The sequence below is a fragment of the Rousettus aegyptiacus genome, unplaced genomic scaffold, assembly GCF_014176215.1.
Source record: "Rousettus aegyptiacus isolate mRouAeg1 unplaced genomic scaffold, mRouAeg1.p scaffold_m13_p_3, whole genome shotgun sequence".
Classification (NCBI taxonomy): domain Eukaryota; kingdom Metazoa; phylum Chordata; class Mammalia; order Chiroptera; family Pteropodidae; genus Rousettus; species Rousettus aegyptiacus.
The window spans coordinates 165915498-166040746 of NW_023416306.1; the positions used below are offsets into that span (position 1 = coordinate 165915498).

General features: G+C 38.8%; 3 protein-coding genes, 1 non-coding gene and 3 pseudogenes across 10 annotated transcripts; 2 read left to right on the forward strand and 5 right to left on the reverse strand.

Moving 5' to 3' along the window:
• Positions 1–240: 240 nt before the first annotated feature.
• Positions 241–359, reverse strand: LOC118600987 (annotated as a pseudogene).
• A 1494-nt stretch (positions 360–1853) lies between these two features.
• LOC107511250 lies at positions 1854–5336 on the reverse strand (annotated as a pseudogene).
• Positions 5337–5491: 155 nt separating this feature from the next.
• On the reverse strand, positions 5492–8314 carry GON7 (GON7 subunit of KEOPS complex). Its single transcript, XM_016145474.2, has 2 exons — positions 8043–8314; positions 5492–5733 (listed from the first exon to the last, which is right to left on the reverse strand). The coding sequence occupies exons 1-2, from the start codon at positions 8248–8250 to the stop codon at positions 5639–5641; spliced, it is 303 nt and encodes a 100-aa protein (XP_016000960.1). The 5' UTR covers positions 8251–8314; the 3' UTR covers positions 5492–5638.
• UBR7 (ubiquitin protein ligase E3 component n-recognin 7) lies at positions 8290–24174 on the forward strand. Its single transcript, XM_016145473.2, has 11 exons — positions 8290–8654; positions 10718–10851; positions 11514–11574; positions 12454–12549; positions 14536–14589; positions 14807–14912; positions 15824–16032; positions 16189–16338; positions 17068–17230; positions 18258–18319; positions 21987–24174. Exons 1-11 carry the CDS (start codon positions 8505–8507, stop codon positions 22077–22079), a joined length of 1278 nt encoding a protein of 425 aa, XP_016000959.1. The 5' UTR covers positions 8290–8504; the 3' UTR covers positions 22080–24174.
• Positions 24175–29261: 5087 nt separating this feature from the next.
• BTBD7 (BTB domain containing 7) lies at positions 29262–99628 on the reverse strand. Of its 7 annotated transcripts, none has more exons than XM_016145475.2 (11): positions 99385–99628; positions 77452–77639; positions 75733–76812; positions 49362–49570; positions 47741–47816; positions 45490–45650; positions 42895–43038; positions 41045–41234; positions 38175–38353; positions 35837–36277; positions 29262–34486 (listed from the first exon to the last, which is right to left on the reverse strand). In XM_016145475.2, exons 2-11 carry the CDS (start codon positions 77531–77533, stop codon positions 33671–33673), a joined length of 3378 nt encoding a protein of 1125 aa, XP_016000961.2. In that variant the 5' UTR covers positions 77534–77639; positions 99385–99628; the 3' UTR covers positions 29262–33670. The 7 variants fall into 7 exon arrangements, with proteins under 7 accessions (XP_016000961.2, XP_016000962.2, XP_036094486.1 ...); XM_016145476.2 differs by lacking the exon at positions 99385–99628 and adding an exon at positions 98886–99068; XM_036238593.1 differs by lacking the exons at positions 29262–34486; positions 35837–36277; positions 38175–38353; positions 41045–41234; positions 42895–43038 and adding an exon at positions 44949–45202 and having other exon boundaries at positions 99385–99504.
• LOC118601072 lies at positions 42080–42185 on the reverse strand. Its single transcript, XR_004950175.1, has one exon. It is a non-coding gene; the product is annotated as a U6 spliceosomal RNA (small nuclear RNA).
• Positions 99629–111908: 12280 nt separating the features above from the next.
• Positions 111909–112026, forward strand: LOC118600777 (annotated as a pseudogene).
• The last annotated feature ends 13223 nt before the right edge of the window (positions 112027–125249 follow it).

The following is a 125249-nucleotide window of genomic DNA, read 5'->3' on the forward strand; positions in this document are numbered from 1 at the left end:
AAAAGATTTAAATAGGAGCTTATTGTCTAGCATTCACTGTTTCCTGGGCCATGTCTTTAGAGCAGTTCTGATCCCCATCCCAGGAACTGGGATACTAATAGCAACACTGAAATGCATCTTCTACTTTGAGAATAATTCACTAGCTAGAGGGCAATTTTTTTTTTCCCCTCCAGGCAGGCAATCCTTGGTTGACCTCACAGATTATGAGGACCTCGTCAATTTATAATCCCTTATTTTTTAAGCCTACAGCACCTGGTCTTCCTAGGTGGTTTCCCATCCAAGTACTAATCAGGCCTGACCCTGCTTAGCTTCCAAGATCAGACAGGATTGGGCTTGTTCAGGGTGGCATGGCTGTAGATTTAGATGGCAATTTTTGCAAGGTTAAGGCTAGGCATGTCAGTTTCAGAAAACCTATCTTTTTTTATGGCACTGCACCTCATATTTAGCCCAGTTTTTCTAACATCTTTACAAGTCACATTCTTTTCCCTATTCTAATGAAGTAGTATTCAAATGGAAATGTGAATTTTTTGTTTTTTTTGTTTTTTTTAAGTACAGGTTGGTTCATTTCTGTCCGGAATTACACAATAATGTTTTAAACTGTTAATAGGGCTTATCTTCCCTTATTAAATTTAAAGCATGACTTTTTAAAAGTAAAAATTGAGTTTCACAACTTTCTGTATTTGCATATAAAATATATTACAAGTTTTTTAAATGCAAAGAGAGCAAAGAGTATATAACAAAAGATTTCCCTATTACTCCCAACCCCTACTCCCTCTTCCTATAAGCCATCTGAATAGCCTTTCAAAGATGTTGTATGCATATCCAGCCAAGTCTCCAATAGTAGCATTCTAATGCTGTTCTGTATTTTGCTAATTTTAACATTATACCCTAGATTGGTCCTTAAAAAATACATAGAGCTATACCTTGGTAATTTTAATGGTGCCACAAAAGGTTCCAATGTACTGATGTTTTCTTTTTATTTAACTAGGATCTTCTGCTGATGAACGTTTCGGTTGTTTAGTTTTTGTTACTAAGAATAATGCTGCAATAATTTTGTAAACAGATCTGTACACATGTGTGCTATTATTACCTGTAGGATAAATTTCTGTAAATGAAATTGCTGAGTCAAACAGTATATACATTTAACATTTTGACAGAATCGTCAACTTGACTTTTAAAGAGCTTGTGACAGTTTACACTCTCACTGTCAATATATTACAAACCCCACATCCTTCCCAGCTCAATATTGCATCAAAACTTTTGATCTTTTAGTTCAAAAAGTAAAAAATGGTACTACATTATGGTTTTAATTTTTTTTTGAAGTGTCACATTTTTTCTTTTAAAAACCATGTGTATTTCTTGTGATCTTGCTGTTCCTTTCCTTTGCACATTTCTGTTGTCTTTCTTAACGGGTGCACATGAGATATATAAAAGCAATCAGTTCTTAGTCATTTGTGCTGATGATACTAAATACTTTTCCCCCTCTTTGTCTTTTAACTTTATTTACAGAATGTTTGGAAACTTTATTATGTAATCACATTTAGTAATCTTTTCTGTTATGGTTTCTGGCCTTAAAAAATCTTGCTTAGGAAAAGTTCTTCACTCTGAAATTATAAAAACTGTTATTCCCTTTTAGTACTGTTTTTTTACACTAAAAACTTTCAGTCTACTTGAAATTTATTACGTTCTAAGTAGTGAGAAAAGAACCACACTTCATCAAGAAAGTTGTTTCTCATTTGTTAAAATAAAAGTATTATTTTACAAATATTCAATTGCTGTAAGAATTTTACACTCAACTCTTACTATATACTTAGGTATCCCCAAAATAATTATCACAAAATGATTCTAATTAATTGCTCAAATCATGTTAATTTTATTTGCAACTATCACTAGCTGCATTTATGGTAATAGTTTGAACTTTGTCATGCTCAACTATCAACCACAATCATTTGACACAGGAATTTCTTGTAAACATTTTATCGTCACATAATGACTGACAACTGAGTTTAAAAAAACCTAGGTTTTCAGGATCTCATATGTGAATCTTACTGCCATATAAGAAATGATATTCTATACTTGTACAGATTGTGATTCCACTGAGTAATAGGTGTCTCTTTAATAAGTTAAACAGAAACTGGATAAAAGTACTGCATAACAAACCGGGGGCCACAGACATCTCTGATTCTCTCATTTAGAAGAAAACATAAACTTTATGTCCTTTCAAAGTACAGGCCTTCTCAATAAAAGTTTAAAAAATTCTGAGTAGCTGAAGAAATAATTCTAATAGAGTACATTTCATATTATAAGGGGGAAGCACGGGGCGCTAGGTAGCACAGAGACTCGCAGCACGAGGACCGAACATCTAGAAAGCCAGGAAAGGTCTACTGGAGGAGATGCTGGGACTGAAACCTGAAGGAGAGCCAGGCAGGCAGAGGAGGTCACTTGGCCCAGGGCTGGAAAGGCAAGTTAGTTGCAGAAGCACGACTTCTCTGAGTGTGAACATCTCTAAACTGGGGGAAAAAATCTGATTTCTCTTTCCTACTCCCTCCAACAACATACTCTTTTTTTTTTCCAAAGTAAATTTTTCTTCCCGGGTGATTAAAAAAAAAAAAGTTCAAACTTCTGAATTATTATAGCCAAACGACCTATTACAAGAGTAAAAATTCTTGGCCACAGAATTCTATTAAAATAACGAATGTGACACAAACTTACTTTTAGAAGATATCTATCTTGCATTTGTCCATATAGTTCATTTTAAATTCTATATGTTCACTATTTTAAAAGATTACTTATCTAAGTGTAGTGTCGAGTTTATTTTTAGGTAGGATTGTGGGGTTGACTTTCCGGCACAAAAGTAAAATTGGAGATGTTACAGGGAGTAACTATGTTCCGCTTGCCTGTGGCTAATGTCTGTCCCCTGACAAGGCAGCAGATTAGATAGATAACCAGGCAAGGCATTTCTTCTATACTAGTGTTTCAAGCTGACCTCTTTGTCACACATGTGGTTCACTTATGAAGACAGTAATTAAAATCAGTATTAAAGTTAAGGAAAAGATCAATCAAACCTACAATCCAGACTATAAAACACTGGACCAGAAGCACAAGTATCTTGAAATTTCTTCTTTCAAACATATTTACCAAACAAGGAAACACAATATTCAAAGGCGAAGTTCACCTATTAAAGATATGAACTATTTTAACTAGTTTTTTAAAAGGATCGTGTGAAGATAAAAATTATGAATCAATAACCAAGTGGAAGTCCCAATATTAGAGACATCACAAACTGAACATAATTTCTGACCATTTACATACATGGTCCCCAACTTATGATTTGCCTTTTTTTTTTTACATTATGATGGTGTGAAAGCAACACAAACTCGTTCAGTAAAAACCATACTTTGAACTTTGAATGTCGATCTTTTCCCAGGTTAGCGATATGTGCTATTATTTTCTTGTGATACTGGACAGAGGCAGTGAGGTGATTTTGCCCAACTGCAGGCTAATGTAAGCGTTCTGAGCCTGTGTACGGCAGGCGAGGCTAAGCTACGATGCTTGATAGGTTAAGTATGTTAAATGATTTACATTTTTAATTTACAATGAACTTACTGGGATGTAAGCCCCATCATGTCAAGGAGCATCTGTATAAAACTTTTTCTAGTTGGTGTTTTGATTCCATACAAATATTTATGTTCCAAGTAAAACACTACTTCTCAAGGTGTGTAAATTCATTTTCCTTAATAGTATATACTTTGTAGGCTATAGATATCAGAATATGTAGCCGGGACAGTACTATAGCAATTTTTTTTTTTTAACAATTTCTAGTCAGTTTTAGTAAAGAAAAAATTTGCATAATTTACTTTTCACCAGTCTGATCTGACATGCTTTTAATGCTATCAGAATCACCTGGATCAGTGACTGCCAGTGTGCATATACTCTGCAGTATTTTCCACATGCTGTGCCCAATTCGATATTATTGCCACTATATGATGGACACGTCTTGGCCAACATGGCGCAGCACTGTATTTCAGATTTCCTCAAGGCTAGGCAGTTGTTGGCAAGGATGACAAAATTTGCTTTGCCTTGTGAGATCATTTTTAGTCTGCTTGTACCCCAGCACGTACTTTTCACTTCTCATAACAAGTTGGAGCCTAGAGTTGACCAACTCCAGTGACTTTTTCATCTTCTTGGCGACCACCATCTTCCTGCCTTAGGTGCGGATGGCCCCCAACCAAGAGCAGCCACCAAGATGGCTGGGGAGCAAGGAAGGCTATCCTGGTCTTTTAAAGGTTATGCATGTAACCCAGTTCTGCCAGTGGTTAGCGCTGTAACTCAAACACGTGCTCTAAAATTACTTGTCTCTGAAATAAATCAGAGGCTACAGGATGAGAGGAAATACTTAAATTACAGTTAACATAGTTTATTTACTTAAAAAGACATATTGGATGTGTGTGTGTGTGTGTGTGTGTGTGTGTGTGTGTGTGTGTAAAGCATACCCCATTTGGCTTTTAAGGTACAAGTTATATATTCACCGAGTGGTATCATCTCTCGATGTCTGTATATTGGATGTGACTGTGGATTCGAGGTTTCCTTGGGTTTCTCTCAAGGGCTCTCCTTTGCTTATTTCTCTCTATTCCCAGTTTTACTTATACGGAACTGCCATTATGTTTAATATCCAATATTCACCACTTGCTCACATCACTTCTTTAAAATGTTACTGCCCACGAACCATGATATGTACTTTTTTTTTTTGACTGGGACCACTAGCACCAGACAATGGTTATTTTTAATGCAATAATAAAGATGTTAGTATCTTACAATGTTAAATTAGTAGCCTTTACAGTGTTGCCTTTTCTCAGTTTGTAGTATTCCCACTTCTAAAACCGTTTAGGTTTCCATCTGCAGTAAGACTGAGACCCCCTATGCTTTCTTCTATGGAAGAGTAAGTTCTATACTAGAAACTGTCACAGGTTGGGTTTCACAGCATTTCAGAAGGCACCCACATAATAAGGGTAGAAGTGCGAGTAGATATGAGGAGGAAAGGGGAGTGTCATGGTGAGAAGTCGAGGAGAGAGAGGAATTTGTGATTATCATCCCAGGACTCTGGAATGAGCTGCTGACTTGAAGAAATATCCAATCACGACTGGCTCTTATTATGTGCCAAATCCTGTGCTAAATACGTTAAGGAATTAGAAACATAAAAATACTTAGATACCACCCATGGCATAAATGGAAGTGAAAGCTAAAAGATGCAGACATCACACGAATTAATTCAATGGTTATTTTAAAAGTAAAATAGTACACCTGAAACTTACTGGATTTCGTTAACCAATGTCACCAAAAAAACAATAAATAATTAACTAAAAGTAGAATAACAATTCAGTTGCCAACCTAAAGGATTTTATACATTATGAAGTGTTCTCTATTATTTCCATGGTCTAAAATTTCTCACTCAAGAAAACAGATTCATCGCTAAACATTTATTACAACTTCCTTAGTTGGAAATAAAATTTATTGTTTTTTTTCTTTGACAAAACTGTCCCAGCAGTACAAAACAAATGCTTTTCCAAGTCAGAGCACAAGTCTTCCTTAAATGTCAGTGTGTGATAACTAGTAGTCTTTCAAATTTCATAAGTTATTATTAAGATGGTGGTTTTGGCCGTTTTGCAGATGGTCCATCTGAGTTAGTTCTGTTATCAATGTTATTTTCATCTTCTGCATCATCTTCATCATCACCTTTTAAAATAAATATTTGTTGTATGACAATATGTTCATTGGTTGAAAGAAATATAGTTAAAATGGTTGAGCTCATTTCACTTTAGGATTAATAAAACCATGAGTATTCTGGATTTTAAAGATGTATCATTAAAAAGCTTTCAGTAATTTTGTGTCTAAACCTTTCCTTTCTTTCACTTTTTTTAAAGATATAATTCATATAAGCACAAAATTCACTTTTAAAGTATGCGGCTTTTGATTTTTAGTATGTTCACGAGGTTGTACAGTCACCGCCACGATCTAATTCTAGAATACTTTCATCATCCCAGACCCATTAGTAGTCACTCTCCAGTCCCCTCAGTCCTTGGCAACCACCTCCTTTCTATCTCTATAGATCTGTCCATTCTAAACATTTCATATAAATGGAATCATATGATATATGGCCTTTTGCATCTGGCTTCTTTCTCTTAGCATGATTTCAAGGGTCATCCATGTTGTAGCATGTGTCAGTACTTCATTCCTTATCATTACTGAACAACATTCCACCGTATGGACAGACCACATTTTGTTTATCCACTAATCAGCTGATAGGCACCTGTGATGTTTTCATTTTTTAGTTATTATGAATAATGGCCGCTGTGAACACTGGTGTATAAATTTTTGTGTGAACCTATGTTTCCAATTCTGTATGGAGAACTAGGAGTGGAACTAGGAGTGGAATGGCTGGGTCAGATGGTAACTCTATGTTCACCTTATCACAGAATCGCCAAAATCTTTTCCAAAAAAGCCACGCCATTTAATGCTTATTTCCAGCAATGGGGGAGGGCTCGAATTCCTTCATATCTAGCCAACACTTGTTTTTGCTCTTTTTGATTATAGCTACCCCAGTGTCATGTAGTGGGATCTCACTGTGGTTTTGATCTGCATTTCCCTGATGGCCAATGATGTTGAACATCTTTTCATGTGCTTATTGGCCCTGCATATCTTATTTGGAAAATTGTCTATTCAAATCCTTTGTACATTTTGGTAATTGAATTATTGACATTTTTAGTGTCAGGTTCTATTACTTTTCTTTAGTACTTAGAATTTTTAAAATTTTGTATGTTATTTGTTAAATAATTCATATAACATGAAATTCACCATTTTATATCTTGTTACTTTTAACAAAGGAATTCAAATCTAAGCTTTATGGGGATTTCATTAAGCAAATAATACAAAAACATGTCCCCTACTGAAAGACATTACTGCCCCACCATTAGAACAGGTGGCAGTTATTTTTCCACTAAGTAACAACAGATTTTTTTTAAAAAGGGCTCTAGCTGTACTCTTTCTTGTCCTGATGCCAATGAAAACATTTTCAACAGATTAGAGAGGTACTTTTGGAGCCAAGAAACAGGATTTCACCTTCAATTATGTGACAACGCCTAATGACCTTACTCATGGAAGCAAGCTATTGTCTGAACAAAGTGAAATGTACTGAATAGGCTCCTTCACATTATCTGGGACTATCAAGATGTTAAAAAGATAGAAAGAAAAGGAAAATACAGTTTAAGCTCCTCTGCAGAAGAGTTAAGTCCTGACTCCAATATTTAGTTCTTAGGTTCTTCAGTTCAGGGCAGTCAAAATGTACCTATTTTTGCATTCAAGATAAGATTAAAAAAAAATACTAATGCAGTTAAACTTCACATTTCTACTTTCAAACTGCATCTGCAAAACCGGAATATGGGAAAGTATTGCTCAGGTGTTAAGACTTGTTAAACTGATATCTGTCCCAATCTTCAGAACCTGTTCCTATTCTGCAATAGACAGCAGTCATACACACGTTTTTAATTTCACACCTGGTAAAACTCCTTTTCGACCTTCAACACCCGGCTCAAAAGTCATGCTCTCTTTGAAGCCCTCCTGGGTTCTCTCGGTTTGCAATAGTTACAGATTGCCCTGGGGTCATACTTCCACTCTTTAATAGGAGTGTTTGCCTGTCTAATCCCTTAGACGTCTGAGTTCCACAAGGAGAGTAACTGACTCGCATTCTTCTCATTCTTTCTCCACAGCTCAGCCCCAGTGCGTGGCACAGAGTAGCAGGCGTTCAGCACGTTTTCGTGATATAAATGAAACGAGAGTCGTTAAAATGCCTGGGTCGAAGCAGCCCAGATAAATCGGCCCAGATTCTGCCCAAATGTGGCAGAAGGTACCAACAATTTCCCTCATCCCCCACCGCCAACTCCAAGGCCCACTTTTAAGTCTGCTACTCTGCACCCGCACCCCGAACAGATTTCCCGGGACCTCCCTGCCCCGCCCTCCAGCCGCTTGCGCACCGTCTCAGAGCTCACCGTCCAGGGCCTCATCTGGAGCCGCCGCCACTCTCCCCTGCGGTTCCCGCTGTACCAGAGAGTCAAAAAGCTCGACCACCAGCTCCCTCATCTGGGCCACGCCCGACAGCAGGCCCTGGAAAGGGTCGGCGTCGCCCGGCGCCTCACAGGGGACCCGTAGCTGCTGCAACTGCCCATCTGGCCCGACAAACTCCGCCAACAGCTCCATAGCAACAGCTGAACTTCCAGAAAGCGCTATAGGGAAGTACCACCCGGAAGCGGAAACCAGCCAGCCGCGGCCGCGGGCGGGAGAAGGGAGAAGAGTGACTTCCGTTCGTTGGAAGTCGCTCCTCCCCCTCCCCTTGCCTCCTTTCTTTGGGATTGGCTCCAGGCACTCAGGGCCCGCCTCCTCCGGCCACGCCTCTCGTGGCCGCTTTTCCCGCCTCCGCCGGCGCAGAGCTGCGGTCCTGGTGACAGTTGAGGATGGCGGGCGCTGAGGGCCCTGCTGGGCGGCAGTCGGAGCTGGAGCCCGTGGTGTCGCTGGTCGACGTGCTCGAGGAGGACGAGGAGCTGGAGAATGAGGCGTGCGCCGTACTGGGCGGTAGCGACTCGGAGAAGTGCTCCTACTCGCAGGTGGGCGCGGGGCGGGGCCCTCGCGGATCCTTCTCTTCCCGACTAGACTTGTCTTGTTCCCACCTGCCACGGCCAGCTTGCCCGTGGTGGTCCGAGGCCGCCGTTCGTCGTAGGCTTCCCCATCCCGGGCCCAGCTGCCCTTTTCCCTCGGCTTCTGGGTCACCCTAGGTAGCTTGTGTCCGACAGGCCCTCCCCACCCCCGCCTCCCTTCCCCCCTGCCCCCCTGCCTTCCCCGCTCAGGATTCCCAGGCTTTGGCCTTTGAACAGCTCCTCTTTCCCTCTTCCCCTGTGTGACCCGGCTGCTGTTCATGAAACCATCCCTGTGACCTCTAGAATCCGAACATCTTTGTCCCTACTTTTCGCATCCTAAGAGTGTTTATTAGGAACCGAATGGGAAAGTCGAAGCAGAGTCAGCCCTGGATTTGATAACCTCCTCTTGTGGGCTGGGCTCCTTGACAGCTAGTTCCTCTGCAATTTAGTTTGACCAGTGCTCACTGGTAGTTTTTTGGCGAGACAAAGCAAGCACCTGGTCGTACTGCCCTCGGCCCCCTGTGGGGATAGACCGGAACCAAAACAGCAGGTGGCACTGGCAAAGGAGAGGAGGAGAGGAGAGAAAGATCTGCGTGAAGAGGAAATTTGGCATTTGGAAAACGTTGTGAGCAAGGATTTGAGGGGGTGTGATGTAGTGTCGGGTGACTCATCCTATATTTCTAGGTACAAAAGCAGATTGAGGCGGATAGAAGAAAACTGAGAGGGGAGGAGAATTGGTAGGATGAAGACGGTCGCTTCCAGGCAGTGGAGTAGAATGAGGAGTCTTGGGGTCTTTGTGGGGTGTGGACTGAGATCATAATACCAGTTGTCATCATTGACAAGTCGAGTTTATACTACAAAATGGTTAGATTTTTTTAACACACCTGGTATCCTGAGATAGTCACAGATGTTAGACGGTATTTTAAAACCTTTGGTCACGAGTAGAACAAATTTTTCTCTGTTTTCCTTTAAGAAATCTGTTCATAAGCTATTTTTGAAGTGTAGTCAGCATGATAAAACAGGCTTCCTTAAAATGTTCTTTTAATTGTAGTAAAATACATGAAAACTTGCCCGAATTATGTGTTGGGTTGAAAAAAAACACGTAGGTACCTACCACCTGGATCAAGAAATAGAACACTACTGGCATCCCATAAGCGTTCCTGTGACTCCATCATCAAGATTTCTAAGAGTTTTGCCTGTTTATTTCAACTTTTTCTTTTGAACCGTTTTTAATCTACCAATAAGTTGAAAGAATAATATTGTGAATACCTGTGTACCTCTTTCATATATTAACTTTTAAACATTTTTATCACATTTATTTTTTCTTTATGTTTTCTTTGTTTTTTTTTGCTGAACCATTTTAAAATAAGTTCCAGATATCATGACACTATAACTCTAAGTACTTCAACATGAATCTACTGAAAATCGAAGGGCTTCTTTTAATGCACTGATTTGCTCTTTGGTGGAATCACAGCATTTTCCAAAATTAAAGTGTGATATTACTTAACAGAAACATACAGACATTGTCCAACATTTTCATGTGTTAAAATGATTAAGCAGGCCTATGGCCATGCTACCCCAAACAAGCCCAATCATGTCCGATCTCAGAAGCTGAGCAGGGTCGGGCCTGGTTAGTACTTGAATGGGAGACCACCTAGGAAGACCAGATGCTGTAGGTGAAAAAATAAAAAAAAATAATAGATTGTAAACTGACAAGGTCCTTGCAATTATGTGAGGTAAAAAAAATGATTAAGCAAATTAGCTTATTCTTAGTTGACTGAAAATATTAAACTGCCTCTCACTTTAAGAAAACATTGTATGAAAACAAGCACTAGTATAGTATATATAGTGATAATGAAACATGCAAAAGTGTTTTAGTACTCTCGTATAAGCTTTTTAGTCTTAGTGGTTTTTACAGGAAGATCTTGACCACAGGTAATCCGTTTTCAATGATTTCTCATATCACAGTATGAATATTAGGTAACTGTGCCATATTGCATTAATTCTCTTTTCCCATTTCGGGTCTTTTTTAGGGCTCAGTAAAGAGACAAGCACTGTATGCCTGTAGCACCTGCACCCCAGAAGGCGAAGAACCAGCAGGAATTTGCCTCGCTTGCAGTTATGAATGTCATGGAAGTCACAAACTATTTGAGCTATACACAAAAAGGTAAAGACAGTTAGAGATTGGTGCTGAATACTTTGTAAATGTTTCAATTCTTTCCCAGCTGCACTTTTTTCTCAATCTTGCTGTTCATTCAAAGTAGCTGTGCACCAGGAAAATTTATTATAATTGTTTTCTATAATTTGAGACGATAGTTTTTCTCAAGAGCCTTTTAAAATATGATACGAATTCAAACAACTCATACTTCTCTGCCATTAATTTACTTGTGTCTGTGGGCGTGATACAGATATTTGTCTCTGCAAGTTAATTTCCAGAATTATCAAATCTTTTATTGTTATGTGCCTGGAGAAATTCTGACTTGGATACATGAGCAGCAACCAAGAAATGAGTTGAAAGGGAAGAAGTAATTAGATTTTTTTTTAATGTTATTATTTTATTATTAGTTATGCCTATAACACCTGGTCTTCGTAGGTGGTCTCCCATCCAATTACTAACCAGGCCCAACCCTGCTTAGCTTCCAGGATCAGACATTGGGCTTGTTCAGGGTGGCATGGCTGTAGACCATGGACCATCGCTCCACTGGAGCATGAACCCATGACCTTCTGTGTGTAAAGCAGATGTGCTAACTGCTACGCTATGGAACCACGTCCAAGAAGTCATTAGATTTAAAAGAAAAATTAAAATTGGCTCTTCCTTCTTTGTTTCAGAAATTTTCGTTGTGATTGTGGAAACAGCAAGTTTAAAAATTTGGAATGCAAATTATTTCCTGTAAGTAAGCACTGTAACTATAAAGGCATTAGAAGTAGCTGAGACGATATTTGACAGAGTTGATAAAAGCCAAATATTTTCCAGAAAGGAAGTTCTTATGCTTATTCTTCGCAAATTGGCAAATCATCGTTAGAGTCCATTTTTCACCCTGTTGGAAAACTAACCTGTTCAGAGTCTATAATATAGATTGTAATAAATATGAAAAGTTTTGGGGGAATGTTCTTTGAAGTAATTTAGGTTTAATTATGTTGGTTGTCCTCATGCTCTAAGGCTTTTAAAAAATGAATAAATCAAACCTGGTAATAATGTGGGCTAGGTGCACACAGGAGCTTTTCACTGCTTTTTGCCTAATAAGAACTATGTTTATACAGTAACTTTTAGTGAAATAACAGAAATGAAGAGAAAGGAAGGGATTTTATATTCAATCATTGCTAAAACTGTCTTGCTTTTCGCCTTTTTTGAAGGTTATTTTTGACGACTTTCTTGACTGCTTTTTATTTTTACCTCTTGCTAACCTGGGGGCTTCGGCTATACAGCTGGGCGTTAAGAAGTACTTTGAAATTCCAGGCTAATGTCAGTTAACTTAAAATTAGTACTCATGATTAACTTTTATTACTATTTTATTACATGGGTGTGTTCAGTTTCTCCCAGTTGCTACAAAAAAGATAAAAAAATAATTTTTCTTTTTTCCCTATATCTTGGGGAAAATGTCCCTCTAATAGGAGTGAATTCTTTTTCTTTGTATTTTGAAAGTTAAAAACCAGCTTCCATGGAGAAGATATTTACTGTAGAAATTTATTGAATGCAGAAATTTCATAATGCATGAAATTATAGTTTAAGTTAGAACATATTATATATATTGAAATTAATATCTTTCAGGACAAAGCAAAGATAAATTCTGGCAATAAATACAATGACAACTTTTTTGGATTGTACTGCATTTGCAAGAGACCTTATCCTGATCCTGAAGATGAGGTAAGAGACTTGGGGATTAACACATAGGACTGTGTCATCTCTAGCCTTCACTACTCAGTCTCTTGTCATATTTGGGCCTCTGTAGTTGTTTGCTGGGGGGTTGGGGGATTGTGAAAGGATTCTGCATTTATCCCTTCTGATGAATCTGGGCTGTAACTGTAACTGGTACAGGTCTCAACCATTCTTCTCATTCTTGCCTCACGGGAATGAAATATTGAGTAGGATTTTCTCAAGGCTAGGACCTTACCCCTTCTGCTCCCTCATTGCCTGCCCGCTCCACTCCCCGACTTTCCAAAAATGCCCTTCAATTTTTTGCCTCCCTGGAAGGAAAGAAATTGGAGATACAAATTGGATCCTCTTTAAAATTTCAATTAGAAATATACAAAAAAATTTTAAAGAGTTCTTCCTCACTCCCAGACAACCGCCGTTCACACTTTTTGGTGTATATATTTTTAGACCTTTTTCTGTCCACGTGTGAGTGATTTTTCAGTTTATAGTTTCCTTTTCTTGTAACAAGTGAAAATTCTATACATTCGCTTCTGCAATTTGCTTTTCTCACTTACTAGTTTATCTTAGATATCGTCCACGTCATAAATACAAATCAACCTCATTCTAATTGCAGCAGAGTATTCCATAATTTGACATGCCATAAGTCAGTTACCTAATTGTTCTATAGCAGGTTGACATTGTCAGTTTTTTCAGTATTATAAAGAAAACTGCAGTGAACATCTTTATACAGTCATATAACTGAGTAAACTCTTGCAGGGAGTTATATAGAATGGATACCTAGAGTTAAAATTGATGTGGCAGAGGATATTTGTATTTAAAATTGTGATTACATTTATAAAAAGGGTTCGACCACCAACAGTACATAATACTGTTTTTTCCCAACATTCTCATCGTCCCTACATATTAACAGTCTTAAAATTTTGCCATTCTTATGGATAAAGAACAGTATCTTTTAAAAATTTTACTTTCCTTGATCATAGGTAAGGTTATGTGTCCTTTCGTGAGTTTATCATACATATTAATAACCTGTCGGAATTGTTCTTTCATATCTTTGGCCCGTATTGTGATTGAGTCTGGTCTTGCTTATGTGTTTACTGATTTGGAGGAATCTTTGTATTTAGAAAAATTAGCCGTCGTCCTTGCTTTATGTTGTCTTAAAACTGTAATTATTGAACCAAATTATTTAGAGGAAAAAAATTGAAGATATCTTTGAGTTAACAAAGATAAAACCTTACAACTGGATATCTTAAGGTATGGAGTAAAGTGTTATAACACTGTTGAATCAAAAGAAAATAAGATGAATAAGTTGATCAAGGCAGAAGAAGGAATAAAACAGCCATATATAAACATGGATAGATATGTTTTTGTTTCCTTTAAGACACCATAACGGGGAAGCAGACTAAACATTGGAATGTTAATCAGCTGATATGGAAGTCTGTGAATAAAAGGAAAATCATTCTAAAAATAGTCTGTGCCCTTTGGTACATAATTTTCCTAGGCCAGAATTTAATTATTTAATTTATTCAAATCAGGGGAGTTGTCGCTGTTTGTTTTTTCAAGAGATTGTAACATTTAGTTTTCACTTACCTGGCAGCATATCATGGTAAAAAGTCCCAGTTGTCACATTCCGTATTGGTCAATTTGTATTACCTCCCTGGGCCTGGGTTCATGTATATGTGAGAATACACGGCTTATTTATAAAGTTTTATGAGAATCAGATATTAACTAATGTGAAAGAGCTTTGACAGTCGCTTGCAAAGCGCTTATCTCTGTAGAGAATGAGCTTCTCTTTGGCCCCTTGACCTTTCCCTTTCCCCTTGGATATGCCCATGGATTTTCCCCTTGGATATGCCCATGGGTAGCGGCCTCACAGATTTAGTAGAGAATTATTAATGTAATTCCACTGTGTGCCAGATTTACTTCCATGTCCCAGAATTCACTGTCATCATTAACACGCAAACTGCTTTTCCATGTTAGATTCCAGATGAGATGATCCAGTGTGTAGTCTGTGAAGACTGGTTCCATGGAAGGGTAAGGAAAGCTTTGACCTTTAAAAGCCAGTGTCTTCACAAAGGGAGAAAAAATCTTTGCTTTAAATCGTGTTATGTTTTTACATTATAGTTACTATTCTAGACATATACTATAAAGATATGATCAGTGTACTGTTACGATATTTGTTTATAAAATAACAAGCATTTTGGACAACTTGGAGATCACAAGGAAAATAGTCAGTTTTCTGTATTCACAGCATCTTGGTGCTGTTCCCCCCGAGAGTGGGGATTTCCAAGAGATGGTGTGCCAGGCTTGTATGAAACGCTGCTCTTTCTTGTGGGCTTACGCTGCGCAGCTGGCAGGTAGGTGTCTCTGTGGAGCTGGTGTGCCACGAACTCGTGCTAGTGAAACTCGTATACTCAGAAATTGACCCAAACCAACTAATCAGCAATGAATGGTTCGGACGCATTAAATATTCTGTATTTTTTTGTAATATTCTATGTGTTACTGAATTTTTAAAGTGGCGGTTACTTACAGCATCTGCTGCTCTGGCCTCATAATTTATTGCCCTTCAGGGAACAATTCACCATACAAACCACAAGCAGCATAGCCATACCTAAGATCTCATCCTACCCTTTTCAATTTATCTCAAAGTTCTAAAATTTGGTGCTCCCTCTCTCTGTCCATACCCTTCTCATTTCTAGCTCTCACTTTTCACTGGAGATGTGTCTATTTCTTATTCATTGAGTTTTCTTAATTGACCTTCCCCACTCCCTCCATTTTTTTCCCTGTCAGCACATGGCTTCATCTATCAAATTGAAATGCCGTCATGCACCATTAGCTCCTTTATCGTTTCTCTTCTCTCTATCACAGTGTTTCTGCCTCTGTTTCCAAAGTAAAGCTGGTGGTCTTTTCAAAACTACCCTGCTACTTGTATTTGCAGTTAGATATCTTCCCTACTGCCTCTTGCTTCTTGAGGTATCCCATCTCTCTTTAATGTCTATAGTATTTTCCTTTCTCCTTTACATATAAAGTGCTTAAGTAGTGCCATTTTTAAACAAACTTCAATTTGAACTCTTTGGGTTAGGCAGGCATAACCTAAAAAAAAGGCCGATATGTTCTTTCTCATTATTCTAGAAATTAAGTTTGACTCTCTCCTTTTCCAGATTCTGAAATATTTTTTAATTAGGCAAAGTGATTTCATTGTCTAATAGGTCTGTGTGTGTGTGTGCGTGTGCGTGCACGCGTGTGTGTGTTTTCACTGAACCTATAGTAACCAAGGTGTCTGCCGAGGATGATGGGTTGGTGCTGAATGTCGATGGAGTAGGTGATCAGGAAGTTATTAAACCTGAAAATGGAGACCATCAAGATAGTACCCTCAAAGAGGATGTTCCAGAACCTGGAAAGGATGCTGTCAAGGAAGTTAAAGCAGAGCAGACTAATGAACCATGTACCAGCTCTAGTTCTGAATCTGCTCTCCAGGTAACATATGAAATAAGAGCCATAAAAGAAATCAAACTTAAGCAAAATTAATTCTGTAAGCTCTGTAGCATTGTATCCTTTGCCTAAAGAAATCATTTTACAAAATCAAACTATAATAGTTTAAAAAACATACTTCAAAACTTAATTTTATTTCAGACAGCATTTAAGAATCAACGTCTCAACACGGGATCACAGTCTGACTGCAAACTTCAGGAGCTTCAAGCTAAGCATTTTATAAAGAAGGACGCTGCCACCTATTGGCCCCTGAACTGGCGTAGCAAGTTATGTACCTGCAAAGACTGTATGGTAAGTATTAGATCAAGTTCAATGTTAGTATGTTTTAGAGACTGATGCCTAAAATAGAAACATCTGAAAAGTGTATTTATGAAATTGATAGAGAACTTAAAAAATGTCTATTAAGCAAATTTGTGAAATAGTATTTGCAATCTGAATACTTGTGGAAGAAATGAAGAATTAGCATTTTTACTTATCTTCATGGCAGTGGGAAAAAAGCAGTTCTTAGCTTTTTTATATCATAGAATTTTCTGGAAACACAAATTGCCTGAAAGTTACAGTAAGTCAGTGGTTTTTAAGTAAAGATTTCTTAGACCAAGGGTCCCCAACTCCTGGGCCACGAGTCAGTACTGGTCTTTTAGGAACCGGGCCGCACAGCAGGAGGTGAGTGATGGGCGGGTGAGTGAAGCTTCGTCTGTGTCTGCAGCCGCTCCCCAGCACTAGCATCACCGCCTCAGCTCCGCCTCAGATCATCAGGCATTAGATTCTATAGGAGCACCGGTCCCTCGTGCCAAAAAGTTTGGGCACTGCTGTCTTGGATCATACAACATCTACTAGGCAGTTGGGATAGTTCTAAGAGAGATTTGAGCAAAAAGAATAAATCACTCAAGCAACTCTGTGTTCAAAGGCTCAGGGTTTTCTGAGAGTCAATTTACAAAAATTAAATTTTTAGTGATTCTCATGAGACTTACTTTCTGAGAATGACACAGTTCTAATGGAGAAACGTTTTATTTTTTAAAGAAAATGTATGGCGACCTAGATGTCCTGTTCCTGACAGATGAATATGACACAGTTTTGGCTTATGAAAACAAGGGCAAGGTTGACCAGGCAGCCGACAGGACAGACCCTTTAATGGACACCCTCAACAGCATGAGCAGAGTCCAACAAGTGGAACTTATTTGTGGTGAGTACTGTTCGAATGTGGAAATTCATGATGTTCATAAAGTTTCCTTCACTACTAAAAAAACATATATGTATAAGGACAACAAATACCTATTGTTTTCATTTAATACAAAAATAGTTCAATCGGAATTGTATAGTAGACCTCAGCTGCACTTGCTTAATTGTAGTGTTGCTGGGTACTCAGTTGCAGTCACCACTGAATCAGGGTTACAGACCAGAATGATTATGTGTCTGAGAAACCACAACACGTGCTGTTTAGATTAAGGGTAGATGTGCGAGTAACGAATATTAGAGAATCAACTTCTTTTTTCATTCCAATGAAAAATAATTTTCATGGAGCAGTACATGTCATCTTTTTGACAGTTCTTGAGGTTGCTTCACTGGTGCACAGGAAACCACTAGAGAGGAAAATATTCCCAAACCTTTAACCGCAGGCCTTTACGTCCTGCCCCTCCACCCTCCACCCTGCACTCCCAGCTTATTTAGAGGTTTTCGTCCCAGCCAGTTTCTCTGGGGACGCCACCACCTTTGTGTCCCTTTTCTGGCATTGATCATTTTTATTATTTGTAACTATTTGATTAACTTCCTTTTGTCCTTATTAGACTAAAAGCTTTTCGAGGATGAAGGCTGCATCCAAATGATTTTTGTAGTCTTCAAGGATCCTCTTGACGGATCTGTCAAGTGAATGTACAAGTTTTAAAACTTAATGTTTCACAAGTTTGGGGTTATTTCAAATATTAGAATTCCAGAGAGATAGGAAGTCCTTGAACAAATTCTTAGCTAATGTTTTTGGGAATGAGGATATCTCTGGCTTTTGAGGTTTTTGTTTTTGTTTTTAACGAAAATGGGTTCCAGGTATCAAAATGAAAGAATTTGGGAGAAATTGGGAACAGTTTTTTCGCAGGTTTCACTTAAAGAAAAATTTAGTTTAAACTATTAATATACTCATCAGTGGTGAAGAAGTATTTTGTTTCTAAAAGCACACCGCTTATCTGAAGTTTAAGTCCTTTTCTGTTGTTTTGGTTTAGAATATAATGACTTGAAGACTGAACTTAAAGACTATCTCAAGAGATTTGCTGACGAAGGCACGGTATGTTGAGTTAAAGAATTTTAATCATAGCCTGCATGTTTTGAGTAAACTGTTTATTTTCTTTCTTGAAAAAAAAGTGTGTCTTAAACTGGATACTTGAGAGTTTAATGCAGGCAGAGCTCAGGGATTCAGCGAGAGGTGGGGAAACACCGACAGACGGGCCGCGGCGGGAGCCCTGCCCAGCCCTAGGCCGGAAGGAGCGCACGGACAGCAGTCACACAGGGTCTGGAGGGGGTCGTGGTAGCTCGGGAGAAGGCCACTGGGTCAGCCACCCTGATGCTGCCCATCCTGACCTTCAAGCAGGGATCCTAGGAGGAGGAAGGAAAAGTGACCAGGCAGGAACAAATCAAAGCCAGGCCCCATCCGGGGGATTCTGTGCTCTATAGTTTAGGATACAAGAACTTTATAATTGGGGGACTAAAACATTTCTTTTGCTAGCAAGAAAATCTATATACTTTTAGGGGAACATTGACTCTACAGTGTATAATGTTTTAAATTAACCTTCCAGGTGAATTCGCCAATACTTCCTAGCCCTTTAGTATTCATACATTTGTGATGAATTTTTTTCTAAAATACTCTTCTATCAGGGATGTAAAGTACAGCATAGGGAATATAGTCAAAATATTGTATTAACTATGTATGGTGCCAGGTAGGTACTTGACTAATGGGGGGATCACTTCGTAAGTTATATGTGTCTAACCACTATGCTGTACACCTGAAACTAATATAAAATAATATTGAGTGACAGCTGTGATTGAAAAATTTTTTAAATATTCAATATTTAAGTACATGCTAAATATGTTATAGAAAAACAATCATGGTAGAACACTAATTGAAAAAATAAATAAAATACTTTTCTGTGTTCTGAAGGCAGACATAAAACAAAATTTACTTTTCTTTTCATGGCCTAAGGTTGTACGTGTGGACAGTAAACATTTTGCTCTGCTGTAGTCAGATACACAAATCCAAGGCAGAAATCAAGCCAGATATGGGTCTGACAGATACCCAGAAGCGCCATGAGACTAACTTTCTCGGCAGAATCCTCTGCCATCCAACTTTAGGCCATTCTCTTCTTTCCCCTAAACGTGAGAAGATCCTGTAGCTGCCTGGGCTTGTGGACAGGGTCCCAGGGCCACCTTCCCTGAGACGGCCCCCTCATGTTTTAGAGCACGTTCTTCACTGTCGCGCAGTGGTCATCCTGCTTCCTAGCAGTTCTTAAACTAGAGCTCGTCCTGTTTCTCTGTTCTCGCTAATGCAGGCTCACGCTTCTCTCTTGCTAGAACTAAGAACAGAACGTTCATGGGTGGAACTATTTTAACTTCTTTGTTGTTAGCAACAGTCGTGGTCTTTCAGATGTGTCAAAGCACGTGCTCTTGACTCTGCCCGTGAGCCTTTGCTCTTGTGCCATTGGTGGTCACAGTGCTTTTTATTAAAATATTTTACACTTACTTAAAGACACATAAAAGAAAGAAAATAAATATGTTGTTTTTTTTCCATTCACATTTGAAACAGTTTTATCCAGTCTTCACATGTATCTTTAATATATGGGTCTTCGATATCACTAGAGCCGCTCTTCCTGAGAGGATTCTGTAATCATCTGGTGTGATGATTTAAAAAGACAAAATACTATGTTTATATTATTTGTTCCATGACATTACTAACTGGATCTTTGCCAGACGAACAAACAAAAACCTTAAGTTGCCATAAGACTTATCTGCTGTGGTTGTATTTGTCCACAGAAGATAATGCTAATAAGTTCTAGATGTTCTCAGATGGTGGGCTGCCTCTATTTAATGTGTGTGTCTGACTATTGAAAAAACACGTAGAAACTACACATTTTCTGAGACAAACCCATCCAATGAATTATTATTGAACCCAAGTATTCTCTAACATTTCTACTCTGCATGACCATTTGGGGACATCTAGAAAACAAACCTTGCACGCAATACATATGCTTTTAGGTGTCCTCCCACCAGAACCTAGTGGGAGAAATGTTTTGCCTTTAGTGTTTAATGTTTGTGATCCAGCGTAAGGACAGATCCTCCGTGCTGGAACTCCCAGGCATCTTACTAGCGTTTTATAAGTGTACATTTCCAGGCCATTTAGCCAAGTACATTAGAGCTCTGGGCCGCAGTTTGTCTCAGAATGTGTTAGCCGTCTAGGTCTCGAATCTGTTAGGGCTCTAATTCCTCACTGGCTCACCAGCAGTTTTACTCTTGGTGCTTGTGAAACTGGCATGTCAGCTCCTGGCCCATGGTAGAGTACTGAGAAAATGTTAAGTTCCTTCGTTTGGAGGATTAATAAGTATCTTACCCCAAGAAAGTTCAAGTTAATCTTGCTATTTGCGTATGTCAGCGGCACGTACCCCTGGGGAGAGAGAGGGAGGTTTTCATTTTACTTACCGTAATGTTCTCTTCCTTACTTGTCTTTACCTCTTTCTCTCTCTTGTTCACATGCGTTCACTATTTTCTTTTTCTCTTGCCCTCCTCCCTGCCCCACTTTCATTTTTTTATAACAATATGCATCTGTTACCTTAATAATGAAAAAGAAAATCAACCGTCCTGTCTCTGGTGCTGGCCCTGAGACCTTCGGAACAGATCAGCCGGCAAGGCTCACGCTCGGGTCGAGCAGGACTCCTCTGGGGCCCTCCCAGTGTACTTCTTATTCACATTTTCCCTCTGTCTTACTTTCTTATTTTTAGTATTTTGTTTTGCCCATGTCATAAACAGGTGTGTATCATGCTCTAATCCTTTTTCCAATTAAATGGAAGGTAAATTTCTCATTGCATAAAATGAGTACCTGTTCACTGAGTAGTAACTTTTGCCAGTTATTTTTCTGTTTATATACAAACATCTTTAATTTTGGACTCTCAAAAAGGGAAATGCTTTTTGGTTCCTTTTCTTTTCCTCAGTAAAGACAACACAGATCTCAAAACAAAACACTGGGTTTTTTTTGTGGGTGCTTATGCAGAATCGCAGGACGCTCCCAAAGGGCATTTGTGGTCACGACAGAGCGAGTGGGGTCTAGACCTTTGGGTTCTCAGCTTTTATGCTGGTTCTGCCACCCTTCTCTTCTCTAATATTTATTGAGAACTTACTATATGCCAGCGTTCTGCGGGCATGACGTCTCATCTGCCCTTCCAAGCATCAGAGGTCCTGCCTTTACCTCTTCGTACGAGGAAGCCGAGGGAGGTGGTGGAGCCTCCACGCGGCACCGTGTGCCGTTCCGCCGGGCCGTGTGGCCCTGCGCAGGCCCGTCCCTCTGAGCCTGGACGAGCTCTCTATAAAATGCAGATAGTGTAATTAATTACACATCAAAGTAATTCTTTTTTTATTATTATTATTTTTCAATTGGAGTTGCCATTCAGCATTATTTTATATTAGTTTCAGGTGTACAGCATAGTGGTTAGACATTCATATAATTTATGAAGCGATTCCCCCAATTAGTCTAGTACCCCTGGCACCATGTCCAGTTGTTACAGTCTTATCGACTATATTCCTTATTCTGTACTTCACATCCCTGTGCGGTTTCGTAAGTACCAATTTGTACTTCTTCATAAAGTAATTTTTATCAGGCAATACTGTTGGATTTGTTTGCGAATGTTACAACTGGGTATTGGTATTCTGTAATTCAGTTCTCTTTCCCAAGCTTTGCTTTTCGTCAATAGGTCGTTAAGAGAGAGGACATCCAGCAGTTCTTTGAAGAATTTCAGTCAAAAAAGAGGAGAAGAGTGGACGGGATGCAGTATTATTGCAGCTAGAGTGGAGTGTGGCGCCTTCTCGTCCAGGCCAGTGAAAATGCCACTTACCGTTCCAGGAATAAAAGGCCTGTTTCACCTTTGGTCCTCGTCCTGACCGCTCTCTGGAGCGGCCTCCTCCTCTGGCCTTGGGCTTCCTTCACTCTCTTTAACTACAGTAGCCACAATGTTGATGCTGATTTCGCAACCAGCATTCTTCTTTCTGACTCAGCTAAAAGCAACTCATTCCACAGACTTCAGCCCCTACCCCGCCTCCCGTCCACCCAGGGTTATTTGCTTCTAAGTTTTAGGAAGTTTGATTTGGTTTTGAGAAAGTAAACTAGTTTCTTTTCTAATAATTTGTTCTTTAACTCCCAAATGTGTCTACTCTGCCACAGAGCTGCTGTCTTCCGGGACCCGCTTTGGGGCATCACAGACGTTCTGCTCCTGTCAGCTCGACCCTCTCTGGGTCCCCTCACCCCTATGATCGTGGTGCCTTGGGTCAAAGCTTCCTCAGGCCTGGGCTGCTTCTCCCGCCTCCCTGCTTTCTGAGGTTCAGTCACGACACAGAGTTGATCTCGGAACACGTTTCCTCTGGGCCCAACCTCTGGAGTCGCTGGGACAGACGGCTTTCCGTCCCGGCTGTCTGTTACAGGCAGGGAGATTGGCCGACTGCAGGGCTGAGGGAGCAGCCTTTGTTAGGGATTCTGCTAATAAATTTCAAGTGAAAATGTCATTCACAATTCTATTGGCACTGGAATGTGAGGATTTCAGTGCCGTAGTGCTCACAGGGCTTCCTGGAGAAAACGCCAGCATTCTGGCCCCCCTTCTGCTGCCTAGAAATAGACCGGCTACTACCCTGTGAAATCTCAGTGGTTTACAGAGTCCTCTGGGTTCCTTTCTATTATCAGGGATATTCATAAGCATATATTAAAAACGAAACTATTTTGATATTGTTCTGTTATGAAAATGTTATTAGAACCCCAATAAATTATTATTTTTCCCCTTAAATTGTGCTGAAGAAAAAAAGATACGGGCTCAGCTTCCTTGTAGTGATCAGGGCAGCGAGCGCCCCGTTCCGAAGAGGCTGTGTGGAAGAGCGTGCAAACGAGGCCCCAGGCTGCGCGAATGATGAGCTGTGTGTATATAAGCGTCAGCGCCCTTAGCTGGTTCCCTAGTGACTACGAGATCTTTCGAAGAACCTCATGGAATGTTGCAAAAACCCCATACTTGAGGGGAAGTCCTTTCAGTTGGCTTGAAATCTCCTTAAAGCCCCTCTGTCTGTGTGGAAACTACCTTTTGATAAACAGAACCCTCAGTTGCTCTCCCTCTGGAGGAACAAGGCCTTGCCTGACAATAGATGACACACTTTGAGGTATGTGACTGCAAGCATTTGAGGCTTTGGGGCCACAAGTGTGTATTAATATTCCTTGGTGTGTTCAGCAATCAGTGAGTGCCCACTGACCCCTGGACGAGGCGAACTGGGGCTACAGAAAGTCAAGGCCTCAAAGACATGGTCCATCCCGTTTCTCTGCATCACACCTAATTACATATCCTTGCGAAGAGTGACATGTGGACCTGGAAGGTCTGACGGCCACTGGAGATTCCCGTGTGCCCTGAGCTGGCCTCGTGGATAAAGAGTCAGCAGGCGAGGCTGGAAAGCTCAGGGCGGCTAGCAGTGCGCCGTTGTGGCCTGAAAGTTTTTATCTTCTCAAATGTTTAACTACCAGAAAATTCCTTACTTAGGACAGGTCAGGACCAAGTCTGAGAAGTGACACATTACTGTGCAGCACAGAACAAGTCACCCAGTGCTGAAGGGCTGTTTCTGAAAGGTACTGTTCCTTCTTTTACATTAACCAGAAAACCTCTTTTTTACTTACTGTTCACAGCTGGTTTTCTTATTGACTGTATTGGACCGTCTCTTCTTGTAGAGACTGATTTCGGCCAACATGTGGCAGTTAATATTAATGCATGTTTTATGCAAAAGAATATGATATTAGTTGCTTTTAAGGAATTCCGGCATTGTACGTGCATTTTTGTAGAATTGTTACTGGACTTATAATTACATACTAAACTCCAATCAGGTTTATGTAAAATTAAATAAAACCAATTAAAAATAGTGGCTTTTCAGATTGTTTTTTTTTTTTGGTCATATTTAAATGTACACAGCCTCCCTTTGCAGGTTTTAAGAAAATGAGTATAGCATGAATGTACGCCGATAGCTCTCCTGCCCAGGGGGCCTGGCTCATTCCTCCCGTTTCCACACAGGATGTGGTCTGAGGTATCACCAGCAGAGCTACCTTATCCCCCTGCTTTACCATACCTCCTGGAGGGAGGCTCCACAGTCCCCCTTGGACCTGGATGACCGGTTGAACAAAGAAATGGGCTTGGGCTGTGACCGGTCAGGGTCTGCGGAGGTGCTGCGTGAGGCGAGGGGACTAGGAGCTCAGTCTAAGGGAAGGGCGAGGCCCACCCCGAATCGTGGCCATCACTTCACAAGTAAATGCGAAAACACCAAGAAGCCAGTGTAAAGCCCATCTTGGGCTTCCCCCCAGCTCTTGCTTCCTTGGAAGTTACCCAGACTTGTGGTCCTCGCCCTTGTGAGTTAAGCTCAGATGCGTGAAATGCTCTTTATGGCCCTGGAGCTGCTCACACATCTGACAAGTCAGGATTATATAATCATCAATGACAGGAAAACTGCACTGCTCTCAGCTCCCCTAAAGGCCCCTAGTGGAGCAGAGGACAATTGAGAGCAATCCAAGTGACTGGGTCTTGGCAGTGGCTCCGCCTGGAAGATGAATGTGCTCTGGGGAACGGGGGAGGTACAGGAGACCCACCCAGCAGAGCTCCCAGGAGCCACTGAGGCTGCCTCCCAGTCCGGTCACCTTGAAGAGGCTGCCAGACAGACCCAAGTCTTGCTCTGAGGGGGCATCTGGCATGTGGCCCTGAGACAAAGCCATACTGGTACCTCATCTGTCTCCCCAAAACACTGGGCATTAGATAGGTGTGTATTCCATGCTTAAGTCACAGGATCCCTAGGGACCTGAGAAGTCACCCAGCCTCGCTTCCTCCCAGGAGTCCCCTCTCTCCCAGATAATCCCCACAGGGGACCTGTGCTGGTGCTGGCCACTTGGCTTTCCTGGCCCTGTGATCTTGGTGACAGTGCCTTAATTCTTAGTTGGCCATCTGCCCCTCTGCTTACCTGCCCTGTGACTTGAGGGGCACTGGCCACACATCTCTTCCAGCCAAGGACATAAATCTTGTGAGCACAGGGACCCAGGCTCACAAGGAAGCCAACATCCTGGCAGGCAGAGAGGAGGGAAGAAGCCAGGGCTTTGGTGAATCACGCATCGAGCCACTGGATTAAGCCTTGCCTGAAGCTTGTGCAATGAGCACTTTTCTGTGGTGGATAACACTTCTGTGCTCTAGCTTCCGTTTCTGAACACTTCTAGTGACAGTGCTCACCCCCTCACACGACACTCATCCCTTATTCTTCCAGTCTTGGTATCTTTTCCTGTGAAAAAAAGGTGAGACACTTCTTAAGGAGTTCCATGGGCCTCCCATCCAAGTCTGTGCCCTGGTCTCCCAATGAGGAGAGGGGGCTCCTCACAGTGCTCCCCAGCACCTGCTCAGCAGCTCTGCCTTCCTCCCCTACCTGGACACTCCTGTTTGGGTTTCTCCTCCACCATCTTTTTATATATTTATATATAAAATAAGGAATTGGCTCACAGGATTATGGAGGCTGAGACGTCCCCCGATCTGCCATCTGCAAACTGGACACCCAGGGAAGACGGTGTACTTCCAGTCCAAGTCAAGAGGCCCCAAGACCCAGAGGAGCAGATGACAGTCTTGGTCCCAGAGCAGAAGAACAGTGTTCCAGCTCAAACAGTCAGGCAGAGAGAATCCTCCCTTCTTGCGCCTTTTTGTTCTATTCAGGCCGTCACAGATTGGATGAGGCCCACCACACCGGGGCGGGCCGCCTGCTTTCCATGGTCTACGGGTATAAATGCTAATCTCATCCAGAAACACTGTCATAGACACACCCCGAACAATGTTTAGCCAGATATCTGGGCATCCCATGGCCCAGTCAACTTGACACATAAAATTAACCATTACGGCAAACACCCTATTTATTTGTCTGGTAGATCCTGGGCACCCTAAACCTGGGATGAACAGTGACTTGTGCTCTGCCTGTTAATGCATTTTCTCTCTTTCCCCAGGTGCGACTCAGACTGTTCTCGCTGTGAGAGGCCAGCTGAAGGACACAGCAGTGGGGTGACCACGTCGGAGTCACAGCACCTCACATGAAGGAAGGGGTGTCTCAGCTCCAGCGGGAAAGCTCACCCGGGTTAGCAGGCATGGAGCATAGATAAAATGGGCAGCGACTGGGGATAAAAAGGAACTGCTTTAGAATGCCAGGTGCACCTGCTCCACGGGTTATTCACAAAGCTGCAGAGTCAAGTCAGCCATTTCATCCCCCAGATTCTCTTTACATGCTAGCGGAACGCTGCTGAGGCTCTCCTCGCTTTCCTGCCTGGCACCCCCACCCGGCTCAACGACCTCTTAACCATGGATGAGAAGACCCGAGCCATCGTGGTGTGGTTAATATTCTAATTGCTATTTCACTTTGTAATAGCACATATTAATATTTGTGAGCTTATCTGCTTAAGATCCGTCCACTCTACTAAATCGTACATTCCGTGAGGCCATGGACGGTCTGTCCAGCTCGCATTGAAGTGCTGGAGGCGGTGCCCGCCACGCGACGGGCACCCCGTTGGTTAATGCATGAATGGGCGTGCCCCCGGCCGGAAACTCCTGCACACGTGACTTCATCTCACCCACCCACGCAAAGAATATTATTGTCCACCCCCATTTTACAGATGCGGAAACTGAGGCTCCGAGAAGCTGAGGTTCCACAGCGAGTCTTTGGTGACCCTGCGTGTTAAATGCGCATCCGCCGGATTCCAGGCCCTGCTCATTGTTCCAACAGCCCCGTCTCACTGAAAATGGGGCACCAGGAAGCAGCTGAGACTCTGAGACTCTCGGGGCAGAAATGACAGAAGATGCTGATAGTTTTTGCCTAAATCACGGGATATCATGTTTTGCCCCAGACTGAGAGGGACACTGAATTGACTCTTTTCTTAGATTTGTTTGGTAAATTAGCTTAGACATACATGATGGAATTGGACTCTCTTCCAGGCTCTAAACCAGTCCAGGGAGGGTTTTCTAAACCTTCCAAGAAACATGAATCCAGCTCAGCCTCCCCAAGCGGGGTGGGAATGGAGAGACCGTTAAACTCATGGTCCTTCCCCTGGGTCTGACGCCTCCTGCCCTCTCCCCACGCCCAGTCACCAAGTCCTGCGGAAATGACACCATAATCATATTCACACTCGGTTCTTGGTTCTCTGTGGGCGATTCGGGCTCTCCCCTGGCCGGCTGTCAGCCTCCTGCCTGGTTCCCAATCCACCCCTGCTCCTCTTCAATGCATGACACAGATCATGGAAATCCGATTACCGTTTGCTTCTGCTTAAAACTGCGTAGCCGCTTCATGCTGCTCTTAGGATCAACTTCAAAATCCTCAGCCCGTCCTATCAGGGCTGGCAAGGCAGGCCCAACCCACCTCTCGCCCCGCAGAGCTTCGCCCCCAGCGCTCTGCCCTGCCTGCCTCAGGCTCCGCCTCTTCCTGGGAGCCCTTCCCAGAATCCCTCGCCTCCTGGCCCTGTGGTCCTGATTTCCTTCACCTGCGTTTAGGTTGATTCCAATGGTGGTCTTCCCAGTCCTGGGACCAGTTAGACAACCTCACCCTCTGTAATTAATTCAATGACTTTTCTTAGTTGAGACCCAAAAATTGTTATGGGGAAGACTATGCCTGTCTTGTTCATTAGTGTTACCTCAGGACCTAGCAGTGTCTGGCAGGTAGAAGTTGCTGACTTATTTGATGAATGAAATGTTTGCTGAACAAATGAGTGCCACACTTACCCCCCCCCCCACACACACACACAGTGTCCCCGCTGCCCAGGCCACCACACTTCCTGGTGCACAGTACACCACCATGGTTGAGAACTTGGGCTCTGGAGCCAGACTGCCTGGGCTTAGGCCCAGGCTCTGCTAACTTATTAGCTATGTGACCTTGGACAAGTGACTCGATATCTGTGCTTTGGCTTCCTCACTTGTAAAATGGCACTAAAAATAAATAGTATGTAAGTCACAGATTAAATAGTGCCTAATTCATTGATTAAAGAAAAAAAAGTGCTCAGCACTGAAACCAGCATACCTCTCCTCCCACTCATTCCCAGCCTTGGCAAGCCAGCCTTGCCCTCAGCCACGATGACCTCCTACTGCTGTGTACTAATCTCATTGTTTTTAGGACAAAAGTCATTTCCAGCTATAGTTTATATTTCTGAGAATAGGTATCTTGTCTGCTGCTCCATATTCCCAGACTCTGGGAAGAGTGGCCTGAAACATTTCCTAATGCACTGAGAAACAAGGCACAAAGTGGCCGGCCGGAGCTCATTTTTCCAGCGAAAACCCATGAGTAAAGATGTGAGAGTTTACTCAATTTCCTTTCTCATATTTTTAACCTCACTCACAAAAACCTTAGTATTTTATCTTGATACTCTATAGTTAAACCTAAGATGGTGACAAAATATACAGAATTGCCTTAGAGAAGGGTGAAATGCTAAAACTTATTAGTGAAACGATTAAAATAAAAAATTTAAATAGCTATTTTATAGCTATTAGAAATGGAAATTGGAGACTTTCTATTTTGTTTTTTTCAGAAACCTAGACTCTAGATCACAACCATTTTCCTTTCAAACTGAAAAGTATTAATAAGCCTGAGTTTAAAAGAGAAAAAAAAGCTCAGGATCTGAGACAGGTCTCTGACACCTGGAAGCTTGTGGATCTCGGGGTACACCTGGGTCTCCAGCTGACCACAGTGCTTGGACCCGGGCGCTGGGTCCATGTGGGTAAAATGGTGAGTTTAACCTGGAGACCCCTGGGCAAGTAACATTTTGCTCACACTTGAGAAATGAAAACATATTTCCAAGAAAACCACGATAATAAAAAAAAAAAGGGCCCTGAATAACTGAAATCCTAGGAACAGAGGGGAAGTTCCCACAGAAAAGCTCCTGGTTCCACTGTAATCGAGAACCGCAGGCTACTGTGCTAAAAAAGACTAAAAATGACTGTATCCAACTCCGCAGGTTCTAGACAAGCCATTTATTTATTTGAAATGCCAACTATATGTAGGATAGTCAGTGTTACATGCTTATCAGTAACAGTAGAAAAATAGAACCAGTGAAAACCTCTGTACAACTGTAATGATACTCAAAAGAGAAATGTATCGTTTTACAATGTTTCACACAGACGAATTCAAGTTTGGAGGTACCTAAATAAAAATACTATATATTTCTTTAAAAAACACTATGTACAATTGAAACGTAAACAAGTTTTACAAAGTACTGGTTATGCAGGTTGTAGAAAACACTTGCATAGGACATGAAATCAGTTTAAGAAAAATTTCTGAGCCTTTAGCATTGAAGGCACTTGACTTTATACCAGTAACAGCACAACCACAAGAAATGCAGTGTGGCGGAAGTACCACCTCTCTGGGGAGCAGATGGGGCACACACACAGCAAGTGGAGTGTGGGAAACTCAGCGCCCCGTCCACAAGGGCAGGACTGCAGACCACCTGCCCAGGGAACCCGGACACAGTCACGTGCAGGTCCACGACGAAGCTTCCAGAGCTTATCTCATCTCTTAGGCAGAACCCACGTAAACACACAAACACAAGAGGTTATTTTCAAAGACACTTGCAAGTAATCATTCTATAGAAACAGCCATGGCATTATAATATTCGGAATATGGAAGATTGACACACAGTCTGAGGGTTGTATAGGGGAAAACAAATCGAAAGACCTACCAATACAACAATTATATAACAGCTATTGTAATTCATCAGACAAAAAGATGTTCATAAAACATTGTTCGTACAAGTGTTAATGGAAAATAGTACAATACCTTTTAGCATGTGATAGTAACTCGTTTAGCAAGATTATCTGTAATGAGGTTTGAAAGTAAATTACTTAGTAGAGGAAGTAAACCATTGCAGAACCGGGAATAGCACCCATTACTACTGCTTTAATAGTAATTTTCAACAGAAAGTTGAAAGTCAACCAAATAATTTAAGAAGTCAAATAAACATTTCTCTTTGAGTTCAGCCCTAAGATAAAAACACGAATGCCTTAGAATTACACGTATTTTACGAGTGTTTCGTGAAACACATTTTCCCCTACAAGGCTGATTAAATGTGATGAAAACGTCTTATTCTGACGAGCAGTCGCTGAGTGACCCTTCACCTCCGGAGTCCGGCAGGCCGGCCGCGCGCTCCAGCTGCCGCTGCCCGTGTGCTGTCTTCCCTCCCGCTGCGCCATCCCCTTAATGCTTGCCCGTCGCTAGAATTTAACCAACAAATCAAGTGAAAACCCAGTAAAGGATGGCAATCACAACAAAAAGAGAGTTTCGGAGGAAGCAAAAACGAGAATTAGGTAAAGTTTCAGATAATTCTTAAAAAAAAAAAAAAGACTCAAATAAAGGAATTCATTAAAAATCCTCAGCATCTAGCTGGTTATCAAAATGTCAGGAGAGCTTAAGTCTAGGGACATGCACCTAGGGAAAGGTAAAGGGTCATGTGAGAAAGACTTTGGTATGTGGAAAATTCAACCAACCATTTTTCATAAGTAATTTTTGCCTTTCATGCTGCTACTTTTTTTCTTAGGAGTTACATGTAACTTTGAACTTAAATTACTCATCAAGATTACAAAACTAAAAGAAAAATATAAGAAAAAGGCCAATTGCATCTTGAAGAAAAGTGGATCTTCTCTTCCCAATCCGGGATCTAAATGGTAGTCCTCTAACCTCAACAAGGCGGGCACCGAAGGTGGCGATTGTCTGACCGCCTGATTGTCCGGAGCCTCAAGACCAAGATCTGGTATTCTGAAATTTGGTTCTCATGAAATGTCTACACCGAGTAAGTAACATGCCAGGTCCTGTGGCCTAAATTTATAATATACCTGTTTTTTATTTTTATTTTTTCTGACAGCAACCTTACTCAGACTTCACATTTATCTTAGTAAGCATTAGAAAAGATTGGATAGGTTCAAAAGCCATAGGCACAGAGCTCTTCAACCCACCCCATTAACCATATCTCACCAGATACACTGAAAGCCCGCTAACACCTACCCTGACACTCGCAAAAACCACACCTGTTTACCTTCTGCAAGTCACATCGGTCCACAGTCTCATGGGTTAAAGCAAGTTTCTCTCTACACACATAGTTTAGCCAGGTAAGATACTAAATTGTTAAAAGCAAACTTCATAAATTAAGACTATGAATAGTGGCCACTTATAATTACGCTTTGGGGATATGAAAGAATATTTAATAAACTTTCAGAAAAATGAGTGTGCCATCAATGGCTCTTGTTGAATGTTAAAAAACAAAACAAAAACAAAAACAGGTCAGAGAAAGTTTTTCCCACCCAAATTAGCTTTGCTCATTCTTATTTGCAATACCAGCACACTACCGTCTGAATTCAGATTAGAAATTTAAAACGATCAGCATTTATGTCAACACATGTATATAAACACACATTAAGGAATATGATGGGATTAACGATTTTTGTTTCTGAGACAGGCTGAAATTGGCTTCAAAAGACACCATCGTCTATTATAGCCAAACCTCCTAAAAATGAGAACAGAGTCCTATGTTTTTCTATGTTTAAAAAAGGGAGCCTCAAAAGTGATGTGTAGCGGACCCGGCAGGAGCCCAGTGTTCACTCGGGGAGGCCTGGAGCGCGGCTGGCGACGTCACCAACGCGCAGGCGGCAAGCCGGTGAACGCATGCGCACCGACGCGCCTGCCACCTCTGAGCCTCTGAGACGACCTACGGTGAGGGTTTTCTAAAATGTCAGTTTATTCCTGAGTGTGTATCCACAGGGTAAAGTAGGAAGGAAAAGACTGTAAGAGAAACTACAGTTGCGGGAGAAATCAGAGTTGTCGACACCCAATAGAAGCCTACTGACTTAAAAGTGCATGTAGTTCGTTTATACGGTAGCTTGTAAAGGCTCCCTAGCCCTGCATAGTTTTAGAAGTGAGTGTGAGTGATTCATAGTTTATATATATATATATATACACACACATACATGGAAAAGAGGCTCCCGAACATCCTTTGCACGAGGGAATGTGTGGAGTCTCTTTTCTTCTAAGTGCTACGGCTGTATGTGTTTGTGTCTGTAAAAGTACAAAGTGAATGCTCAAATAATGTTGAAGTGATTTAAAAACTCGAATACCAATATATTTACACTGGAGAGTAAGAAAAAACAGTCCTTAGCTCACACGTTGCCCTTCCCAGGGAGAGGATCTAAGATCCCGTGTGCTCAGTGGTTCAGTAAAAGCCCAAACCAGCGTCCCCAGTGGAGTTCAAGTAGGACATTTAGTGTTTCACTGAAAAAAAAAAAAAAATGGTTTTTCTTTTTTGGTGACGAAGCATTATGCATTATACAATGACTTTTTATAGGACACTGAAGCCCAGACACACTTTAAAAAACATTTAAAACATACGCTTACAAACAGCAAGCGACATCTGTAAGACTGAAGCCCTTTTGTTGTTTTTTGTTTTTGTTTCCCACAGAAATCAAGACAACGGAAGGCGGCAAGCAGTCATTTCCCCATCTCAGCGGGGGAGCTGACGGCACTCAGAACCAGAAATCCCCCAGTGCAACCTTTGAGTGACTGACTTTGCAATCTCCTCGGCTTCGTGATTCCAAGAGATCTGATCTCTCGAGAGCCGCGTCTTGTGACCCTCTAGCCCACGCTACCAGAACCGGCCGCGATTCTCACAGTGCCCACACTGCAAACGCAGCCACAGCTTCTGAGCTGGGGGAACAAAGGCTTTTCTCCTTCCTGTTCTTTACTGAACCAGAAAATACAGGGTCCTGCCTGGACTCCCGCTGGAGGAATGAAGACCAGCTCCCAGGACTCATTAAAAAAGAATGACAATAGATTTGTAGATTGAGCAGGAAGATTTCTGAACCAAAATGATTACTGAAAAGGGAGGAGCATTTTGATGTGCTGTTCTTTGGAATTTCTATAATTAAAAAATAAACACAGAACTATTTCATAAGAAAATACATCTTATGTGCAATCTAATGCACGTGGAAATTGGTAGATGAACGGTAAAATGCAAAAAGTATGAAAATACAGTCCTTTAAATGTGGCGATAAAATTTAACATACTGATATAAAATCAACACAGATAAAATAAATGTACAAGTGCAAAAAAATTCCATCATTTGTAAAGAGAAAAAAAAGTGCCAGCTTGCTTGCTCTTAAAAATGCTTCCCCACACAGTTGTTCAAACACAAAACAGACAGATGCAGCATTCAAAATAACCCTCTTAGCATGCCGTGTCTAATAAACACGTATATACAAAACCAGAATAAAATAACGTGAAACTGAGTGATCAGCTGGCATCGAAAAACTGGTCTCTAAGTTGTCGGGTTACATCAAAAATGGGATGTTTCACATCTCAGGCACAGACGACTTGGAGGTTGCGTTCAGAGGGCAGACTTTTTGTAGAGGAAGTCTGGTTTGCTTGGTGACCTCCTTCCTCTGCTGACGGAATCTTCCCTTTCCAAATCCATATTGCGCTGAGCTCGGTGGCCCAGGGACTCGCTGTCCGCTAGTCTTCTACTGGCTCTCTCTTCTGGAGCTTCAGAGCTACATGCAGAATGTGAAAGTCTGTTAGGAGTCAGCCCAAAAGTCAAGTCGGTTTCCACTGCTGTTCGTCCCCGGACATCGGAGGGGCCACTGCCAGCACTGTCTGGGGCCGCCAGAGGAAAGTCTGACCGCTGCGGAGGTTGCTCGACGACATCGAGGTGAATCGGCTCATTCTTCGGTCTGTGCACGTGCCCATCGGGGGAAAGTGGATGCTCTCTCCTCGCTTCTTCCTGCTTTTCAGGAGAAGTCTGGCCAGGCAGGAAGGCTGACTTTAAGCCACTTGGTGATGCCTTACTGTGGCTATACAAATCGGGACCGAAATATCCGCCTTGCGAAGGAGAAGGGGTGCGTCTGCCAGGAGCAGGAGTAGAAGGTCTACAAGCAGCGTTTGAGAAGTCATAGAAATCCGGATATTCCTGCTGATTTTCTCGAGCATCTGTTTTTTGCTCTAGTGTGTGTTTCTTTCGAGACGTGTGTGTATGCCTCTGTGGAATACACGACAGATGCTGAGGGGGCGCTGGTCCTACTTCAGAAACGGACTGGCCTAATTCTGTGTCTACAGCAAGCTCTGGAAGTCTCCTGTCCTTGAGTGACAGTGTGGACACGCCCATGGCGATATCTGGCATGAGATCGTTTAGCACGGGCTGTGTACACTGCAAACAGAAATAAAGGGGGGGAGGGTTACAAGGCCCAGGGCGCCCTCTTTGCAAAAGAGGTGTTCACTGGTTTCCTCATTATAAAACTAATACATGCTCATTGTTAAGAACGATATAAACAGACAACTGTAAATGCAAAAACACCCTCAAAACCCAACAACAAAAAACCCTAACCTTCCCTAAGGAGATAACTGCTTGTTAGCATTTCGAGGTATGCCCTCTCGCCTTTTGTTCTTTGTTCATATAATCTTATGAAGTTTATGGTATGATTCTGTCACTAAATTTTCTTTGTGATTACTACTATTTAAATGACTGTGCAATATCCCACTTCACTGTGACTCACTTAACTCCCACTGCTGGACATAAGTCATTCTAATGTTTCATTATAATAGAGGATACAACGAATATACAAGTAAATCACCTTTAAAGGGAGCTTTATTTAACATAGAAAGCAGCAGAACTTTTGTAATTGTAGAACCGAGGCCCAGGCCAATAGTATGATGAGAATTTGGTTTATCAAACACTATCTCGACCTTTATGGGGGGTTGGGGGGCAGAGCACGGGGAGTGGGTAGAAGGGTGGTATAAGGTGAGGAAGGATCACAATTTGACCCAAGTTATACACTAGAGTCCCTAGATGCTATAAAGTTCTAGTTTAATGAAGGGTCCCTGAACTAATATACGTATCTTTCGTTTCTCTCTATATTGAATGCTACTGACAGTGTGTGACTGAGAAGGAAGACTTAAAAAGCACTATTTTTTTCCCCCCAATGTATTACATAAAGCACAGATTCAACCTCTAAGCAGTGCAGAATCAAGCAAAGAACTCTCGCTTCGTTAACTGGCTAGGAGCGAGTGCCAGCTCCTGAGATCCCCACATGGCGCTCTGTGGGCCAGCCTGCCGGAGGCAGAGACGGGCAACGAGGACTGATTTTCTGAATGGGGAGTCCTCTGCCACATTGCTCCTGATGGGAAGCTTCCTGCCCCATCATAGCTTTTGGCGGAATAGTAGATTCTACAGAGGTCAGGGGCAGAGTCTAGACTGTGAAACTGGTGACCGCCCTCTGTGTTGCCCAGTAACCCCGCCCCTCCCAACGTCTGCAAAGAAACCTAAAGGTAAGGCGGGCTCCCGCCCACTCCCTCCACATACACCCTGGTCTCTCCTCTCTGCCCCTTCTCACTCACCTTTGCCCTCTTTCTCTTTCCCATATCCCCCGAGCCCATGCTTTCGGCCTGCCAGCAACACTTCCGGGCGCTGCTGAGCCCTGCTGGGGCCCCGGGGCTGGGGGATGCGTCTGACGGTCCACAGACCTTTTATTTTAGGTAAGTGACCGAAGTGCTAACTTACCGCTGGCTTCTCTGATGCTACTGGTGCTGAGGTGGCAGCAGTGGCGGCGGCCGTCTGTCTCCCCAGGCCCGTGGTGTTGGTGCAGTCGGGTGCTGCTGCTTTGACACCTGGCAGGTAGACTGGCGGGGGACCGGCTTTAGGAGCCGTGCGGGAGTGAAACAGGGAATGATTACAGGGGTAAGAAAACGAGCGTGAAGGATGCTGAGTGGGAGGTCTTTGTTTCCAGCCCGCTTTGAGCTGGTTGTGGATGGGGGTGGCTGGGGGGTGGTACGGAGGTGGTGGAGGGGGCAAGGGTGGATGGAAGGCCACGAAAGAGTCCAGATCTGTAAACATGGTTTCTGCAGTGGGGGTACTGTTAACTCGGCATCTCCCAGACTGTCTTATTGTCAAGAGCGGACTTTCATCCCCAAAACGCTCATCAGGAAAGAACTTGTGAGGATTCTAAGATTAAAAAAAAGAGAGAGAGACATTTATTAATAGATTTCCTAGATGAAAATTTACAGGCTGAGAGAATGAAGTGAGGACCTAAGAAAACCACACGCAGCAAGAGTAAAAGGCACAACATACTTTTTTAGGGCAGAAGACTCCAAGAAAAAAGTGCCTTAGTAGTTCAAAAGGACAGACAGACTGTAGCCTCTGTGGCCCACCATACAGCTATTAAAGAAGAGCTGCTTTACTGAATGTATTCCAGCGAGCAGGTCAGTAATCTCTTGCCAGATGACGTGATAATGCAAAAACAGGAAATAAAACCTAATTCAAATGTCTTTGCTAAGAAAACAGAATCACAATTAAATACCAATGAAAAGGCATACAAGTGAGGGTCCTCCTACGACTTCCTGACAAAACAGCTGTATACTCTCGGTCTGAAATAAAAACTACAAAATACTATTCCTTGCTCAGTCTATAGGGATAAGTTTGATTAATATTTTGATAAACATAAGGGAATACTGAAACTATAAAACTTTTATAGGATTAAAGATATCAAATAAGATACAATTTAGAATGGCCACAGAAAGAGAAATGAACATAAAACAAGACCACCTTTGAATGGGCAGAAACAGCAGCAAATAAGGAAAATCAGGACCCCACTGCGGCCTCGGCTAACGGGGCTGGGAGCCAGTGGCAAGAAAGCGACTCAATCACCTGACCAGGTGAAAAGGAATTTAATCGAGGCTCTGATTTAGTGGCCACGAGCAGACTGGAGCAGAGCCCCTCGTCTGAGGTTCTGCTTTCCGCGGTTTCAGCTACCTGCAGTTAACCATGGTCCAAACATGCTGCACGGAAAATTCCAGAAACAAACACTTTGTAAATTTAAACTGTGAGCCGTTCTGAGTGCTGGCATGAAGTCTCGTGCCATTGCACCGTCCTGCCCAGAACATGAACCATCCCTCTGCCCAGTGTCCCCATGCCGTGTGTATAGTGCCGTAAGGTAATTCGAGAGACCTCATTCACGTAACTCGTTTTACAGCGCTCAGTACTGTATATCGTTATAACTTTATTCTTAGTTATTGTTGATCTTTTACTGTGCCTGATTTATAAACGGAACTTCATCACAGGTGAGCGTGTACAGGAAGAAACACAGGGCATGTAGGGTTTGGTACAGCCCAGTCTCAGGCATCCCTTCAGGGTCCTGGAGCACGTCCCCCATGGGTAAGGGGCGACCACTGTACTTTACAAATTCTATTTTCATTGCAAAACCAATGCCATTGCTTTTATACCTAATAATTACTAGAAATGTTTTTTTTTTCCTGCTAGTTTTAAAAAAAGGCACTCATCTCTTGATTCCTGTGCATATTACAGGGTTTTGAACCATTATGCAAAACATTTCTTGTAGTAAGGGGAAGGAGGCAGGAAAAAGCGGGGCAGCCAAAATCTGAACTCTAGTGACCAAACTGGGGAGAGAGAGCAGTAGAAGGGCAGGCTTTTCTACTCCCTCTTTCAGCTCTGTTGGGCGTACACACCGGGAACTTCTAGCAGTTACCATTTATATATTTATTACATGTGAGATACAGCCAAGGTTTATATACAGCACCTCTCATTTTCACAACAATCCATCTGACACATAAGGAAACTGATGCTCAGAGTGGTTAAGTAGCTGCTCCAAGTTACGTGATTGGTCAGCAGCAGAGCCAGGACACAGACCCAGCTCCCACCCCAGAGGCTGCGCTGTATCTACGCTACCACGCCGACTCTCAAGGTTACCCAGTACACTAGGGCAGTGAACAAGAGCACGAATCAAGAAAAAGATGCATGCTGTGAGGGCTTCTGGGATGTCCACAATGCCGCCGGAATAATAACCACGGCTCCCTATTTTAAATAGTTTAGTGCTGCTCCCCACCTGCAGGAGCTCTGCTGCGGCGTCCGCCAGACCAAACTCCCTCAGTACCCGAATCTGAATTTCATAGCTGACTGTGGCGCCTTCCCCGCAGTTCAGTGCATAGGCTCTCTGCACCTGCTCAGTGTGTCGTAGTTCCTGCAGACGTCTGACCATGTCTTTCAAAATGAGGAGACGAGGAACTGGAAGAAGAAAAACAGTTTGTAGGCAAAATACCTGAGCTACACAAAAGACCACCCACTGAGCACAAGAAAGAGCAGCATGTGTTCTGCATCAGAAGCCTTTTTAAATTTTTGATATTTTAATTTCCTGGCAACTTAGCAATATAAACACCTCAAATTATTTTTTAAGGTTTTAAAATTTCATTGTGCCCAAAACCTCTTGATAATACCCAAACAGCTCCTGCGCTGTATTAGTTCGCAGCCTAAATAAAATTTCCCTTGCACATATTCTCTTCTGAATCTCAGGATATTTCCTGAGTCTTTAAAACATAGTTACTCTTTTATTCAAATAATTTCTGAATCCTGACCATGCAGCAGGGATTGGACTCATGTATGAGGGTGCCCGGGACAAAGGATCCCTGTCCTTAAATGACTCTGGTTTAAGTGCCGTTAACTAAGTAAACCAGCACAGTCCAGGGCCACTGCGGGTCACAGAGAAAAATATGCAAAGGATGCTGGCAGGAGGGGCGCCCCCAACCTGGACTGGAGGCAGGCGGGAAAGGCTTCCTAGCCAAAGTGAACCCTGAAGGGAGTCTTGAAGAATGAGAGAAAAGCAGGCAGACGAGGAATGCAGAGTGAAGGCTTTCCGAGCAGACGGCATCAGGCATGTGGAAAACACGCGAGTGAGAAACAGCGTGGAACAGTAGCTGGCATGGCGAGAACTCAGGGTTCACACGCACAAGCAGAAAGAGCATTAAGAAAGGTCAGAAGGATGGGTGGGGCAGCCCATGAATGACCCTGTATGTCACGTTAAGGGGGTTAAACTGTGTTCTGTGTGGTCACTTAAGCAGGGGAACGGCAGGATCAGAACTGTGATGTGGTAAGTGCATGAGCAGTGGTAAGCAGTGGTCAGCAAACCACGGCCTACAGGCTAAATCAGGACAGCCGCCTGCTTCTGTAAACAGTTTTACTGGCACACGCCACACCCATCCATTTAGGTATCGTCTATGGCTGCTTTTGGCCTCCAATGGCAGAGTTGAACAGAGCTGAGTAGTTGTGACAGACATTGTAGCCCACAAAGCCTAAAATATTTTTTATCTGCTCCTTCCCAGAAAAATGTTGCTGAGCCCTGGTGTGAAGCCCAGAACGGGAGAGAGTGAGGCTGGAGGCGGGGATGCGGGTTAGAAAGCTGGAGCAAGGCTGCAGCGAAGGGCCGGGGAGGAGGGCACGAAGCCCGTAAATGCCTATGAGACAAACTGGGGTAATCATTGAGTATTATCATTGGGGAAAGGACGGCTACTATTTATTGAGTGCCTGCTTTGTGCCAGGCAAACTCCTAAGCATATTAACTCATGGTGCTTCCTTAAATCTTCACAATGACCCTAGAAAGGAGGCATCTCCATTTTATAGACAAGGAAGTTAAAACTCAGGAAAACAAATAGCTTGTCCGATGTCACACATATGAAGTGGCGGAGCCAGGACATGAGCCCACAAGTCTTCTCCAATAAGCTACACGGAATTTCATTAGAATACGGTGGGCAAGTTAGAATCAGATGACACCAAGAATTGGGCCATGTGTCATAAGTTAAACAAAAGAAAGACAAGACTTACTTTTCTGAGCATACTTAATTGTGAATGTGCTTTTGAGATTCTGCTCTAAGATTAAATTATGCTACTAATCAACCGTATTAACTCGAGCTGATAAAAACCGTGCTAATTGTCAAAGCTTCAAAATCTGCACAAATCAGATACAGAAATATTTCTCTTCATACCATTATCCAATGTATACTTTAAATAAACACATAGTGGACAAATCTGATAAGGCAACAACTATCAGGCATTAGTCCCAGAACAAAATGTGTTCAATTAAAAGCTGTCATTATGTCTTTTATTTAACCTTAATTTAAACATTTGAGAAAATAGATGACACTATTTCCAATAATGCTAGTTTGCTGAATTTTAAAAAATCTTTTAAGGTAATTGGCAAGAGCTATAAATTTCTGACCCCCAGATCACTGTTGATTTTCTTACCTCAGAAACTGGCAAGACTTCCGATGTTCAGAAGTCTTTGGACATGACACATCTCTACCCATGGCTACTCCCCTCAGTCCGGAGACACAGGCCTGCACTACAATAAAATTCACAGACTGGGTCTTGGGAAACTGGATCTCAGGGGAATGGAACCAACAGTGATCACATTTTTTGGTGACATATGTAGACTCAAAGACATAAGTTTACACTCTTCCCAAAAGGTCTTAATAATGCAAGAAGTACCCTATGGTGATGAAAGATCCAAATTCCTCTAGACCAGTGGTTCTCAACAAAAGGCGATTTTGCCCTACAGTGTGCATTTGGCTAGAAACAGAAATGTTTCTGAAAGACTGCTGCGAACAAGATGTGTGTGTGTGCATGGTCCTGACATCTAGCAAATCCAGGCCGAGAGGGCTGCTGAACACCCTACGTTGTAACCTCCACAACCAAGAACCGTGCATTCCTCAGTCGGCAGAGCAAAGCTGAGAAACCCTGGGCTGAACCGAAAAAATGTACACACCTGTTACTGTAAAGTAAAATACGAAATGAAAAACTTAGCTTGTAAGTATTTATTCTTTGAGAACAATGTATAATGAGTATTAGAACGAGGAGAGAATTAGCACGCATAAAGGGATTACAAAAAAATTAACATCAATGCCTAAAACAAGGTTACTGCCTTACCAGGAATTTCATTGGCTACCACTGAAGGAGGGCTGGACTGGTTACTGCTGATCTGCTGGTGGCTGATCACGTGACAGCACTGTGGTACGGCATTATTGACCATGTAAAGTGTGTCTGGCACATTGGACATTCTCACCATTCTCAAACGCACAAGATCTGTTTGTTCCACCATCATCTCGTCTAGCACTGACTGAAATAACAATTCAGTATTAACAGAATTAGTCAATCCTTCATCTCTGTTAAATCACACTTGGAGAAAGTTTATTACCTTCAGCATGTAAAAAGGGAATTACTGTTTTCACTGTATGAAGTTTAAATCAGTGGTTTAAGGAGAAAGTACCCCTACCTCTTTAATTTTTAAAGGATTTTTTGGAGTATCTTTGAAAAATAATCATCTTCTGAAGAGTTTCCTTTTAAAATTGAAGTATTTGAAATTTGAAGGACTATAAAATTAATCGGAAGTATATAAAGTTACCATAAATTAAGAAAACACTGTATATATGGGCTAAACACCAGATCCAACAAAAAATGCTCAAAAGACAAAAGAGTAATATTGATATTAAATTCAAGAGACCTATAAATAAACTCAATTGTTAAAATCTGTTTCAGATGACTCTATCTTACCACATTGCACAATGGCCACAATGACATAACATATAAACATTTTTCACATTTCCTGGGGCTATTACCTACTTATACATAGGTACAGCCATCATTCTGAGAAACAGCGAGGTTCCAGGAGGACTACCGATTATCGTCCTTGCTGAGACAAAGCAGAATGGAGGGTAGCTCTAGTTTGTTACAGACCCTTCATCACCAGACTCAACCTTTTGTAAAGGCCTCAGCTACTGCAGTGACTTTACTGAACTCATCCCAGAAAGACCAGATGCAATCATTCTGTTTTCCTGTTTTAGAACTATTTAAAATGTCACCTACTCAATGAGAGGCAGAATATCGACCTAGTCAATAAAACAAACTTCTCACGAATCCTTTCATCTATCTTAAACTAGGACAATAAAAATGAGAACAATTTTTTAAAACATGAAATACTCCACGAATTTGTGTGTCATCCTTGCACAGGGGCCACGCTAAGCTCTCTGCATCGTTCCAATTTTAGTATATGTGCTGCTAGAGCGAGCACAAAAAATGAGAACAATTTTAAGGTAACTTAATTCTACCCAAACACACATTGTTTTGCCTGTTAATGTATTTCATAAAGCCTCATAGTGATTTCTGACTTTCAAAGACCGTCAGTTCCTCAAAAGGCCACACTAAAGTTCTGATGGCTGAATACATCTAATAAAAATTATAGTATTTCATTTTTACATTACCACATTTTCTTGGAGAGCTATAATATACATAATGCCAACTATTTACTTAATAGGTCTGAAATTTTGTCTTATTTTGTGCACTCATTCTAAAACTAAACACAAATTCCAATAGTCAGCCATTACAGAAATATGTTAAAGAACTAGTGTCATTTCTTTAATTTATGAAGGAAGACAAAATGTGTATAATCTTTAAGAACATTTTCCCTATCCTGAAGATTACAAAATACTGAAACTATTTCAGTGAAATCAAAATGTTTTTCCAAGTTAACATTTGCAAGGCAACTAAGCTGAGAAAAACGTAAAATGCAATTTAACATGACCTAAGTCATAAAAGCATGCTTGATAATTAAACATTTCAAAAAACTATTCTGTTGAGTAGTCCAACCAGAATTTACTTTCCCTATCCCTGTTATTGGGCATTTAGACTATTTCTAAATATTTACATAGTGCCACAATAAATATTTTTGTGCTTATAGTTTGTAATAAAGCAGTCTAATATCTTAAAATGGTTTTCATTACCTTTGCTTCCTCCACATAGGGAGAAAACAGTCGAGGGCGAACGTATATTCCAGCATTTTTCTGCCGTAACCAGGCATTTGACTTTCCACCTTCTGATGTAGGAAGCATATCTGATGGAGGAGTACTAATCAAGCCTCTTTTCATCTTGGAAAAAAAAATTATTTTTTACATAATTTAGACATTTGTGTAGCATTATGATACTACTAAGAGAAAAATTATAATACTTATAAATCAAAATGTTCAAACTTTGCCATTTGTATAAAAATTTAGACATGTGTAATTTAAAAATACTTAAAATGTTTAATAATATTTAAAGGAGTCAGCAAAAAAAGGTAGCGAAATTTTCCATTTTTCTCTAAATAAAGGAATGATGAGTTTAAAACAAGAGCTATATTAAGAATGCAATGAATTGGATTAACTTTCAGAACTCTTAATGAACACTGATTTTTATTTTTTCCCTTACTCACCTAGAACTGACTCTAGCGCTACCCAACCCGTTTCCTCCCAAGACAAAAGGAGACGTACAGGGCCCGCACCTACAGTTCCTGAACACAGGCGGTGTGCATGGGGCTCATGGGCAGGGGCTGGAGGGGAGGGCAGACTTGGCTCACACCTCAACTCCCCATTTAAGAGCCTTGTGACCACAGACATCTCCTTTTGCCTGGACCTCATGTGAAGGGCTCCTACGTGGCTCTGGAGATGCAACATTGCACAACTAACTGTTATACTCTCTTAACTATGCTTAGAGAATATAAATTTAGTACCTATAGCTTTTAAAAGGTGGTTGTGAGGGTTAAGTGAAGATAATACAGATAAAAGCACTTGGCACAGTGCTTAGCACATACTAAGACTGCATAACACCTAAGTGCCATTATAAGCAAACTTTTACTGGGGACTTATTATGTGTTAGGCATGGAATTAAAAGCAGTGATACATATTTTCTAAGCCTACTAAACCAGAGTTTTAAAATATTTTTCTAAACCAAATTCAGGGTTCAACTTGGTTTGAGTCCTAGATTTTAAACAAAAGCAAACACTGTTTCTCCAATATTATTCTTGTTAAATATAAGTGTCTAATTGTGATATTAATTAAAATTATTTTTAATGTAGTATTAGATATATTTAGAAAATAGGGAACACACTCAAATCTAATCTATTAAAACCAGTAATGTTGCTATATTGCCTTTTCAAATGAATTTTAACATCACTGTCTTCTAGAATACATAAAATACATATTTTGTATCCTTACTAAAATTATATTCTGTTATTTTCCATGTTGTTGTTATTAGTTGTTATAACCTCTGTTCAGGGTAGCAAAGTACTCTTTTCAGTAGTTGTACTACAATTTATTTTCCCTGTTCTTAGATATTTAGGCTATTTTCAAATATTTAATGACAATGCTACCAATGTATCAGCTACATTCCCCCTATGGGATAGTAGTATTATCTCAAAAATTACTGACTTAATATGTAAAAAAATAACTTACTGTTTTATTTTGCTTTCTTTGGTGTATGTTAGTGAGACTAAACATTTTTCTAATCAGAAATCCATAAATATTTAATTATTGTCTTCTGGTTTTTACATGTTTCAATTTAATAAGGAATTCTTCATTCTAACAGGGATTCATTTTGTAGGCAAATGAAATGAGGGTTTACCTTTAAACAAATTTCCTCCCTTCTCCACTCATCAGTTAGTAGAGTGCCACACTGATTTGTGATAGCTCGTTTATTATGTTTAATACTAAACATATTACAATATTAATGTAATATTAACATAATAATATAAGATCAATATCCTTAATTACTATCTTTTTCTAGGCTATTTTGTCTTGCCTATTAATATGCTATTACCACAGATTAAATATTAGAATTTTAAAGTATATTTTACATTCTGGAAGAGTCATCCCTCTTTAATTATGTTCTTTTTAGAGAGAATTAAAAAAAATTCTTATCAAGTTTTTTTTCAGATGACTTTTATAATACTTCTGTGCAGCTGAAAAAAACTATTATGTTTATAGTATTTCACTGAAGTTATAAACCAATGTATGAGGAACTAATATTTATAATATCTATTTTCCCATCTATTACTTTGAACAATTCTATTACTTTAAAAAATTCACTTTAAACAATTTATAAAAGTAACACGATCAGCTCCATTACTTTTAAACCTGAAATACAGTTATAAGATTAATTCCACATTTTTACACTGAATCATCCGGCTTTTGTCCTGCTTTCTCATTTATTGCTGTTCTTGAAGAGTCTCCGAAGGTAATTTCTACCCTCTTCTTTTTTAATAAGGATATACTTGACCTACAATGATAAATGGCTGAATTAACTCCTTAGAAACTATCCTCTTGCAAAAGTAAGACTGATATACCCACTCAACTCTCATCCACCAAACATTTACTTGTGCCATGTGCGGGACAGGATACTGGGGATACGTATAGTCTAAGACAGACATCTGTCTCTGACCTTATGGAATTTACAATCTCACAATACTCTATTAGTTATTTACAATGATTAAAAAAAAAAAAAAAGCCTGCACAGTTTAGTGCATTTTCTTTTCACAAAAGGGATAAGTGAAGAAAAACACTTACTGCATCACTTAGGACTTCACTGTTTATAGGTAAGATGTGTTCAATTCGCACAAAAGGCAAGAGAGAAGAAAGGGTATCTCTAAGCTCTTCGATGTCCAAATCCCGTCTTTTTACACCTCTTTTGTTCACGCTATGAGCAGTGCCGCTCAGTAAGTTTGGCTCTGTGAGACAAAATGAAAAGTTGCCAAATCTAAATTTTCAAGAGAAAGGCTTTCGTTATTCTCTAGTATACTTTCAGTACCATTTTTCATACTTAGGCACATCTGCTTTAAAAAGAGTTATAAATAATGTTTATATCTTAGGAAGTTTACTTAAGAGAGATGTTCTTGAACAGCATAACATTCTTTTATGATTGTTCTGTGCTAAAGAATAAAGGATTCTTTTCCCTATATTAACTCAGAGGAAAAATATCTTTGGCCATCTATTAAAATCTATTAAACTCTAGTTTGACCACAGGCTTTGCCCTAAGCTTTCTCACTTGTGTGTCTAGTTTTTAGTATAAGAACATTGCAGGGCAAATGCTATTTCTGGTCACTGTAGGTTATCAGTATGCTCATTAGGTTACCATTTATTTAACAGTAATTTAACAAAATATTAATCACCTAGCATCTAAAGCAGCAAAATGAAGTGCACTCTATTTAAGATTTTTATGACAGCCTCCTAAATTTCCATAATATGGGAATGTTAATGCATAGAAGTGAACCGTCTGATCTCTGACCTGTAATCTCTCTCCATTGTCCACAGCAGAGAATAAAGGTTTCCATTAATGAGTATTAGCAAAAAGGAAAGATATGAAGTACATATATGCTTATGGTGCCAAAGTGGGGGAACTTAACATAAGTTTTGGGATTCTTTAATCTTGTCTTTCATCTAGGAGGGCCTTTTTTTTTTTTGCTTAAAAAAAGAGATCTTTATCATTCACTAATATAAACGCTAAACATTTTGTAGTCTATAGGCAAACTGGAATTTCCCTTAAAGCATGTGATAAATAGATAAAATGATTGTTTTTGAGAAGCTAAGCTTTTTCTTGAGTCATCTCAAATAAAATCATTACAGGAGTATAAAAAAGGAGCTTTTCCCTTGCCTTGCTATATGATTCAGCTTCATACTTCCACAAGGCATTATTTTTTTTAAAAAAGTTTTCTTAAAATACTGGCATCCTGTTTTCAAATTAAATCTTACAGAAAACTTCTAAATAGGTAAAGGTAAGGACAGAACCCTTATATATGAAGGTGACTGAAACAAACGTGTAGCCTGATTTGCTTATTAGCTTCCTTCTCATTCCTATGGGAGAGGATTTCATTCTAACTCAGTTTGAAAACTACTGTTTTAAGGGAAATTTTATCAAAGATGCTCATTATTTGCCTCAAATAAATGACACTACCAACTTTACATCAATGAACAAACCTATGACCTATAATGATTACGTAGTATTATTATACACTCAATTCTTGGGGTAGTTATGTTCTTTCTATACAGTCACCAAGAACAATTAATGAGCAAATACTGAACCACTGCTAAAAGAAACATGGAGTCAGATTCCAGTGAGCTTTTTGGTCATGACATTTTTGTCAACCAATCAAGCTATAACTTTGTTTTACGTATGTTTCTGTTTAGAGACACCTTATTAGTACTGTTGATGCGTTAACCTTGAACTCTTGGCCAATAGCGCTGTAACTCATACCTGATCGAAGCTTATCTAACACATGCATTTTCTCTGTAAGGCACTTTGCAGCCTTCTCGTCCTTAGGAACATGCGAGAGTACTAAGCATTCCTCTTGGAGGCTATTTTAAACAGTGAGCTCGCCCCCAAAAAACCATAAAAATGTGAAAAACATGGTGCTAAGTACACTGTGAAAGGACCCTTGTTTACAGTATGAGAGTGGAAACAAGAAGGTGGGGACATGTGCATCAGGGGACTCAAATTTTTTTTGTCACTCTGCACATGTCTGCAAATGCTCATGAAAGCACCGTAAGTACTGATTTTGAGGGTACTGATAAATTTTAGCAAGTAAATGAAGTTGCAAATACAGATAACATTAAAAGCAAACTGCCTTTTAAAGTTACAAAATATACTTTTTTGGTATGTTTATTTCTAAGAAAGTGCACCCTCTCCACTAAAGAATTTTGCCAGTTGTAAAGATTTTTATTTTCACTAGGCAATGGTGGCCACTGTCAAGACTGACGTGTAGCTGCATGCCAGTCAGCTTTTGGGGAAAACTTACTGCGCAAGCTAATTTTCTGAGCTTACCTCTGTCCGCTATTCTTTTCATCAGCTGATGCTCGCCCCATTTAACCAGATATTTAAGGATATCTTGTTCACTTGCCTATAATAAAAAATAATTTATATTTATTTTGGTGAAATTAGGTAAATGGTTAATTTCATTAAGAACTTCTCCTCGGTCATAATGTAAATATAGTCTGCAACTTGCCACATTTCACTCTTTATACTGGCTGTTTGAGATGTTCACATTAAACCTACGGTCCATCAATAGCAAACATGCAAGACTGAACTACATGGGTTTTGTCCAGTAACCTCACTCTTGGCTCCAAATAAAATTTTAATTCTTACTTCCACCTTTATTTTTTATTTATCCTGTTCTCTTTACCTATTTTAAATGCATTTTATATGGTCTCTATACAGCTGCCTTAAATTTTGGGGGGGACAAGATGGAAGTAAATAAAAGTAAAAGTATATGGCTACAAAGCAGCTACTATCTCTTGTAGGAACAGAAAAAACTGGTATAGCAACTCGTTTTGGTAGAAAAAGCTATGATTTCCACAGGTACGCCATACTAATGATCGGTGAAAGACCCTGTAAGCACAATCTGTGAAACTGTAATGTGTCCCTCATTTCTTTGTATTTTATCTAAAATCTTAAGAGCAAATCTAGGCTGCTAAGGTTTTTACTTGCTTAGAAGAAATCTAAAGCTTTTAAAGACAATCATCTGAGAAGAACGGACAGATTCTAACTCCCATAATGCATGCAGTCTGTATCAGGACAGTGAAACGAGATTAGCAAACACAGAACCTAAATAAATCAAAACCCGCATTTGATCAACTAAATCAAATGACAACATTGTACTGCAATCAAAACAGTGCACAAGGAAAAGCAGAGACGCTAAGTGGATAATTTAACTCTTCACTGCATTTCTGACCGAGATAGAGCATTTTATAATTTTTCTAGTACAAATATAAACAAGAAATGGCTCGATGGGTTTTTATGTCTTCATAGTATTAAAACTGTTGTACAATTTTCAGCATAAGACTGATAAAACCATTGCAAAAGAAAATAAAGCTTGAACATACTTTATCTGAAAATATTTTTTGCAATATTTTAAATATACTGTTAGTTTTAACTACAAATTAGATAAATAAGTCAAGGGCACAGAATTTGCTAAAAACTGCTTCTCATTAAAAATAAGTAGGTGAAAACATTATTATACTTTGGCAGAACACACATATTGAGTTTTCATGAGCATCTGACTAGATCATAAATGATTATTCTTACTTTGTATAGCTTAAGCTACTATTTACAGTCTAAGTATCTAATATTCCACCCAAAATAAGAAACTGGTATTGTAAGTCTACTATTCACGAAAGCCAAGAAAATCACTGTTGGGCTTTGCTTCTGACCCTGTCTGCTGCCTCAACCCCTATGGTGTGGCTGGTTAGGACCTGAGCTGGCTCACAATACTGAGTCCTAGTGGCAGAGTGCACAAAAGGGCCAGAGAGCTAGCAGGCTTTGTTGTGCGAATGTGGGGAGGTCATTTCTGGGCAGGCTGATCTCAGGACAAGGGAGGATGATTACAGATGGGTTTCTCGGTGCACATATGAATGACAATGAATTTGAGAGGTGTATAAATGATTACCTGTAGGTAGTCAGACTGGATAGCAGTAAGCAGATGGTCTTTGCTGAGTTCATAAAAAACATCCGAAGCCATGACCTGGGAAAATTCCTCACAGAGGAAATGTAAAGCTTGTCGGTGCACCCATTTAGAGCCATATGGATGAGAGCTCCACTTGAGGATGGCAATTAAGGTATCTAATGAGATGCTCTCAGCAATGATATCCTCACAGCCTAAAAGAGAAGGCAAATACTTCTTGAGATTAATCACAAATATTACTTTTTGAACATTAGTGTGTTAGACACTATACTTAAAAGTAGCAATTGTAAAAAAAAAGAGTAAGGAGCTAAATAAAGTCTCATGGAAATCGTCAAGACTTGGTGGGATGGGGCAGTGACAGGTAACAACAGACGATGACATCTCTAGGAAATCTGCTGTTCTATAGAGACAGATGCATAGGAGAAGGCAGGGAATCCTGAGAACTGTTCAGGAAAATAAACATCTTTGTGCGAATCTAACAATTTGAGTCAGACACTGTAGTGGAGGGCACTGGGCCAAAGGGCAAAGAAGAGCTGGTAGAAATGACGGTTGTAGAAATTGGCCAGTCAGAGGAAGGGTAAGGATGACATCTGACTGATGAGAGTCCTCTTGCGAAGACAAGCGCGTATCTTCTATGAACTATGAGGACATCTGGTCTTGGTATCATTCCAAAAAACAAAAATAAAAAACTTACACTTTGATACTTTAATCCCTCAGGATAGACAAAATACTGCAGTTTTATGCTCAGCTGGGATTAATTCTGGTAAATTTAAAAGAAATAAGTAGTTTACGTGAAAAAGACCAAGATCCTGGAAAAAGTGACTCTGGCATCTTAAGGGCTCAAAGAATAAACTCTGAGGCTAGTCAGCTATTTTCCTTAAGAAAGACAACTTCAAAATATAAAGGTAAAATATAAGTAAAATATGAATGACAGACTGTGGAAGGGAAAATGGCCAAAGGTGGAAGAAATTCTTCATAACTACGTTCACTAAAAAATAAAAAAGGACCCTAAAAATGTGTGTGTGGGGGGAAGAGGTCTTTATACCAACCACCACTACCAACAAAAACGTGGCTAAATAGACTAATGAGCTCAGAGCTTTAGAAGACAGAGCCAAAACAAAGTACATCCATGGACTCCAGAGACTTCTGGTGTTCACAGTTATTGTGAAATCATGAAAGGTGAAGAGAGAAAAGCAATAAATCCCATTTTCAGGTGATATGAAATCATTAATAGCCAATATAAAGTCTGCAAAAACTAATGTTTCATTCCTTTTTCTGATACGGTAGCAGATAAGGAAAGTATCAGAGAAAATTGTGCAACCTGATTTTGCATAGCATTTAACAAAATACTTCACGATGTCTATTCGACAGTCAGCTCCATGAGAGAGACTGCTGTCTTCACTGTATCTCTAGCACCTTCTTGCACATGGTAAGTGCTAAATAAAAATTTGTTTGACTGTACGAATGAGGTCCTTGCAGATAAGATGAAGCGATGTAGATGGATGACAGAATAATGGTTAACAGAACCATTTGTAAGAAGCCCTGATTAACTCGAGGAATGGAATGAGGCGTCTCTGTTTTTGCGGTATTTATTAAGAACTTGAACGAAGATGTGGAAAGTATGCTTCAAAATCTTCAGATGACCGAAACCTGGGCAACACAGTTAACACACTGGAGATAACATGATCGTAACTGGCTAAAATGATGGGTCAAAATGAAGATGAAATATAACTAGGAAAATCAGAACGCTCTATATTTAAAGAAACTCAGCTGCATAGTAGATGATAGGGGAGAGCCAGCTTAACTACCACTTACGTAAAAATAATATCTGGGTATTTTAACTTAGTGAGTGCAAAATGTGACATGGCTGCTATAAAGCTGAAGCAATCTCCAGCTTTTCAGATACAAACAGAGAGTCCTAATCAGAGGAAGTATGCTGTGCTCTCCTGTGGGTGCTATGTTCTGTTCGGCTCCCTGTGCTTTGGATGGGGCACTGACCAAACTCCGAACTTCTCAGAGGAGGACAGAACAGTAGAGAGTTTGAGACGTGTCACAGGAGAAAAGCTCCAAATAAAGATTATTGGGCTTATATAAGAGAAACCTGAGGCGAGACACAAGGACTATCTTTAAATGTCTTACAGGCCTTGTTCCAAGGGCAGGTCCTGGGAAACGAATGGCTGTTAAAAGGGGGGTTTTGCTTCAATTCTAAAAAAAATTTCCAATCATGAACTTCAAATTGCTAACAATTAGAATTGCTCTCCTCTCCTTCCCACAAAAAAAAAAAAAAAAAAAAAAAAGGCTCCCCCCAGAAAAGTGTAGGAGCAAAGGCTGGCTCACCACATTAGGGACAGAGGACAAAAAATGCCTACACTGGACATGGAACTAAGGTCAGAGGGCATCTAAGCTGCTTTCATCAAAAGGATAAAATCATGTGCGGAAAACTGATAACAGCGTAAACATGAGTAATTTAATCTAAATATTTATTTAATTTAAACATTAAAATGAAATCCTTATAAGGAACAGCAAGACCACCACAAGGAAATATGCATGTAAACAATACCCAAACACATGAGCATGTGCTGATGAGAGGTGGGAAGTACGGGAAAGTTCTGAAGAGTTCTTATGACTTTATGGTGGGCCCTGAAGGCCAAGCTGAGGAGGACAGGCCTCTTGCCGCAGGCCACGGGGGACTTCTGTCAGTCTGCTGTTTTAAAGCAGGCAGTGGACTAGAGTTGGGTATGATGCGTCAATCTGACAGAAAGGCAATCTGATAGCTATGTTTAGGAATGAAGGAGGGGAAAATAGAGAAAAAGTGGTTATTTAAAAAGAATGTTCACATTCCTACTAAACCAGAGTGTTGGCAGAGGTAAAGAAGGGAGAATTCACGATAACAGCATATATTTAAACATCTGAGGTTTACAAAGAAGACGTGGCAGGGGAAAAATGGGCTTTGAAATCAGGCAGTTTGGACTTGAAATCCTACTTTGACCATGTAGCAGCAGTCACATTGGGCAAATTACTTAACCTCTCTGAGCCTGAAATCCTCTCATCTGTAAAACTGGATTATGTTCCTAACTCCAGGTTATCATGGGCTTTAAATGAGACTGTCCCTTTGACACTCCTTCATTCAAACACTCTGGAGTACCTACTTGCCAAGCGCTGTGAACACACAGCTCTTTCTACTGCACGCCCTCCTGGGCTGATTCATCTGCCGCCATGGCCTTAGCTCTCCTTGCATCCCATGGCTTTCAAGTCTACGCTTCCAGCCCAGAGCTCTCCCCTCACTCCCAGACTCACTCCTTAAGCTTCCCATTGGAGAATTCCACGTGGACATTCTGCAGACATCTTAAATATAAAAGTCATTCATTTCTTCTGGGAAATCTAGTACCCGTTCCCACTTTTTTTTTTTATCCATTTTAATGAAGGATATCTCGTCTCCCCATCATCAAAACCAGAAATCTGAATACTATTATCTCCCAAAGCCCACATCCAAGCTACCATCAAATGCTGATTTTTCTATCTTATTTTGAATCCATCCCCTCCACTGAATCTCGACCACCTGTTTCAGAATTTGATACTTTCTCCTGCATTATTGAAATAGCCTTACAAAAATTCCCATCTCGTCTTTCTTCCTTCTAATCCATTCTGAATACTTGCCAGAATGCTCTCTGAAAATGTAGATTAGACATGTAACAAATTATGCAATAGTTTGCAAATGACTCAAATGACTTCAAGATACACTCCAAATCACTTATTCTTGATGATCTGGCCCCTGCAAACATCTCCAGCCCCATCCCTGCTCATACTCTATCTACTCTCTAGTCATACTGCATTACTTATAATTTCTTAGAATTACATCAAACCCTTTCACTTCTAGGTTGTTTACATTTTTCATGCTGTTTACATTCTTCTGAAATGCTCTGAATTCTCCTTAACTCCTCACAACTTTTAGACTCTGCTTAAATGTTGCCACTCTCAAAAACCTAATTTAATCCTGTTCCCCAAAACCCGGGCCAGGTGTTCCTCCTACCTAAAAGTTCTCATGGAACCAACCTGCGTTTCTCTCTGTAACAGCATCAAACTCTCATATTATATTATCTTTCTGATACATTTGTCTACATCCTCTACTGGCTCCTTTGGGGTACATCCTACCTTATCTCTCATTCTACAGTGCCTGACACCTATCAGATAATTAAAAACAAACAATAGCTAACATTTTTGAAATTTATTATGTACCAAGCTCGTGCTTAACTTAGAATATTTAATTCTAGCACTTCTCAAAGAAGGTATTATCATTTTTCTCATTTTACAGATGACGAAACTAAGATTCAGAAAGATTAACTTGCCAAGATCATACAACTAGAAAGAAAACAAGTTATACTTAACCAAAGGTACCCTTCCATCCCTTTCTAAGAATTACCCCTTCCTGACCTTTCTGTGACTCTAAACTTAGGCCTTCCAGTAATCAACTCTCTAGAAGTTCTTCACTTTTCTGTTCACTTCTCTTATGAACAGAAAAGCACCCTATAAATACAGCAAACATGGTGATATTAACTACTCACAAATGTAAAAGGAAGACAATAAGGCAGGAAAACAAAGAATCTTTGTGTATTTTTAAAGAGATTTATCTAATACTGTCATAATATTTTCATATTACAGTAAAAGATTTCAATTAGTGGTAATTTGCCTATTGTCAAGGTTATCAATAAGAAGATGAAAATGTAAATACAGCAGCAAGGCCAAAGGATGCTGGCAGGGAAAGCCAGAAAGTGAGATGCAAAGAGGCTTCACAAAATGCCATTTCCTAGTAAATTTTATAACAGGCTTGTAGGTCCCAAAACCATTTGCTACACTAAAAGATGGTCAGATTCTTTGGTGACAAAGTGGTACTAACTAAATTTCTGATTTATACCTATGTATAAATCAGAAGGTCCACATACATGTACTGCAGGTATTCATTTCTAGTGAGCAAAATGCCATATTTAAAAAAAATTATTTATGTCTACAGCACCTGGTCATCCTAGGTGGTCTCCCACTGCCCAGTTAGATCTCTTTCTGTCACCACATATTTGACCCTTTTTACCCTGCCTACCTCCCCCCTCCCCTCTGGTAACTACTGGTCTATTGTCCATGTCCATGAGTCTGTTTGTCCTGTTTGTTGCTTTTAGGTTTATATCCCACATAAAAATGATACCATGTGGTTTTCAACTTTTTCTGTCTGGCTCATTTCACTCAGCAGGATTATCTCAAGGTCAATCACATTGTTACAAACGGCAGTATTTCATCTCTTCCTATGGCTGAGCGATATTCCATTGTATATATGTACCACAGCTTCTTCAGCCAATCATCTGTTGCAGGGCACTTCGGTTGCTTCCATGTCCTGGCCACCATGAATAATGCTGCTATGAACATCTCCAGATACACTTCGAAGAGCACTCTTCTGTCTAGAATTCTTTTCCCTTTGCCAGTTTCAGGATATATGAATGTCAAATTTGTTTCCTCCCACTTGGTACTAAATAACTTTCAGAAGGAACTCTCTTTCTCCTCCCACCCCCACAGTTTACTGATTCATTTCCTAACAGATAAAACAGTACATATCTCCTGTTTCTTTAAAGACAACTATATGACACAACCAGAATGACTACTTTATCATTTTAAACTAGAACTTTAGAGCTTAAACTATTATCCACATGTGGTAGGTTACTTTTCAGACACACTCACAACCATGAGCCTCCTGATCTCCCCCACTGCCCCAGGGGTTGAGCATCCATCTCTGCCCCAAGACTTTGGAACAGACCAGATCTGCTTTGACCAATGAAATGTTAGTGGATGTGATGGGATACAAGGCTTTAAAAGTACTCTTAGGAATTGAGCTTGCCCTCTTGTCTCTGCCATTGTCATAGTAAGAACATACTGTGGACAGCTTGTTGGTCCCAGGAGGAGAACGAACATCACTGGGCACAGCACCACTCAGCCCTGTTGACCCGTGGTGGCAACCAGAGTGACCCAACTGCTGCAAACTTAAATATGTGATTTCAGCGGGCCTGGAAATTTATGAGAAATATGTGTTCATTGATACACACCACTGGCATTCTCCAGTTGTCTGTTACACAGCAATGGTTGACTACTAAACCATATCACTTTTTGGATGAACTTCAAAGCTTTTAACAGTTTCTTTGTGTAACAGAAAAACTCACCTGTAGCCAAAGCCGAGACATTTAATGGCTCAAAGGTGCTCATGCCTTCTGCCCAGGTAGATTTTCAACAATGCCGTCGTGAGGCTGGCAGATGGTATGAAGTCGACTTCTTACAATTATTTGTGCTAGTGTGACAACCTTGTTTAACAGATCCTTTATTCTGTTCTCTCACCAGAATATTTTTTCTAATCCTTAACATATGCGAAAATGCCTTTTTTCAAAAATTTGAGCTACGTAACATAAAATATCAAGGCAGAGATATGAAGAAGTAAAACAAATTAACCTGACATTTAGTAATACAAATGGCTGTTATTGCTGCATGTTAAATACGGCCACTTGCTGTTTTTATTATCAACATTTTTGTTTTTCTCCTCTTCCTGTTCTTGATAACTAAAGTCAGCTTCGGGGCCGACAGATTCCCTGAAGACACTGCCAGGATCTGCCTCTACTGCCACCCTCACGCTCCTTGTTATTTTAGGTACACCCTCATACTTGTTTCGCCAGCAGCAGCGGGAGACCTTCTCCCTGGCTCGTGTGCATCAGGAAATAAACATATAAACAGCTTCCAGATCCAGAGTTTCATACTGAAGTTGAGGTGAGAAGAGAAAGAAGGAAACAGGCACGAAGGAAGAAAGGGAAGGAACTGTGGAAGGACATTACAGCTTGCCATGCAACATAAAATATACTGGCATACCTCGTTTCATTACATTTTTGCTTCATTGTGCTTCGCAGATGTTGCATTTCTTACAAACTGAAGGCAAGACCACTTCCCCATAAAAAAAGATGCGAACCCTCTTTACCGCGACACTCCCTTAATTGCATTGGTCTGAACTCAAATCTGCAGTATCTCCAGGGTATGCCTGAAACGGATTACAAGGAGGCTGGCCTTAGAGAAGGCACACTGACTCTCCTGTGGCACCAGTTTGAAATAAGACTTCGAGTGCAAATAGGCTTGAGAGAAAAGTTGCTTCAATTCTTTCCTACCTGCCTGTACTCCAAATCCTAAGGGCAGGAATTATGAAACAAGAGCTAAGTGAGGACGTGTGAAGTAGCAGAAGGAGCAGAGCGGCTCTGAATTCAGGCATTTCTACCACTAACTCTCGATTCTCTCACTCGTCACCCTGTGCTGGATCACCTCCTCACATGTAGGATGAAATAACCCCACTCGATTTTTGAGTTATTTTAAATACTATTGGGAGGCCAATGCCCGGCAGCACTGTGCTCCTCTAGCCTGGTGATCGCCAATCAGCTGTGCTGACCTGCCCTCTTTTAACCCGTATGTATAGCTTGTCAATGTGTCCTACTGATTTTCCTTTCAAAATTCTCTCCGATTAGCATTATTTTCCATTCCTAACACCATCTTTGTCCGTATCCCCAGTACCTCGCACATCAATCACTGAAGAGCTTCCCACTGTCTCCCTCCCTTCGGCATTACAATCCGCACTGAGCACTGCTGAAAGGTTTAAGTTTCCTAAAACACTTATGAACTCGTCACTAGTGGGGCAGACTACCAAAACTCCGGCTCGAGATTTAATTTTAAGGATATCAGGGCTACAGAAAAAGACTTGAATGCAAAGCCTGGGCAAATCTGCTATAATAAAATCTGAGTCCTGATATGATCTGCTAGACACAGAAATCTAGTATAGGGTTATTTGGGTGGATAATAAGCCAGCAATGTTAGACCCTAAGATTTGCCTGAATTTTCACGGTTGGGAGAAACAGCTCCAACTCCTTGTTAGAGGACAAGTGTCTCTTCTTGTGAGGTCCCTGCAGGTACCTGAAAAGATTACGCCTGTCCTCTTCAAACCTGCTCCTGGCCCCTCTCACTACCTCCAAGCCACTGATCAGGATCTGATCACCCGTAATCGCAGTCTGAGTGGTAAAGCAGCCCCTGTTCTGGGAGGGAGGCTTGGACAGTAGATCTTGAGAGTGCTGGACCAGGGTCTAGGTTTGTGGTACTGCAACAGGCAGGAAGGTGTTCCCCTGGAATCCAGGAGGTTCACTGAGGCATCTTTTGGTGTCGTCTCTGCCCAGTGATAAGGAAGACTGGGCAACTGTAGCAACCATGGATAAAGCAACTAGAGCTCAGATACCTTTCGGATGAAGATCTGGGTCGCCCCACCTGGCAGGCTACCTAGACCTGCTGAAGTATTGGCAAAGAGTGATGGAAATCTAGATTGGGAGACGGAAAAGGGAGATTATGCTGCTCCACACTGCTGCCATTTGCTTAAGCTAGACTTGTTCCCTGCAATCTCTATCCCTGTATGGTTCCAAGCTAAAGTTGGACAAAGAGAAACGTGTGAGATCTGGAAGGCAAAAGCAGCAGCCGTGACTCTTTTAAAGTTCCCATAGCTAAATGTGGTGAGAGGCAGGTACAAAAATACCTGTGGGTCTTAGCTCATCATTACTTTCCTTTGCTCTACGTCCAGCTCTCCCTCCCAACTGCAGCCCCGGTGACGACAGTGGCCCCAGGCCACCACCACCAGATACTTGTCTGCAGATCTGCGTACCTAACACTCTCCAGGTGCACCCTTCGCAGCCCCCCTCTGTAGCTCAGTGTGCTTGGCTCAGGCTGACTGGCTGACAACTCCTCCGGATCCACCCTTTTCTCTTTCAGACCGTCACTGCCCCAGCTTCCTCCACAATTGGGAGAGGCCCACTCCTATAATAATTCCCTTATCCCACAAGTCAGAGCTACTCAGTGATATAGTTATGACTGAACTCTGAGAATATCAAATGTAGGCTCCAGCCAGCTGCAGCAGCTGGGACCATGGCTAACGCCACTACTTTTCCTGAACTGCACTTTTGCGGAGGGGTGGCTCGTTACCCCCTCGAAGGCTCTGTGACGAACTGAACTGAAATTACTCTTATTCCCTAATTAAGTTAAATCACATGAAACTGATGATATTAATCTGTTTTGACATCAGAAAATAAAATCATTAAGATTAAATGACGTATTATTGCTGTGTTAACAAATTAACATAAATTTACTAGATTAAGACAACAAACAAATCACCTCATATTTTCTGTGGGCCTGGGGTCTGGGCACAGATTACCTGGGTCCTCAGTCAGGGTTTCATAAGGTTGCAATCGAGGTGTCAGCTGGACTTGTATTCGCATCTGAAGGTTCGACTGGGGAAGACTTCATTTCCTAACTCATTCAGGTTGCTGCCAGAATTCATCTCTTTGCGGTTACACGGCCGCCAAGGGCCCAGCTTCTTGCTGGTTATTGGCAGGGGTGGGGTGGGGGTCATGCTCGGTTCCTAGAGGCTGCCTGCAATTCTTACCACATGGTCCTCTCAACAGGCCATCTCACAACATACTTCTTAAAAGTTGGCAAGGAAAAGGTCTCTAATGTAAGTCTGCTACTAAGATGGAGTCTCATACAGTTTAAGGTAACCATGGGAGTGACGCCCCGTCTTTGCCACGTCATACTGATTAGAAACAAGCCGTAGGTCACACTTACATGTAAGGGGAGGGCGCTGTATAAGGGTACGAACACCAGAAGATGGGAATCATTAAGGGTCATCTTAGGGTTCACTTGTTACGGTGTTTTTGACCATCTTAGTAGCTATACCCTTTCTGACATATTGGATAATCCCAGTCATTTCAGTGTGCCCTTGGTACTTACTCCTTTGATCTATTTCAGCTGTCTTCTCTCAGACCGTATCTAGCTTTACTACTTCTCTGAAGAGTGGTAAGAACTGCAATTAATATTTTATGATAAAAGTTTATCATAGGTCAGCCAAAAAAAAAAAAAAGTAGGTCGATTGACAAGGGAGCCAAGAATATTCAATGGGGGAAAGAATAGTACTGGGAAAACTGGATACCCACATGCAAAAGAATGAAACTGGACCCTATCTTGTACCACTCACAAAAATCAACTCGAAATAGATTAAGGACTTAAACACAAGACCTGAAACTGTTAAACACTTAGAAGAAAATGTCAGATAAAAGCTTCCTGACATAGGTCTAGGCAAAAATGTTTTGCTATAACACCAAAAGCAAAAATCAACAAGTGAGACCACATCACACTAAAAAGCTTCTGTGCAGAAAAAGAAACAATCAGTGAAATGAAAGGTAACCTACAGAAAGGGAGAAAATATTTGCAAACCATGTATCTGATAAAGGGATAATATCCAAAGTATATAAAGAACTCATACAACTCAATGGTGAACAATCTGATTTAAAAAAGGCCAACAAGTACATGAAAATGTGCTCAACATCACTAAGAAACAGGGAGATGCCACATGGGATATTGTCTCACCTTTTAGAATGACTATTATCGAAAAGACAAGAGATGACAATTGCTGGTGAAGACATGGAGACAAGGAAATCCTGATGCACTGTTCGTGGGAGTATAAACTGGTACAGGCATTATATAAAATAATATAGAGGGTCCTCAAAAAATTAAAAATATAACTACCATGTGATCCAGCAATCCCACTCCTCTCCTGGGTGTGTGTGTGTGTGATATATACATACACACATACATACATATATATCTCCAAAGATGATGAAATCACTATCTCAGAGAGATATCTGCACTCTCGTGATCACCGAAGCATTATTTGTAGTGTATATATTTAAAATAGATTATTATTCGGCTGTAAATAAAAAGAAAATCCTGCCATTTGTAACAACAAGCATGGACCCTGAATGCTTTACTCTAAGTGAAATAATTCAAAGACAGATACCGTATAATCTGAAAACATCAAACTCATGGAGACAGAGTAAAACGCTGGGTGCCAGGAGCTGAGGGGTGGGAGGATTGGGGAGACATCGTTCAAAGGGTGCAAACTTCCCGTCATGGGACGAGTATCGTGTGGCGTGGGGACTGCGGTGAGCACCGCGCTGTGCACCTGAGAGCCGCTAGGAGAGCACGGCTTCAACGCTCTCATCACGACAACAAAACGTTAATTATGTGAGGTAAAGGATGTGCTAACGAACCTAATTATGGTAAACGTTTCACAACCTATATATTTATCAAATCATTACGTTGTACACTGTAAACTTATACAATTTATGTTAATTACATCTCAGAAAAGCTGAGGAAAACAAGAAATCTAGATTAAATCTATTTTCACCGCAAAGAAAAAGAGCAAGCCGAGACTGTCTGGGTTCCACTGCTCATACCCTTGGGGCTCACGTTCAGAATCCGGTTATCCCCGCTGGGTAGAGACGGACAACACAGGGGCAGAGTTTTAAAGTGTAACATATTTATCCACATGGAAGTATATCTTCTAAGTTTCTGCCTCTTTTAATAGTCATAAGATTTCCTTGCAATAGCTAAATTCTCAAAGGCATTACTAATAACTATAAGTAGGCCTATTCCAAGTATCTTTTTATGTTTACTTTCAATATATTTTAAAAGTCGTGTCCTGAGACAACCTCTGGATTGTCTGGATGGGCAAACGATGCAGGAAGCATTAAAAAAAATAATAAATCTGTGTTCAATTAAGAATCTTAAGGGTTCTTAAACTTAGTCTTTCTTTTTTTTCCTTTTGTGACTTAAACACTGCTTGTCTCTGTAAAAGGGGGCTGAGAGGTTGAGGGACAGAAAGTTGGGAGGGCAGGAGCCTCTTTGCTGAGTACTGTTCTGTACCTTTTGAATTCTGTTCCATGTGAATGTTCTATCTATTCAAAAAGCCAAATTAACAGCAACGAAAATCAGCAGGCTATGAAAGCTGCCGCGAGCTCCTTCCCTCGGTGCTCAGTATAAATTCAATCACTGACCACAAAACCCAAGCAAACACTGGAAAAGAAATGAGAAGATTTTCTACTCTGAGAACATTACTCCCTTCTGATGGGAAAGTGGCAATCAGTGAGATTCAGGCTGCCTGTGCATGAAAATGTACACTGAGCACTTGCACTATTCCCCCCCGTAAGCTTCTGCCAAGCTGTGCGAGAGGGAAAAGCAGACGAGGATGAGAAAGAAGCTGAAAACCTTCAAGGAAGAAATTTTAACTCAGTAAATAGAGGAGACTAAAGCTCACAGACGGCCAGTGATAACAGACTGAAGATTTCTCTTTAAGCCACGAAAAGGAAAAAAAAGGAAGACTAAGTTTAAGAACCCTTAAGATTCTTAATTGAATACAGCTTTATATTTTTTTTTAATGTTTGCTTTATAAGTGTTCTCTAATATGACATTTTTAATATTTATGCTTAAGTGTTTTTTGGGGGTGAGAACAGCATAAAGAAAAGTATTCATGGGACATCAGTTCTCTGCACACAGGCACCATAAATAAGCCTCCGCTATACTACAATTCAGGGGGGGTCTAACCGTGACCTTCAGGGTAGCTAGACACCTGGAAATTGAACACAAGTTCCTATGTCCAGGCATCTTGCTGAAAGAGAGATGCAAGATACACCGCTAGGGTCAGACTGACCAGAGACCCTATCCAAATTCCCTTTAGCTGTGTGATGTGTAAAATTCTGCCCATTTCCCCATCTAGAAAATGTTTCCTAATCCTCAAAATTTACCTCATCAGGTTATTTTGAGGATTAAATAATATATACATAGCATTTAGTACATCATTTAACTTGTGGTCAACTTTAAATAAATGGAACTTACTATAATTAAGTCTTCTCATTGAGGGTACCTACTGTACTATTATATTTCATCTCAAAAGCAAGCACAGGGATTTGTGGGGAATGGGAGAGGGTAGAAAGGGAGCATAAATATCAAGAAAGCAGAGAAAAAGATCATAAAGGTGATGGAAAGTCAGTGACAACCTAAATACTGTGCACTTTTCTTTCACAGATCATTTATTAACAAGTTAAATAAAAACAATACTCATCCTCAGTATGTGAAAAACTCAGGTTCACAGCTCTTTATCTAAAAAAATACCCATTTACACCTACACCTTATTTACTATCCTTAAACCATTTCCCCACTAGTGATAAAACAGTAAGTCAGTATCTTTAATTCTATTATAATAAAAGAAAAATCCAAAGTTTTTTGGGGGTAGAAATATGTAATTATGATTTTCAGAAAGTTTTTTTATATCTCCTGGTTATCTCTTAAAGATGATCACGTGCTCCCTTCAAAACAACACACCTCACAGATGATTTCTTCTTGCAGAGATCATATTCTCTTCTCCCTAAAAGGAGGAAGTCAAAGTCTCTGGAGTCAGGAAGACCAGATTCAAATCTAGATCTTAACACTTCCATGAGGTAATCCCAGGTGACAATATTTTCAAGCCTCAGTTTATCTGCAAAATGAAGGTAGTAATGACTACAGAGGACAATGTGAATCAAGTGCTTAGCACAGTGCCTGGCAAAACACAGGTGCTCAAAAAATTCTATGGAATAAATGAATTTATATACAGTAAGAAATTTTTTTAAAAACTTCTGATATATAATTTTTAGACTTTTATCTGCTTAACTTTTTCTTCTTAACTCACTACTTCTGGAACATTTCTTATGGTCTCTGCATGCAGCAGCCAGAAATGTTCCAGAAAATGCAAATGTAATCAGGTCATAGGACTTGCTATGCTCAAGATAAAGTCAAATGTCTACCCAGTTCTTATACACAGCCCTGCTTGCTTCTGTAGCCTCATTTCTTGTCACACCTCTTATCTCTGCAATCTATCGCACCCAGCAGAAAGGGCCCTGGTCTCATCATAGTTTCCTCTACCTGGCGGGCTCCCCTTTACAGCCAATTTTTATTTACTTCACTCCTATTCATTCTCCAGATCTCAGCTTCTGTGGCAGTTCTTGATACCGTCCCCCCTTCCTTGACCCCCTGTTGGGGTCTGGGGCTCCTCTTCTTCCTATGTGCTCTCCTACCATGCAATAGTAACTGCCTACTGGTACTGCTAGAGTAGCATATTCATTACTTGAATCTCAGAGCCTGACATACAGAAAGAGCTCAATAGATGTTTGGTAAATGAGTAAAGTATAGAAATCATAGTGTTAATTCTATCAAAGGTCCATTTGATTGACAGGTTATAGCCCTCCCATCCCCACTTCCTATAATAGTCCATTTTTATCTTAATTTGCTTGAAAACTCAGGTGCTATTCTCTCGGGTTTACAGAGCTATTACAATACTGTATCCATCAACTTCTATTTAAATTAGTGCCTCTAAAAACTTGACATCAAAAATGTAGTTTAGGAGTGGGGTTCATACCACTGGAGACTTCAGACACAGTATTTTTATTATTTACACTATCAATACAAAAAACTATCAATCCAGAATTTAAGATGAGGCAAAAGAATAACAAAGAAACTATTTAATCCCGGTTTAGCTTAGAAAATGTCCTGAACCTCTCATAATTAGATATAAACTCCAATATCAGGTTCAGAAAACCAGTGATAGCCATGTACTATCTAGAAATATTTTAGTGAATCCCAGTGTCACAATGCAGCAATGTTCTTGAATGAAACCTTCAATTAGGAAGGTACACTTGACAGTGGAAATGTAACACTGAAACTAATCCACTCTGAAAGAGGCCTAACTCTATTATGGTGAAGAATGTGGTTAGAAACAGACGTTTAAGTGTACAAATTGTGTTTTCTCTTTTCTAGCACTACTTTCAGCTGCGAGACTATTTCACCTTCAAATAACGTAAATAATTTATCTGAAGTTTTATCAACATGTCAATGCTAATATGGGTATATAAAAAGTTTTAGTGAAAAGCACCAAAACAGAGCTCAAAACATTTTAATATATCAAAGTCACCCCCTTTGTGGAGACACATTTAGTGAGGTTAGCTCAGGTTAATTTATAGTAGGAACTGATATTCCTTTTCATCAAAATATATGAAAAATAGTTGGAGGCAAGGAACCTTCTGACAGTTTATATTCACTGAATGTTTTAGCAGTTCCATAAATACACTCCAAACTAAGATTCAGTCTTTAGGAGGGATTTATAAAAAGATACTATTTGTTAACAGTGTTTTTCACTGGGAGTGAGACTGAAGGGTTCCTAAACGCCTTTTGTATTATTTGTGTTACCTGACTATCCAACCATTATCACATTGCTTATATCTTCAAAAACAACGAAAAATGCAGTTATTAAAATAAAGTTCCTCTATATGTACTGACAATTTTTTCAAAGTTCATTAAGTATGGAAAAAGCAACACAGAGTAATATGTATAGGATGGTGCTATTTATTCTACAACAGAACAAGATATGCATGTGAAATATACACACACACACCTGCGTATTAAAGGTTTACAAGGAAACTCATCAAACTGTCCAAAGTATGTCATCAGTAAGGAATTGGGGAAAGGAATGCTAGTGGGTGAATATACACCTTAGGCGATATTTCTGCATCATTCCTTTTCAACAATGAGCAGAAACTGTTTGTGAAATAAACTCAAATTTAAAGTTGCTATAGGAGATGGTTTATTTATAAATGCTACTGAACATACTATCTAAAGTCTTTTAAAGTGCAAAGTATATAGGAAAATTAGCTACTGAATGTAAATTCTTTTTCTGATCCATCTTTTGGTCACTAGAAGTCACCTTGAGAAATAACTCAAGAATTCTGTTTCCTCATCTCTAAAATGGAAGATGCCAGCAGCTACCACCAGCTTACTGTGAAGACTGGGGTACTCCACAGAGAGAGCCCAGTGTCCAGCACACAGCAGTAGCTAAATATCATCATTACTGATCTATATTCTTTGAATAGTTTCTTCCAGCCACTTCCAAAACCAGTAGATAGAATGCTTGTACCTGGTCAGAGTCCTTCTACTTTGGATATTTTAGGAGGTAAGTGCAATATTTGGTTTTAAGGCGAAAACTTCAACTCTGTATCTCAATACTGAGTTTGAAAGGCCTGGATATCTGTACAGGGCAGACTTATTCCCTCCCGTCGTTTTCCTGCTCCACCACAGAGGCCCTCCCCAATCCTACTTTCCTCATACCAAATAACCTGCATCTTGGATTGCCATTAGTGTTATACTCCTTGGCCCACGGAAGGTTATAGAGAGTATTCAAAAATTGACTATGGCAGAGTCAAAAAAATAAAAACAAGTTGGAGCTTTAGGAAAAAGCAACAGGCCATTTCTTCTAGTGTTTCTAAGAGAAAAAGGGCTGTAATTGAATCAAAGTGGGAGTTTAGCTCAAAAGGCCCACCACCAGAGGGAAGCTCTGTGGATCACTTTTCCATGGTCCTCCTTTGCTGAGATTGAACGTTCCCTGCAATTATAATCATGTGTGTCATTGTTAAAAGTCTGAGTCTGGTAATTTTTTTAGACTTTGGAAACTTGGAGCTGTGTTTTCAAATGATGTGAAAGGAAAATAACTCAATTCTTATCTATAGAAAGATTTCCTAAGGAGTTAACACAATTCAGTTTTTAAAACATTTATTCACTGCCACCTGTAAGCCAGGCAAAATGTATATATACTACTTGCATTTCCATGAAGAAGAAACGAGCTCAAGTTGAGAAACCCAGACAGAATTTATATGGTTAGTATGTGGCAGAGCCACATACAGAAACTGGAACACAGTTATAACCCCAAAGTTCATATTTATAAAATACCATTAAATTTGGGCACTGTTGTCTCTGAACCTCTCCAGGCAAACTAGAAACCCATTCTCCAAGCTTCCAGGAATGGCTGTGAGGATGAAATGAAACAAAGTAGGTGAAATGTCTGTCATTTAGACACAAAGAGCATTCAAAATTAGATATAGAGAGCATTAAAAAAAAAACTGCTTAATTCTCTTCTCCCTGGTATTGAATCTTGCATAGCAATATAGGCTAACCTGAAATTTTAAAAATTAGTTTTTAAGATCCTGAAAGAACTATGTGCTTTATTTTAGGCCTACTGACATCAAAAGTTTTGATCAGTTGATATAACTGTGCTGTTTTACTTTGAAAGTCATATATATATATACACACACACACACACACACATATATATATATATATAAACGGTGATACATGCGAAATATAGTGAAAAATATTTCAATTCAACACAAAATGTGATACCAGAAGTTTACAAGTCTTTCTCTGTTTCAAGACATGTTGCATTGGGCAGCATCACTGGAGGTGCTATCAGCTATCTTCATGGTAACTACAGACTTCAATATATTCTTTATATAATATAGATTCTCAGGTCTTTCTTATCCCAGAGTAGTTCTGTGTTGTTCAAAGTTTGTGTTCATATCAATACTGACCTGAGTACAGTTTTATCTTTTTTCTTATTATATTAATGTCTGTCCCATTCAAATTAAATCCAACTTCTTAGATCCTGACTTTAATAAACACACAATTTGGGTTGGGAAAAAATAAAACAGAACGTGTCTTCCTTAGAATTTCAGTATGACAAAGAAAAGGCTTTGCTTATCATCGAGAAAGGCTTCTAATTAAACACCACATAATTTTAAATACAAAGAAATAAAAGACTATACTTTAAATGAACTGTACATATTTTAGAAATAACAGTTTTTGCTATGGCTACAATGTGGCCCAAAACATTTACATTTGCAAAGTCATATAACAAGCCATAATATTAATTTATACCCATTGTCTTTTAAGTTTTCAAATAAAGGTGAATAAATACTCCACCTTCAATAGACAAGAAACCAACAATGGCAACTCCATAATAAATTACATAGGACAAAAAAGTAGAAAATGCCTAATTTAGAATAAGAACGTCTAAGTTACTTTAACATAATTTTAAATTATACTTGTTTTATAACTGTAAATATTTTTATTGAAATATGAAATAATTTTTTTTAAATCTAAATTATAAATTAGTACAAAAGAATTGCCCTTAGATTAAACTCTTTTGGCTTCAAAAGATTAACAGCTTTGACTGGCTTCCATAAATATTTTAAATCTTACTGATACTCTATTTCATATCAGTAGACCAACAAAGAGTTGGTGAGACAATTTTATTTGAAATTTAACTTAAAACTGAGTTTAAGGGTAGAAAGTTATATACCATTTAGATGCCACCTAAACTTACTTTTATCAATAATACTTCATATAATCTTCTAGCTTGAGGTTCAGTGTTTTCATTTTATGTGCAACTTCTAGGGTTAAACATTATATGCATTTCCCTTTTAAAAAAATAAAAAATACTCAGGTCTCATAGGTATTAAAGGTAATTCAAAACATGCAACTGAGAGTCTAGTAAGAGAAAAGCACTATATTAGGTTCTTAGGGTGATTTATAAAGATGACCAAGATTTTGATCTTGTCTGTGAGTACATAATTGACAAAGGAAATAAGACAGGTATATAGATAATTCCAAAACAAGTTAGAACATGTAAAAACTTAACGGAAAAATAAGTGTCTTAGAAGTCTGAAGGAAGCAAAAGACTTTTAATTTGGAATGCTTAAGACAAAACAAGGCAAGTAGCATGTGAGTTTGGTCTTGAACAACAGGGTAAAATTTGCATTTAGTGATCAAAGACAAAGGTATTCCAAGACAGAAGAAAGGTGTAAGCAGAGGGTCACAGGTGGAATGTTTGTAGTCTACGTGGAAAATGATTTAAGTTCTAAAATGAAATATGCAATTAAAAATTACACTTTAGAACTTGTCATAATTGAGTAAAAAAATTTAAGCACTAAGTTTCATTATTAGAGATATATAACTTGAGTCATTTGAACTGCTATTCCTGAAACTGAGATAAATTCATCTGTTACATGTTTAACTGAAACCTACATTTACTACTCTGATCTACTGATAATTGTTTAACTTAGCTCCATCTGGGAAGTATGTTCGGACTAATTTGCTGAAGAGGAAACAATTATAGACTGAAGTAAAATGAACTGCCTGCTCAACGTGCTGAGACAGAAGCAACAGTGTCAACGTGGGGACAAAGGAGAGGATGGGAAGACAGGGGACCGGGTTAGTGAGCAGGGACGGCCGGTCGGTCTTTGCTAGTTTGCATCTGTTTCAAGTCACAAGCTCTTGGAATCTGACCAAGTTGCTAAGGGAAAAAATTAGGTCATTGCTTTCGGTTGTTTCCCCATTAGATTTTTAATTCAATAAAATATAATCATATGCATTATGACCAAAAATATGGGCAATGTATTAGAGTTCATTTTAGAACTAAAATTATAAATTTTATATTCCAAAGATTTAAAAATACATGTTTGATCGAGATGAAAAAAGATAAAATGTCCCGCACTGGAATACGCATGCACATGTCAGTGCTAATTCTGGGCCTTTTTGCTTGGGGAGCAACAGTATTTATGACAAGAAAACATAGTTCTTATGGTAGGCCTGTCGGTTGTTAAAGTTCATGAGAAAACTCAGTTCTCAAGAGTGGATTTTTACTCAAAAAAATTATGAATCAATATATTCTCACCGTTCTCACATTTTCAGAGCTGTTTACATAGTATATGTTAAGGTCATAGTAAAAAGTCAGTGATCAAACACATGATCCTTCATTTCAGGCTCTTCCAATCTAGTCCTCTATTTTGGAATTTTATATACTAATCCTTTTAATATAAGTAGTTTTCAACCAGACCTCTAAGCTGCAACCACAAAAATCCACAGTTGGCTTAAACAGAAAAGAGGTGCTGGGAAAGTTGGAGACCAGGCTCAGAAAACAAAGGAGAGCGAAGGAAGCCTGTGGAGTGAGGACTAGAAACAGCCCAGTGAGCACCTTGTGCCGCCCTGGGACCCTGGCCACTACCGCTCCTGCTTGCCTGCTTGACAGTGAATGCCATCACTGGCACCACTGCCACTGACCTTTCTTTTCCCAGTAGGTGTTGCTGCCTCTCCTCTTACAAAAAAAAATTCTCTATAGTCCCTGCTTTCAATTCTAGATTAAAAATGTCTAGGTTACATGCTTAAGCCTGAACCACACAGAAGGCTAGGAAAGCAAGTATGTGATCTTTTAGGTTTTTACACTAAGAGTTGGGCTCTGCCTTCTTTCAGGACCTATACAGCAAGGAATTAAAAAACTAGGAAGGTCCTTCTGCTGGACAGCCAAAAAAGTCAAATAACCAATACAGGAACACTTGCCTATTCAAGAAAGAATAGCCTACTCGGGAAAAGCCCTCTGTTCTCTGGCTAAGTGCTCTGAAGCCAAGTCTGAGTGGTGACCTACTCAGGCCCCTGTCCCCAGTTTTTAAAACTCCTAGCGGGGCCCACATTTACCTCCTGTAAGTGTGTAGCCCCACCCCCAGTGTTTCAGCACAAGTCAGGTTCCTGGCTGAGACTCCTCTGAGTTGATCTTCAATCACTAGTCTGTTTTGGTCCTACAACCAGGCCACAGTGGCCTTCCACCCTCACCCCTGGAAACTGGTTTGCACACTGCTACCCTCTTGCCCTGTTCCAATTCCTGGGCTTGTAGTCAGAAGAGCTGGTCTGAGTTATAACTGCATCCCTTACAAGCTTGGGAAAAGGCTAGTTATTAATATCTGAGCACCGCCATACCTATAAATTGTCAGGATGATCAAATGAGAGAACGTGAAAGCCCTTTGTAAACTAAAATTATAAGCATGATCTCATTAGCTAATATTCCTGATAGATATGATAAATTCCCCAGGTTTTTCAGATTGTGGCCTATCGAGGTCTCTCTGGTTCTTCTGAGCACTGTCATAGGTTTATTATAAAAATTAATTTTGTAATCCAAGCAGTATATGCTCATAATTTTTAAAGTTCTATATCCAGCCGTAATAAAAAGCTTACTCTAAAAACAAAACCCTTTGCCCTCTCTTTTCCACTCCCAGTCTTGCTCCCTAGAGGTAACCGCTCTCAGTTCTTTACTTCTTTTTTCTGGTATTTACCTCTCTGTAGTTTTTATTAAATCAATGTTCAGTGTTAGTATTATGACTATTTAAATACTGTTTACTGCTGAGCCCAGCTGTGTACTAGAATTTTCTCCCAAATATAATTTTTTTCTTAGAGATATTTTCTCCTTTCCTGCTTGCTCCATTTTCCATAAATCTACTAATTCTTCATAAAGGCACCATAAGATCCATAAACACTCAGTGTCACCTGTCACTTAAGTGTTCAAACATTCAGTTAACTGCCTTCTTCCAGAGGGAGCCTTTCGCCCTCCTGGTCCAGTCTAGACTGGACACGCACCCGCTAGACCGAACACGCAGTGAGCACGCAGGATTTCCCTGTCTTCCTTCTTCCGCTGGACTCCATTTTTTGGACTCCACACTTCACTGTTCGTGGTGCACTTTGTTTAGTGGAATACATCCTCAGTCACTTCCTGAGTAGGTGTGCAGGGAAGGTTAAATTTTTGGAGGCAACACTGAAAAATGCCTTTATTTAGTCTCACACTTCATTGACAGTTTAAGTATAGAATTTTGTGTTTAAAATTATATTCCACCAGCATCTTGAAGGCACTATGCCACTGTACTGTAGTATTTAGTTGCTGCTACTGGAAATTTCGATACCATTCTGATTCCTATTTCTTTGTAAGGAATCTTATTTTTTACTCTATGCAACATTTTAGAATTTCTCTTTTTCTCTGGTGGTCCTTAGCCAAAGGGATGAAACTTGTATTACTCCTTAGATGATGTCTTCTCTTCGTTTTCTCTGGTACATGTTTCTAAAACCACTGTCTGTTAAGATGTTACACTTCTGGATGAATACTACAGTTGTCCATTTCTTTTATTTTCATGATTTAATTTTACCTTTCAATCCTTCTACCATATTTTCCATTTCTACTACCTTATTTCCAAGAGCTCCTATTTTTACTTTTATAGAATTCTATTTGTGTCCAGTTGATTTAATAAAACGTTCTTTTATATAAGGATATTTTTATTCAATTGAAGGTTTTTTTTCCTGCTTCTTCACTTTGTTTCTTCTAGCACTTTGTTCTTTTTGTTCTGATCTCTGTCTCAATTTGGAAGTTTTTCTCAGATATCCAGTGAGCCTGAGACAGTTTTCAGATTTAAGAGTAAGGCAGTAAACAGCTGTTTGGAACCTCTGTTGACAAACAGGCTTGCTGACTACAGCAGTCCCCCTTTGTCCACGGAGCATATGTTCCGAGACCCCCAGTAGGTGCTTGAAACCGCGAACAGTACCAAACACTAAGTACGCCATGTTTTTTCCCTGTACATACATCTGTGTGATAAAATTTAACTTATAGATTAGGCAAAGTAAGTGATTAACAACAATGATACAGATCAAGTATAACAATATACTGTAATAAAAGATGTGTGAATGTGATCTCTCAAAATATGTTATCATACTGTACTCACCCTTCTTGTGATTACGTGAGATACAATGCCTACGCGATGAGATGAAGTGAGGTGAACGACATAGGCGTTGGGATGAAGCACTGGTTACTTGAAAACAAACACTGCACCCGGACAGTCTATCTGATAACCAATATGGCAACTAAGTGATTAATGGGTGGGCAGCATATGCATGGAGACGCTGGACAAAGGGATGATTCACATCCTGGGTGGGATGAAGCGGAATGGCGTAAAATTTCATCATGCTACTTAGAACAGCACACAATTTAAAATTTAAGAATTGTTTATTTCTGGAATTTTCCACTGAACATATTTGGACTGTGGTTTGCCGTGGATGACTGAAACTGCAAATATTTGTACTTTTCTTCGTATAACTACTGGAAAGCAAACTGCTCTTCTCATCGTGTAACTTCTGAGCACAATTTTATCATGGAACTCCAAAACACCAGTATCTATAGGTATATGCACTCTTGGGCTGTTTACCATTTCTAGAGCTCTAATTTACTGTCTTGCATCTGCCTAGCTTGGACCACAGCAGGGGAAAGGAATGATTTCACCATTTAGTTTGTAGGCGTTCACATAATTCCAGATTTCAACCTTGTACCTTCCCCCCTCACCCCAGCCCCTTGTAGCTATTTCCAGATTTGGACTCTTTCTAGTTCGACTTTTTTAGAAAATCAATTTCGGGTCTCTTGGGTTTAGCTGCAGAGCTGTATGGAGAAGGGAACTGAATGGGAGGGTCAGGATTAGCCGCCTGGCTGCAAGTGATATTGATTTAAGAACAGACAAATGGACCACTGAAACAAAAAAAGACTGACCCATATATAAATGGGAACTTAATAAAAGGTGGTACAGATCAGGTGTGTTGGGGGAATGACTTGTTTACGGAGGGTACCCAGAAAACCACTTCATTACATGGAGTCAAACAAAATCCCATTCCCTTCTGACACCATGTATAAAGGTGAATTCCAGGGTAGGGGACTGGGTCCATCCATTCAGTATTCAGACTCAAACTCACATCTCTCGTTTGAGTTCCGCACCACGCTTATCCCTGCTTTCCAGAGTGCTTAGTGCCCCGGGGAACTGCCTCCCTTCCTTCTCCTTAGTCCTCTTCAGCGGCTCTGAAGTTAACAGACCTCTCCTCTCTGGCAAACCAGTAATCATCAGTTCTTTATCTGCTTTCCGGCTTCCAAAAATTTCAATATCCTTTTATTCACTGTTGTTTGCTTCTCAGGTTTTTTTGTCCTTGAGGATTTAGACTTCTTTTATTCTTTTACTATAATATTACAGCTTTGGAGGAAACAGATATAAACTTATGTTCAATTTGCTACATAGAAAATCAAGTGAAGTTAAATCTAGTCCTAAAAGGCCAAGCCAGTAAGCTGAAACCCATTACCTGTTGATTCACCTCCCTAACAGTGACTGCCTACTTCTCTGAAAAAAAGGCATTCTCAGCGTAGGCCAGGAATCCTCCCTTTTAACTACTTGCCAAATCACTCCTGCTGTCTGCCTATATTGCTTCTTTTTACAATGCTCTTAAAACTATTAAATCACCTCTCCACCTTGAAGAGCATATCTAGTTTCACAGTCTCAGCCTCCCTTGATAGAATTTGTCTCCTTTTAAAACTGGGCTTTAATTTTTTAAAGTTAAATCTGATTTGGAATAAACGGTAACAGTCATTAATTAAAACACATTTACTGAGTGCCTACTATCTTCCAGGCACTGGAGATGCAAGAACAGAACATGGCCCTACCCCTGAGTCACCCAACAGGCTTTTCTAGTCATCACTAATTACACACTAATTACTACTTTCTCACAGCTGTTCTTAACTGGGAGTCTATGTCTGAACCACAGAACACAGAAAATGATTTTGTGACTACTTTCTTCTCTCCAAAAAGGTACATAAGTAGTATCATGCTGAATGCATGGGCAAGACATTAATGCATTACACACAATAGAAACCTCAGAGTATTACACAAGCTAAAACATGGGAGTGAAGGATTCAAATCCAGTTCGTCTGGTTCTAGCACCTGAGCTCTTAAACTTCATTGTATAAAATCCCTCTCCAAGTGACCAAATATTCTCCTTTCCATGGAAGTAAGATAAAAATTATGTTGAAGGAATGGTCTGTTATAAACCTTAACACGAACAGCATCATAGGCTTGGGGGAAAGATAAGGCCTACATGCAGCACAAAAAGCACCAAATAACCCAAACTCTGTATTTTGACTAATGAAAGGAAACAGAGAGCCATATACACCCAAATCTAAGGGAACTTTTTTTTAAGTAACCAAATTAAGGTCATGCAAGGAGTGTTGTTTTATATAGTACGAAAATATATAGATAGATAGATAGATAGATAGATAGATAGATAGATAAGAACTCTAGATTAAGTATTATCTAAGATCCAAGAGCTGGCTCACAATTTTACTTTTCATTCTAAACTTAAGAACAACAAACAACAAGAAAACGATATTAAGGATGTTTTCTCATTTTTTAAAACAGCTAAGTATTTATACTACACTTTAGCTTCTTATTTTTTAAACATGTCAAAAATAAAATCAATTTGAGAAAATAGAGACTACTTTTCTGGTAATGTTGCAACCTATTATACCTTTTGCTCTAGAGGCATTTTCTGACAAATTTGGTTTTATGGAATAAAAAGTCAAGCTACCAGGTTATTTTTGATAACAAATTTTCCTACAGTCTGATACTTAATCTATTATTAATATGATGATTTGTATTTTGAACTAATCAGAAAATATTTTAATGACATTTTGATTGTGGTAATAAAACAAAATTAGTACAATTACTAAAAAGGTAATAGTAAAATAAGATTTTAAAATATTCTTTATGCAACAGAAATCTCAACTTTTTCTCTCACATTTATCAATGCCTTCTTCTATATAATTCCTCTTGTTTTATTACTGACATGTGATTTAACTGGGGCTTTCATTTTCTATTGCTCAGAGTCCTATTAACTTATTGATTTAGCCATACAATACACATTATTTTCAAGTTAGAAAAATGTGCTTGGCTTTTTTTTTTTATTATTAAATTCATGTCTTTAACCCAAACCATTAACATTCTCTTCTCATTGGTAACTTCGAATATTCTTTTAGCAAATACTCATTAGCTAAATTTCCCAAGTAATTTCATGTCACATAGCTTGTTTTCTTTTAATATATGGCCATAGAAAGATAAGAATGCATTTTGTCAAGATAGCAATTTCCCTTTGCTCTCCTATGGAAGATCTCTTTTCAACTCTGAAATGTTAAGATTTTGTTTACCAACAGACATATATATTCTCTTAATGTAACTTTTGTGTATTCATTTGCCTATAACACAAAAAATGTGCTGTCCTATCTTAAAAATTTGAGTTTAAATTAAATGAACTAGGCACCTGAGTGTAGCATTAAGTATGCCTCACACGCCTTAACACTATAGGCTGTTGCTTAATGTACATGTTGAACTTGAAAAGATATAGAATATTTTAAAACTGAAATCAGAAACCCTGCCCAATTCTTTAATTAAAATAAATTCGTATCCAATTGTGAGTATCTTCACTGTTGTCATAAGCTTTCATTCTTATCCTAAACACTTCGGCTTCAATAAGGCACTGAGTGTATATACGAGAATCTAAGTTATCCAAGAAGTCCTAGATCAAGAATAACCTGAAATCTGGGAAACAGGGCTAGTTCAGAATTTGGGTGCAGACAGGGTGTAGGTGGGGTGGTAGCCGGGTAATTATACATTGCCATATCTATCACCTTACATTAGGAAAAAAAGAGCCCTGAGTCTCATCTACTGCTCTTAGTCACTAGTTTTGAATCCTTGGTTTAATGCTAAATGAAAAGCTACATTAATAATAACTCTCTCTGACTTAGAGGTCATTTACTAAACATTCAAAATAAATCGACCCTTTTAATTCTCAAACACTGAAATCGTGGAATATATCGGCTGAGTTGCCAATCTGGAAAAAAAATATGCAGTTTTAGAAATCAAAATTAAAAATCAGAATTGCATACCTTGTGCAAGCATGTTAAATTCCAAAAACAGTGCTATGTGGTAAAGTTCCATGGCTTCTTCCGCCCTGGTCATGTTTGGTCTCCCTGCGACGAGAGCCTGAACTTCACTGAGACTCCCCACAGAGGGGCTGCAGTGCAAAACGGAGAGGTCCACCACGTCGGTATACATACAGTGTAATATAACTTTTGCATATTTTTTTGGTATAATGGACTCATCTAATATAATTCTTGTGGGAGTTCTCAAAGTTCGGTCTGTGATTTCTTCACCAGTCCGTATCCTCCTTTGTAATAAATTCCGAAAAAATGGGGACCGTGCTGAAATAACAGCCTTGTGAGCTTTGAGCTCTTCATCTAAACAGTTCTGATTTGCACCAAAAGCTTCGACAAGTTCAGAGTCTGAAGAAAAGCTAAGGACGACGTCATAATAACACATGTAATCAAAAAGTCCACGCATATCTACATCAAGGGAATTTGGTGTTCCAAATTCTTCACTTAGCTGAACGAGGATATCAACATTTTGAAACCTTGAGTCCTCCATTCCAAACTCTCCCGTATAAAGGTAGTGTAACAAAGCAGAAAACATGGGCATATCTATACCAGCTGTGTTGATGTCCATTATGATCTCTGCCCCATACTCGGGTGAGGAAGAAAGCAGTGTTTTAAAAAATGGACACCTTGCTGCCAAAATGGCACGATGAACAGGAAAACAAGTTTCTTGAAATATTAAGTCTACATCAGTACAATACTTGTACTCATAAAGATCGGCCATATCTTTCTGCAATGTCCGGGCTTCTGGTCTAGCCAAACTGGCTTGTAGAGAAAGCTCCTTTAAGGCTGAAGTTCCCTCATATTCCTCCACCAATGCATTCACATCTCTAACATCCCACCCAGAGAGGAGTTCTCGCATCTGCTTGGCGTGATCAGCAGACCGATTAGATTTTCGACGCTTGATAAACTTCTTTTTGAGGGTGGCAAGGCCAGAGGTTCTCTTTTTTTTGTCTTGTGGTTTCTCATGGCCATGGTCAAGGCTATATAATTTTGATTCACAACCATAGCCTTGCTGAGAATATGATGATGTCCCTAAGAAGAAAATTAAACAAATGAAAATGCATTTTTAACATTTACTTTAACACACATTTCGTGTTAAAAATGTTTACAGAAAACATTCCTGAACCATTCAAATAAAATTAACCTTTGTTTTTATAAAGTAAGATAAAAAGTTCAAATAATTCATTTTTATATTAAATAAGGAATAGGATTAACAGTGGATTATTCTTAATTTTAAAATATGCTTTCGGTTCTCTGGCTAGTAAGGATTAGGTATTATAGATCTTAATCATGGGTTTTTAGGAAATGAGAGGCCGATTTGTAAATTAAGAATATTATTTTTATATAATTGTGAGTTTTTTCCCCTTAATTACACCAACGCTGTATTTGTATGGGGGAAAAAAAATAGCGTAGGACACAAGAAACATGTATTTCTCTATTTCCACACTAATGGAGATTGCTCCTTTTCTTAGGGTAATTGGCAATTATGGTTAAGACAACCAAAGAGAAGATCGACTGAACCAGGTTTATATTTGGTGGGGAAAAAACCTGGATGCTACGGAATAATTATCTACAACTTATTCACAGCTCAAGTCTCTTTTTATCCAAAAAGTCCACTAAAAACACAATTCTATTTATATTCATGAAAGAAAATGAAGTTAGAACAGTTACCTATAAAGGTCTGTTGGGCTTGGGAATTTCCCCCTACCCTCGGGGAACAGGAATGAGGATAGTTAGATGCATTAGCACCCATCTTCTTCAGTCACTCAGGCATTCCATCTGCTGGTTCTTCGGAGTATAATCCCAGAGGCCTTTACGAACTTTCAACCCTGGATCCAGCAGCCTCTTTTCATCCATTTCTTGATATGAAACAAAAATAATTTTATTTTTTCAAATGTATCTCAAATTCCAAGTAAAAAAAAAAAACAAGCTACTGAAAACTGCATTTGCAAATAATGACATTCTGTCAAACGCACATATAAAAGTATCAGAAAATGTAAAGTTAACCTTCAATTATAAATGGGTGCTAACGCAATTTTGAGCCCTAAAATATATTAACTGTATACTTTATATGACAGTAAAAAGTAACATATCAGACTAACTTTATACAGTTATAGAGAGAGTATTTCAAATCACAGGGAAAAGTATTTAGACTAAAAATAAATTTTTCAAATTTTTTTAATCCCTAGAGGCAACCAACCACACATACGAAGAGCAGACAAGTAATTAAGTTAGTTGTTTTTCTGCCTTAGATATAACTGCTTAAATTGATCTTTAATCTGTGATATTGGGCATTTTACTGAAAGAGGGGGAAGGACAAATGAACAGTTATAACTAAATATCTTTAGGCTACTTGTTCCACAGCAATTTTAAGAGAAGTTATTATAAATACAGTGAGACAAAAGGTAAAACAAAAACTTTTACCTATCCTGCCCCTAAGGCCCTGAAATAAAAATACTGCTATTACCTGACATTTTGACTTAACGTGGACAAGGCAGTACTAGTAAGAGATAATTTTAACAATTGCAGAATAATTCCACACCGCAGAACCTTAACTTTCAGAACTGCCGCCAAGAGATATACATATACACAGAGAAATCCTAAGAGAGGATGGGGTTTATACAAATAGGTATAAATCTTTACAGCATCTGGATATATAAAATTTATTTCACTAAAAGGGATAAAGGTTTAAGAGACAATACAATTTAAAATCTATTATTGGAACTGTTAGGAAACCAACCAGGAGGCAGTTAATCTAGCTTCATAATGAAGAATGAAGTGTTTTAACAAACAGTTACATACACATACACACACGCACAGAATTATTTTCATCTGAGAATTTTTTAAAGTTTGTAGGGACATAAAACACTACAACGTTGGTCTGTTTGAGATTTATATCATGCCAAAAATGCCTTTACAAAAATTTCAATTTCATGATGAGCACAATTAGATAACCTAAAGCAACCATATAAAGATTACACGACATCATCAGCCCTATAGGACACACAAGAACAGCTAGCAAGCATTAGAGAAGTCATAGGCTGACGTAAGGATGCTTGGCCATTTGCCACTATAATGGGCGCCACAGGGACAGCTGAGGTCTTGTAGAGAAGTGGCTTGAAATAAGTGTCTTTGGGACTTAGGGATAGAGTCTCCTCCTAGTAGCTCCTAGTCAATGGGAATTCCACTCAAGATGAACCGATCTGGGTGACATTCATATCTCCTACTGGAGCGCTAAAACAAAAATAAAGATAGGATTTAGAAAGACTTGGTGGGAAAGATTTTTTAAGATCAGATATAACCCTTAAGTTTACCATGGGTCCCTAGTTCCAAATCCTGGGGGTAACCCTGACTGTGTAGTTCTAGTACTACAGCCATTTTTCTCAAAATTCTCAGGAAACAAGTTCAATTTATTTCGTAGGTAACCAAAACCCTATGCCAAATGGATCACAGTATCATGTTATTTATTTCTTAATCTAATCTGCAACCTTTAGACACTGGAAATGAGAGTTAATCATAATCTAATCCCTCCAGGGATGTTTTCATTCCAGGCAAGCTTTATCTGTCTCCTACATAAAAAAGGAAGAAATCCAATCTTTAGATAATATGACAGGAAAGAGAAAAAGAGGCCTATGGGACTAGGAGAGGCTCATAGGATGCAATGGTCCCAGAAGCCGACAAATCCTTTTCCTAGATTCATCATTCTGGGGAAGCGCCCTCTGTCAATAGTTGACATGATCAATCTGAATCAGATGATCTAACTGGCTTAAAATACGCTTCAGTGATTATAAGCAGACCTGAGGGGGGAAAAAGTCATGTTGAAAGCAACAAAAAATTAACAACCCTATGAGAATCTTTTAAAAAATAAAAATCAACATCTCTCCTCAAAACACCCCCTAGACCAGCATTTCCAAAGAATCTTGTCAAAATTTGAAAGATGCAGGAATAAACAAAGTCTGATAGCTTTCTTTATTTCAGGACTTTTTAGCATCTTTCCTGTGCTAAGATGCACTGTGAACCTCCGAAATGAAGGATTCAGCATGATCTACAGAAGCCCTTTTGCCACATTTCTAATTTTAAACTGTATCACAAAAAATTTCAAAAATATGTAAGAGAGAATAATATGAGTCCCCCACGCCTCCATCATCCAGTTTCCAGAGTAATCAAAACTGTTTTGGTTTATATTTAAATGCTTAATTTCGACCTGTAAAACTTATAGCTAGAATTTAAATGTTAGCTTCTTATAGAAATAAAAATCTGAAGATACATGTATATTGTCATTAAGCGATATACATGAATTCACTCCTTTAATTTTCTCAATAATGGGAGCTATAAGTCAGTCTATTATTTTTTCCCCATAAGAAGAGACTGGGAAGTTAAGAAAATGAAGCATGGAAGGATTAGTTACTTAACCAGGGTCACAGAGCTGGTAAGCTTCAAAACCAGGCTTGGCATTCAGGTTCTTATGAACACTTTATCTTTGCAATTTTTTTCCTCCTAAATGTTTGAAGGAAAAATTTCTAGAGCAGACAAATATAGTTCCTTCCAGAAATGAGAAGTGAGTACACACCTGACAGTGTGACTTTTGACGCTTAAAAAGATCTTTCATGGTAAGCAAAAAATGACAACTAAAAGGACAGCTTATGAAATCAAAACAAAAGAGTCTTTCTGATTATTTACAGATAAGAGTACATGCGCTTGATGGCAGGATAACTCATTTTTCACGCCTGAACATCCATCCATCTATCCATTTACTCACCAACCCATTCAATTCTGAGCATTTGCCATGTTCTAGGTACTTGGACAGGCCCTGGGAATACAGCACTGATTACATCTTGAATAGGATCTTTTATGAAATTAAGAAAAAGACTACCATTTGGCTTCCTAGTTTATAGCCAGACCTTCAAGAATAGGAGTGCCTCAAGTAAAAAAGGAAAGGTTATTGAAGGTAGAAGAAACAGGATGAATGAACAGGGGCTGGGGAGTTAGTATTTAATAGGTAGAGTTTCAGTTGGAGAAGATTTAAAAAGTTCTGGAGATAGTGTTGACAGTTGCACGACAATAAGAACGACTTAAAGTCACAGAACTATACACTTAAAACTGGTTAAAATAGTATTTTTAACCATAACTTTAAAAAAGTAAATTAAAAAAACCCAGAACAGAAAAGTAACGACACGTCTCCCCTTTTTTACATTCCTGTGACTGCAGTGCAAATATCTTTTAACAAGGATATACAGTTTACAAGTGTTTTTTCACACACTCATTTTATTCACACATTAAGTTTCAATGTAGACAGGACAGGCTTCAATCCTCTTATCGCTGAATAAGGCAATAAAGGTAGAAAAATGAAGTGATTTATCCAAAGTAAAAATATATATAGTAAAATGGCAAAGCCACAGCTAAATCCTAGGCATTCTGATCCCTAATTTAGTGTTTTCTCCTCTAAACAAGAGCGGTATCTCAAAAGTATTAAGTCCTATACCAACCTTTCTGAAGAGAACAGCCATGTCTTCCTTACACTTCTCTATGTCTACCACATTGCTGTTTCTGTTATTCAGCTCTTAAACGGCTAACCACTTTATCACCCAACTAAGATTAAGGGACAGATTTTAAATTAAGCTCTAGTGCTCTGCATTGTTGATGAAATAATAAAGTTTCTGGACTGTGGATTATATTCCACAAATATCAACTCCCCTAGTATTCAAACAGCAAAGACAATTATGATTACGCTTCTCCATTTTCACTCCTCCCTACTACATTTTTCCCTCTATTGCAGGAGGTAACTTGGAATTTCAGTAATAAAGAAAAAATGTGTGCAAATGTGGAGAGAACAGTAGAATAAACTTTCCCCCTTTACCAAATTTCAACAACACCCAGTTCGTGGCAGTCTCGTATCACTAGATCCCAATCCGCTCTCCACCCTATCCCTCTGGATTATTTTGAAACAAGTCCCAGATAGCATATTATTTCTCTGTAAATATTTCCTTATGCATCCCTAAAAGAAAGGATGTAAAATAACAACACCATTATCATATCTAAAATAATGAACAGTAATTCCATAACAAGAACTTCCCAGGCAGTGTTCACATTTCCCCCAACGGTTTCATTTTTCTCTTAGTTTTTTAAAATATCACAACCCAAATAAGGTCCATACATTGTGATTGGATGACTATGCCTCTTAAATCTCCTTTAGTAGGTTCCTCCCTGCTCTGCTCTTTTCCCCCTTGTAATTTTTGTTGTTGAAGAAGTCAGGTAACCTGGGTCTGGATTTTGCCAAATGCAGCACCACGATATAGTTTTATATGTTCCTCTGACTCCTGTATTTCCTGTAACTGATAACCAGACCTAGTGACTTGATCAGATTTAGGATCATTATTGTATTTTTAAAGTTTATACTGCCAAGACTGCTTCACAGGTGGTGGTGCGTACTTCCAACAATGGGTACAAAATGTCTACTTCTTCGCCTGTGACATAAACAATTATCAAGGATCACCAACTAGAGTCATTAATCATTAGGGGTGCAACATAGTGACAGTCTATCATCCCTTCTTTATCCATCAGCTGAATACTTCTGTAAGACAAACTCATCAACTACTCAGTTGTCAAATAGACAGTTTGTGTAGAAAAGGCAGAATAAGTGAATGATTCTTTACCTTTATTTACTAATTTTCAAAACAATTAACTTCTCAGCATCCTCTAACAATGATCAGTGAGTTTTTTTTAAAAAAAATTATGTATTCATAGATTTAAAAGTATTTGATGGGTTTCAATCCTTTGTAGTTGTCCTTATTGGGGCTCAAATTGTTCCTCGTTTGGACAGCGGAAGCAAGCTAATTCAAATTAGCTCCTGAGACCTTATGACACAACTAACTCTCTCTGAAAACTTTTTTGCTTTTTGGGGTTACATCTTATTCCAGATCTATCTATATTATTCTTGTCTTAGGCCTGGAATCAGCCATCTCTTTAAAGAAGCCCTATTTTCTTTTAGTGGAAAATGGTATTTAGAAACTACAATTCAGTGCTAGCTGCCTTTTTAGTTCACAGAGCTAGGAAATTTTATATGTGCATATGAACATACATACACACACACACACACGAGTTTATACTGATGCTTCAAATCACATTCAAATTTATAGTTACTTAATCTCATTGACTTGTCATCCTTTCTCACAAGCCAAATCCCTATTCTCAATGCTGCCTACATAATTGTTCATTTAGTTTATCCCACAAGAGACACACTACAGCCAAGAATTAAAATGTCAACACTATCATAAACAACATGATAAATGAAAACAATTTTTTTTTTTTTTTGGTAATTCTTTCTATCCTTAAGATAAACCCAACTCAAGATACCTTACAAACTACTGTGTATGTCACCTAAAATAACCTACTCTGTGTGGTTATTTCACTAACTGCAAGTACACTCAAAGTTTTATTTTATTTTTGATTTTTAGGCATTGTATTTAATTTTATTTATTTAACATTTTACTTATTTTACTTATCTTTAACATTTTATTTATTTATTTATCTATCTATCTCTCCCCACCCCCCATTGTATTTTAAATTTAACTTTGTTACATAATTTTGTAATATATTTAGATAGGTCTAGAGTCAAACTACAAAATAACATATTCAAAGAAAACTAGGGGCTCTCTGTAAGCTAGCCTAGTCCCTCCCTGCCCCACAGGCAACTTTACTAATACTTTCATATAATACCTTGAATTCCCTCTTTTTTTGGGCTACTACCCACTTGTTCCCTACTATGACCAATAATGAAAATAGCTAGTAATTTCTTCCTCCTATCTCTCTTCCACTATCTAATTTTAAGTAATGTTTATTTGTGATTAACATCTATAATCAGTAAGTTTATTCCACTTTTTGTATATTCTCTCCACAGTTTTGATAATTAAACTTTATCTACAGAATTAAACTATTAAGTGTTACATACTATACTGTCTCTCAATCTTAGTTCTACCAATAAAAAAATTTATTTAATGTCCATCACCAGTTTAAAAGTATTATTCAGAACACAGGTCGACAATCACTTCACCAGGTAGAAACATATGGAACTAGATATGTTCTCAAAATTATACTTTCTTCCTTTTCTTTCTTCCTTTTTAAGAAAGTAATACGGTAAATGGAACATTTACTATATATTGTATAAACACCTCTCAAGTGAGATTTGGCACAGCACTCCATAAACAAACAAATTAACATTTTGCAGTGAAATATATTAAAAATATAGACTAAGCTATATTAGTTTAGGTCAGGTTTTGTTGCCAAATGAATCCAAGTCATATTAGTGTTTGCCATCAAATATGAGTCTCCCCAAAATATGGTTTTGAGAAATTTTGGAATTTCAAATTATAAACAACGAAGTGTGGAACTGTAGTTAGTAGTGCAAGATCACATATAAAAAGTTTACATCTTATCTACCCACCACCGAAAAAGTCAAGTCACATAATATTTTTACTCATAGTAAACAAGGATAATCTTTTAAAATTTGGCCTTTTTTCTATAAAATTCCATTGTATCACTGCAAAGAGAGATTACTTGTTAGAGTTTTTCTTAGGACAATCTTAATAAGCTCTGTGGGATTTTTCTAGTATAACTTATTATATTTCAAAACAGCTGTTAGTCCCCACAGATACTTCTTTCCTCATTAAAAACTCATTTTTAAAAGAAAAGTACATAACCTATGCAATATTTTTTTAAGTGTAACCATTAGAATTTTTAAAACTAGAAATAGAGAATGAGGTGAGCCTGGCTCTTAAGACGGTGGCTACGGCGCAGATTCATAGTTTAATTTTGGGAGTGGGACTTATCTGAGTTTTTGCTACCAAAATGAAACTATATTCTCAGTATTCTCTTAGTATTTCTAGTTATGGAATAGTTCTTCAATAAGATATGTGCTTTATAAATGCATATTTAGTATTGTCTGAAATTTACCTCATAGATGTTTAAATGATTTCAGAAAGATAATCTCTAAAGAGTCATGAACAAGCCTAGGAATAGTCACTAGGGAAACCTTGTAGATCATCATTCTAAATAGAGTAGGAAAACCCAACCCATGAAAGAATCATGAAAATAACTGCTCAATTAGTATGTTAATATTTAGAGTTACTCAACAATAGAAATGGCAAACTTTAGTATAAACAGTCAAAACAATAAAAAGTTCAAGTCAAGCATGTTACAAATATTTCACTGCTATATATCAAGCATGTGAATTAGTTTGCATTTAATTACAATATTTTAAGGGCTATTTTGAAATGTGATGATTAGCTACAGGACTCCAAATTATTAATCTAATTATTTTCTTCTCCACACTCGCACATTTCTTTTGCCTCAAGAATACAGACGATTAGTTTTTTTGAATTTTAAATCCGTAAATAATAACTCAACTTTTATGTTTAATTATTAAATTTCTGATGAAAAGTCACTGTGCTCTTAAGAACATTTTCAGACAGGACATCTAATCTGAATAGAAAACTAATCACACCATTTGGTGACAGTACAGATGCACTACCGTCGAAGACCAGGATACTTGCTAAAGGTTCTCTTCCAGACCCACTGCAAACCCTTTATTTTTCTCCATTGACTTATAAGAGTAATGCAAGTCTGTTGTTTAAATCACACGCGCGCACACACGCGCACATACACACACACAGAAGAAAGTATAAGAAAGGCAATTCCCTATAATCTGCCTCCCTCCCCACAAAGATAACTAGTAACAATTTAATTTTTCTAGCCTTTTTGACATAAATTAACTTTAGTTTTAAATAGAAATATTTTACAAACAGTTCTATAAAAAGCTATTTTCATTTCATAATATAGAAATAGAAATATGGCCACACTGAGGATCATTTCCAATTTTTCAATATTATAAACAGTCCTGCAATCCTTTTCAATATTATAAACAGTCCTGCAATACATCTTCGACCACTAAATTATGACGTTAGAATAAATATCAAGAAGTAGGATTACTGGATTAAAGGGTATATATATTTCTAATTTTGACATGTACTGTCAGAAAGTTGCAATTTATACTCTTATCAACTCTGCATGAGAATGGCAGAAACTCTGGTCACTATAAATCTTTGCCAACCTGATGAAGGAAAAATGATCTCATTTTAATCTACGTTTTTTAAATAAGTGAAACTGAATCTCAATATATTTATCAATCTCTATGTTTCTTTTTATTCTTTGGCCATTTCTCTATTTGACTGTTCTCCTTAATTTGTGACACTTTTTATATTAATGTTAAAATATCATGGTAGAATACTCATATTAGCCTTTTAAAACTGTGATGGCTTTTGTCATAAATTTTTATATAGTCAATTCACTCATTTTTTTCTTTTTGTAACTTCCAGATTTCATGCTTCTTGCTGTAAATATTTTCATATTAGAAAACAAATTTATACATATATATGTAAGTAGTTAGGACAATATATGAAAAAATTCTTTTAATTTGTGTTGTAATCTCCAAATTAGGTTATGTAGGTAAACACATTCTTCAACCACAGCAGAAATCTGACATGAGATAAAGTGTTTACAGCAGTTATTAATTCGGTATGATAATTTAAAATTTTTATAAAATCCGAAATATGAAGATAACTCAGTTATCTGGTGTTGCTTGGAAACAAGATGGATACATTTTCCAAGTAACTGGAGGATATTTCCAGAGAAAAGAACTCAATTACTCCTCTCTATTCAAATGCCTTTAACGGAAAACACACTGGACATCCAGGGCCGAAACTGCAGCCAACTCTCCCTCACTCCTCCTCTCCTCTCTATCAAACCGGCTCACCAATCTCACTGCAAACAACTTAGACCAAGTCACTACTTATTACCTCTTCCTTTCATTGTCACAAAATCAAACTTGGTCTCTGCTTTCAGTCTAATTTATCTACCACACAAACATCAAATTAATCTTTCTAAAAGAGGTTCAATCAAGAATACAGAATAAATACAAACTCCTAGCAACAAATCCATACCAATATTTCCCAAAGTGTTTTCTACAGAACACTAGTCTTGCAAAAGTAAAATGAAATGAGCCTTTAAAAAAAAATCCTAGTTAGTTTGGGAAACACCACTTACTATAACTCAATTTTGTAAAATTATTCATTAAATAGTTGAGTATTGACAATGTGCCCTATGCTAAGCGCTAGGGGTTATAGTTGTCAACAAAATAGTCTTGGTTTTCATGCTGCTTACAGTCAACTGACAGAAACGGACATTTAAACAAATAATTATAGAAATAAAATTATATGCTGGGGTAAATGCCATGAAAGCATGGCTGCCATATAAAATTAGTAATTTAACTTACTGATATTAAATACATACATACATACATACTTAAACACATAAACAGAAATAATGCATAAACATAAATAATGTTTGACATTTATTGGTAAAGGTAGCAGTGATGTGATGCTGGGGAGTTAAGGCAGAGTATACAGTTTAACAAATTCCAGGGGAAGCAAGAAGGCCAAGGTGGCTGATACAGAGGAAGGGGGAGGAGGGTGGATAACGTGAGATGAGGCAGGACAGGTAAGTAGTAACTGGTCACACGCATCATCACTGCAAAAGGCTTGGAGTCCCGAAGCTAAGAAACCTGTTCAGTTTTGCTTCATTGAACCTTTCCAAATTTAGTCATAGAAACCCTTCTAAAGAAATTAGTAATAGGCCATGTACAGTGTCCCATGGAACACACTTGCAATCATAGGATAGTAGTCAAGGTATGAAGTGAAGAAGGTCTGCACTGGGCTAGTGCTGATACATTTTGAAAGAAAAGAGCAGTGTGAAAACTAATTTTTAAAATTCATTTAAATTCTCAATTAAAAAAAAAAAACCAAAGGTATTACACAGAAAGAAGTTAATATAGCAGGTCTGAGACTGCTCTCTTCAGAAAAACCTGTTTTCAAAGTTGGACCTGGCTGGTCTCTGGAAACTTGGATTTTGGGTGTTTCTGCCATTCCTTGACAGATAAGGATGGTTTGCCATGCCTGAACTGTGCCAACAATATGGTTTATGCTGAGTCTCCGCTTTCCTTCTGGGAGGCTGGAATTTTGATACATGTTAGGTAGTAGGTGCCTATGTGACTAACCCTTAACAAAAATCCTGGGCGTTGGGTCTCTAATGAGCTTCCCTAGAAGACACCGTTTCATACATGTCACAAGTCGATGCTGGAGGAATTAAGTGTGTCCTGTGTGACTTTCCTGGGAGAATACTCTTGGAAGATTGGGCCTGGTTTCCTTTGGACTACGCCTCACGAGTCTTTTTTCCTTTGCTAATTTTCCTGTGTGTCCTGGGCTGAAAAAGTGACAGCCATGAGTCTGCCTAGTGAACCTGGGGATGGTCTTAGGGGTCCCGACACAGCTACAAAATGGGATACTGTGAAATGTCTCCCTCTCCCTCTGTCCTCCAGCCGCCCAAAATGGAACCGTATTGTTTTGGAATAAGTATCTAGTTAGTATTCAGGTATAAAGCTATTTTTTAAAAATCTTCAAAGAAATTAACATAAAAATGAGAATCGTGGATACCTTTAAGAGGTGAGGAAGGTGGCTGTGGCTGGGAAGAGGCATGCGGGGGGCTTTTAGAATGCTTACATTGTTCTATTTAACATAATTTGTTTTAAAAAAATAAGTTAAATTTGTTTGTGTGCTTCTCTGTATAATTTCACAGTAAGAAATGTTTTGTAGCTAGTGCAAATTTGAAAGTTGTCGGCTGAAGCCTTGAAACTAAATCCATTTTCTAAGGAAAAGGATATAGAAGAATGAACGGAAGGCTAAGTGCTAAGCCACAGGAAATGCTGATGTTTTAGAATCTGAAAGAGAACTGAGTGCAGGAAAGCATGGAAAACACAAATCAGCCTGGGTAGTAACCAGAAAAGGCTGCGTGTAAGGACTGGCATCTGAATGAGGTCTACTTTAGATTGAGAAGTCATCCCATTCCTCTATGCTACCAGAAAGTTTTGGATACACTTCAATTTCAGTACTTATCTCTCTATAAGGACAATTAATTGTTAACATTTCTATGTCCCCAAAGAGACTAAGTAGCTACAGTACTAGTACTATGTCCTTTTCTCAGTAACTATGTATTCTAAGTATCTTGAAGAGGGCCTTGCTCGTAATGTGCCCTGAATAAATAACGTGCTTAGAAACGGAGAATAAAATCGGGAAAGGCCCACATCAGAGAAGCTACGAAAGAAGAGAATGCAAAGAATTCTATGATCATTTTTAAGTATTCTTCATTTTCCCTCTTTTATGCCTATTTTCAGCAACCTCTCAGGTTGTCACTGTTTTTACTAAATCCTTTCTACTCTACTGCTACCTCATTGTTTTTTCAGCAACCATCTGAACACCAACTATGTGAGCTTACCATCTAGTGTAGGACATATTTCAATAAATAAGTAACCCAAAGTTGTAAGTGGATACAGAGAATATGAACATGGCATGGAAGTTCGAAAAGAGTGCTTAGGGAAGGCTTTCATGAAAAGGTGACGTCTGCTCTGGTCCTTGAAGGATGTTAGAATTTAAACATGAAGTAATGTAGGTAAGGGTATTTCAATAGAGAGAACAGCCTATGAATTAATAGGTATGTAAGAGACAACATATAAGGAAATGAGGCAAGAAATGCAGGAATTGATTTAAAAAGAGAAAGAAAGAAGTAAATTGATTATGCCACTGTTCAACAAGTTGAGCTGACGAAAGAGATCAAAATGGAGCAGCCAGAGAGGTAGAGAAAACCCAGAAGACTATGATCTCAATGAAGAGAGAAGAATGAACTGTAAGTGAAAACCTGGAGAAAGCATATGTTTTATAACTCTTTTTAAAAAGGAAGGCTACAAAAAGGTGTAAAGAAGCAAGGCAGTAGTAGGGAGGGATGTGGAAGTCTGGGAAAGATGTGTGATGAAGAAGAGGGAGATTCTACAGTAAATAAGTAGGCAGGAATGACACAGTAAAGCAGCAGTTTTCGACTGGAGTGATTCTGCCCCACTAGGACATCTGACAGCCTCTGGTTCCAACAACTAGGGGTGGGGAAAGGTACTACTAGCATCTAATGGCTAGAGACTGGGGATGCTGCTAAACATTTTGTGAAGCACAGGACATCCTCTCTCAACAAAGAATTATCTGGCTCCAAATGTCAATTCAATAGTGCCAATGTCGAGAAACCCTGTAGTAGAGTATAAGGGACGCAGGAGAGAGAAAGGTTAACCTCAAGAAGCAAAGTCTTTAGTAAAGTGAGAACATTCATGGAGAAGGAAGATTTTCTTTATTCTCTATTTAGTGACTTTGATCTGATGCTGGAAGTAGCTTTCTTTATTTGTTATTTATTTGAAAAGTCTACTGAAATATAATGGTGTTTCAACTTCTTCCATAAACATGAACACAATGTGCAAACCTTAAATCATTATCTACCCAGTGACTATTTGATATAGATAAACCATTTATCTTTTGGGATACGGTCAGGGTTCAAGGTGTAGAATATTCATTTTTAAAAAATACCATATACGAAAGAAAATCACATCTATTAAAAGGTTAATAGATATAAATGATCAGAGTCCACTGCACAGACGTAGATAGATGCAAACGAAAACCATCTCCATATTTGTGTCCTTTCATGTCATTACCGGTTGCTCAACCTCACTGTCCTTAGTAAGCATTTCAAAGCCTTCTGTATAATGATTACCTGTGTTCTCTGAAATGTAACCATAAATGCTTTTGTTCTAATGGCCAAGATGATGACCAAGATGAATATCAAACTGATGATACTGACTACCCAGAAGTATGGCTCCTGGTGCTACTGCATTCTTTGTCCCTTTGTCTTGTCAATCAATAGTATCTGAGTTATATTGTAAAAACAGTACACTAACAGGAGTCTTTACCAGAGAATAATTTGCATAAAACTGCTGGCCCATCTGTTCCTCAGGTCCCAATCCTTCCGTAAGTTAGCTACTCTGTAATAATGTTATAATCTATGGAGTTCTCTGCTTCCTCTTGTTACAGTAGCCATTACACCTTTGTCCCACTTTCAAACGGTCCACAGGCTAGTGTAATTTTATTTTAAAAAACGTCCTATGTACCATCTAGAAACTAGCTACAATGATCTGTATTTTAACAGTTCATAGGGATACCATGTAAAAAGGTTTTTTAAGTTGCAAAGTGATATTGTTATGGAAAGCTAAAAGTTATTGATAGTGGTCATAAACGTGGTGTTATACTATCTTTGGTAGGTAGTGCATGCACTATCTTTCAAAACTACAATTAGCTTAACCATATAAATTTCTCTTTGTATTATAAGCACAAAAGAACTATTTATTGTCAAATGCATTATGTGAAAAGTACTAAGAGGAATTTAATCAAAACACAGGAGATTTTCATTCATTTAAACATTTTCTGAGCACCTACTATGTGCCAATTAGCACACAGCGGCTATAATAATAAACAAGACATAATTTTTGCTTTTAGAGTACTTAGGGGCAAGCTGGTAAATAGGCAATTACAATACAGAGGAAGCACAGATTAGTGGAGATGAAGAATTCTAAAACCAAACTGCCTGGGTCTGGATCTTAGCTCTGCCATTTATAAGCTGTGTGATCTTGGGCAATTTGTTTCATCTTCTCTGTGTCTGAAGAGAATAACAGTGTCTACCTTATGGGGTGGTTGAAAAATAGACAACTGAGATAAGACATAAGATTGACAATAAAAAGTGTTAACTTTTCCCCTTTCCCGAGGAAAGTAATGGGCGGAGAGGTTGGAGTGCCAGAATAATGCTTCCAACAGCCGAGGAAACTATGTGAAGGTCCACGGAAAGAACAAAACCTGGTTCACCGAGGAGATAAAAGTCGTTCCATGTGAAGAGTGTACTGGGAAGGGGTTGTGGCAGCAGTGAGATACGAGCCCAGAGAAGCAGCAGAGGCTGGATTATAAAAAGTCATGTGATCCATGACAAGTTGATTTTTTTGTTGTTGTTTAAAAACAAAACAAAACATGTTGACTTTTTTTTACTCTCCTTTATAATTAATAAGCCCACAAGAAATAAAGAACACATACATATAGAAGAGAGATATTAGTTTTAATGTTCAAAAGTTGAAATCCAAAGAGCATTAAAAACGTTTACCTAATTTTGAAGTTGATGAAGAAAAAAGGAATGTCTAAGCATGTATGTTCTGAAGATCATATTGTGTTTAAACATAAATTACCTTAATTAGTCAAACAAAACCCTGAGGTGGGTGTCACTATTCCGTTTTACAGATGTATAAACTAAGGTACAGGTAGGTTACAAAATGTAACTAAAAATTACTTAAGTACAAAGATAACAAACTAGACATCAAAAAAGGGATGTTCTTATAGCCTAATGTGACAAATTTATCTTTTCGCAATCATCCTAATTCATGATATAATTCCTAAATGTATACTTGAGTCTTTTTCTTGTTTTAAAAATAACTACAAGTGACTATGCTGAAGTTTAATTTATTTGACTGAAGCCAACCAAAGGTGAAGTACCCCAGGTTGGGAGTTTTAACTCTCCTTTGTCAGACTTTATTGTTGAAGCATGTAACAGAAATATGACATAGTAATTAAGGCTATAATGAGATTTCTCCATCATAAGTCATTACTAACATTTGCTACAAAGTCATCTAGTTCCGCCACAAAGCTTTTTGGCTTACCAGAAAATTCTCACATCTAGTCTCAAGTAAGAAAAAAAATATTTTGGGCAAGTCTGAAGACAATAAGTAGGTCTTATGAAGGAAATTATGGAATTTTCCTCTAAAGAACAAGTCACAAGCAAATCCCAGATAAAATAGGCCTAAATATAATTTCAAAATATAGGGAGGAAAAGACATGTTATACTTAAGTTAGTTCTGCCATTCAAGTCTCTCCCTAAGGGAGGGAGAAAGAGAGAGAACAGAAATTGCACAATAACACAATTCATTTATTGCTCCTTCCAGGATTCCTCTTCAGTAAGTAAGATTTTTTTTTCATAAAATTTAAGGGACTGTCAAATTTCTTATCTAAGTGAACATTTTTAGAAAATAATTAAGGGCAAGCAAAGATCACTTTTTATGTCTGGTCTGATTTTCCCATTTCACTTTAAAGACAACATATCTCATGTTTATTTAAAAATTGTTTGCAAAGCACTTTTTCATGTTATTATTTCATCCTAACGACTCATTTACCAAGTATCTATAATGTACCAGACACTGTGCTACATATTGCAGGCTTTGGCTCAAAAAAGAGAGTTTTGTGGAGAAGGGAGACATACAAGCAAATGATTATATAGTACGGTGCAATACGGGTTGGAAGAGAGGTCCAACCTACTACCGGTAAAGGTAAGGTTCGAACTGGATCTAGAAGAACAAAGGCAAATGTATCAATTAGGAGTGGCATAAACAATAAGGAATTTATCTGTCATGAGGAAAAATCCAGGTAGGGAAAGCCCCAGGCCCAGTATAATACGTGTCTAAAATGACGTCACAGACCCAAGTTCATTCTACCTCTCGCTCTCCCATTCTCGGAGCATGCTTCACCATGCCAGTGGCAATTTGGGCCACATGTTCTCTTGTCCACATGCAAAAGGCAAAAAGGTCCTCTCTCCCAGAAATAGACTGTCTCCTTCCCTTTAATCTGACTGGGACAAATAACAATTTACAGGGAAATGCCTTGAAATAATCAAAATCTAGCCCTGAAGTGGGTGATGAATCATCTCAGTCTCCTGGATGACAAAGAATAAGAACTCCAAACACTAGGATAAACACAGGAAAAACAGAAAAATGGAAAACAAGAAATAGCTTGGTATGGCCAGAGTGATGGGAACTCTAAGGATGGACACAGTCTACAATCTCTTGTGAATTTGGACTTTATCCTATAGACGATGGAACGTTAACAACTGGTTTTTTTAAGTGGGGAAGTAACATACTCCAATAGGGGTTTTCAGACCCATAAGTGTGGTAGCAATATAGAGAACAGCCAAAGGAAAAAAGGAAGAATGGAAGAACAAATGGCAGACACTTGATTGGTGGGCTGTTCAATAAACAGTCCAGTAACAGGGAGGGAAAGGATGAAATAAACAATGCAAAGTGGCAAAGCTGCTATGTCAGACACTGCTACGCATACAGATATACACACATACACATATATGTGTTTTGTTTTTACAGGTGAAGAAAATTAAGCCACAAACAGACTGAATGACTTAAGATCACATAACTATAAACTGTAATCAGAATCTGAACAAAGGTTTGATTCCAGTGTTCTATTACATCACAACTATATCTAAAAACTCGAACAATGCTCCAGAATGGGGACTTTTTTTTAATCTCGTGATTTAAAGAATGGTCTGTATACTGGATTAAGATGATTCCTCTTTATTCCAACCTTAATATATTGTTCACTATGTGGACTTAATGCCAATTATAAAACTTAGTAGCTGATATTATTTACGATAGTAAGAATGTTGTACTCAATTTGTAATGCCAAATTTACAGATTGTCAAAATTTTAATAGAAAATCTTAAAAATCACTGCAGTTTGCATTATTTCTTGAACTTGGTACTGAATGTTTGATTTTTATTATAAATCTTAAGTCAGCAGGCACTCAAAAAGTTTCTTGTAAATTATGCCTGTTGTTCAAATTTTGGATTCTGATAACTTCTACTATAATCAACTTAAAAAGAAAAATGTTACTTCATTTTTAAAAAGATACATCATTTTAAAAAAGTCACTTGCCTGTTTCTTTTTAGAATGGAAAAGTTGGATTTTATTATCAATGTGCCAAGACTGGGTTAACTGGGAAGATGGTTCAAAATAAAATAAAAATAAACACTTTTCCATTTAAAAATTATATACTATAAACTTTTTAGCTTATGGGTTAAATCTCAGTCCTTTGCCTCTTAATTCGATTAATAACAGCGAGCACCTATGAGCCTGCACTATGCTAAATACCGAGAATACAGCTGTGAACAAAATTGTACTATATATTTGTATGATTATTTGATTAATGTTGGTCTTCTCCATTGAATGAATATAATACTATTTTTCTTCAGCCAAAACATTACTGCAAACATACAAAATGATGCCTAAAACATCAATATATTGGCAATAATATATTATTCTGCCGATGACACCAGAATTTTCTCTTTCCTAGGCTAGAAACTCTCTCAGTACCCCTAACTGAACTTTTTTTTCTTAAAACGTACCTGCTAAAGCACTCAACAAACCAGGAATACAAGAAAACTATCTCAACATAATAAAGATTATATGTGAAAAATCCACAGCTAACACTAGACTCAATGGTCAAAGACTGAAAGCCTGTTCTTAAGAACAAGACAACGGTGTACATTTTCTCCACTTATATAATCAATATAGTACTAGAAGTCCTAGCTAAAGCGATTAAGCAAGAAATAAAAGGCATTCGAACTAGAAAGGAAACAGTAAAAGTATCTTTTTTTGAAGATAACAGTATCTTATATGCAGAAAATTCTGAAAATTCCATTAAAAAAGTGTTATAACTAATAAATGAATTCAACAAAGTTGCAGGATAAAAGATCGATATATAAAAATGAATTATATACATTAATAATAACAATCCAAAAGGGAAATTAAGAAATCAATTCTATTTACAATAGTATCAAGAAGAATATAATACTTAGGAATAAACACAGCAAAAGAGATGAAGACTTTTACACTGAAAACGACAAAACACTGTGGGAAGAAATTAAAGACACAAATAAAAAGATATCTTGTTTTCATGTACTGGACAACAATATAAACATGATAATACTACTCCAAACAATCTATAGATTCAGTGCAAGCCCTATCGAAAAATAAAAAAAATCCCATTTTTCCCTGTAGGAATAGAAAATTCACCCTAAAATTCATGTGAAATCTCAAGGGACCCCAAATAGCCAAAACAATCATGAAAGAACAATGTCGGAGGTCTTACATTTCTTGATTTCAAAACTTACTATAAAGCTGCTGTAATCAAAACAGTGTTATTGGCATAAAGACGATTAGACTTCAGACAAATGGAATAGGGTCCAGAAATAAACCTCACATCGTGTGATTTTCGATAAGAATGTCAAAATTATTCAATGGAAAAATGACAGTCTTTTCAACAAAGACAAAGGTGTTGGGAAAATAGGATATCCATTTGCAAAGACCTAAACATAAGAGTTTAATTTATAGGGGGAAAGCTTTTTTGCAACAATGGATTTGGCAATGATTTAGATATGACACCGAAAGCATAAGCAACAAAGAAAAACTAGGTAAGTTGGAAATTCGTCAAAATTAAAAGCTTTTGTACATCAAAAGACACTCAATAAAGTGATAGGGCAATGCACCAAAGGCAGAAAATACTTGCAAATCATATACCTGACGAGGGACTGCTATTCAGAACACATGAAGAACTCTACCAACAATACAAACAATCTGATTTAAAAATAGACAAAAGAGCTATTTCTCCAAAGACACAGAAATGGCTGATAAGCATAAAAGATGCTAACATTACTAATTATTAGTGAAATGCAAATCAAAACCACAAGATGCCACTTCACACCCATTAGGATAGTTATTATCAAAAAAACAAAAATAACATGTGTTGACAAGGATATGGAGAAATTGGAACCCTTATACAGTGCTGGGGGGAATGTGAAGTTTTCTGGGTATATACCAAAAAGAAATGAAAGCACATACTCAAACAGTTATTTGTACACCCATGCTCATAGAAACTTTATTCATAATAGCCAAAAAATGGAAGCAAACCAACTATCCATTGAGACACATGGCTGAACAAAATGTGGTATTTACCTATAATGAAATATTATTCTGCCCTAAAAATAAAGGAAATTCTGGCAAATGCTACAATATGAATGAACCCTGAAGATTCTATGCTAAGTGAAATAAGCCAATCACGTATGGATAAATATTGTATGATGCCACTTATGTGAAGTTCCCAGAGTAGTCAAATACACAGAGACAAAAAGTAGAATGGTGGCTGCAGAGGCTGTGGGTAAAGGCAAATGGGGAGTGAGTGTGTTTAATAGGTACAGAATCTCAAGCAAGGTGAAGACAGTTGAGATGGATAGTGGTGATGGCTGCACAACCATGCTAATGTACTTAATGCCACAGAATTGTACGATGAAAACCAGTTAAGATGGTAAATTTTACGTTATATACGTTTACCACAATAAAAACAAAAGTAACACCTGCTACGCATCCTTCCTATTGACTAAGATATCCTATTTTCATACCCAGGTAACTGCAACAGCTACTGCCATCCCTGGCTCATTCTCTTCTCATTCTGTAGATCACTGACAGATTCATCGCGCTGGTTTGTCACAGTAATATCTGGCCTCCAAACTCTCAAAGGCTCCCCATATCTTGCAAGAGAGGATAATAATCTAAATCTCCTCAATCCAGTCCTCGAACCCTTCTGCAGGCAGCTATCATTCCAACTGTCTAATGTTTTCCTTTCAGTCTCCCAAAGAAGTTCAGTCATCAGCTCATCCTAGTTTCCCTCTATTGCCCTCCCCTAAAGCTAATCTCCACACTATACTCTTGCTTTTACCTCACAAAGTACCTGCTCCAATCTCTCTGTAAATCTAAACCCTCACCGGCTAGCTCAAGTCCCAAGTGTTCCAGGAAGTTCTTTAGACTCCTGAGGTCTTTCATCTTGTTCTAACCAGAACACCTACAGCATTCTTTGCTTGGTAGAATTTACCAGATTGTCTTCAAGACTCATAGAGGTACATCTTATCTTTCCTGAGGGCAAAGTCTATATATTATACGTCTTGTTTTCCTGTAGCACCTAGCATAATGCAAAACACAAAGCATATCTTCAATAACTACCTATGTAATTGAACACAAGGTACAACTTTGGATGTGTGAGTTTAAATCAACTAGATTATGAAATCAGAATTATTTCACATTATTGTATTTCTAAAGGTTAACCTGTGACACACCACATAAAGTTGCTGTGACTCAACGAGACACACAGAAACTAGGTTGTATAACCCAGCAAACACGACCCGAGTGTTTTAAATCCTAAAACTAGAGTCTGATACAAAAAACTTATTCAAATGCTGGTGCCAGGGCACAGAACAACACAATAGGTTAGGCTGTGGGACAGAGTATTGACCTATGGGTTTTACTGAACGCATGCAAGAATGAGCCATGCTATAACTGGGCAAAAATGCAGTCACAGACCTATGAAAACGTGAAAAGAAATGACAGTTTTATTAAATTTAGGTTAGAAAAAAAAATTATCAGTTACTTAGAATAACTGATGGTAGCTGTCAGAATCAGAGTAAAGTTCTCTCATTTCTGCTTTCAACTTTACTGTTCAAAGACTTAGGGAGAGAGAATGATATTGGTGGTGAAGAATGCAATCAATGAATACGAGGTTCAGGAGTGTAATGAAAGGAACTCTCTAAATGGGGCAAAGGGAGGCCTAGATCCCAGTTTTGGTCCAATCCCTGACTAGCCGTAGAACCCACAGCAAGTCACTTATCTCCATGGGCCTAGTTTCCCGGCTCTAAAACAAGTCACTGAAGGTTTTTCTGACTCCAAAATTCCAAGACTAGCTTAACCACAGTTGCCATTAACATGTATGATTCTTACAACTTCAAATCTTCCACATTTCCGAAAGAAATGTATTTCAGCCGATCTAAAAGAAATGGATGCTATTCAGAGACAAAAGACTCTTAGTTTAAAAAAACTAATTCTGTAAAAATGCCTCATTCCAGTAAGATGTTTCAGGGGAGGTTAACAGTAAAGACAACAACCGCTTCTGTAATCAGGCCGAATTTCGAGTATTTATTATCTGTGCTGGTATGTGAAAACGTGCTATTGTAGTTCAAAGCAGAAGCAACACTCCTCAGAGCGTCTCAAAAAAAGAAAAAAAAAAAAGACAAAAACAACAGTGAGAAAGTTCTCATCCTCGAGGTAAGGCTAGCAAACAGTCGTGCAAACGATAAGACACTGAAAAATGCACGCTGTTAGCCATCCTAGTACTCCGAGCACAGACTCCTTCATCAAACATTCAGTATTGTCTCCCTTCCAAGCTGTCAACGCGCAATTCCAGTTTGATCTCGCAACAGAAACTTACCGGGACAGTCTAACTTCTCCCCTTGGTAGCAGCCATCTACAGGCCTGGTCCCTCTCCAATCCTGGCTGGCCGCTCTCACGTCCAGCCCGGGGCGGGTGCAGCCCCGCAGCCCGGTAAACACGCGCCGAAGCTCGGGGGCGGTTTCCCGGCGTCCTGGGAGCGACGGGTCCCGCCCCTCGGAGCCCGGAGTCGGCCGGGCCGGCGCCGCCGCCACCTAGGAACGCTCTTCCCGCCCCGAGCGCCACACCTCGCGCCACTGCCCCTAGGACGGCGGCGCACACAGCCCGAGCGCACGGGAACCAGCCGGTCCGCCGCTGCCGTCGCCTCAGCCTGAGCCAGACGACTGTCCCTTCCCCGCCGGCGACCCGGCGCCCCCGCGGCGGCCCGGCCCCACCACAACCCCCTTGCAGCCCCGGCACAGGCGCTTCTTCGCCGGGACGCCCCGCGCCGCGCAGGGCACAGCCTCGGCTCACAGCCTCAGAAACAGAGGGACACTCACGCTGGAGGCTCCTCCCGCCGCTGCTGCTGCTGCCGCCGCTGGGACCGCGGCCGTCGCCCCCGCCGTCGCCGCCACCAGCACCGCCGTCCACACCGGCGCCAGCACCCCCAGCCATCCTCCTCCTCCTGCCGCCACCGCCGCCGCCCACTCCGCTCCTGTCAGTGGCTCAGGCTCCGGGACTGCTCCAGGTCCCCCTCGCCGCCATTTTGACTCCTAGAGGGAGCAGGAGGGGCTCGGCTCGGCGCTGTCCTGGGGCGCCTGCGCGGCGCTGCGGAGCCGAGACCGGAGCCCCCGCCCGCTCCCGCCGTCGCCGCGCCTGGGTCACGTGGGCCTCCGCGGGCGCGCGCGCCGGGCCGGGAAGGCGCGTTCGCGGCACTCGGGAGCGGTCGGAGCCGAGTGCGCGCGCATTATTCCCGTTCCACGCCGGGGAGCGGCGCGCCGGGCGCGCGGAGTTTGAAGTGCGTTGTAGCATCCTGCTTATTCCAGAGAATGGTGACAAATCATTAAATGTATCAGGATGAATTATAGTAACTACGTTATGGAAGACCAAGTCTACCGATTCATGCTTCCATTCGGCGGCCGGCATCCTGATTGAATTCCCACAGTGATTCTACTTCAAAGGGAAGACTGCGCTTCTGCAAAATCCTTTGACGTTTTTAGTGTTTCGGTTAGTTATTGGCAGTTTATCTTAAGCCCCGTCTTCGTGGTACTTTTACAGGCACCACTTTGCTGGTAGTATAGTAGGTTAAAATAATAAATCTTAAACACACGGAGAAGTCTTTCTCAGCAAGGTACTCCCATTAACTAGGGACAAGAATTGATGAAAGCCCACAGTCGCCACGTGTAAGAGCGAAATCACTCTTCCCTAGATGCCCCTTGTGTGGGAGTTTGCAAAAATTTCAGCGATGCAATAACAAAACAACTTATGTTTATGTAGCCCCTTACAGTTCTCAAAACACCATTAAATTAAAGGCTTCGTTTGAACACCAAAGCTACCCTTTGAGGTATTCAGGATAGGTATTATTATAGCTCTTTTACAGTTAAGGGAATAGTTTTCGAAATACCAAGTCGTTTGCCCAGGGGCACATTAACAAGCAGGCAAGCCAAGACTAGAACCCAGACATTCTGACCCTGGTCACCAGGTCATTATCCTTCATAGTTTTCAAATAGGCCCCAGCAATACAAGGTGTCCTCTGGGAATTTAAAATCCTCTTTAAAGTATTTGCATTTTCAATCTCTACCACGCTTAGAGAAGTAAGTTTTCTAAGTCACACTGAATCTTACTGTTCTCAAACCACCTCTAAGCTTCAAAGGACAAGAGCAACTTCAAATTTTGTAGTGTGTTTTTAACCACTCCTGGTTATTTATTTATTTTTTTTACACATTTCATATCTGGTGGGAGGATTTAAGGTTTTTGTTTTTTTTTTTACCTGTTTCTTTGAATATAATGGTTGCTCTTGTCTGTACTTTCTTAGGATTCATTATATCTTTTTTGTGCTTATTCATCACCTCCTTATTTCCTTGACGAAATATTTCTTTCCAATTTGTATTCATTTTTTTCCCCTTTCACCCCACGTGTTTCCCCTTACCCCAATCCCGGAAGGTTTGGAAATTGTAAACAGAGATTGTAGCATTCTCTTGTCAGAAAAAGGACCTTCTAGCTGTTAAGGTTCTCTTCGACCAATACACAGATGTGGATGGTAGACAAGAAGTACATGGAAATGTGAGACAATACAAGGGAAACTGGCCCATCTAGTTGGAGCAAAGGATTGGTTCTGGATGCCCACTTCCTATTCCTTTGTATTGCTAAAGGCATATCCTCTAAATGCCTAGGTCGAATCATACCTATGAAGGGAATCCAAGTTTTGCTACCCTGAAGCTGCCTTTTTGGGATTTTGATTTGAAGTTGTTTATTAAGAAACAAAAGACTCAGAAATAATCTTTAACACACACACAGCCCAAGAGATTCAGACAGAAAAACCTGCTTCAGGCAAGAAATCTTTGAGTCTTCCCCTAAGCCTAATTTGAATTAAGTATGGTAAATAGAAAGGCTTCAGTCAGGGGCCTATTAGCTGGGCACCCCCTTCTGTTTCCCATTGTTTCTGAATTGCTTAACAAGAATTTGCCTGCCTTGTATGTTTCCCTCTTCCTCAACACCTGTAAATAGCCCATTTTTACTTCTAAAATCTAATATCCGATTTCCTCCCTTTTCTCTTAGTCTGAAAAGTCATATATACCCAATGTTGCCTCACTCTCTTTGTAATTTTCATGCTTATGTGAATTCTCTGTGAGTATGTATTAAAATTTTGATTTTCTCCTTTAAGCTGTCTCTGTTAATTTGATTATTAGCCCAGCTAGAGTTTAGAAAATGTGAGGAAAAGTAGTAACTTTTTTTTTTTTTGCTTCCACATCTAAATTAAAGCCACCTACTGTTATTTCCCATTATTTTGCCTTTGTCTTCACCAGTTAAATAGTACATTAACTGCAAGAGCCGTTATATGCAAACAAAAAATTCCATTGTCCATACCACCTCTCGATAATTAATTAAAAGTTAAATAAAATCAGTCCCTACTAATTGCACTTTCTCATTTATTCCTAACCTTCATTGCTTGACTTTGGTTCTGTTTCCTGACACAACTCTAAAAACAAAATTAAAACGATACCAAAAATGATAGCATTCTCAGTATTCCAGGGTAACGACATTTTTCTAAAAGCTTCCAATGTGGAAATCTACCAAAGGCTTTTTGAAAAGCTAAATTAAGTCTGCTGGTTCCACCTTGTTCTTTTGTCTATCTGCACATATGAAAAACTCTAGCAGAGTTTTGAGTTGCCTTTGCAGAAACCATGCACATGTGTTCTATGATTTTTTTCCACCCTTTAATTCATCTACCTTGATTCTTATTAAACTACTTAGCCGCACCTTTGAGTTATTGAATTAACTCAATTTACAATCCATCAGAATTTAGATTTTTCAATTCATTTCAGTCCAACACACATTTTTAAAATTTATTTTATTTTATTTTGTATTAAGTTTATTGGGGTAACATTAGTTAATACAATTATATAATTTTCAAGTATACATTATAATTTGACATCTATATGTTCTATTGTGTGATTACCACCTAAAGTCCAGTTTCCTTCAGCTATCATATATTTGATCCCCTTTACCCACTTCGCCCTCCCTCTCCCCTCCTATATTTGATGCACTTTACCCCGTCTACCTCTCCCCTCCTCCCCCACCCTCTGTCCTATGGTGACCACTAGTCCATTGCCCATGTCCCCGAGTCTCTCTTTGTTTGTCCTGTTCATGTGTTGCTTTTAGGTTTATATCCCACATATAAGTGATATTATGTGATTTTCTACTTTTTTCAGTTTGGCTTATTTCACTTAGCATGATTATCTCGAGGTCCATCCATGTTGTCACAAATGGCAGTATTTCATCTCTTCTTATGGCTGAATAATATTCCATTGTATATATGTACCACAGTTTCTTTAGCCAATCATCTATTGTAGGACACTTCGGTTGCTTCCATGTCCTGACCGCTGTGAATAATGCTCCTGTGAACATCGGTGTACAAATATCTTTCTGGATACAGGTTTTCAAGTCTTTGGGGTAAATATCCAGTAGTAGGATTGCTGGATCACATGGTAGATCTATTATTCTTAGTTTTTTGAGGAACCTCCATACTGTTTTCCATAGTGGCTGTACCAATTTGCAGTCCCACCAGCAATATATGAGGGTTCTTTTTTCTCTGCATCCTCTCCAACATTTGTTATTACTTGTCCTGTCGATTATAGCTATTCTAACAGGTGTGAGACATTATCTTATTGTGGTTTTGATTTGCATTTCCTTAATAGCTAGTGATGCCAACATACATTTTTTAAAGCATCCAATACCTTGCGTGAAGCATAGTGCTAGGTGGTTGGGGTGAAAAAAATAAATGATTCTTTGCCCTTAAGGAATTTAGACTCTAAATAGGAAGACAGACTGAAAAATATTTAAAATAGTAATAATTTTAAAAGGCTAGTGCTAAGATAGTACAGTTGACTCTTGAACAACATGGGGGTTAGGGGAACTGACCCCCCCCCCCCCGAATAAAAATCCATGTATAACTTTTCACTCTCCTAAAACTGAACTATCCATGGTATCCGTGGTGGATTGGTTCTAGGACCTCAGCAGATCCCCCAATCCAAGGATGCTCAAGTTCCCTACATAAAATAGTGTAGATCCATGCATATAATCGGCCCTCCGCATTCACAGACTTCCAACTGTGGATCAAAAACAGTGCAGGTATTTACTGAAAAAACCCGCATATAGGTGAACCTTTGCAGTTCAAATGTATTGTATTTAGCAGTTGTGAAGAGTGTGAGTTCTAGATAACTCTTTCTGGAAATTTCAGAAAAGACTACTCCATCCCTGGTCTTTTAGTTTTTATGGGCCATTATGCTACCCTAATGCCTTCCTTTAAAAAAAAACTCTTAAGCTAGTTGGAAGTGAGTTAAAACGGTGAGTTTCTGTCACTTGCAATCAAGAGTCCAAGGTATGTGTTCTCTCTCTCTCTCCCCTAGCCACCTGGTCACTTAAGCTGAGTCATATTCTACATTAAGTGTGTATTCCATTTTCTGTTACTCCAATGTATTCTTTCCTTTTTCTACCATACATAACTATCCACCAAAGCCCCTCCTTAGGCTCATCTATCTGGAAATACAATATGGAAGCTGGGTTTTTGAAATCAGGAAGAAAAGGAAAACTCTATTTAATCATATGCTTTGCATATAATAATACTATTTCCAAGCATTTTTCTGAATCTTCTGGAATCTAAAAGGTAAAGAGGAATGAAAATACATGTGTCAAAGTGATGAGAACAGTAACTGGTATCTTGAAAGACATAGAAGATAATTCCCTGCATACCAGGAGGAAAGCAATCTTCCTATCACCAGAGATGGGAATCAAGGACAAGGGAAATCTAAACAAATTAATCTTGTTAAACTAACCCTTATTTTCCTAATCACTTCTCTATGATTAACAGCTCTGACCCAATCCCCTTTGTCTTATTTCATTTTCATAATTTACTACTCTTTGTTCAACTTAGTGTATATAGAGTCAGCTCTAACTACTTCTTTGAGTCTTCACTTTCCTAGGAAGGCTCCCATGCACATGTAAAAATCCGTATGCCTTACTTTTGTTAATCTGTTTGTGTCAATTTAATTCCAAGTTCCAGCAGGAGGGTAGAGGGAAAGTTTTGCCTCCCCTACAGATGGATTCAATTACATTTAAAATATAAACTTCAGTTCATCAAAATACATAATAAGACTGAAAAGACAACCTACACAGTGGGAAAAGATATCTGCATAAAACCAAGAAAAGGCTTATATCCAGAATACATAGAGAATTCCCATAATTCAAGAAGAAAAAGACAACCAGATAGAAAATGGGGAAAAGAGCTGAACAAATGAGGATGTTCAAATGAGACAAATTAAAAGATCCTCAACATATTAGTATAAAGGAAGTACAAATTAGAGCTTTAATAAGATAATACCACTGGTAAAGATGAAAAAAAAAAAGACAATTCCATTGATGAGGATGTGGATTAATAGGAACTCTATATTGCTGGTGTGAGTAAAAATAGGAAGAACCAATTTGGGGAAGCAGTTTGACATGACCTAGGAGAGTTGGAAATTGTCTTGTTGTATGACCCAGCAAATCTACTGTTGGCTATATGTATAGGAAAACTTATGACCATGAGTACCAGGAGATATGAAAAATAATGCTCATATCAGCATTGTTATATAAGTCAGAAACTGTTAACCTAATTATCCATTAATAATAGCATGGATAAAAAATGTGGTATATTCATGTATTAAATGAACTTCAGCTATAAAAAACAAGGATGAATCTTACAAACATGATGTTAAGCCATAGAAACAAGACACAAAAATAATCATACAAGACAATTCTATGTATAATATTTCATCCTTTCTAAGGTGCATTTTTTAAAAAAATTTTTAACAATGTTAAAATTTGTTGTCTTACTATTGATGACCTCATCTCTAGGTCATGATCTAGTTAATAGATATTTTTTTCTTAGTGAAACGTCAAATAATGGCATCTTAAATTCTATAAAATACAAAAACAGGCAAAGCTAAACCTTTTGGTCCGTAGATATGTAAACTCTAAACTATGTAGTGTGGAGGCGAAAAAAATTATTACTTTTCCTCCTGCCTTCTAAATTCTTCTAGCTAGGCTAATAATCAAATTAACAGAGGCAGATTAACAGGAGAAAATAAAATTTTAATACACGTGCATGGGAAATTCACATACGTGTGAAAATTCCAAAGACAGCGAGGTAACATTGGGTATATATGACATTTTTGACAAAGGAGAAAAGAGTGTGAAAAAGGGTGCTAAATTTCAGCCTCAGGTTGGTAAAACTTTGGTTCCCTTCAATAGGAAAGCAGGGAGGAGTAATGGTGATACAATTTCAAGTATTTAAGATGCTACAGAATATTCTGGACTTCTAATTAGCAAGGGTACCAGCAAACCTTAATCCTTTGGAGGGATATGTTTTCTCCACAAAACCTAGAGATGGAATTTACCTCAATTTACTCTGCATCCTACTCCAAGTTCCATTCTCACACCTTGTCTTGGTTCCCCATCCATTTTTGTTTCAAATCACAGGTAAATTTTTTGACAAAAGAATCCATTTAAAAAATGCTTGCACCAGTTCAAAAGAGTGAACTCAGAACACTAAGATTAACTTTTGAACTGCATAAGGGCAATTCCTTCTCAGGATTTTTTATAACAATGGACGGCATCTTTTGTTGGATCTTATATTATCGATGTGCTTTCGGCTCAAAACTGTGTTACTGATGTGACCAGTTGCATAACTCTGAATGTTTTTCCCACCTTTGCAAACCTTCTGCTCTTGCTGCTTGCTTATCTGAGTTTCTATCTTTGAGGTCATGCAATTGTAAAGACAGCCACAAATAGACCCAGAGAGAGGCACTGCATTCCTAAAAGACCTTTGGTCCTTGAACAGCAATTAAATGTGTGTTTCTAGAGAGGAGAGAATTCAAGATGTTTGAGCCTGGGGTAGTGCAGTCTTAATACATTATATAACTTTCTAGAAACCTTACACCTGTTTATTTAGAACATGAACACTTATGAAAAACACATTAAAAAGAAGTAAGTGGGCGAGTGTGCCTTTCTCTTTCATTGTATACATAGGGCTCGAAAAATTTGATCTCTAGGCTGTAGCTCTAATTATGTCCCTTTACATAACTGCAAGCAGGAAGGTCCTTTATTGTAGGTCACTGAGAATATGTTGAATGCAGGGCCCACTAAGCCCTTTATGGAAAATTGTAGAGGTTTGAATTAACAGTGCTAGTCTTTTGTGACTTGGGAAAGAAGGATGTTTGTACCAGTAATTTGAGAAGCTAAAAGGGCCACTTCCTGGGGTAGGAGTGGGAGTCAGGGAGCTTAATTGTGTTGTGGCTGAATATGGAGTCAGATTTACTGACACTATCAAAAGTAATTTAAGGTTTTTGTCACAGAGAAAGACGATTCTCACATCAGCTGCTCTTTAGCCTAAACTTTTCCAGATTAGGATAACTCCAGCCAGGTTTGTCTCTTACTGAGCTCTTTCTTAGCTTACTTCAGCATTTTTTGCTACTTTTTTTTTTTTTAATTAAAAGGAGGGTCAGAAACCTGAAGGAAAAAAAGATGACTAATAGAGTCTTCATTGAGACTCTTTTAATCAAAAGTGATAGAAATCCAGCTCCAAATAGTTGGAGCCAAAAGTCGGACTTATCTTAAAGAAAATAAGGAGTGGCCCAGAACTCACAGACAAGAAGGCGTCGGAGCTTCAGGAACAGTGAGAACCACGGATCTGAATATGGTCAGTTCAGGATGTTCCCTCTGTCGTTTATCTTTGCTTCTTTCAGTAGCTTGGCTTTATTATTAACTCACCTTGGAAGAGCTCTCTCCATGGGTAGAAAAAAAACATGGCTCTCTGGTTAGACAATCCATCTCATAAAAGAGCCTGAGTTCTATCCAGCCTGCTGGTCCCAAGCATAACATTGGTGGCAAAGGGCTCTTTGCCAATATTTGTGTTGAGAGCCCAGCTTTAGACCAATCAGTGGTGGCCAGGATATAGGGACAGGTTTTACTAAATTAGTTCTTACAGGACTCATGTAACCCAAAAGTGCTCAAACTATGTCTGGAGATTTAGAAATCCCCTAAACTCTTGTAGGGGGCCCTGCAAGGTAAAATTTATTTTCATTAAAAACAAACAAAACAAAATTATTTTCATAATAATACTAAGTTATTTGACTTTCTTCACTCATTCTCTGAAGAGCACAGAGTGGAATTTTCCAGAGGCTGTGTGACACGTGATACCACAACAGATTGAACACAAAAACAAATCCAAGAATCCAGGTGGTTTAGTCTTCTATTAAGCCTGACATTAAAGTGATTTTAAAATGTAAAACAATGCTTTTGTTCTATTAAAATATACATATTTATATTTCGTAAAAATGTTATATATGTTAGTATGCGACGGAGTTGTTACTGTTATTTTTAAGTGAATTAATAAATGTTATTAGTTTTAATTTCAAAAATCAGTAAATATTAATAGTTATAACGTATATAAACAAAAGCTCTTTAGAGTCGTCAATAATCTTGCCGGAAAGCTCAGGGCTCGGGTTACCAGGTTATCTTATTCTGCGAAAAAAGAAGTTAAAGGTAAGACACGAACAGCTGGAGAGCTTGGGGCTCCAGTGACCAGGTTCTTGTCCGATTCCGCAAAAACCAATTCAAAGGCAAGAAAAACAGCAAGGAGGAAAACACAAGGTTTATTAAAGCGAAAGAACACACTCAAGGGGCGAGTCACTCCAAGATGCCTGGTTATGAACTTTTTGTTCTTTCTGGAGGCAGAGCCCAGGAAAAACGTGGTACTGAGGTACTGACAAAGCCTTGTTGTCTTCTCCCACTAGAAGGGGCACTCGGTTTCCAGCTTTTTCTTCCTCATATGGTGTTTCCGGAACTGTCATGGCCTCAGGTGCATGATGGGAGCTGCGGTATTTGCAATGTGGATGAGATTACAGTGATATTATAATTAGCCAAAGGTCATAGCCAAAGATGGTATCTAAGTTGAAGAGGACCAGTTTGGGCATGTCTTTCCTTGGTGGGGTAAAAAGGGGGAGGTCTGAAGAAAGGAAAAATTTCCAGAGCCATATCCCGGAGGGGGAGGGGATGTCCCTTGCACTATCTATCTGTCTTGCTTCACTGATATAAAGTATGTGACCCACTAATTTAACTATGGGCAACTTGCTTGATTTTCCTGTGCCTCAATTTCTTCCTCAACAAAGTGTTTAGAGCAGTACCAGGTACAGAGTAGGTGCTTTAGAAGGATTAAATAATAATAATAACAACGGTAACTACCACCACTATGTAGGTGGGGGAGGGGTGGTTTCCAGAAAAGGGAGCCTCACAGACTATGCCAGATGTCAACAATGTTGAAACCAAGAAGTAACCAACCATTCAGAGAAAATTGTAGCGAAGTATCTAGACTCCTCTGTTAAGACAGACACTACACAAAAGTAGTGCAAGGGGAGACATTATCTCATTACTGGGCTCTTTAGATCTTGTTTAGGTCATTCAGCAGTTTGAGTTTCTCTAACAATGTGGTAGCTGATTCTGTGTCTCAGGGTTAGTAACTTTTCCTGCATGGCTCCTCTTTAGATCTATTTTGATTAATTGTTGTGCCCTAACCCACAGTTTGTCCTTCCCTGTTAGTCAAGTGTGATACCCAGTGTGTGACCCCCCATGTGTCAAAGGCATATTTAATCCTCTCAGCATTCCCAAATTGTAGGTATTATTAACTGAGTTCCACAGATGAAGAAACTAACGCTGAGAGAAGATGTTAAGTGGCTCCACATGACACAGTTAAAAAATAAAGCCAGGAATTGCACCTACATTTGTCAGATTGTGTAGTCCAACATGTTTCTAGTATTCCATCCAGTCTCCAATCTAGAGGGAAAGAAAGTCCTTAGTAAGAAACAGTCTTTCGTTTCACAATTAGAGATGAAGTATTAATTACACCTTTCCTTTTTGCCGATATATACATTTAATGCCAAAAACTTCCTTCTCAGTACTGTTTTAGCTGCATTCCACAGTTTGATGTATTGTGTTTTAACTTTCATTCAGTTGAAAATATTTTCTAGTTTCCCTGTGACTTCTTCTTTTAAGGGTGTGTTAACTTCTAAATATTTGAGAATTTTTTTAGATACCTTTCTGGTTTTGATTTCTAATTCGATTCCATTTTTGTTAAAGGATATACTTTGTATGAGTTCAATCCTGTCCAATTCTCGTGACTTTTTTAAAACACAATATATTCTATTGGTAAATCTTTCATTTGCATTTAAAAAGAATGTGTATTTAAGTATCGTTAAAAGTGTTCTATAACTGCCAATTACTTCAATATGGTGGTGCCCAAGTCTTCTGTATCCTTACTGATCCTCTGTCTACTTGTTTTATCAATTTTTGAAAGAGATGTTTTATTTCTCCAACTATAATTTTAGATTTATCTATTTTTCCTTTTAGTTCTATCAGTTTCTTCTTCGAGTATTCTGAAGCTTTGTTAAATCTACGGACACTTAAGAAATTTATGTCCTTTTATAAATTGATCCCTTAATCATGATAAAATGTCTCTCTTTGTGCTAATATCCCTTGCTCTGATGTTTACTTTGTATAGCCACCTCTGTTTTCTGTAGTTAATGCATAGTGTATGTTTTTCCATCTTTTTCCTTCTAGTCTATCTAGATCTTCATGTTTGAAGTGGATTCCTTTTAGATAGGACAGAGTTGGATGTTTTAAAAAAAGATCTAATATGATAACCTGCCTTTTATTACTTACATTTACTTATGTTCAATGCAAGTGGTCTAAACATATAGTCATCACCATATGGTTGGTCTAGGTTCAGATATATCAATTGAGACATATAATTTGTCAGCTAAAAACCATTTCAAAATTGTAAGTTTTTTATTTTGATTTTTCAGATATCCTAAAGGGGATACATAAACTATAGCAATCCTTTCTAAATTCTTCTTTAATTTTCCTGCTACTTTTCTTACACAGTGCAACTCTTTGTATTCCTTTCTTTTTGATTCTTCAGAAAATTGCTCCCATAAGTATCTCGTGCCTCCTGTTCTTCTCCACCTCTCCCCATTTCTTCCTGATTCTGCATAACAAGAGGTCAAAAGGATATTTGACACCCATTCTCCCGGCATCTTGGAGGGTGAGGGAGAAAAAGAAACTGAGTGTGTGAGACTGGAGTCCTCTTTAGTCCACAGGAGTAGAGAAGTATCTGGGAACAATTATACATTAATATCTTTTGTGCAGTCATGCTCTCCCATGGTTTATCTCATGACTGCAAAGAGATGACCAATATTTAAATGTACCACCATGCATTCATTCCCTCTCTTCACAATTCAGTGCCTCTCTCACCTATTTTGTTAACTTCTACTGTGTGGGAGAGGGTATAATTCCTCTCAGCTTTTAATCTTCCATGCTCTCCAGACAATGCCTTTAGCAGGGAAGGAAAGAGCACGGTGGTGTGGGCGTTCATTCATTCATTTATTCATTCAACAAATATTTGTTCAGTAACTACTATGTGTGAGGTTCTCTTTGGGATGCTTAGGAGTCATCTAATCAGAGAAGACTCCTGGTCTTGCAGTGCTCACCTCCTAGCTAAGGAGACACACAGTTAGCAAACAAAATGTATTAAGTTCAGCTGGTGCTTATGGGCCATGAAGAAATAAAGCAGAGAAGGGGAAATAGATCAATCAGAAGTGGGGTGACAGCATGCAGGGCCTGAGTGGAAACAATGAGATATTTTACATTTTTTTTTTTTTTACTAAATGCAATGGATGTTTATTTCCTCCTCAAATTCATAAACTGAGATTCTAACTTCCAATGTGATGGTATTAGGAGGTGGGGCCTCTAGGAGGTGACTAGGTCATTAGGGTGGAGCCCTTATGGATTGGATTAGTGCCCTTATAAAAGAAACTCCAAAGAGCTCCCTTGCCCCTTATGCCAGGTGAGGATACAATGAGAAGACAGCCATCTATAAACCAGAAAGTAAACTCTTACCAGACACCAAATCTGTGTCTAAGTTATTTCCTGGGATGGCAGTAGTTAGGAAGCCTAGAGTAGAACCTCACTTTGGCACAGGAGTGAGGAAGGATGTCTTCCTGTCTGCCAGTTGATATACTCTGCTCCCACATATAGGTCATGTAAATCATTGCATTTTCATTCTGAAGACAGATTGGTAATAAAAAAGAATCCAAGTAATTCACCTTGCTCTTCATACTTATAAGCATTAAAAACCAACCAAGGATCATAAGATACTTGAGAAAAAACCAGCAAGGCCAAAATGAATAAATAGAATTTCCCTAGATGAAACACAAATAGTTTGGAAAACAGAAGAGAACTTTTTAAAAAAATTTAAATTAATATTCTCAGAGTCTACGGCCATGCCACCCTGAATAAGCCGGATCCTGTCTGATCTCAGAAGCTAAGCAGGGTCAAGCCTGGTTAGTATTTGGATGGGAGACCATCTAGGAAGACGGGTGTTGTAGGCATAAAAAATTTGAAAAAATAGTCTCAAAGAAATTTGAAGTGTCAGTGCATCCATAAAATAGGAATAGGTGACTAAAAAGCAACCTCTAAATAATTACTGTTAGAAATAGAATTCTTAAATGAAAAACTCAACAGAAGGACTAAAGAAAAAAGTCAGAGGACTCTTCCAGAACGCAGAACATGGGGACCAAAAGGAAAAGTGGAAACACACAGATGACTCATCAAGAAGGGCCAACATCCATCTAATAGGAGTTTCAGATTTAGAATAGAATAAAATAGAGAGAAGGAAATAATTAATAGAAGTAGATGTCCCAGAGGCAAAGAAAGGTCCAAGTCTTCAAATTGAAAGGTCTCACCCACTGCTGATCCACACGAATGAAGACCCATACTTAGCACTATCATGAAGAAACTTCACAAGTCTAAAGACAAGCAAATTCTTAAAAGATTCCACACAGAAAAAAACAGAAGCTACATCAAAGGATGAGAACTATATTGGCATCACACTTACCAGTTACACTGACTACCACAACACAAAGGAATGCTACTTCTCAAATTCCTGAGGGACAGTGTTGTTGAGCCTCGCGTTCTATAGTCAGCCAAATTAGCATTTAAGCGCAGGAGCAAAATAAGGATATTTTTGACTTCCAAGGACTGAGGAAATTTATCACCCACAAACCATTCCTGAAAGAACTGCTTAAGGATGTACTACAGCAAAATGAAATAGGAATCTCAGAAAGAGGAAGATACCAGGTTGCAGAAACAGGGCAAAGGAAATCCTAGAGTGCTAGCTGTACAATAGGCCTAGAAAGGAAATAGTATGAAGACACTGGATAATTTTAGAGAGCAGATAAAGATTTATGATAGTATTAAATTTACAAATCACAATATATTTCATTTTTCCTTCAAGAGCTACAAGTACGGTGCTATAACATTCTCTACTGGGTCCAAACTCTCTATTTGATCTTGCCATGAATACTTTTTATATCGTCAACACACTACAGATATTTGCTCTAGCTTTTCAATGCTGGGACTTAATTTATAGAGAAAGGTATGGAAGATTTAATCAACATTAGAGAACTCCGCTGATGAGAAGTAATGGCATACTGAGAAGTATAGGTGGGGAGGAAAGACAAAGAGAACTGTAGGAGTACTGAGCCCTTCGCCTCGCCTAAAAGAAAATCAGGAGATGCTCGGTGTGGCGTTGGGGGTTTGGGTAGGGTGGGTTGGAGAAAGGGCAGTTTGGGAAGGTTAAAGCCGAGCTTTGGAGCACAGATTTGGGAGAAGTGGAAGCGGGACGGGAAGGGAGGTGCGTGTGGGCTGAGAAGGTATGCGTACGAGGGCGGGGCTGAGCTGGGGCTGGGGAGGTACCGAGCGGAAGGGGCGGGACGTGGGCGGAGTATAGCTGAGTACTGAGCGGAAGGGGCGCGGCTGAGCGGGGGCGGGGGCAACGGCGCCCCCTGTGGCGAGAGGCGCCTGCGCAAAACAGCCGCTTGTGCTGCTCTAGAATTCGCGCCGTCCAGTGCTGCGTCGCCTCGCCTCGCGTCGCCTCGCCTCGCCTCGCGCGTGCTGTTCCGTCCGCCTCATCTCGCTTCGCCTCACCGGACGCGTCATGCCCCGCCTGCTTATCCTCTGCCTGCTTCGCCGCCGCCGCGTGGCCCCGCCCGGCCGCCGCCTGGCCCACTCGGAGCCCGGTCGCAACCAGCAGCCCGCGTCGCCTGTGGTGAGTTGAGGTCCAGGCCTCGGGTCGGCGCGGACGGGCTGCAGCGGCGGGAGCGCGTGGCCGAGGTTGGAGGCGCCCCGACGGGTGGGGAGGAGGGGAGGGCCGGGGCCATGGCTCACGTGCGGGCGCCCCGGTGGCCGGGCTGCCGTTGGGGGAGGGGGTTGGAGGCCGCTGGGTGCCCAGGGCCGGCCTTGGCGAGGAGTTGGGCCTGAGGGGCGAAGCGGGACCTTGAGTGCGGGCGGCCTCGGAGCGGGCTGGGGCCGCCTTCGTGGGTGCCCTCGATGGCGCGGGCACCGAGGGCAGAGCTGTTGCACCGCAGAGTATCTACCACCTTCGAACGCCCTCTTCGCTTCCACGATCCATCATTTTCTCTAAAATGGTGGAAATCCTGGGCAGCATCCAGGTTCCAGAGTTCCAAGGTCGGAACTAGGGAACCGTTAGGAGAGAAATAAAATTTTTTCAGAAATTCAAGTTAGGTCCTCAAGGAATGGAAATTATGCTTTTTTAGTTTTCCTCGGGCCCCGGTTTCTAGGACAGCGGCCCGATCCTCAAAACGGAAGCGGTTTTTGCTAGGCATCCAGTGGAGGTCGAGGAAGCCATACTTGTACACAGTGTGTTGTTTCGTCTCCTCTTCCAGGACGTGGCTGTTGGACTCGTCGTGATTTTTATGACTTTCTTAACACCGTGTGGGTATGTGCTGAGCAATCTGAACCAGTTCCGAAGAGACTAGATGGAAGATGTGGAGCAGCCGTGACGTCCAACAAGATTTCAGAAAAGCTGTGCCTTCTTTAAATGAGTAAAAGCGCTAAGTTGAGTTGATGATGCAACCGTTGTGGATATTCAGTTTCATAACCATATGTTTATGGTAAATATTTTGCACTTTTTTAGTATTGTGCATTATATAAATCTGAGTTGTGTAGTTGTTTAAAAAAATGTTAAATAAAATTGAAACGCTTATTCATATTTGGTACGTGTAATCAGATAGTTTTCTAAACATTGTGAAAGGTGATGAAAATTTACTGATGAAGAATACAATAATGAGATCTTTTATGAAAAGTCCGACTTAGTGACCAGAATGCCATCGAGTGTTATTTTTATGGGAGCGAATGCATGCATGCAGTGACATATAACATTTTAAAGATTAGATATATAGCACTGAGATATAACAAGTTTAGCTACATGATTCTTCCTACTCTTTCTACTCTACTGGTACTGCCCCTTAAAGAGTAATGAGCTCTAGACTTCCCTTTGCACTGTGAGAAATAGAACTTTATTAATGTCTTAATAATGCCTGTTTAAATTATTACAGTCCAGGATTTAGTAAGTACCTGTATACTTTATTTGTATCTCTCCTAAATTATTGTAAGTCATCTCTCAAGTTTGAAGAATCAGAGAACTTTGAATGTCAGCTCACTATGTCAGTCATCGTGTAACTGGATAGCATAATTCAACTCCGCTTTGGTTTCCTTATCTCTGTAATGGGAACTTAAAATTGCTATCTTGAAGGGATGGTCTGGGGAAGTAAAATGTTGAACAAAGAACACCTCTCAGCATAGTGCTTGAAACAGAGTAATCAACAAACGGAAGTTACTGTTAAGAGAATATACATTTACTAACATTCATTCATCCAACAGGTACTTGCATTCCTGCAATGTGCCAGGTATTGTTCAATGTTGATAAACCAAAAGTTAGGTCCCTGTCTTTGTGGGGCTTGGAGGACTTGCATTCTAATTACTTTAATGTCCTTATATTTTTATTTCAACATTTTGGTGTTTTAGGGTCCTCCAGAGAAACGACCAATAGTGTGTGTGCGTGTGTCTGTGTATAGATAAGAGGAAGAGTAAGAGAGATTGATTTTAAGGAATTGGCTCACAGTTGTGGAGGCTGGCAAGTCCAAAATCTGCAGGGTAGGCCAGCAGGCTGGAGACTCAGGAAATAATTGGAGTTTGAGTTTGAAATCAGTCTGACAGAATTTAACATTCTCCATGGAAGTCAGTATTTTTCTTAAGACCATCAGTTAATTGGATGTGGCCTGCCCACATTGTAGAGGGTAATCTGCTTTCCTCAAAGATCATTTAAACGTTAATCTTTTCTAAAAAGAACCTAAAAGAGACATCTAGAATATCATTTGGCCATGTAACTGGGTACTACTGTGCCCTAGCCAAGTTAACACAAAATTAATTATTACAGTTAGGTAAAATAATTTTTCAGAAGGAAACTGTGAAAAGGGTTTGTGATATTCCTGAAATTCAAAGGTATGAGTATAGTAGCTAATTGAAATCTTACTGATTTGTTAAGATCCTCCTGTGTTCCGTGATGGCAAGCCTGCTCTTATGTCTTTTAAAGAACTCTGGTCCATAAGGACACAGACTCTATTTTCTGGTTTCTTATATTGATCAAAACCTCATTCTTGCGATTTTGAACTTAATTTTTTCTCCTTTGACTCTGATGACTGTGCTTAAGTTTCTGATGATTGCCTTTGTGTGCTCCAACTAACGACAGACTGGTCTACCTTCTTCCTGGCCAGGGAAGAATATTGAGCTATAGGAGTCTCTTCCATAGCATTTTAGCACTTAATTTTCTGAATCATTTATTCGGCAGTCTTATTTATTGAATAGTTTCATGGAATAACGCTATGTGTCTAGAAATGGTACCTCATTTTGGTGAACGAACTCTGTTGTCCTGTCTTGTTATTATTTAATTTACATTCATAAAGGTGTCACATTCTATGTACTGTTGATTCTTGTTATTTGGGATAGTTATTTTCTCTAAAGTCACTGAACACTGAATCAGTGAATACCGAATGTTTGTTCCTAGGGGAAATTATAGGGTTAGGTTCCTGTTAGCCCCAGGTTACAACATTTTTTTGTCAACCCAGCAATACATAATCTTGTTTTATGTGTATTTCTGTTTAAAGACGCCTTATTTATGTATTATTGATTCTTGATTCATAAGCATTTTACTCATGGCCAACAGCACTGTAACTTGTGCCTGAATGAAGTTTAATAGTCATATTTCTCATATATGATGCATTATAGTCTTGTGCTTCGGAACTCTAGACAGCTTTTCAGCACTATGCATGCAAGCCATTTTAAATAGTGAAATCACTAACAGAAAGTACCAAAATATAAAACATGTGACACTAAATAGACCATAGAAAAGATACTTGTTTACAGTATGATTGCTGAAACAAGACAGCATCACTTTTTGACCTCACGGTTGGGTGAGATCAAAGTTTTACCACTCTATGTCTTTGAATGGTGTGACAGCATTGTATTGCTTTTGGGATTGCAAAGCAATTTTAGTGAGTAGGGGATTTTGCAAATCTATAGTCTACAAATAATAAAAATCAGGTATAATTCTTGAAGGAGATCTTGTGCCTATTTGTGTGCAGCATTTTGGGAATTCTTAGTTTGAAATTTTAAAGAATTTGCAGGATATTCTTTTGGGAAGAACTAAGTGTGGAGAAACGATCATCCCTTGAGGTTGGAGTTTTGTGGAATCGTTTTTAAAAATGAGTTTGGGGAGTAAATGAAGTAGTGCACCTCTCGGTTTAAAAATGAGATTTGATAAACTAATGATTTCCTTGATAAAACTGAGGGAAACTGAAAGAAGTTATAAATATTTTGATAGTGATGTTTTTGGTATATTAGAGCTTTCACAATCCATTTCCCAGTTAAGTACTTTATTGGCCAACATTCAGTTGGTTATGAAATTTGGTATCTGATAAATGGTTAACTCATTAGCATATAGATATACTGCCTTTCTGTCTCATCTACACAGCCATATTTAAAATTCTTTGAGGAAGGGTGAGGTATGATTTTTTAAAATTCTAGTTGTATATTGGATAAATGAAAATATTTACTTTTTGATCGGAAGACAAATTGTCCCTTCACTTAACAAGTATTTGGCAAACATCTATTATACTGTAGATGGGAACACAGATAATTCCTACCTTATTTTTTCCTTATCTGTTGTCAATCCTTTCTCAATGTCTGGCACATATTCTTAGCTCCTTTTTATTGAAAATATATACCAATTAAGTAGTTAAACTGCTGGTAAGACAAATAGAGTTGATTTTGCCAATTTCCATGTTTTCTAGTAGTGGCTGTAGTGCTGTGTTGAGGAAGATTATAGAAGAAATGGAATAATTTTAATCAGTGCAGTTAAAATGTAACATTGACTTAGCATATCAATTTTTCCTTCATAACTTTTGGCAAAGACATTTATAAAAATTATAAAATTAAGTCTTTAGACAAGGACTTGTAAGTCATATGTAATATATTTATAAGCACTATAAGTATTTAATTTTGTAGGCATAATAAATATGATATTTGGCAGATATTCTTAGATTTTTTTATAAGAAAGGTTGGTAATTATGAAATATTTCTCTTCAGAAGGATCAGGAATGATCTGTTTTTCAATACAGGAAAGACATTTTTTGTAAAGTTCCATTTATTTTTAAAGTTCTGTTGCTATGGCAAGTTGCTGAATTTGGGTAAATCGCTTAATTTCTAGAAGTCTGTTTCCTTTTCTATAAAATTAACAGGTTGATCTAGACCATTGATTTTTTAACTTTTTGCTTTATTCAAATCAATGTATTACCATTGAAAAAATTTGTGGTTTATCATATAAACAGAACATTTTGAATTTCTTAAACAGTAACCTGAGGTTAGCAAGAATTAAATTTTATAAATCGAGTACTATTTAAATTGATGCTGTTTATAATTTATGCATATATGCATAAAAATATAAATGCAATGTGATACTTGGGTAGACTTAGCAATAGGGAAAATCACTTCTCTAATGTCATATGCATAATGTCAGCCTTGACTCCTCAGCTTTATTACTCCATTGTTACGCCTTTACTTGGCATCTCTTAGGTGTCCACTCCATCTTCTTCATCAGGACCTTTATTTTTTTCATGTTTTACCTATCCAGTCTTTTCACCTTGTTCACCTTCATTTAACTGTTCTATTGCCAGTACTTTTAACTTTTTTTGCTCTTGTATTTATCCTTTCGTTCATGTGCCCTACAAAATATAAAACTTGGATCAATCCTCATCTATTGATTTTGACTCAGGCAAGTGTTGCAGAGGGAGTCACAGAATCACGCTATTAGTGCTATTAGAAATTCATCATCTCCAGACTCAATCCTACAGTGCTTCTTGAAATTTCCTTTCTCTTTTCCTTTACTTTTCACGGTCCTGGCTATTTTAAATCTCATCTTGATTTTTTCTTTTAGCCCCTCTACTCATTCTTAGCAGACTACCTCACCTACTTCACAGAGAAAGTTGAAACTGTACCTTAATTATTTTCCCACTATCTGCAAATGTAATGAATCTCACCCATCTTTCCTCTAATTGCAGTGGAAAGAGAATGACTGTTACAAGGCCCATGTGTGCTCTGGGTCCTATATCCTTCCATGTCCTATAGGATACAAAGCTCTAGCAATTTAGTGATTCTATCATGATAATTTAAATATGCTCAGCTTCCATTCTTTAAAAATGAAAAAACAAAAAAACCCATCTTTTTAACGTAAACATGCAAGTTTTGAGTGGCCTTTTCAACTTTCTCATTTAGTTTTCAACTAAAAAATTTATTTCTGTTCCCGTCATCAGATACTGCTATCCAAAGTCATGAGTGGCTTTGTCCTTAAACTTGGTAGTTTTTAGTCCTTACCTTTTGGCAGTATTTGGCACTAGTTACAGTAGTCCCTCCATCCATGGTTTTGCTTTCTGTGTTTTCAATTAACCACAGTCAGCTGATGTCCGAAAATATTAAACAATTCTTAAGTTTTAAATTACTTGCTATTTGAGTAAAGTGATGAAATCTCATGCCCTCCCACTTCATCCCCCTTAGGATGTGAATCATAACTTTGTCTAGTATATCCATGATGTATATGCTACCCACTGTTAGTCACTTAATAGCTGTCTTGGTTACTAGATGGACTGTTATGTTTATGTTCAAGTAACCTTTATGTAGACGTTTTATCATCTCGTATCATCACAAGAAGAAGGGTGAATACAGTACAATAAGATTTTGAGAGAGATCACGTTCACGTAACTTATATTACAGTGTATTTTATAGTTCTATTTTATCGTTAATCTGTTACTGTGCTTAATTTATAAATTAAACTTTATTATAGCTATGTATGTATAGGAAAAAATATAGTATATGTAGGGCTCAGTACTGTCTGTGGTTTCAGGCATCTACTGGGGGGTCTTGGAACATTTCCCCTGTGGAGAAGGGGGGACTACCTTACTTCGATTTTGAAATAATATATTCAACAGTATCACACACTTGTTTACTTCCTACCAGTTGATTGTTCTTTCTTAGTCCTAGCTTCTCCCTTTTGTTTTAAATTCTCTATATTCTCATCCCTTTGGATGACTTCATTTACAATCTCTTTGCTCACTCTCAAATCAGTCTTCCTGGCCTAGATCTTTCTCCTGAAATCAAGATAGTTATGTCTGTCTGCCTAGTATTTCCTCTTGGGTATTGCATAGATAATTCATATTAAAAATATTCAAGCCCAAAATCTTTCTCCTCAAATCTGTTCTTCCTGTGCATTCATTTATTCAATATTTGATTACCTCCTGTTTCACTCTGCTAGGTACTGGATATATACTGAGGAATTAAACAGATAAAGCCATTGTCTTAACCTAGTCTAGAGGGAGAGACTGACAAGCATGTAAACTTAAATACATAATCACAAATAGGATTTGAAGAATAATCAGGGACCCACCTTAGGTTGGAGGAGGAGGAGTCACTGAAGATATGTTTGCTAGAATGATATTTAAGTTGAGACTTGAAAGAAATAGGCAAAGTGCGGTGGAAGGAATTTAAAATTTTAGCAGGAACACATGTGAGACCTTGAGGTGGCCAAGATCCTGACGTTTTATAGAACTGAAGAGAACTATATAACCTTAAATGTTGTGGGTGAGAAGGAAAGTATTGTGAGACCATGATGAAAATAAAAATGGATGTAATTACATAATTGGAATGCTTGCTGCCAACAAGCTAAGATAATCTGATAGCTACTTGTATAAAAGGATTCACTAAAATCAGGCAGTTTGAATCCCTGGACCAGGGTACTCCTAGTGATGTGGTACTCCCATTTTCTGTGTTTCTATAACCATTTCTCCAGATCATTATGTATAGATATGACTCATTTTTTTTTGCTTTCTTTTTTATTGTTGTAAAAACACATAGCATAGCATTTACCATCTGAACCACTTTTAAATGCACAGTTGAGTAGTGTCAGCTTATTTTTATTTTTATTTTATTTTTTAGGCGAGGCAATCCATGGTTGACCTCACAGATTGCAGGGACCTTGTCAATTTACAATCCCTTATTTTTGAATTTTTTTACTCCTACAGCACCTAGTCTTCCTAGGTGGTCTCCTGTCCCAAGTACTAACCAGGCCCGACCCTGCTTAGCTTCCGAGGTCAGGCAGGATTGGGCTTGTTCAGAGTAGCATGGCTGTAAACCAACTTATTCTTTTTAAAAGCTAATATTCCATAGCATAAATACACGATATATGCAATCATTCTTTTTGATTGACATGCAGACCCTTCTTTCCATGTTTCTTTCCTCTTTCCCTCCTTTTTTCCCCCTTAATTTTGTTACTTTAGACAAAATCAAAAGAAATGTCTTTGTATATGTTTTAGATACTGGTACTTTTATTTCTAAAGGATACATTTTTCCAAAACAAGATTTCTGATGGAGAGTATATATGTATTTTTAATCTTAATAGATGATACTTGATTAGTTTCCAAAAGAGGTTGCAACAATTCATATTCTAATCAGCAAAGCATGAGAGTGCACATCACTGTACTTTCATCAGTAATAGATAGCACTGCTTAAAAAAAATGTGTATTTTTCTGCCAGTTCGATGGATGAGCACTTTTAGATTGAGTCTTCCTCCCGAGTGAAGCATTTCCCTTCCTTTCCCAGTATTGCATCCATAGTACCTGGTTGGGGGTACTTATTTTGAGAAATATTGAAGAACTCTTAATCTTTCTTATGAGGAAACTAATCTTTCTTTTTTTATCCATAGCTTTGTAGTGGAATAATTGGATATGATATATTTTTTCATCTTAAATTCAGAGAAAACTTGATTATTTTGTGTTCCAATGTGTCCAGATTGGCTTTTTCCAATAAAATTCACTGGCTAATATTTATGTTGTATGAGGAATAATGGATAATCTCTTTAGGAGAGGTTTGGAATGGATCAGTTCCAACTTTTTATCCTCGTTATCACTGAGTTTATGATTCATATTTTTAGTGGAGAAAATACGGAAAACATTTTGAGTTATGTAATTTTTTGGTCAGGGATGGCGGGGACTTTGAATAGTCCCACTAAGACTACATGAAACAGGGTAGGATGGTTTCCCAAGTAAAATCAGGGTGCTGTAACCGAAAATATGGGGAAAAGATTGAATTTGCTAAAACAAGTTGCTTAAACCTGAAATGATGGAAATAAAAGTAAACTTCTACCTCTAACCATGAGGTAGTAACAGGGTTAGGGTTTTCCATCTCGTGGTAAAAAATTAGAAATCTTGCAAAAATATCACCTCCCCCAAAACTCCTGTTTCAGGCACCGTTCAACAGCCAGCGCCAGACTGCAATCCCTGTGAGAATGAACGAGGTGTAACCTACAACTGCCCTGCTTTTCTGCCTGGAAGCAATTTTACGCAATTACAGGGGATGGGATTCCAAACAGAGCTTGATGGTCTTGCTGAATTGAGACAAAGATTGTAGTTTCCGAAGACCAATACAGCTAGTATTTGTGGGGGAAGATGATCAAGGATGGGAGGACCTTAAAGAGAAGCATGGAAGGAGAAAACTATAGGTCATCTCAGCAGATGTAAACCATTCGATAAAACCACATCTATTCATAAGAAAAACAGACTTGGAATATAAGACAACTTCTTGAATCTCATAAAGGGTTTCTACATAAAACCTATAAGAAATATGCTTAAATGGTGAAATTTTGAAAGCTTGCTATTTGGAGTTGGGAGAAAAACAAGGATATCCCGTTTTTCTTCAACATTGTACTGGAAGTGGTAGTCACTTCATGAAGGTAAAAAAATAATACATATTAAAATGAAGAAATAAACCATTTGTAGATAACATGATTGTGCATATAGGAATATCCAAAAGAATGTACAGGTAAATTATTAACAAGCTTACCAAGATTGTGAGATACAAGATCATTAAGCAAAATCAATTGGAGTTTTGTATACCAGCCACAAACGGAGAATGAAACAAAAAGGTAACCATTTAAAGTAGCATCAACAATGAACCTTGTGGGAATAAATCAATGAAAAGAAGTACAATGTCCCTCAGAAAATTAGTTTTAAAAGAATTTAAAGAAAACCTAATAGAGAGAAACTATGTTTACAGATTGGAAGACAATAAGGATGTCAAATTCCTCAAACTTTTCTCAGATTATCTGTACATTCAAAACAATCCCAAGCAAAATTCCCAAAGTGTGTATTTGTATGTGTATGTATTTGACAAACTGATTCCACATTTTATGTGGAAATGCAAAGATGAGAATAGCTAAAAAGCACTTGAAGAGCAGCAAGATGAGAGGACTCCAGATATCAAGAACGTTTTTTCTAAAGCTACAATAATTAACAAGAATAGGTAATAAATTGACAAAACAAAATAGTGTCCAGAAACAGCTATCAATATATACACTTGATTAGATGGAGATGCCGTTGCATAGCATTCCATAACAGTGGATAAGGATAGTTTTTTCAAAAAATTGTGTGGACAAATAGTTATATAAGGAAAAAAAAAAACTTTAACCTCATACCACATCCAAAAATAATTCTATGTGAGTTACAGATATGAGTAGCAAAACATTTTATAGGATAGGAGAATATCATAATGTCTTTGAGGTAGGGACCGTTTTTAAAAACAAACTAGCAGCACAGGAAGAGACAAATTTGACATTAAAATCTCTTCATCAAAAGACAAAAAGTAGGGCACAGAGTGGTAGAAGTTATTTGCAACGTATAACTGACAAAGGGTTTGCATCTAATGTAAACCCTTGATAAAGAATATATAAAATATGGTCAAGGACTTGAATAGGAACTTCGCGGAGAGGACATCAAAAGTCCAATAAATGTGAAAAAATGTTCAACTCAGTAACTATGGAGTTGTAAATTAAAAGAGAAACCTCTACACAACCTGAATGGCTTAAAAAAGACTGCCATATGGAATAAGGGCCAGGATGTGGAATAAGAACAGCTGGAAGTGTAAATTGATACAACCATTTGGAAACCAGTTTAGTATGACGCAGTAAAGTTGAAGACAAGGCAGCAATTTCACTCTAGGTGTGTACTCAACTGAAATATATCTACATAAGCACTGGGAGACGTGAGCATTATTTATAATAGTTTCAAATTGAAATAAAGATGTATCACCAAGAATGGAGAAGTTTTTGATATTATTTGCACACTAGAATACTACTCAGTAATGAAAATTAACAAATGACAGTTACACGCAACAACATAGAAGAATTTCAGAAACAGTATTGAGGGCTAGAGGCAAGACCAAAATAATTCTTACAGTATGCATTTATATCAGGTTAAAAAGTCAAGCAAAATGAAAGTTTAGTGTTTAGGGCTACATAGGTAATGGGAAAGTTAGAAGGCGAATAAAAAAAATTGAAAGTTTTCAAAATTTATTACGCAGTATATCATACGCATGGATAGGTAGTATGCACCAAATCATAAATTTTACCTTATATGTTTAAATATACATGTAATGAGTCTTCAATCCATTGTTTTACGTGGAGAATATAGTGAAACAAACCTCATCTTCGAACAAATTAAAGAAGGAATTTTTTTCCATCATTGCCACAGGAAGTCTCTAACAACTTCATTTTCTGCCGCATTTCCATCACATGTTCCAGTACTTTAATAAGCACTTCCATGGATCAAGATTGGGTGTTCTGTTTGAAGCACTGACTGGATGAGTGCTTGAACTATGAACTTTGTGCCGCCTGATACATCCTTGAAGAAATGAAGCACTGCATCATGGCCATCGTTTCACCTTCGGTGATAGGCTACAAAGATTTTGGGATAAAGTAGACCTCAGGATTGATATATGTCCTGTGGATAATTTTGAAAATTAGTAATATTATAAAAATTATTGTGATGATTCTTTTAAAAATTGGTTTTGACTATATGTTCAGACACATTTAGTGACTACATTTTTCACAGTTTTCTGTTCTTTAAAAATCCCCATATAAGGAGAAGCATGAAGGTAATTACTTCAAAAGTTAGGTAATTGTTACCTTTGGGTGTGAGGGAGAGAGTTCTAATTTGGGAAGACAAGTTAGAGTTTATAGTGTTGGAAATGACCTGGGTGGTGATTACATGGGTGTTTGTTTATATAATAATTCATTAAGCTGCACATTTACATTTTATATGCTTTCCCATATGTGCATTCCCCCCCCCCCCACAATATAAATGGCTTTAAAGAA

Bases quoted from the DNA above. Each gene is read 5' to 3' on its own strand.
- BTBD7 (XM_016145475.2), bottom strand. From the start codon at position 77,533: ATGGGTGCTAATGCATCTAACTATCCTCATTCCTGTTCCCCGAGGGTA. The intron at 49,571-75,732 runs GTATGCAATTCT...CTTCTCTTTTAG, and splicing joins ATTTAACATGCTTGCACAAG to GCTGTGAGGATATCATTGCT. The intron at 45,651-47,740 runs GTAAGCTCAGAA...TTTGTCTCACAG, and splicing joins GAAAAGAATAGCGGACAGAG to AGCCAAACTTACTGAGCGGC.
- GON7 (XM_016145474.2), bottom strand. From the start codon at position 8,250: ATGGAGCTGTTGGCGGAGTTTGTCGGGCCAGATGGGCAGTTGCAGCAG. The intron at 5,734-8,042 runs GTGAGCTCTGAG...TTATTTTAAAAG, and splicing joins TCCAGATGAGGCCCTGGACG to GTGATGATGAAGATGATGCA.
- UBR7 (XM_016145473.2), top strand. From the start codon at position 8,505: ATGGCGGGCGCTGAGGGCCCTGCTGGGCGGCAGTCGGAGCTGGAGCCC. The intron at 12,550-14,535 runs GTAAGAGACTTG...TTTCCATGTTAG, and splicing joins ATCCTGATCCTGAAGATGAG to ATTCCAGATGAGATGATCCA. The intron at 14,913-15,823 runs GTAGGTGTCTCT...CTGAACCTATAG, and splicing joins TTACGCTGCGCAGCTGGCAG to TAACCAAGGTGTCTGCCGAG.